The 143777-nt window shown below is 34.3% G+C and overlaps 13 protein-coding genes, 1 non-coding gene and 2 pseudogenes across 18 annotated transcripts in view; 1 reads left to right on the plus strand and 15 right to left on the minus strand.

The window, feature by feature from the left end:
- LOC133301784 (dormancy-associated protein homolog 3-like) overlaps positions 1 to 231 on the minus strand; it is a 1955-nt gene extending 1724 nt beyond the window's left edge. The window contains exon 1 of the mRNA XM_061501481.1: positions 40 to 231. Coding sequence (XP_061357465.1) covers positions 40 to 154 — 115 coding nt within the window. The 5' untranslated portion in view covers positions 155 to 231. The remainder of the gene's footprint in view (positions 1 to 39) is intronic.
- Positions 232 to 18964: 18733 nt separating this feature from the next.
- On the minus strand, positions 18965 to 20586 carry LOC133301785 (large ribosomal subunit protein eL22z-like). Its single transcript, XM_061501482.1, has 3 exons — positions 20477 to 20586; positions 19971 to 20223; positions 18965 to 19298 (listed from the first exon to the last, which is right to left on the minus strand). Exons 2-3 carry the CDS (start codon positions 20198 to 20200, stop codon positions 19154 to 19156), a joined length of 375 nt encoding a protein of 124 aa, XP_061357466.1. The 5' UTR covers positions 20201 to 20223; positions 20477 to 20586; the 3' UTR covers positions 18965 to 19153.
- A 2746-nt stretch (positions 20587 to 23332) lies between these two features.
- LOC133301799 (serine/arginine-rich splicing factor SR30-like) lies at positions 23333 to 32179 on the plus strand (annotated as a pseudogene).
- Positions 32180 to 35317: 3138 nt separating this feature from the next.
- LOC133301779 (E3 ubiquitin-protein ligase RFI2) lies at positions 35318 to 43814 on the minus strand. 2 transcript variants are annotated; one of them, XM_061501475.1, is made up of 7 exons: positions 43674 to 43814; positions 43348 to 43503; positions 41694 to 41863; positions 40071 to 40129; positions 36951 to 36976; positions 36479 to 36863; positions 35318 to 36224 (listed from the first exon to the last, which is right to left on the minus strand). In XM_061501475.1, exons 2-7 carry the CDS (start codon positions 43487 to 43489, stop codon positions 35777 to 35779), a joined length of 1230 nt encoding a protein of 409 aa, XP_061357459.1. In that variant the 5' UTR covers positions 43490 to 43503; positions 43674 to 43814; the 3' UTR covers positions 35318 to 35776. The 2 variants fall into 2 exon arrangements, with proteins under 2 accessions (XP_061357459.1, XP_061357458.1); XM_061501474.1 differs by having other exon boundaries at positions 35322 to 36224; positions 43348 to 43809.
- A 1251-nt stretch (positions 43815 to 45065) lies between these two features.
- On the minus strand, positions 45066 to 49184 carry LOC133301777 (26S proteasome regulatory subunit 6A homolog). Its single transcript, XM_061501473.1, has 10 exons — positions 48947 to 49184; positions 48650 to 48766; positions 47696 to 47803; positions 47288 to 47479; positions 46995 to 47186; positions 46514 to 46632; positions 46292 to 46379; positions 45890 to 46009; positions 45669 to 45809; positions 45066 to 45377 (listed from the first exon to the last, which is right to left on the minus strand). The coding sequence occupies exons 1-10, from the start codon at positions 49061 to 49063 to the stop codon at positions 45300 to 45302; spliced, it is 1272 nt and encodes a 423-aa protein (XP_061357457.1). The 5' UTR covers positions 49064 to 49184; the 3' UTR covers positions 45066 to 45299.
- Positions 49185 to 52953: 3769 nt separating this feature from the next.
- Positions 52954 to 57946, minus strand: LOC133301787 (uncharacterized). Its single transcript, XM_061501484.1, has 13 exons — positions 57617 to 57946; positions 56684 to 56821; positions 56452 to 56533; positions 55963 to 56039; positions 55737 to 55852; positions 55542 to 55659; positions 54949 to 55065; positions 54745 to 54836; positions 54350 to 54416; positions 54188 to 54269; positions 53985 to 54076; positions 53686 to 53829; positions 52954 to 53200 (listed from the first exon to the last, which is right to left on the minus strand). Exons 1-13 carry the CDS (start codon positions 57737 to 57739, stop codon positions 53054 to 53056), a joined length of 1395 nt encoding a protein of 464 aa, XP_061357468.1. The 5' UTR covers positions 57740 to 57946; the 3' UTR covers positions 52954 to 53053.
- A 1315-nt stretch (positions 57947 to 59261) lies between these two features.
- On the minus strand, positions 59262 to 60778 carry LOC133301794 (uncharacterized; the record flags this gene model as incomplete). The annotated part of the gene is made up of 5 exons (XM_061501494.1): positions 59262 to 59841; positions 60018 to 60111; positions 60212 to 60325; positions 60407 to 60568; positions 60659 to 60778. Coding segments are annotated over 5 exons (657 nt in total), but the record flags the coding sequence as incomplete, so codon positions are not given.
- Positions 60779 to 62064: 1286 nt separating this feature from the next.
- LOC133301802 (small nucleolar RNA snoR127) lies at positions 62065 to 62259 on the minus strand. The gene has a single exon (XR_009750247.1). It is a non-coding gene; the product is annotated as a small nucleolar RNA snoR127 (small nucleolar RNA).
- Positions 62260 to 65036: 2777 nt separating this feature from the next.
- LOC133301783 (F-actin-capping protein subunit alpha) lies at positions 65037 to 68879 on the minus strand. Its single transcript, XM_061501480.1, has 10 exons — positions 68492 to 68879; positions 68289 to 68404; positions 68033 to 68122; positions 67440 to 67504; positions 66829 to 66990; positions 66611 to 66689; positions 66434 to 66511; positions 66009 to 66083; positions 65883 to 65918; positions 65037 to 65387 (listed from the first exon to the last, which is right to left on the minus strand). Exons 1-10 carry the CDS (start codon positions 68598 to 68600, stop codon positions 65280 to 65282), a joined length of 918 nt encoding a protein of 305 aa, XP_061357464.1. The 5' UTR covers positions 68601 to 68879; the 3' UTR covers positions 65037 to 65279.
- A 489-nt stretch (positions 68880 to 69368) lies between these two features.
- LOC133301788 (uncharacterized) lies at positions 69369 to 73228 on the minus strand. 2 transcript variants are annotated; one of them, XM_061501486.1, is made up of 7 exons: positions 72817 to 73228; positions 72537 to 72601; positions 72386 to 72451; positions 72109 to 72306; positions 71582 to 71700; positions 70393 to 70498; positions 69369 to 70108 (listed from the first exon to the last, which is right to left on the minus strand). In XM_061501486.1, exons 1-7 carry the CDS (start codon positions 73058 to 73060, stop codon positions 69557 to 69559), a joined length of 1350 nt encoding a protein of 449 aa, XP_061357470.1. In that variant the 5' UTR covers positions 73061 to 73228; the 3' UTR covers positions 69369 to 69556. The 2 variants fall into 2 exon arrangements, with proteins under 2 accessions (XP_061357470.1, XP_061357469.1); XM_061501485.1 differs by having other exon boundaries at positions 72537 to 72655.
- A 1428-nt stretch (positions 73229 to 74656) lies between these two features.
- LOC133301780 (uncharacterized) lies at positions 74657 to 88164 on the minus strand. Of its 2 annotated transcripts, XM_061501476.1 has the most exons (7): positions 87754 to 88164; positions 87588 to 87665; positions 87353 to 87495; positions 87130 to 87200; positions 86139 to 86234; positions 75212 to 75304; positions 74657 to 75097 (listed from the first exon to the last, which is right to left on the minus strand). In XM_061501476.1, exons 1-7 carry the CDS (start codon positions 88162 to 88164, stop codon positions 75015 to 75017), a joined length of 975 nt encoding a protein of 324 aa, XP_061357460.1. In that variant the 3' UTR covers positions 74657 to 75014. The 2 variants fall into 2 exon arrangements, with proteins under 2 accessions (XP_061357460.1, XP_061357461.1); XM_061501477.1 differs by lacking the exons at positions 74657 to 75097; positions 75212 to 75304 and adding an exon at positions 82101 to 82222.
- Positions 88165 to 88952: 788 nt separating this feature from the next.
- Positions 88953 to 94632, minus strand: LOC133301781 (ATP-dependent Clp protease proteolytic subunit-related protein 3, chloroplastic-like; annotated as a pseudogene).
- A 9145-nt stretch (positions 94633 to 103777) lies between these two features.
- On the minus strand, positions 103778 to 104143 carry LOC133301775 (rapid alkalinization factor). The gene has a single exon (XM_061501471.1). The coding sequence runs from the start codon at positions 104141 to 104143 to the stop codon at positions 103778 to 103780; it is 366 nt and encodes a 121-aa protein (XP_061357455.1).
- Positions 104144 to 117137: 12994 nt separating this feature from the next.
- LOC133301795 (uncharacterized) lies at positions 117138 to 121935 on the minus strand. The gene is made up of 11 exons (XM_061501495.1): positions 121808 to 121935; positions 121382 to 121501; positions 121197 to 121305; positions 120344 to 120595; positions 120163 to 120275; positions 119897 to 119961; positions 119250 to 119500; positions 119025 to 119181; positions 118639 to 118679; positions 118385 to 118556; positions 117138 to 117431 (listed from the first exon to the last, which is right to left on the minus strand). Exons 1-10 carry the CDS (start codon positions 121910 to 121912, stop codon positions 118423 to 118425), a joined length of 1347 nt encoding a protein of 448 aa, XP_061357479.1. The 5' UTR covers positions 121913 to 121935; the 3' UTR covers positions 117138 to 117431; positions 118385 to 118422.
- A 5933-nt stretch (positions 121936 to 127868) lies between these two features.
- LOC133301793 (heavy metal-associated isoprenylated plant protein 35-like) lies at positions 127869 to 129362 on the minus strand. Of its 2 annotated transcripts, none has more exons than XM_061501493.1 (3): positions 129232 to 129362; positions 129063 to 129169; positions 127869 to 128912 (listed from the first exon to the last, which is right to left on the minus strand). In XM_061501493.1, the coding sequence occupies exon 3, from the start codon at positions 128863 to 128865 to the stop codon at positions 128011 to 128013; it is 855 nt and encodes a 284-aa protein (XP_061357477.1). In that variant the 5' UTR covers positions 128866 to 128912; positions 129063 to 129169; positions 129232 to 129362; the 3' UTR covers positions 127869 to 128010. The 2 variants fall into 2 exon arrangements, with proteins under 2 accessions (XP_061357477.1, XP_061357476.1); XM_061501492.1 differs by having other exon boundaries at positions 129063 to 129138; positions 129232 to 129361.
- An 8802-nt stretch (positions 129363 to 138164) lies between these two features.
- LOC133301772 (respiratory burst oxidase homolog protein B-like) overlaps positions 138165 to 143777 on the minus strand; it is a 6193-nt gene continuing 580 nt past the window's right edge. Inside the window, exons 2-11 of the mRNA XM_061501467.1 lie at positions 143433 to 143592; positions 141983 to 142031; positions 141580 to 141693; positions 139969 to 140784; positions 139756 to 139851; positions 139513 to 139628; positions 139280 to 139382; positions 139061 to 139134; positions 138422 to 138936; positions 138165 to 138326 (exon numbers count right to left, since the gene is read on the minus strand). Of these exons, the coding sequence (XP_061357451.1) occupies positions 138217 to 138326; positions 138422 to 138936; positions 139061 to 139134; positions 139280 to 139382; positions 139513 to 139628; positions 139756 to 139851; positions 139969 to 140784; positions 141580 to 141693; positions 141983 to 142031; positions 143433 to 143592 (2153 nt within the window). The 3' untranslated portion in view covers positions 138165 to 138216. The remainder of the gene's footprint in view (positions 138327 to 138421; positions 138937 to 139060; positions 139135 to 139279; positions 139383 to 139512; positions 139629 to 139755; positions 139852 to 139968; positions 140785 to 141579; positions 141694 to 141982; positions 142032 to 143432; positions 143593 to 143777) is intronic.

Below are 143777 nucleotides of genomic sequence, written 5' to 3' on the forward strand. Positions count from 1 at the left end.
TGTTGGGAGTAATTAACGTGGCAGAGTACAGCGCCGTACCCTTGCCGGAGCCAGGACGGAAAGTGAAGGTGTGGTGCTTTCGGAGCTTGCCGAGGCCGTTCTCCGGCTGAGGACCGGCAACGGTGTCATCCCACAACTGGTCGAGAAGGCCCATAAGGATCAAGCGTATTTTAGCAGATCCGGCGTATCGGCGATCCCAATGACCAGGTATCAGAGGAAGAGATATTATCACCCCCCATGGAGGCCATATTTAACGGAGGCCAGGCGTTAAAGGTCGAACAACTCACTGGGGTCAAGAGAGATCAAGACCGTGCGTTGCGATCAAAGTTGTAGCCTGTGTAGTGGCCACTTGGATCAGCGTTCACGATGAGATAAGGATCGGCCAGCGCATGGGCCCACACCTGTCGAGGATTCTAATGTCTAAAATGGTTAAGGATGACACGTGATATTACTTGTGTGTCACGTGACAAGTCATTTTCTTTCCCAAATGGATTAGTTCGATGACTTCGATCCTTCGAGGATACGTTCAACTTTTTTTCCAAATGAATAAGATAAGTCCTTCACTTTCCTTGTATTTACACAAGTTGACCTTATGATAACCTGATCTCTTACCGAGCCTCAAAATACGAAAATTGATATCGCAACAGACTTAAATTAAACAATAAATAAAAAAAAAAATTAACCTATATTTTAATATTTAAAAACTTTTAAAATTAAAATAAACTTAAGAACTGCTAACATTCAGTTTTATTTTACCCGTATTAAAGATAATATTCATTCATTGTCATTATTTTTTAATAAATAATAAATAACCTAATGCACATGCGATACACTCAATTTAATTTAGTTTAATTTTTATGCATCCCAATTATGCTTGCAAAGCTTAATTATAATTTGACGATTTGGAGTGTAATAAATAGCACTAACTGATCATGCAACCTCTAGGGGAGAGGATGTTTAATGACGCTAGAGAGCTTCACATCGTCAGAGATAAGATAGGAATGTGTATGAAAAATAAAAATAGTATAGTGCTCGATTTATTTTGAGAGTAAGACAGAGGTGCATGGATGGGCATACAATCCGACATAAAGTACCGCTTAGTGTTTGCTTAAAATAAAATATAAGGACAGTTTTAAGGGTGTAAATGTGTAATACAGTTTATGACATACGGATCCATCCATGATATGATATTAAAATTCGTAAATGGTTGACTCATAAAAAAATTTGTGATGAAAAAAATGATCACGCAAAAAATTTATGTCGTGTCATGTTAAATTTGTGTCAATCCATATTTTATTTTATTTTATTTATATTTAATCTTAATTTGTTTTAAATTTTGACCTATTTTTTTATTTTTTATCAATTACAGAGGATTCATTATCTAAAAAATATATATTAAAGAATGTGTTGTTAACATTCTTCAATTTACAATATTTAATAAATGTTTACTATTTAATAATTTATTCCTACATGACTTCAGTAATGCGGGGATTATTAAAAATTGAGATATGCTATACCCAAAAGAAATACCAGATAAAAAATAATTTAAAAATTAACACTAGATGGGTATTGTCGAATAGATTAGATGGGAGAGCGTAGGAAAAGTTTAAATGAAACTTTGTGTAAGTATCATTACTCAAGATATAAATTTTTGTAGGTACTCTCTTATAATTAATGGTCAATATTTAGCTACATATCCTACTTGGTGAATGTGAAATATAATATACTAAGTAAGATATATTACAAATATTAGCTTCAAAGGATACTTAATATTCACCTAATAATTATATTATAATTTTTTTGAATAATCTAGATAAAACCACCTTAAATTTTGGGAAGGGTTTATGCGGGAAGAGTTCATAAACATATAAGCACTAAGCTTTATCATCAATGATTGAATGTGAATAATAAAGGCACTTATTATTTTCACTTTAGGCGTTTACTATTTTTCTGGGACCGCAAAGTTAAGGCGGCTGTATAGGTTGTGGTTGAATTTTGTATTTATTTTTTGGTAGACAGTTGTCGTTGAATTTAAATTAGACAAATTTATTTTCGTATCATGTTTAATTGAGTTCCCCACACATTCAATTTTTTTGTAACATAACATTTTAATTGTTTCAAATTTTATATGCGTTGTCTTTTAGCGATGAAAAATTATTTCAAATTTTCCATAAAAGACCTAATTAAAAATAAAAATTGATAATTTAGGAATGGAATCGCTAAAATATTTTAGATTGATTCAAATTTTAATAAGAATGAGAGATTAAAATAGACTTTTTTTAAATTATTTAATAATTACTTGAATAATTATAAAAAGTAGAAACATTATTTTTAACTATATGGGAAACTTTCAACAAATAACCAGGCTAGTATATTCATTAAAGAACAAATAACTGGAATTCAGCTCATGAGAATAAATTTTAAATGAATTGAATTTTTTAAAAGGTTATAGTTGTTAACTAACATCCGTATTAAGCCTGATCCGATGCCTTGATTCAATTTATGAAGAGCCATCAAAATTCCAAAGTGCCTATCTTTTTAATATATTCTCATCACTTTCAGAAATTTAAATACGAATTTCTGGAGAAGAAAATCAGATATGCAATAATTGACTGCAGTCAAGACTTCATAGGCGATATTTTTTTTTTTTTTTTGATAACAGGCGATATTTACCAAACCTTAGGTTAGAACCATTCCACCTAATCATTTGATTCTTTTAAGAGAAATATTTATCACTGTACATGAGATAAATTATCTTATAAAACATATAAAAAGTTGATAAAATTTATTTATATTTCTTTAATAAATCTTAGTTATTTTTTTTGTATGTTGCATGAAATATCTGATATAATATATATTCTCCAACTTTTAAATCATGAAATGAGCAGATGCACATAACTACTTCTTCCGCATAAAATAATTCTTTCAGCAAGAACAACTCCATAAGTATCTAAGACGAGTCTTTTTCACTGGAAGTCCGTCTTTGTTTTGCTAGGGTATATAATACTTTACGTCAAGTATAAGCAACTGATTCAATGCTCTCTTTTCTTTGTTTTCATTTTTTTTAAATATTTCCGTCTTTATCCCTTCTCCCTAATTGTTCTTAGGAATTGACAGTAGACAGTGACGCTTACCAGTAGGGAAAGAGCCCACTAGCAAACTCACGTTTGCTTTTAAAATCAAAGACTTTCACGGTTCTTTTGGGTAAAAGAATTGTACATGCATAAGTTTTTTCAAATTAATACAATTAAACATGTCATTGGAAATTAATTAGATTAGTTCTGTCAATGATACTGATGGAATTTATGCCATGTCAATGCTTCGTAGACAGTTCTGTTATTGTAAAACTTCAGAATACTATAATTTTTGATTTGGGTATCTAAATCTATACAATGACACCTCATTTGACATGTTTTATCTTCCATAAATATAATTCGAATTTGTAACAATGGTACCACAATCAAGAGCGTTTAAATTCAGAAGATGACATATACGGCATCTCATGGTGTTGATTCGGAAAGAACTTAGGATCTTATGGATTTAAATGATCTTGTAATCGAGGAATTATTGGTGCAAATTCAAACTATGTTTGTGGGAGATAAAATATGTTAAATGAGGTGTCATTGCATAAATTTCAAAAAATTATGTGAAATAAAAAAAAATCATCTAATTTGAATACCCGAGTCAAAAGTTATAACATTCCGAAGTTTTACAGTAATAGAACTGCCTACGTAGTACTGACGGTGACACGAGTCTCGTTAGTATCATTGGCGACTAGTTCCGTCAATACCATTAATGTATTTGACTGTATTACTTTAATAAAACTTATCCCATCAATCTTAATTGAATAATTTTTTTTTGTTCAAAAGTAATAAAATGGTGCTTTATCCAAGACTTTCAACTCATAAGTTATAACAACTAAGTCTAAAGGGTTCTCATTTTTATTTATTAACTTTTCCGAACAATTGACGTAACACCTATAGCTAATGGGTCTTCTAGTCAGGCAATTTAACTCAGAAAATCCTGGACCTTATGTGTTCATTTTTAGGTTATATGTTTACTAATTATAGAAGATTACCATTATATATTTACCACAACTTTTACAAATCCAATTTATATATATAAATATATGTAAACTCATTCATAATGCGAGTTATGAGAGCATTATTAGATGACCCCCCGCATGCAAGTAATTATAGGAATAATTGGATTGGCGAAAGTGTGTAGGACCATTATAGTTTGAGATATGAACAAATTATCGTCGTTCATCAGGGTATACCTTTTATAGCATAAACGTGTGGAATGTCCTTCTCTAGTTTTGAATCTCCCAATTTTGAAAGGTTGCTTTTGCTGATAATCTTCTCGTAGATAGCAGCTACAGAATGGCTATAAGCATGAAGAATGTACAAACATTATTCCTTATCCCAAAAAGCTTGAGGATTTAGTGCATGTTTGGATTGGCTTTTCTATCCCTAAAAGCTGCTTTTTTTTAAGAAAAAAGTGCTTTTTAACTTTTTTTTAATGTTTGGATAGCAGCTTTTAAAAAAAGCAAAAGCTAGTCAAAAAGTTAAAATTTTACTTTTTTGAAAAGCTACAATTTCTAACTTCTTAAAGAAGGAGAAGCCAAAAGCAATTTTCTCTTCCCTGTTCCTTTGACGTCTTCGTTCGCTTCTCCTTTGTTTCCCATGGTGACAAACATAAACCCAACAACAATGGCACACTGTACAAACAACACAACCACTTTTTACAGTTTTTTACTTCATCAACCTAAAACTACAACACAGAATCATGCTAAATTAATCAAACCACATCCCGCAACCTTGAAAACGAAACAAGGTACTTTTGCTTGTTCATATCTAACATTGAACTCTTCCTTGAAAGCGTGCAGCAGAAGATCCTTACGCTCCTTCTCGCGGTTCCTCACAGAAACATTGCGACCTCGTCGTCCTTGTTCTTCATGAGCGAGACGACCTTGAAACCCCCAATTGTTGCTCCTCTATTTGAACACCGACGAAAAACTCTCAACAAAATCACATCATCTTCTGAAAATAAATAAATTAAATAGAAGTATTTTAAAAACATTTGAGAATCTGAGATGAAAAGAAAGAAGATTTGAGAATATGAGATTTTAGCTTGGGAAGCTTCCCACATCAGAATGCACAAGAGGAATGGAGAAAAAAGGGCACAATAGTAATTTTAATTTAAGAAGTGCTTTTTTATTTTAACATCCAAATAATATTTTTACTTAAAAGTACTTTTCTAATATTGCATCCAAACATAAAATAACATTGACTTTTAAAAAAAGTTCTTTTAAAAAAAGCAACTCATAAAAAGTATCTTTTTTTAAAAGCCCATCCAAACGGGCCCTTAAGCCACTAAAATAGATATGCGTAAGAATATAATATGAGTGGATCGAATAAGATACAAGCGGCTTGGCCCAAATCCGGATCTTGATTCTACAATGGATCTTCACCTTATCTTTTGATTTCACTAACCCAATTCCTTAGAAGATGGCGTGGGCTAAATAATTTTTATTTTTATTTCAGCTTGGAAAATATTTTTTCTGTTTCCCTCCCATAATATCAAAATTTTCTTTCCGGATTTATTCATACTATTTTTGTTTTTCCCATTTTTAGTATTCCATTTATTCAAGGGGACCACTTAAAACTCGGTGGTCGCAGAGCATAAAAAATACTCTCTTGGACTTGTGAGCTTGAAAATCAAAATCGAATTACCAACCATTTTACCACAGTTTGTATATTGCAGTACAGCACGCGTTTCACCCAAGCTCCAAAACATTTGCTACTACGCAACATTTGTCGTTAAAAAAATCAAATTAATTTATAATTATTAATATGAAATTATATTAATATTTAAAAAAAAATTATTGTTAATTTTTTAAAAACAGAAAATAAATATTAAATTTGTATTGTTATATCATTATAAAGACAATGTGATGATATTTTAGACTTTTAAAAATAGTGTTTAATAAAAAAGAATTTTTAAAAATTAGTGTGATAACACGTAATATTTTAAAAATCAATTTATGAATCACTCTTGCAATAATAAGTAAGGTCTTACATTTTATATCAGTTTTTACATCTATAGATTATGCATAGAAAACTTATATAGTTATTAACACATCAGTTAAGAAAATAAGACTAAAAGTTATCTTCAGTCCTTTTATTTTTATATAATCATATTTAATAAAAAAATTCAATAATATGGTACTGCAATAGATGATAATAAAACTACTTGCTAATAAATCTTGGGTAAAGAAGCATGGTCAAGACTCAAGGCAGTGGTACATCCAGAATTTTTTATATTAGAGGGCGAAAATAAAATTTTAAACTTTTAAATATTATTAAGATTAATAAGAGACATTAAGTGCTATAAATATTTTTTAGAAAGAGACTAACAATTAATACTAATAACCTATTATTATTAAAAAATATTATTTTAAAAATAATAAAAATTTAAAGTTTAAGGAGGGGTGACCGCCCATACTCGTCCCTCCCTCCGTGTACCCGTGACTTAAGGCAACATTCATTTTATGCTGAATACTAAATAAAATGGCTCGTGCGCATAAAATTATATAAAAATATTAAATATGTGCTTTGGTTTTGTCATTTAATATGATTAATTTTTTTTTCTTCAAAAATAACGACAAGAAAAATAATAATAAAAAAAGTTGAAGAAGTATTGTGTTCATTAACTTTACTTTGTCTGTAGTGATTGCATGACACCCATCTTTTACCTACAACATGATTCTTATTTATTCTATTAAATATCTTAAAGTAATACATAAAACTGTTTTTATTTTATTTATATTGTCAATTTTAACCTTAACTAATAATAAATTTTAATATTAATTATATATTCTTTAGAAAATAAATAAAATACTAAGTTAATGGTTGGTCCTTTGCTAATTAAAATTGAAGTATCTGGTCATAAATAAATAAGGGAACACAATCCCTTTGAACATGCACTAATTTCTCGAAAATTACTATGAGAATTATGGAATCAAACTTAGTAAACGAGACATGTGCAAGTTAGGGTATTACATCAGCCTTGGAACTCTGTATTTTGCCCTAAATCCAGACATAAACTTTTTTGGGGGTTGTTTGATCATTATGCCGTTGTATTTAATTTTTTTACCACTCTGCCCCTATTTTGAAACTATATATTAATTATAATTTTTTTATCGAAAATATATATCTATCTTACCTCTATTTGACTATGTTGACCACGAGTTACTCGTGTAAATCAAGCAAGTGGACTACTCAAATTTGGATCCACGAATATTTTTTATTCAAAACAAGTTCTAATATTTTGCAAATATATAAATGGGCATGGGATAAATTTTAGGAGCAATTGCATTTATACGGAAGTGATTTAGGACCTAATACATTTGTATGTTTATCGAATCATCATCGTCTACTTTTTTAAGAGCATATTTATGAGCAACCTCCTTGTGTGTGGAATTCTTTCACGAATTGATTTCATATGTGTCACAGCATGAATAATCTCCTTATAGCTGGTTGGAGGCAGACATTCAGACTATCTCTCAAGCGGGAAGGGGTAGTGTGTCAGCACTCTCTCACTTTCAGAGAGATAATTTTACCTCAGCTTCTGCTACCACAAAGTGAAGACCTAGAGAGACTGATGACTATAAGTGTAGAATATATATGAGTTTCAATAAACCCTAGCCCTAAGTTGGATGAACTCTTTTTACACATTAGGCTCAATTAGACTTTAGTGAAAGAGCAAAATCCAACATAAGTGTTTGTGAGTTTTTTACAATTGAGGACAATCCTCGTTCAATTCAAGATGTCAAAATAATTTAGGGCAATCCTCACATATTCGGACTTTTATATATGGATTCAAGTGTCCAAAGTAATTGAGAACAATCTTCATTCAAACTCTTTATACCTTAAACTAAATTTACTAAACTAAATTTTATGTGTACATATTTATATCCATGCGACATTGTTTTTAAATATTTATGCCTGATTACACTTTGTCATCCCTAGAACCCATGAATGAAACATTTTTTTGGAATTTTTTTTTTGACCAAATTCCCTTTGGATATTTGTCATCGTGTGGATCTCGAAAAATTATATGAAATAAAAAAAGAATACTCAATTCGAACAACTAATTCAAAAGTTATGTCATTCCGAAGTTTGTATCATTTTAGGGTTTAAAGAATTAAATAGGACTGTCCTTAATCATTTTGAACTTGCAAAGAGCTATCTCAAGTCTATTAATACATGTACAAGACATAAGAATTTTATTTGACTAAAAAATATTTATGAATCCAAATTTGAGCTGTTGAGTTGCTCATTGACCATTGCCCTTATTTACTCGAGTAACTAACCCAAATGACTATCAATATGATAAAAAAGAGGCAAATTGATATATAATTTTTGAATGGAAAAAATTATTCTCATATTACATGAGATAAATTTTTTCTCTCATACACTTTTCGATAATTGTGCCATATATTTTTATTTTATTTTTATTTTTATTTTTTCAAATGGTAGAGCTTATAAATTTATCTCTGCAATATAAGATAACTTATCTTCTTTAACATGATGTTAATAAGGGCAAATTAAGTGATAATTAAAAAAAAAAAAAAAAGCAAAGGCAAAAGAATCAATTAGCCTCCACAGGAGTCTTCCTGTCCCTCTTTCCTCTCGTTCCTCGTCAAAATCAAATTATAGCGTCAACACGCAGCCTAATACGCCGATTTGCTATCGGCCTATAAACCTCATCATGTATGTAAATATATTGTTTCTTTTATTAATATTTTTTAAAAATAATATAATTAAATTTTCTTATTTTACCCACTTTTTTATGATTATTTTCATTCAAATTCCATATTTTCCTATGTTAGTAGTGGAGGAGGGGAGAGGAGAAACTCATTCCCCCTATGTTCGTATATGGACCGCACCTTTTTGTTATCACTCCAAAGGTTAGTTCAAAGAGTGAGTGTGTTCAATGTCTTATAAAGACCACATTAATTGTCTCAACATGCTCAAAGGTTAGTTCAAAGAGTGAGTGTGTTCAATGCCTTATAAAGACCACATTAGTTGTCTCAACATGCCTCCTCACACGTGAGTCTATTGGGCTTGAAGCATGGATTATGCACAAGCCCAACCCTTCACGCAAGAGCCCGCCCAACCCCTCACGCAAGAGTCCTTTGAACTATAAACTAGCTTTTTGTACCTTTTATTTTAATTCCACTTGAAAGTGGGGGGCCGTGAGGACCGAAAGAACCTTGTGATATATCACCCCAAAAGTTAGCTCAAAGGGTGGGAGTGTCCAAGACCCTTATAAACGCCACATTAGTTGCTCACACAATCAATGCGGGACTATACATCTCAACATCCTCGAATCACTGTTCCGTCAATTCTTTAACCACGGTTTCTTTAACTTTTGACATGCCATGTCAAATTAAGAAGTTCCTTTCCTTGCTTAGCGTAAGAAATTTGGAAAATAAACATGTTTGCTGATGAACAGTAATGTCATCCCGGGATTACATCTTTTGGGAGAGCATACAATGCCTCGAGCTAATCCATCGGTACCATTTCCTCAAAATATTGTATTTTTTTTTTTCGTTGGTTGTTACCTCTTTAAGAAGAGGGGTTACTTTGGGTAGCAAAAAATGTCCAACAAAACTGACCCATACATACGTAACGATAATGAGTGCAAACGTTGATGAGCGGGTAAGAATAAGATTCACTAGTGCTGTGTCAAATTCAAGATCAAATCTAGAATACCATGACTGTTATGAGTTCCAATATCTTCTGACCAAGAACGTGCATCACACCGTCCATGATCAAATTATTATATTGGTCTACGTATTTCACGGACTTCAAATTTCTTGGGGCAAGAGCCATAATCAAAGAACGAGAGGGTCATCCCTCCAACGTTATTATCCCAAACAATACGCAATGTTGGCCGGGGAAGTCATGATTGCTTCTTTAGCTCATATGGGTCTTTAAAGAATGCCCACTCCAAGACTCAATCTCTTAAATTCTCATTCACTGATCATAGCTTCTTGACAATCGGTATATAAATGCTGGAGCTTCTCGTGCTAATCTCAATTGAAGCAATGTCAGCTTGGTTCACTATGGTTGTCATTGGTGGGAAAGGTCTTGTTGGAGAAGCAGGGCACGTGCAATATCTCTTTCAAACTCCTAAGGTTGTTTTCTGATTTTGCACGTGCTCCCCTCCTCCAACATGATTTTCTTACCATCTTCTTTCTTATCTGTTGTAAGCTCCTTAGCAGAACGAAATTTATTTGAATTTTCGGTAAGATAATTTTGTACTGACAATTTTCGAGGTATGATTCTAAGAGAGAAGTACAGGCGAAGATCATCGCATGCATGTTAATTCACTTAATTGCGAGTCTGAAGAGTGTTGCATTTAGAAACAGAGCTTTTCATGTTATAATCTGGTTCGTATTTTGCAGGGTCAATTCGAATGTACAGCAAAGTAAACTTGGGATTAGAAGCTGCAGACTAAGAACTGAGAGGGTCTAAGCATCTTATCTGCACCTTAAGCTGCCATGCATTTGGGAAATTAATACTGTTATTGCCGCTGAACCATTTCTTCAACTGTACCTTGTTCTCTGTTCCTCCGTTACAAAGAGGAAAATGTTGATTGAAACTATGAACTTCTAGCTATTTTTAATAGTTTAATAACCTCATTGCGCTATGTGTTGTTGCACTGCGCTCGCGAGTCAGAATAAATTATTAAATTAGTTCCTAAAATTAAGTTTACTTCCTTAATTTATGTATGTGATGACATAATCCTTAATTTTATAAAAATCGTATTAGTATTTTTTAGTAAATAATTAAGTATAAGAATTATTATATATATATATATGGAATTTATAAATTAAAGAACTAAAATATAAACGTAATTGAATTTTGAGAATAATTTATAAGTAAATAATATTTTCAAGAATTGAGTTGTTAATTTATATGTTCATTTAGTTAACATGTAATCAGGTTAACTGTTCAAATACCTGTCTTTGTAAGATGGATATTTATAATAAAGTATATAACCAGTACGAAATCATTTTAAAATTATGGTAAACAAGGTATTTGCAAACAAGGGATACTGCTAAGATATCTTTCAATTTAGATAAAATATAAAAGTATAAATCAAATACAATATAAGAAAAATTTTAAGTTGATTATATATATTTTAATATATAATCACCTTAAAAAATAGAGTCTAATTTAATAAATAACAAAAGATAATAAATAAAAACTGTATAATTCAACCATCTCCTTAAACCATGACGAGAATGGCTTTACAGGGATCTTGATTCAACATCTCAGACAGCAGGGCAAATGACTAGTAAATTACTCGATTTGTTTAAAATTATTGTCATTTAAGGTTTTTACAAAATTAAGAAAGTTATTAAATATTTTTAATTTTTAAAAAACATATTTATATTTGATTAAAGTATCTATTCACTCTATTAATATCTTATTCTATTTTTACTTAATTAAAGTACCAACAGATAAAGACATAATTAAAATGTAAAAAAAAAATTAATTATTAATTCTCAATAAATGATAACCGTTGATTGGCAGAAATCAACGGTGTTAAGATATGGTTGTAAAAAAAAAGTTGTAAGTATAACCTTCCTCTTTATATATATATATATATATATATATATGAGTTTTATAAGAGTTATGTTGTAGGAAAAGTGATTCTGTGATGTTATAGAGATTCGTTTCGCGTGTCGTAATTACTTTTTTTTCTTTTTTCTTCAAAAATTGTGGGCCCCACAAAATGCAAAATGTTGTGTGTGTAGGAAAGTTTGTTGTGTCATGTTAAATGACAAATGCAAATTCCTATATATATATATATAGGGAAATAATCCGTTTACAAAATTTTTTTACAAATTTTTGCGAATTACACTATGTACTCCCGGGAGAACGTAGTGTAACCTAGTGTTTTTCCAGAAGAACGTGGTATAATTTGTAAGAGTTTGTAAATATAATCCTCCTTATATATATATGTATATATATATATATATATATATATATATATGAGGAGGGATATTCTCACTATCAAAATTTTTCACTACCAACTTACTACCTATCTAATCACCATTAGATTAACATTTTCTTTCTCTTCAAAAACTTTTTAACATTCTATATCATTTTACGTACTAGTGTAAGTTACACTCTCAATCTTGTCCACTGATTTCACTTATATCTAAGGGCTCAATTTTTTTAGAAATGTGAGCCATTGAATACAAGTGGACCAATGGTCAATGTTGAGTGTAAGAGTTCTAACTGTTACACTCGTGTAAGAATATCATGCCTCATATATATATATATATATATATATATATATATATAGGGAAAAACATTTCTAAAGCTGCTTGAGATAAATTTATCCCCGGCCACCCAAAACTATGTCGTTTTGATTATTTATTTCTCTATATGTATTGATTCACCTTTGAATGGTTATGATTCCCCTTTTCTCTCTCTTCCTTTGTCACCATTGATCTATCTTTGTACAATTATGATTTAGTAGCCGGAGATAACTTTATCTCCGACAGGTTGAGAAATGACAAGTCTATATATATATATTTTTTTTTTACTACGAGCCCATGTGGTTTTTGACTTGAGACATTTGAAGTGCTTGACCAAATGTGATGAACAAGATGATGTAATCAAGTGGTACTTGCCCTTCCATTTTTTTCTCTGCGTGCAAGTGCAGAGTTAACAACTCTTAGGCAAACAGACAGGCTTGAACAAGAAACGTGAGGATGATGGAGATTGTGAGTTGTGCAGTCCAAAACGGAAGTTCTCTAAGCTGAAAGCACTGGAACTAAAACTTTGCCTGAGAAAGTGGGGGTTTCTGCTATGGTCTGTGGCTGTTGCTGGCTCATTTTTGTTCTGTATGGAAGGAAGCTCATTTGCTATGGTGCGTTGGAAATTGAAGTGTAAGAGGGAGACAATAAAGAAAGGCAATGCTGCCAACGTGGAAGAGCCTTGAAATGCAAGCAATGTCTAAGAGAGAGAGAGATACTTGATGCAATTTACTCATTTGAACACGCAATGCACAAACATCTCAGTTTTAAGAAGTTATTCAGCGCAATGATTATGTCACATACACATGGTTTGAGAAAGAAAGGGAGACATCAATATATACGTATCTAGCGGGAAGATTTTTTTTGTGAGCGGGACCATGAAAATAGAAAAAAAAAGGGACGAAGGGAGAAAAAATAAAATAAAAGGTAAAAATGAAAGAAAAATTTCCATTTATAGTAAAAGGATCATTGAATAAATGGTGGACTTAGAGCATGTTAAATTTTTTCGTGGTAAGACGTGGTAAGGAATTAATTCAATTTTAAAATGTGAAGATACTGTGTGAAATTTTTTAGATTTGAAGTGTGGATACTTCAAAACCTAATATTTTTGTTTACTTTGTATTTATTTTAAGGGTTCACTTTTTCTGCAATAAGCTCAATACGATATCCTTTTGAGACGAAAATCATGATATTTTTTTAATTTTTATTTATTTCAGTGTTATTATAGTCTTTATAATTATAATTTTCTAATATTTCAATTTCAAAATGATGTCGTTTTGGAAGTAAATGCAGATAACTTATATGTATTAATTGCAGAAATATTTTTCAGTTATTTTAATTGCACTAGAAAGTGGGGGTGACGAAGATCGAACTCTGATACCATATAAAGAATCAGTTCAATCCAAAAAAGTGTTGGGTGATGATCTTTTAATGGTTTATATTATTTTTAATGGTTTGCATCTTTGGCTAGAGTTATGTTTTTTAAATATTTATTCTAATTAGTTTTTAGAAATACTAAAAAATGAATTTTTAAAAATAAATTAACCTGAACACACATTCTTATATTAATTTCAAATAACACTTTTTTTTTGCTGTACTTGTGCTTAAGTTAGATTAGGGCTTGTTGGTATAAGTAGCTGATTATGCTTTTAATTTAATTTTGATTTAATGATAAAGAAAATGAATATAAGAGATTGTAAGTAAAAAAAAAAAATTGTAAGTCTAAAAATAACCTAAAGTTAAAAGGTTGTAAGGCTATTTCAAAAAAATAACCTAAAATTTTATTCCCTAAAATGGAGAGATAGGAAAAAAAAAAAGGTTAGTGAAAGAATTTCGTTTATGAATGTATTGTTACGAAATATATGGTTTATATTATAAAAGTTTCAATCTTTCTTTAAATTAATCTTGTTTCATTGATGTAAAACAAACATTGGTTTCAAAGTTTTAGTTCCATTGTTGTTTTTCCATTGTTTTATATTGTTTTTAATACAAAAATCATATATTTTTGTGCCAAGAAAAATTGCGACCCATAACTTGAAAAATTATTTTTTAAACTTCCAAAAGCTTTAAAAAATATGCTGTTTTTTAGATGGATTGTATTATAATCATGTTGATTTGTTATTTCTGGATTGTTTTGTGATGAAAATCGCTCAAAAATTTGTTATTTTTGAGCTTTGACGAAACTCCCATAGCGGAACTCAGTTTCAAGAGGATTAACCTGCCAAATGAAGAAGAAGACACTACAATATAAAAATCTCAAGAAATCATAAAGGTTAAAGTGAGATTGTGAGAGAAACATCTTGTTTATATTTCTCACTAAAAAGTTTCACGAAATTCACACCAATAGAAAATCTATTAAAATCGTTAGATTTTTTAATACCACAAGATTATTTTTCTTTTGTTTACAATACTGATTGAATATCAACGAATTTAAACAAACTTTAAAATAATCTTTTAAAATTCTAATCGAATGGGTTTTTGACCATTTTGCCCCTAATTAAATAATTAATAACCAATTTGCCCCTCCCCCAGAACTATCCACCATCCTGCCCCCATTTAGTCGATTATGTTGCACTTTTAATCGACTAAATGGACTAAACTCAGAAATTATGAAACGCGAATTTTAGTCGACTAAAAATTCACCTTAATCGACTAAATTGTTTGCATTTTTAGTCGACTAAGCACATTATTTAGTCGACTAAATGTCGCAGATCAGGTTTTTTAAAACCCCCCCATTTCGCAAAGGGGGTTATTTTCAAACCCTAATCGACTAAAAGGCTGCATTTCGTCCCCTCTCTCCAACCAAGTCCAAATCTCAACCCTTGAAGGTGCGATTGAAGCTTCCTTGGTTCACACTTGCGAAATCGACATTTAGGTAACGTATTCTGACTTGCATTTGGTTTTAAGTTTAGTTTTTTTTTTGGTTTTCTTCATGCATTTGATTTATGTTTGCGGTTTTGCGGATTTAGGTTAGGGGTAGGGTGCTAAGTTTGTTGTGAGGGTGAGGGTTAGGGTTGATGTGGTGCCTTAGACTTAGGGTTAGGGTTATGTTAGGGTTAGGGTTAGGGTTAGGGTTTACGTTGCTGTTTTGTTTGGGTTGTAGTGTTCAGGGTTAGGAATGGGTTTTTGTGTTCTGTTTTAGGGTGTAGGGTAAGGGTAAGGGTAAGGGTTAGGGTTAGGGTTAGGGTTAGGGTTGATGGTTGAGGGTAGGGGTGGCAATACGGGTCAACCCGACACGACACGACACGACACGTTTTTAACCCGTACACTATTTGACACGACCCTGACACGACCCGTTTTGTAAACGGGTCGTAAAACACAAACCCTGACACGACCCGTTGCGGGTCGCAGGTCGACACGACACGACCCGCAAAATTTAAAATTTTAAAAAAAAGTGGGATTTTTTGAAAAATAAATAAATTAAAAACAATAAAAAAAAAAAAGATTAGCTTCTGCTTTTTGAGATTTTTAGTTCCTTCTATTCTTTTCTATACTAAACAATGACTATATATATCAATATATAAATGAATAAAAATAATAATATAATAAAATATTTAATAAAAAATGACACTGTGCGGGTTGACACGCGAACCCGCGGGTTGACACGTGACCCGACACGAAAAAAACGGGTCACATTTACACAACCCTGACACGACCCGCCCTGACCCGCGGGTTGACACGACACGTGATTTGGCGGGTCGGGTCACGGGTCAACCCGCGGGTCAATACCTGTATTGCCACCCCTAGTTGAGGGTTAGGGTTTCTGTTTCTGTTTTAGGGTTAGGGATTGGGTTTCTGATTTCTGTTTTATTTTAGGATTAGGTTTTGTTTTTTATATTGAATTTTAAATTTTTTGATATTGTTATTGTTCATTGATTTTTGTTTCCACTTGCATTGTAGGTACAGTTGTTCTCATGGCTGGCCGTAGAAAATCGTCTAGCACTGGAAATGAGAGACGACAAAAGCTACGACAAGACCATCCGTCTTCGTCAAGGCCACAAGAGGATGACCCCGCTGCTGTGGACCTCCCATTCGGATACTTGTTCGAGAATGACCCGGTGGTTCATGAATCTTTTGTCCGTGACTTTGTTAACCGACCGATTTGTGGGGTCAAATCACTTGATACAGCCTTTTTTGAACAAGAAGGTTTTAACATTGTGAGGTGGTTAGAGGAATCACATCTTAGGACCTTGGCTGAACTGTCGTATTCATATTCTGAGCTGCATGTACGGGCCTTCTACCATAATCTCAGCTACCATCACGGTGAGCTGAGGTCTAGGGTCTGCGGGGTGGACATCATCATGACGGCTCCGGTATGGTTGGAGTTACTGGGGTATGACTTTGATTCTGCGCAGACTGTGGAATATGACGCAGACAGCGGGACCATACTTCCAGGATATACACGCGGTGATGCCGTGCAGGAGCAGAGGAGAGTCCGTGGGCAACACATTGCCTATACGGTGGGGTTGCTTACTGTGGAGTCCCGCATACTACACTATGTCATCACCCACATTTTGTTTCTGCGAGCGTTCAATCATTCCAGGGAGTTGGAGCATGACATTCCCATCATGTGGGCTATCCGACATGGTACTTCGGTGAACTGGAGGCACTACGTGTGTTGGATGATGTATAAGGCCAAACACAAGGGTGCACTTCCATTTGCTTGTCTTGTTCAGAGGATATTGGAGCGGTGGCATAACCTGGGAACTCAAGTTTCCTGAACTAGTATCAGCGTCAAAATTCCCCTCTACGTCCGTATCTGAGGTGTCACCCAGCGGAATCACACTCTCGGGTTCACCATCGTCTTCATTGTCCATATCCTCGTCATGCCCATCCTCATCCTCGTCTATTTCCCTCAGTGGTATCTGACTTAAGACAGGTGTAGGTGCAGATAAACCGACCACTCTGTCTTCTTGACTTTGACTTCTTCCATGCACAGGTGCAGATGAAGATTGACCACAGTCTATTTCAACATATATCTCAATAAAGTTTTGAAATTTTCGGTCCACAATTGCATCTATGACACAATCCACATCTTCATCGTCACATATATTATTACCAATGTAGAATATAGCATCCTTACCAACTGTAGACTCTACCCTGGCGATCATCCGTTGAACGCCATGGCTGCCGTGTAGCCCCAATTTTTGGTTAATCCTCCCCTTCAGCTCATTGTACGTAGTGCCCCGTTTGATTTTCAACATTTTTGTTTTTCCTTCAAATTGAACACCGTTGGGGCCTTCATAATGCTTTCCATCATAGTAAATCATGGTAACATACATGTTTGGACTTGAGCTCATCTTTCACACGAATTTTGGGGGTAGGAATTAGATTTTAGGGGTTAGGGTTCGGATTTGGGAGAAACAATTGAGAAATAAAGGAAAATGACAATGATTTCACAATTACTATGTCTTAGAGGTGGTGGGATGAAATGGAAGGGTGATTGGAAGGTTCCCAGCTGACAAACAAGAGAAAGAGACCAAGAGAGAAGTTTTGATTTCGAATATTTTGAAAATGAGCCTAAGAGAGGTCTGGATATAGGGTTTTTCGCGATCTTTAGTCGACTAAAAGTGCAAACAATTTAGTCGATTAAGGTGAGTTTTTAGTCGACTAAAATTCGCGTTTCATAATTTCTGAGTTTAGCCCATTTAGTCGATTAAAAGTGCAACATAATCGACTAAATGAGGGCAGAATGGTAGATAGTTCTGGGGGAGGGACAAATTGGTTATTAATTATTTAATTAGGGGCAAAAGGGTCAAAAACCCCTGATCGAATACCATATAATTTGCAGCTAGTGCGAATTCTAGTACGCAGAAAGCTAGTAGTGCAATAAATCCCTTAGAAACATCATAAATCTTTTTTTTTTTTTTGATAGCCACATCATAGATCTACTATCCCTAAAGTTAGCAAAATCCTAATAGACACCGTGATGACTCAAACTAATAAACTAAGCACAAAAAGAAAAATAATATAAACTTGAGATTTAACTTTTCATATTATTAAATAATTTTTTAAATTATATTATAAAAAGAAAAAAATTCTTCAGCATAAAATTTGAGTTGTGTTTATCGAGTTCAAAAATCCCGTTGAATTTAGGACTTAAGAACAAAAAAATAAAATAAAAATTAAGCTCACATTCTTATCAAGACAAGCTATTTCTGGTCAATCTCAGCCTGAAGCCAATACTTGTCAATCTGAGCCTGAACAGGCAGTATTGTTTGCCTAATTCACTGCATTTCAACCTATTAATAAATGGTACACAGTAACATAATTGAACTTTCTCGTGTAAGTACAACTAAGGTCCTTAACACAGCCCCTTCCATACGGCATATGCATGACTTCCTATTTCAGGATACTTTTGGCATAAGAGAAAGGTAGAAATGAAAAGAAAGCAGTGGAACTTGGAAACATATTGACAGATCATATACATCCTCCTTCACCCCATTTCTACTCAGACTAACCACAAAGCACAGTGCACTTCAAGTCTTGTGACAAACTTAAAAGAGTTCAATCGAAGCAAATGTCATAAATAAGAAAACTTAGTAGTTGGCTGGGAGCAATTAAGTGATCATCCTACTTAAAGTGCCAAACAATGAAGGAACAAAATGCAATATTAAAGATGCAAAAACACAGAATAATATGTAAACTCTATTCAATTCAAAATCAACGGCACCACTACTCTTAAATAATCAAAACTGTTAAATTGAAACTGATGTAAACAACATATCATATCTCAAGAAAAACTTTCCAAAAGGGAAGCTAGCACTAGCAAAATAAAGTTCTTAAATAAAAAAGCTGATCAGACAATTAATCTTCTTCCTCTCCCTCGTTCTCGGCAATGTTGAAGTACCTCAGTTCATAAACATTTCTATCTTTGTTTGAGGCAATCACTCTGAGCCAGTCACGAACGTTGTGTTTCTTCAGGTATTTCTTAGTCAAATACTTCAAGTACCTGGAACCAGATGAGATATTAAACATGTAGACCTTGGTTTAAAGAAATCAAAATGAGCGTAAATAAGTTTTAAAACATCAAATCACATGCAGAAATATATCCACTCCAAAACACTGACCTGATGTTGTGAATATGGTGCAAAAATGCTAGTATGTTTTGCTTGAATATGCAATGCTACATATTCTATAAACTATACATTACTCATTTTACAACATACAAAACACAATAACTTTCAGTGAATTGCTTCTTTTGATAGTATATAAGTGAAAAGAAAATGTAGCCAAGACAACAACTACAATCAACCAAAGCAATATGAAGGAGGGAATCAAACTCGGGCAAATAGAGACAGAAGATTAGAACAAAGCATTTTTTTTTATAAAAAAAATTCATGTACAAAAAAACAATCCAACAATCTAATGAAACAATAAACTCTAGAATTTCATCCAAACTAATTATCCTAACACATGAGTCAAAACATAACACAAAAACAATTACATAATTTTCGCAAGATCTAATAGAACCTGCCTAACTAAAAACAAGAATGAGAGTATAAACATATTGAATGACAAATCACATCCCAACAATTGAAAACAATCATTTGACAACATGCAAGCAATGAAGGGTTAAAATATTAATAAATGAAAGGCCAAAGAAAAGAGAGAATGAAATTACCGTTTGGAGAAGTTACTGTCAGAGGTAACAGTGATCTTGCTCTTCTCACGGGTAACAGAGACTACTTCACCAAGAGCACCAGCCTTGCCACCGACCTTGATCCTCTCTTGAAGAAACTTCTCAAGAGAGGCAATGTCCATGATCTTATCCTCCACCGGCTTTGCACAGTCAATGGTGAATGTCACCCCTTTCTTCTTTCCCTTGAGCCCACCTGCGCCTCCTCGACTCATTTTTCTCTTTATTTTATGGACCTCTGCATCCACACAACAAAATCAAAGATCCTCATGTATGTTCCACATGACACACAAAAAAAAAAAAACAATCTTTTCATGGCATCAAAGCATTTGCATCATCTGGGGTTCCGAGAAAGTTAATAAACTCAATGGGGATTTAAATTTTAGCAGAACTGACAGTTTCAAACATCACAAGCAATTAAAAAAGCAAATACAAGACGGTCAAAACTTCCAATACCAAATACAATCGTAGAGAACAGAGAAGAATATTACCGTAAGAGACAAGTGAAGATGAACAGCGGTGAGTAGCGATGAGAACGGCGGTGGATATTTAGGGTTTGGATTTGGTGTTTTATATGATGGATTCGAGAACAGTAATTGTGGTCAGGTATTCTGACACTGAACGGGCCGTTCTGAACTAATCTTTCTGATTCTCAATGGGCTACATGCACACTTACTATTGGGTCATCAATCGGGCCTGGCCCAGGAACCGTTGTTTTTTTAGTCCAGTCTTTGTTGCGTTGAACTTTTTATTTCAGTTTTTTATTATATTTATGGGTTTCGATTTTCTCATGTGATAGGAGAATTTTTTTTTTTATGTTGTAGACATGTTTTATGTGAGACTCACATCTATTAAAAAATTACAAAGCAAAAAAAAATATCGCACGAAAATCGAACAGTCACCGGTAGGAGAAAACCATTTTCCACATGAGAAAATAGTTTTCCTATATTTATTGCCATTTTGTTTGTGGTTTGGTATAATTTTCTTCCATTTTGTTATTGTATGTATGCACAATCATTATATCATGCACAATCAATTTTTTTTATCTTTATTTGATTGTTTTTCATTTGACATTTTTTTATGCATTGTTTTTCACAGCATTCCAACTGGAGCATGGATCAAAAGTGCATCGTGAAATCAGTTTTATCATATTTGCAAGTGCAGGTTTAACCATCTTTATTTTATCTTGATATCAATCACAAAATTTTAATTTTTTTTCTTCATATGTTGCACGATTAGAATCTATTATAGACATCATTTTTTTTTAACTAAATAGACATCATTTAACATTATGTTGCAAACAACTTAACTATTTTGTCTTTTATTTAATTGTCCAACAAATGCTCTCTACTATATTATCATGTTGATAATATATACTGTTGAGCATGATTATTTAGTTTAAGAGTGAAGAAGGGCATTTTTTTTTTTTTTAATATCATGTCATGCAATTGTATGTGATGTACTGTAAAATTTTATTCGTAAATTTCTTTTGGAAGTTTGCGTAACAAACAATAATGACAGCTTTTTTTTATTCTGTTTAAACAAATTGGTTTTACTATAAGAATACATCCCAATCACAGACGTTTAAGACGTTATAGTAGATGCAAGAAAGTTTGTTTTAACTTTTACATGACAAACAAATTGATTTCTTTTTTTCTTCGTGCAACATATAGGCAATAAACTATTATTTCTACATTCTATATCATTAATACAATATATTGACCACAACAAACTTTTTTTTTATTTGTTCTATTGTTGAAGTAGGAGACAACTTGCTGTACAAAAGAAAGTTCAATATTATTAGAGCTGCTGAGGAAGAAGTTTGGCGTCATTAATATAACATTTTTAAAATTTATTATAAACTACATTCAATATTAACTTACAATTCTCTTACCTATTTTATTATTTTTTTAAAAATTGTGCGCTATAAAATTCCAATTAAAGATTTAATTTAAAATTTACATTAATTTTTACGAGACAAATAATCTGATTTTTTTTCACCGTGCATCGCACAAGTAATAAACTAGTTCCTACTTATGTTGCAAGTGTACAATTCTTTACATATCCTCGTCGGCTCTTCATTAATCTTGAAGTGTTTTTCATTGGTATATTAGTTGGCAGTGGAAATCGTCTTGCAACCAGTCCTTTTGAAGTGAATTTAGCTTGGGGTTTTAATTTGTCAATTCTTTACATATCCTCGTCAGCTGCATTCACATGTTTATATATATATATATATATATATATATATATATATAATAAAATTATTTCTGCAGCTGCTTTACGTACATCAACGACATATATATGATTACAATTCTTTACATTTGATGCTTTCTTCCTTTGTATGATTATGATTTCTTACATTTAATGCTTTTAAGTATATATATGGTAAGTATTTAATTGCTGCACGTACAGCAGCTGCGGAAATATAAATCTCTATATATATAGGGCTTTATAATTCTCATTCAACATGATAATTGAATCTTACTACACACCCTTCGATTTTCATGCTGACATGAATCCTACACATAATTTTTTCTAACATATGAGTCCCACATGTTTTTTGTCTCTACAATATAAGATTTCATTTCTCATGTAACTTGAAAATTATAAAATCTATATATATATATATGTGTGTATGTGGAAAAAGTATTTCTCCAGTCACCGGAGATAAAGTTATCTCCAGTGAGTTCAAAATGATGTCGTTTTTGGTTATAAGATTAAAAAATTATAATGAAAAGACTAATATAACCCTGCAATATATTATAATTATAAAAACACCTTAATTTTTCTCCAAAACAACGTCATTTTGAGCTCACTGAAGATAACTTTATCTCCGGTGACTGAAGAAATTCTTTACCCTATATATATATATATATATATATATATATATATATATATAAACATGTGAAATTACAAAATAAAAATGAAATTTTAATGGGAAAATTAAAAATAATTAATTTGAAACTATAAACAACTCAAATTTGAAGAGAACAAAATTTCAACACAAAAATTTAAAATCAATTAATTTAATTTTTATAAATAAAAATAAAATATTTGTATTTTAAAAGTGAAGTATCCTTTTTAAGTAAAAATACAAATAAGAATTATAAGACATTATTTGAAGAGTTTAGCTTATCGTATATAACTTAAACTTATTATGGAAAATTATGTGAAATTTGAAGTCCTAACATATTTTTTGAAAAGTTATAGAACAATGAATGACTTATTAAAAAATAAATAAATAAAATCGAACGAACGGCTGTGTTGTTATCCGACTTTTAATGAGGCACCATCCTGTCATGGAAGATGGGGTATTTATAGAACTGCGAAGCATCCATGACCATGAATGAATAAATGATGTGCAGTGAATAAAGAAACCACCGATTCTCCCCTTTTATTCTCTCGATGGCAGCCGCTTTCAGAAAAGCCCAACGATTCCTCACTGAATCCTCACTGAACTTGCTTGCGTTGTCTACTCCTCTTCGCTTCTCGGGTATAGCCACTCTCTGTCTCCCCTTCCTCTTTTTTCTCATAGTTTTTTCTTATTGGATTTTTTTAAAGTTTTTTTTTTTTAATATAATGATGACAGTGAGTTGAACATGTAATCTTGTGCACACTACCTAGCTCCAGCATATTACTAATTGCTTCCAATTAAGGTTTTTTTATTTTCATATGGTGATTATTTTTATTTAATTCTCTAAAAAATGACACGAGCATCGATCAAATTTTTCCATAGATTTATACTGCATTTGGCCGATTCACTGTTGGGGCGAACGTATCACCAAGCAATTCGTTGGTTGTTATCAATATTATTAGAGAATAATATAAACAGTCTTCTGAAAGAGTTTAAACTTACACTTTTGTGTTAAATTGGTTTTTTATATAGTATCAGAGTGGTTCCATCCTCATTCCACTTTCTCTTATGGAATCTTTTTAGCACAGTGCCTGTGTATATTGTCCACGCTTCAAGTCCACTGAACTTTCGTACGAGGAGGCGTATTAGAGAATAATATAAATTATTCTTCACCCAACTTAAGCTTTTGGTTGAATTGGTTCTTTACAAGCTTAATTTCACTTCAATGATCCTTTTTAAGACGGCTTCATTTGAATATTTTCAATTTCATGATGTCTTTCTTCGTGATTAAGAGTCGTCTTAAAAGTGAAATTACTTGAAAAGTTCACAAGATATTGATTTAATTCAAAGCTAGTACGGTCTTAATTCAAGGATAGATACACTTTACTCTTGTACTACAGACAAACTCACTTTATAGTAGCTTTTTTTTCCCTTTCTTTAGATGCTTCTCTCGCGTGTTGGTGGTTATATGTTTCTATTTTCCTTATTCAACTAACACGAGTTTCCTTAGCATCTCCCATCTGCATCCCTTCTTCACAAGTCCAAACCCTCCTCATGGAACTTCAAATTGCAGTTCAAGTCCCAGACATTTTATGTGACAATATGTGCACCGTGGCTTTATCTCACGAACCTGTTTTACACACTCGAACCAAGCATATGCAACTTGACATCTTTGTGCGAGCGAGGGTACTAGACAAAAGCTTATGGGTTTGTCATGTTCCATCTCTTCACCAGCTTGCAGACACATTCAACAAGACCCTGTCTGCTCCTTGTTTTTGTGAGGTTCGAGACAAACTCATGGTCTAGGATCACATATAGTTGCTCCTAAGATATTGAGTTTGTGGGAGTGTTTAGAGATAATGTTTTTGCATTCATATACTGTTCTGTCTACTGCACTGTATTAGTATGTGTAATACATCTGTTCTAGTAGTCGTGATTATGTTAAGAATCAGTTGCTGTTGGTTAGTTAAGGGCTGTTATATGTCAGTCCAGGTGTCACATCAGTTGTAACAGATCTGTCAGAACAACAGAATCATGTGCCTTTGTGTGTACTGGAAAATGCTTAACTGTTTAATTTCAACTGTTTCAGGAGAAAATGAGTAGCCGGTCGAGTCGCACAATTTATGTTGGCAATCTTCCTGGTGATATTCGCTTGAGAGAAGTAGAGGATCTTTTCTACAAGGTTCTTATATTTATATTTTATTTTAACATGTAAACAGAAAAATGAAGACTTGGGTTATGATCATGATATGTTTTTCTTTGCAGCATTGGATATTTGTTTGGTTAGGAAATTATATTCTTTGTATAGTTTCTTAAACATTTAACATTACTTTCTTGATGAATAATGTATTAGGTTAGTTTAGCATTTGGACATGTTATGTTTGATTAGCTCAACATTCTATAGAAAAATTGATAGCAGCAAAAGGCAGTAAACGACCCTTATTATTCTCTATTAAATTGCATTTTCAACCTTAATTTTCTTTCCTGATAATATATAAGATTTCTTTAGAAACATGGTTGTAGATTAGTAGATTTGATTTATGTTGAATCAGTTTACCTATTGCTTTTTTCCCTGTTTGATTGCAGTATGGTCCTATCGTTGACATTGATTTGAAGATTCCTCCAAGACCACCAGGTTATGCTTTTGTGGAGGTATGTCCAGGTTTTAGGGTGTAAGGATTAAAGGGTTATTTCTCTCATGTTTTTCAGGTTCCTTGTTCTGTCTTCTTATATAAAACATTATATTTTGCAGTTTGAGGATGCTCGTGATGCTGAAGATGCAATACATTATCGAGATGGTTGCAATTTTGATGGTTTTTTCGATTACGAGTTAGTACATTTTCCCTTTCTTCCTTTTTTATTTTCTGGTTTTTGTGGCACTAGACTAGCTAATGTTCTTATGCACTTTTGGCCACTATTTGTTAATGTAGGTTGAATTTGCACATGGTAGGCGGGGACATTCATCATCAGTAGACCGTTATAGTAGTTATAGTGGTAGCGGTGGTAACCGTGGAGTTTCCAGGCGTTTTGAGTATCGTGGTATATATTATTTCTTAATACAAGTTTTTTTTTTTTTTTTTTTTTGAACAACTTAATACAAGTTTTTAGTTCAACTTTATATTGTAGTGTAGGCTAATTCTTTCTTTCTTTTATTTCCTATTATAACAAAAAACAAAGAATGCTTTAGTTGACCCATTTTGTTCTTTTTTGTAGTTTTGGTCACTGGATTACCTCCTTCGGCTTCATGGCAAGACCTGAAAGTATGAATGGTTCATTCTTCTTAAGATTGTTAGACAATATGCCACATTTTTTTCAAGATAAGGGGTTAATGAAATTTTATGTTAAGTCACTGATGACTGTTCAATGATTAGGATCACATGCGTAAAGCTGGTGATGTATGTTTCTCTCAAGTCTTCCGTGAACGTGGTGGTAAGTGGCATAAGGTCTAATTTGGTTTAAGTTTTATTTTGATTGCAAAATTGATTATCTGATTAGTAAGTATGAGGATATTTTTGTACAGTTTGAGCAAGAATATCAAGATTTCGCATCATAGGGAATAGGGGAAAATAATTAAGACGTCTTTAATAATTAATGTATTGGGTTTGTGAATAATTTGCTGAGATGTATGCATGGGCTCAAAACTATGGGTTAAATAGTCGTAAAAATCAACAAGTCCAGACCAGACTATAGTGCTTAATATGGGAGACCTATTTTATGGTAATTTCAAATGGTGATATTGATGTTGGTGCATGACTTATTTGTAGGGGATTGTAAGTTTAGGAACAATGCGAATTGTCTTTCCATCCCTCTAATTTCATATATTAGTCTCTCATCTGTGTTTTATCTTAAAATTTTCACAACATAATTCTTGTTTGACTTCAATTTCTACGTAGGCATGACTGGGATAGTGGATTATACGAATTATGAAGATATGAAATATGCTGTAAGTTATCTAAACCTGTACTATATAATAGTTATCAATTTCATCTTTTACTTTCCTGTCTCCCATGACCTGTATTTATGGTGACTGTCATCTGTAATTCTGCCTCAACACTCTTCGCATTTCCTTCTTACAGATTAGAAAACTTGACGACTCAGAATTCCGAAATGCCTTCTCTCGGGCATATGTACGGGTGTGTGAAGATTTGTTTTGGTTATCTTCTGCTTTTGTGTTTAAATTTTGTTTTTCATCAACTAATCATTTGGTTGGTCCAGGTGAGGGAATATGATCGACGGAGTTATTCTAGGAGTCCCAGTCGTGATTTAAGGAGGAGCTATTCTAGAAGCCCTAGCCACAGTTCATACATGTCACGAAGTCGAAGCCGCAGTCGAAGTCACAGCTATGGGGGCAGGAGCATAAGGTCTTTGCTTGCATTGGTGAATCTTGATTTGGTATGTTTGTTGGTAATTTTGAAGAATTGACTAAAGTTTTCATATTTTGCAGTTTGTCTCCAAAAACAAAACACTCGCGGCGTTCTTTATCTCTTTCAAGGTCGGTACAAAGTCTTGATGGTTAATATATTTGGAATTTTGTTTTAAGAAAACTGAAATTTTAAGAGAATAGAGCAAAACATACAACTAGGGTGAGGATAAGGCATCCTCCGAAATAGAAAAATCTAGAAACAACATACCATATAAAGATTCAAATATTATTCTGTCTGCATGTCTGTTAGGGATCAACCCAAAGAAATAAGAGAATTAAAAAGAAAACAGTACAGCTCTTGCATTAACAATAAAACTGTGATACAAATAGAGACAGATTACAAGCAATGAAGAACTAACAAATGAAAATAAAAGAAAACAAGGATATTCCTGAGCAATTCGAGAGCTCAGGGTCTCTCTCCCAATATCCAAAAGGATCCCAATACTTTCCAAAAATGATTCTTCTTCGGTCTTCCCCTCTCTATTTACAACAAATTGATTGCAAACAATGTGACTCCTCTAACCAACTTTCCCTCCATTCCCCCAATGCTGACTCACCCTTTAATTCTAACATATGTTGTGCACATGGGTCTTCTAATCCCCTACACCTCTTCCTCACATGTATTCTTCCATATTTTCTTTCATACCGATCAATACTCCCCCCCTCCCCAAAAAAAAAAAAAAAACTTTCACCTTGTCCTCAAGGTGAATTTCAACCCCCATAGCCTTATTTTGGAATCCCATTGCTTGAATTGTAGGGATCCACATGTGCAAGAAGTATGATTACATCCTCTAGGGTAAAAAACGATACGGTTATATACATAGCCAAGGCATTCCTATTGGAATTTTGGGTTGGCATTTTTGCCCCCTAATGGAGGATTGGTACCCTTGTATAGCATTTTATATAGTGACACTCCCTGCTCCACGGTTGGAACCCAAAGGATACTTTTCCATAAAGGCACCATGAAGAAATAATCTCTTATATCACCACAATTCAGCTGCATCTTCGATTGGTGAGGATAATAATCTGTTGTGGGTCTTGTGGGGATGCCACCACTCATCAAGATCTTCCGAACTAAATAGTTATAATAGACAGAGATGTTCTTTACTCTCACTCCCACCTCAGTATTAGGCATTGAAAGACTACCATTAGCAATAGCATTCTCTCTGAATCTCTTGTCGTGACTCTGGCTCACAAACGACGGACCAACAAGGTGAAGGAGCGAGAGCATGGGCCAATCACAATCGTTGGTCAAGAAGATTCTTGGGCTTGCTAGACAGAAACTATTTACTGTTTGGGGCTTAATTGGGTCAGTTACAATCATGAACACACAAGCCCAATCTATCCCTAGAACAGAAACATAGAATCCAATTGTTTGGGCTTGGAACAAGTTGATAGAAATTTGGGCCTGACAGCTCATTAGGTCAGTGAATTGATCCCATCTTTGCAATTTATACCTTGACTCAACTCTCCTTTGCTGATATTTTGCTCGTGTTCTTTGTCGCTTATTCCATTCATAGCTGCGCTAGAGAAGCTCGTCTTCCTTCCTATTAGGGTTCATGTTCGGTGGTGGTTCGAGTAATGGCAATGGGTCAGGCATCTCCTCCAATGGTTGTGGCATCGTTGATTTGCAGACCACCTTCACCCAAGCCTTCATGTTATTCATGGATTTTGCACCTCCTCCTTTCCTGAGGATTCTTCCTTTAATTCCCTCCTTTGGCAGTCACTTTTGATTCTCATCTTCTTATTCTTCATTTTCTTGGGTTTCTAATTCCTTCTCAGCAACCCTGTGCTTCGTCTCTTGCATATAAAATTTTCCCGCAATCTCTGGTCCTTGGTAATCTTCTATAGCTTCCATTTGATCACTCTCCTTTGCATCAATCACATACTTCTCCTTTTGCTTTTCTTGTTGGATTTCACCCACATCTACGTCAAACACGTGCACCTCTTCTTTTGGTTTAAGAAATTCCAGTTCCCCTTCCTCCTTATGCGTTTCGATCATCTCACTCTCCTCAGAATTTTTGCACCTCGTTCTTGTACATGATCGTCCTCTGTGAGAGTGACGCTTGGTCTTCAAACGAAGTTCATCAAGGAGCCTGAGTATCTCTTTATGATTTTCTTCAACTTGCCTTTCTCTTTTCTTCCGGTCTTCAGATTTGTTTTTCATTTTTTTTTTTTTTTCTGATTAGTGTGGTTCAAAGCCTCCTGGATCGGAGAGCTTTGATACCAATTGTTAGGGATCAATCGAAAGAAATGAGAGAATTAAAAAGAAAACAGTATGACTCTTGCATTAACAATAAAACTGTGATATAAACAGAGACAAATTACAAGCAATGAAGAACTAACACATGAAAATAAAAGAAAACAAGGATATTCCTGAGCAATTCGAGAGGCTCAGGGGGTCTCTCCTAATATCCAAAAGGATCCCAATACTTTCCAAAGATGATTCCTCTTCGGTCTTCCCCTCTTTATTTATAACAAATTGATTGCAAACAATGTGACTCCTGTAACCAACTTTCTCTCCATTCCCCCAATGCTGACTCACCCTTTAATGCTAGCATATGCCGTGCACATGGGTCTTATAATCCCCTACACCTCTTCCTCACATTTTGTTTCTGTTAATTTTTGTGATATTAATTATTTCATATGGATGCCTATAGTTTTTTCGCTAACATTTGGTTATCATTTGTCTATTTGAGTTTTGATTAATTTAGATCTTGTTTCATTGTTTTTTTAACTTTATGGTATTTAGGGGAGTAGAGAGTTATGAGTACTAGGTGATCAGTTTAGTAGCATGGTGATTTCCTACTCATGTAAGATAAAAGAATCAGTTGGCAACTATCAATAACAGTCATGTCTTGGTACCTTGTTTGTCCGCCCCTCCTTTTCCTCTGTTGGGAGTCTAATCCATGTCTCTTCATTTTTGGAAGACTCTTCAATGCAATTGTTCGTTTCCTTCCACATTTTTTCTGATTCCGTAGGATTTCTGCCAGTCAAGTTTTCAACCATGTTACTTCTAGACGGGACTGCCAACTCTTAACAGGCTTCTTCTTTTGTTATAAGGATATAATGTCATTCCATATTTTGCGTATAAAAAATGGCCTTCAAATTTTCATTTCCTTTGAAATTCTCTGATCTATACGGTATTGCATTCAGTTTCCGTTGTGGATGTGGATGGTACTTTCACTCTTAGAATATGATGGTATTCCTAGAATTGTCTCACATTGAATGCTCTTCTTCTTTTTCCTTTTTGTGCAAGTTGGTGGGAACATCTCTTTTCCTTATAATTTTTAATTAGTTATCTGAAAGTAAACATTGTATTATGCGATCCACGCTGTTCTTCTCATAAAACCTATTGACCATAGATTTGTCAGCACAATTCTTTGTATGTGGAAAGGTGGAATGGGGCATTGATGAAGTGGTTCGTGAAGCTGGTCACGAACTACGATGTTCATTAGCGTTGACTTCTTTGTTTTATAGATGTGGCTTTTTGCAGCGACCTGGGGACTGCATGTTAGGAACTTGATGGCATGTGGTGCTCAAACTCTTGCTACTTTGTGGTCTGAGGTAATACCAATTTATTGATGAGTACCTCTGGAACACCTTAATGCTGTGACAATTGATAATAGTAATGTTATATTGATGTAAGGCATGGTCTGCCATTGTTGTAGACTGGATGACTGTAGATGGATGAGTTGCAGTCTAAAAGCTGGACCACCGTGAACCTGGTGCTATTGGCACCAACAATTGCAAATCTGCTGTGTTACAATAAAAAAACTACTACAACATAACCTGTGGTCTAAGTTCTGGGGTTGATCATATCCCCCCGCCCCCCTTTTTTAGGATTTCTCTTATTGCCATATTCACTTGTTGGTTACACCTTACCCGTGATTGGTTGGTTCATGGCATTGCGAACTGCCAGCAATAGATTGTATAGCAATTGTTGAGACTATAAATGTGTGATACTGGTTTCACTTGCTTTTCCACTTGGATGCTGCGCAAGACTAGTGGTAGATAAATTTCTTCCTTTTGGTCATGGTAACTTGATGTGTAACATCGGACTCATGGAGCAAACAAATTCATGTCTTATTCTGGATACTGAACCGAGTCATTCATTTAAAATTTTTGCAGATCCTTGTCAAGATCCAGATCGCCAAATTCATCTGTAAGTGTCATCTAACTTGTGTTAACCTTAGTTTATCCAAAAAGGGGAGGAATGGAGTGAACATGCACGATCATATTAAATTTCTCTTGACATTTGCATGATGTTTCCCTTTTTTATATCATTTCTGCCAAACAATAACCATCGTGAAAATTTATATCCCTAGGTTAGTTTACCTCTACGAGAATGCACTCTATAATATAGTTTCATGGCTTTGTTAATATACTGTGCAGCCTGAGCTCTACAAGCGTAGGAGTCTGAGCCTAAGTTCAAGAAGCTCACAATCTCGCCTTCGGTATGTTTATTGTCCCTGAATTCCTAATCATTCATTTAGCTGATTATAAAATCCTCATTCCTAGTTTTAAAAAATTCTTTAAGGTTCTAATGTTGCATTTAATTGACAGGTGAGATCTGGACGCAGCCGTTCTGTCAACTCTAGAGACCGCTATTGAGCACTCATTTTCCGTGATAGGTGAGCAATAGGACACCTGATATTCTTATGTAGCCCCAACTAGTTTTTATATCTAATTTTAATTTTTCGGTGGGGTTCCTGTAGTGCATGTAAAGTAGATGGTTGGATTCAGAACTGATAAATCTGTGTTGTCAACTCTCTAGATGGCTAGAGTACTTGTTTTTAACGCATGGTTAGGCTATGTTACATTTTGTCATGGCATGTACGTTTACTCGTTTAGTAGTTTTACTTTTACCAACCTTTTTAGCTACTGTGGTATTGGATGGGCTTGTTATTGACAGTGTTATGCAATTTGAACATATAATTTGGCTCTCATTCCTCGTACCTTTTCTCCTATGAATCGGTTGTCTTATTTTCCATTTTCTCGAGTTGGATTGAACATGTCTTCATTGCTTTTCCTAGCATTTAGCATTTTTCTTAATATTGCACCTGAGCTTATATGATTTGTTGGCTGGGATGTTCAAAATATCCAGAAAAACTGAATTGTTTTAAGAACCACATTGAACTGAACCCAGAAAACTGGTTTTAACTGGAACCGCTTTTAAAACTTTAAAACAATTTAGTAATGATCCAATTTAAAACTGGTTTGTAACCGGTTCTAACCGAACCAATTACTTATTATAGCACACTACCTCAGTAAATCAGTTTTTCACTTCTCTTCAATCTGCACTATGAATTAGCTAACAAACAGAGACTTCCAAGTAAGAAATTTTTTAACGAAAACCTTAATCATGAAAACAAATATATCACAGTATCTCAGTAAATCAGTTTTTCACTCTCTTTTTTCTTCCATGAAATCTTTTCAAGAAATGTTTTTCCTATGCAGCTCTGTTTCAATCTATGAACCCTGTGAACGGCACCATGGGGCTTCTGTTGACCGGAAACTGCCACTTGTGCCAGGCAGCGATTGAGAAGCTCCGTGGTGGCCTTGAGGCCCATGTCGGAGCTTCATGGCCTAGACGCTCCCACTCCCATCGCCGATGACGCATCCGAATAGGAAGTCACTTGTTAGTTTGAGATCTGAACCCAATTTTGCGTTTCTCGAGGTCGAAGACTAATAATACTGCTTTCGACTGAAAACGAAAGCGATCGAACGAATTTACCAAATTTCATATGACCGATCTTAATCTCTAGTTGACGCCAAGTTTCAGAGCACGCTCCTTTTTTTTTTAGTTTTTAGTTTTTCTTCATTGTTTGAATGCTTTGTTTTGAGAAGAGGGCTTTCATAGAATTAAATTTCGTTGAGATGTCGAGATACTGGTTTGGGTAGAACCAGTTTCTAACCAATTTTGAACCAAATTCAACCAGTTCGAATAAAAAAAGGGTTCCGTTCTTTGAACCGAACCGAATTAAAAAATGGTTTGGTTTGGTTATGTAAAAAATTCAGTTCGGTTCGACCCATGTCCATCCCTATTTGTTGGCTCTAAAGTATTGGAGTATCGGTAGTTTCACAATTTCTCACAAAATACAGCTATAATTTTGTGACATTTGTAATAGCACAAATTTATAATTTATGCGACCCTGGGCTATGACGTTCACTTATATATATTTCCAAAACCCGATACGAGAAAGGAAGCTAGAATTGCGTCGAACACGGGAAGAGATTTGTGTTCACCTCTAACAGAGTAGAATTATTCGTGCAACTTAAAAGTTTTATAATTTCTTATAATTTATTTTTTATCGTTAATTTTTGTTAATTTAATGGTTATAATTTATTGAAAATTAATAATTAATAAATATGATTCAATAAATTATAATTGTTGGATTGATAAAAATCAATGGTAAAAAAATAAATTGTAAGTTAAAAGAGATAGTAAGAATTATGCTCCTCAAATAAAAATGAACAGTTTATTAAATTCGGTATAGAAAGCAAAATGCTGTTTTATGGCACCTGCATCAAATGTTGATTTTTACCCGCATTTTTGTTTTGGCTTTGTTCGCTTATATTAGAATACGCAAAAAAAAAAAAAAAAAAAAAAAAACTGCGTAAAGTTATGTATTTAATAATCGAAACTCTGTAAACTATTCTCTTTGCGAGATTTATGTTTCAGTTACCAATAATGTCAAAAAAAATACCAAATGATGGTGTCGAACGCCAGAAGAGATTGGCGTGCGCCTCTTGCATCATAATAAAAATGAGAGAATTTATTAAATTCGGTATAGAAAAACAAATACTGTTTTATGGCACCTGCATCAAAATCTTGATATTTTTTTTCCCATTTTTGTTTTGAAACTATTTTTTTTCCCTATTTTTGTTTTGGCATAATCCGTGTTTATATTGAATACGCAAAAAAAAAAAAAAAAAAAAAATTCTACGTAAAGTCATGCATTTAGGTAAATTTAATATGAGAAGGATATTGTAATAATTAAGTTGTGTTACTACCATGTTATTACCAATCAATCTCACCGTTAGATCGATTATGTTGATCCAATGGTTATATTTATTTTCATATTTGTATGATTATGATTTCTCATATTTAAAGTGAAAGCATTAAATATGAGAAATCATAATCATACAAAAGTAGAAATAAATATAAAGTATTAAATTTGAGAAATTATGACCATACAAAGATAAAAATAAATATAACCGTTGGATCAACATAATCGATCTAACAGTGAGATTGATTGGTAGTAACATAATTTAGTTGTTACAATATCCTTCTCCAATTTAATAATCAAAATTATATTTGGGGAGTTTTTTTTTTACTCATGCTAGATACCGCATCTATATATATATATATATATATATATATATATATATATATATATATATATATATATATATAGGAAATGATATACTTACTACTAAAAAAATTTACAACCTTTACAATTAACCTAATCACTATTGATTTCCGTCAATCTAATAGTTATAATTTATTGAAAATTATTGAATTGCATTTATTAATTAATTATTATTTCCAATAAATTATAACCGTTAAATTAACGAAAATCAATGATAATTAAGTTGGTTGTAAATGTGATAAATATTTTTGGTGATAAGTATATCCTGACCCTATATATATATATATACCAAAAAATTCACATCTGATATCTTTAGCATAAATAGAGAATATGGATATCATAGATATGGTCATGTTCTATTAAGTGGAATAAAGATAAAATAAAAATTATCTTTAGGAGACTCCGTAAACTATATTCTCTTTGCCAGATTTATATTTCAGTTACCAATAATGTCAAAATATCAAATGATGTTGTTTACGTATTTGAGTTTAAAACATCATACATGTAAGAAAATCTAATTTGAAAAGAAATATATAAATTATATTTTCTGGTGACTTTTGTCGTATTTTCATACTACCCCATTCAATACTCTAGTAGGCAATTATTTATTATATTTTTATAATGATATATAACTACTTTGACTAAAGATTCTTTCGTTAATTCAGCCTTTAAAGTATCCAAATTGACTAATTCTCAAGCGAGCTCCGAATCCTGCGCCCGTTTTTGCACAACCTTTGTCACCAAGCGTATTCTCAATACAAACATCGGCATGAGCATCAACATCAAACGTAAATAGTTTATCCACTCCAAATCCAACCACAATTACACATCCACTTGATTTATCACTTTAGATGACAATGCCCCAACATTGCTGCCAGAAGCCTGATTTATCTCAAATACAAAAAACCTGATTTTTCCACCTAGATACCATCTTATTTAATTCCCGCCGAGGCAAAGAAACTAGAGGAAGCTAATGTCCATCACACTGCCACAAGGCTGCCAGAAAGATCAATTCCAAGGCCAGCTAGAGTATATAGTCTGCCATAACACGCCAGCCAGGCCAAAGCATTATGCAACATTTCTCAAGCATACATAAAATTTGATTTTTTTCATAAAACAGTAATTTGACATAAGTTTATCACCGATTTTGTGAGGGCATTCTTTCTAATTCGTGCCTTCGAAAGCTGCCGGATCTGATACCTGGGTCTGACCCGCTGGCACTCTGGGTCTGGTGGTATGCTCTCCAACTTGATTCTCTACCAACGTGGTTTAAAGACAATGAAGGCAGGTGCTCTCTTTCCCAAGCATGAAAACGATTTGGCAGATGGGTTTCTTCTTGGAAATTGCGTCCTGATGGGATATAAATAAAGCCAGCACTTTGGTTTGTTGACGAGGCCACTGGTGCTAATTGAGCTGACCCACTATGACTGCTGGATCTTCGAGTGCCAGAAGCAACAGGTGTCCGTATTGTGGTAGAATTGGGAGGTTGCCGAGGTTGATAGTACGCTTGAAGAGCCTGAACTCTATCGCGGGCCCGAGCATTGCTGCCTGGATAAGGAGGGATCATTGAAGATGTTGCAGCAGAACTGCAGAATTATACACATTGTCAACCTCATGATTTTAGCAAATTACCACCAGACAGCAAAAGATGCCTAGTTGCATCGCTTTTTTAATCTATCAGTTGTATTTAACCCAATTTCATTAGGTATTTGGCATCATATAACAATATAAACCTATAATATAATTTGTCTCGTATCAAGTTACATTTGAGGCTTGAGCAATATACTAACTTCTGCAAACAAAAGCATCCTAGTAAAGTACACGAGCTCTAAAGAGGTACCTGTGACCAACAAGGAAGGGATGAATTAAAGATCCGGATCCAGGGACTTCTGAACCACCCCTGGCTGGTCTTTGACTACCAGCTGATACTGAGGGCTGATCAGCAGCGCCTAAACGGCTGCTGGCGGAAGAGAAATGAGAGGAATGGTGTTCCCAACTGTGATAATTGAGGTCCACAGCAGGAAATGTGTAGGAGGTTGGCATGTCACTAGGTACAGGTGGACCATTCCAGTGGTTAAAGTTAGACGCTTCTGAAATAGTTCCACCAGAATTGGAGGTGGAGGGATGTATTGGTCCAATGTAAGCAATATATGGGCAAGGATGACTAGCAGACGATACAGCCACATGTTCAGCAAAAATAGCATGTTGTCCCAGTATATCATGATCTGCATCTCAAAATTGCAGTCGAGATAACATTCAGTCAAATGCAAGTTGACGAAAAGGAGGCTTATATGCAGGAAAGAGGATCTTACATGCAGTTGATGGAAATTCCCCTTCCCTGGAAAAACAAAAAGCACAATGAGTTACCAGTTCCTTAGTGTTTGCTTTTTCATTTTTTGGGTGGACGGGGAGAGGGGAGAGGGGGGATGGGGAACAGTACATGGATTACCAAAGCCAGTATAACACCACCAAACACCATTATCACCAAAAATCTGTTTTCCCCCAATACTCCATAATATAACATACTAATACAACCACAACCAGTCTTCCATTTCGATATTTTCAATAGAGACCATGATTTTGCTCTACATAGAAAATAGTTACAGAACTGGATCAGTTTTGAAACCCCAACATAACATTCTAAACAAATTATATGCTGGAAACGACTAGCATTAGCTAAAATGCCGGCAATTTCTAATCAAAACCAGCACCATTCATACATAGCACTACTAATTTTTAGTTCTACTAAATAAAATAAGATATTTCATTACAAGGGAAGGAGAATTACAAGAAGGATAAGATATATCCTTAAACTTTTTGGGGTGCATGAGATTTTCAAACCGATGATCTCTACCCAAACCCACAGCCACATCAACCACCTGTGTTAAAAGCCTAGCGGCTATCATCCTCATACATTGCATCAAAAGTAAAAATGTGGTCGGATTAGACACTTACTACTAGGCTAAAAGCTATAATTATTATTCATAGTTGCTGACCTGCAACCTACAATCTTCTTCATAGCACTTGCCTCAAGCAATCTTTGCTAAGGGCCTAAAACCCGCACTACTCCTTGTCTTTGCAAGAATTGAACCGATGACATTAGCTCTCATACCACTTGTGGGATCAATTGTTTACCACTAGGCCAAAAGCTATAGTTGTTGGTCAAGGATCAACTTTTACTACTTAAATCCATTAGCAAGCACCAGTTTCAATCTAACTCCAAGACTAACTAGGCCTTGCCAAGGCAAGATACTGACATGTAACCATCAATCCCCTTCCAGCACTACTTACCTCCAGCAGTTTGTGCCTTACCAAGAATCAAACCTTCAGTTCAGTCTAACCTCGATTCACTAACCTTGCCAAGGTAAGATATTTGCCTACAAACAACAACCCCTCTCCCAACACTTGCTAGCAATCAATGCCTTTCCAAGAATTAAATCTATAGTTCGATTTGACTCCAACCCTAAATAGGCCTTGCCAAGGCAAGCGGGGCTACAAACAACCATCCACCTGCCTCCAGCAGTGTGTGCCTTTCCACGAATCAAACTTATAGTTCAATCTAACTTTGATCCACCTAGCCTTGCCTAGGCAGGATGTTGCCTCCAACCAACAAACACCAACATCAAGATTAATACAAAAGAATTCTTCATTATCTGCTATATAGAAGCAAAGAAATGACTTGAAAGACAAGTGTATAGAACACCAAAGAAAGGCACTAAAAGCTATCCTATCTTATAATGATTAATTTAAAAATTAGCAATCTAAGCATTCCACTCCTACCAAAGAATAACAGAATAAATTGCACATCGATAAGCACATGAATCAAATATACAAGCCTTTCTTTTGTCTAACACTTCCAAGATCCAAATGACACATTTTCCTAACAAGTAATCAACAGCAATCATTGGTTTTGTTTGAAAAGGGCTGCAAAATTCTTCAAATGGATCAACTAATATGAGTAGATAAATAATTCAACAATTCTTCCCACCCCACCTCCGCAAAAAAAAACAATTTTCTCCCTGCTCCTAACATGAACTAAGTGCAAGTGATTGCAATATCAATTTAACTAAACCCATGACTGTGGGATGATGCGTAATGTCCCCTACTAATCTATCAATCATTCTTGAAGTGCTATACTAGATTGACTACGTAGGGAAGGGGAAAAGGTGGCCTAGTGAAGAATAGAACCCCTGACATCAACATCACACCCAAAACTTAAGACTTGGCCTGGTGGCAATTCAGCTAGGAGTTCATTGGCAAATCAAACCATATTACAGTTACCACTCAACCATGTGGTTTTCCCTGGGTTCGTTACTACTACTACTACTATTTTAACAAGCGGAAATGAAACACCAAGGATATTAAAAAGTATAAAACTTCATGGCATATACATACACAAAATAAAAGCTACTCCCTTCAACATGTTTAATTACTTTGTTAAACAAACATACACAATCCAACTCTACAATATTTTACTAAAAAAATTCATATACGAAGTCATATACAACAAAGATACATGTAAATGAGCATGACAAAAAGAAAATGAAGGCTGATTCTCCATATACAGCTTGCATTCTTCCTGGTCAATATCTAAAAAAATGGCACTGAAACAAACGGCCAAGATCATAGTGAAGGGATTAATTGTTCTAAACTCAGTATTTTCATCAAGAATTCCTATATGTAATTTTTCCCAAAAAAAATTATCCCTAACATATCATAAGTAAAATGTAACAATGAGATTAAATTCAATAACAAGAAGTTTGTAAAACCCTAAAACATAATCCTTCATACTGACTTCCCCAGAAATTTTAGCAGTTCCTAACAAAACTAGACTGGTCAACTATGTCTATGATTCCCAAGTGTGGTATACTGGTATGGCTTATACAGCAGAAGAAGGGAAATTCTGTCTTGACTCTATTGGAAATAAAAGTCTTAATAAGAACAAAGACTTAAAGGAGCAATTTAGAAACCAACTTCTCATATTCTAGTGATACCACTGTTTTCAAATTCTTAATGCTTTTCTTAAGATACCTTAGCCTTTCTCACGTAGTCCTCTTATTCTCAAAAAAGTCTTATTATAAAGTATAATCTGAATTGTAGAATTCAGATGGTATTAATACCACCATTAGCTTTAAACACATTTGACTTCATTAACCTAATCTGATTCCAAGCTAAACACACCAAAATTAACCTTTCATAATATGTGGTTGACCTAAAACTAAATTTGGTAGATAAAAATCAAATGTGATTAAATTCACAAGCAGAATCAGTAACAAGGAAAGAACCAAATGCATCTTAGATGCCTTCACAAAAACCTCTATGCATGCTTTCTCAGGGGCCAGACATTTCAAAGAACACAAGAATATGACAAATAGGAATTTGGACGAAGACTAGTTTGCATGCATATTTTGGTATATTAAATATAAGCTTACTCGAAAGCTGAAGGAAGTTGGGCCAAGTTACCAAAAGGGCACCAGTGAACTCCAAAGGACTGCAGAAAGCATTTAGAAATCTAATTTTAGTCAAAATGGTAAGCAAAATATATCTACCCACATAAAAATGAAAAAGAACGAGATAATTCCAGTTATAGCAGGTAATACCAACCTTGAAATTCCAACCACTTATACATTAAAAAAATGAATTTTGTCTACATTTATGTGCTATAAATGGTATTGGAGAAAAAGAGTGCCCCAGAAGGGATTAGTTGTACACTTTGAAGAGTTAAAGATTGGCTAAGGCATAGGAATGAAGAAGGCAAAAAAATAGGAGAGGGAGTTTACTTCAGAGCAGGTCTAAGTTAATGAAATATTATTTTGAGTGACTAAATGCAAGCAACATCCAGTTTTTCTTAAATCTAGAAATTAGTTTTTCTTTTCCTACTCAAGTATACTTTTCATGCAATATGATATAAGTAATACTGCTGGCAAAGGCATATAGCTAACCACCGTCCTAAAACAAAAGTTTCTGGGTAAAACCTTTTTGATAAAAAACAAGCAAAGTATGTGTTTACAATTTCTTTCTCATACATACATATAAAAATAAGTACCTAAATTTACTTAAAATTTAGCTGACAACTTAAAGTTACTCAGCAGAAGGCCAAATGTCTGTAGAGGTCACGATGATATGAGGTTAATGTTCTTCTAGGGTCATGTCTTTTCTCTGCACAATAGTACTTAATAGCTCTGATTGATACAAAGGATATGTTGCCAAGTCACAGCTCTCTCCTGATATGCATTATGTGCATGCCAAGATCAGAAACATTAGTCCACCTATTTTACAGTGTAAGGTGGTTACTTATCGAATAATCTGTTAAAAGACTTGTTGAGCAGTGGGTGTGTCTTTTCACCTTAAATCAATTTCTTATAATTTTTTAAAATGGTTGTGAAAAAAAAAAAGAGGGTAAGTTATTATGGCAATGCCGTCTATTTAGTTCTCTGGTGTATTTAATTGGAAAGAAATGACCATATCTTCAAGGGTAACTCTTTACCCTTACACTTGTTAAGGTATGAGATTGTGCTTACGGCCTCTTTAGTGCTCTTCTTATTGTTGTGCTTCAACAAGTTTTCAATTATTGATGAGATTGGACAGCTATGTCCCATGCTTACGCTACTTTGGCTCGCTGTTTCCTTACTTTTTTTCTACATTGGAGAATTTGATATACTTCTGCCTAATGTACCTTCTCCTTTCTTTTCAATAATATTTTTTCCTTATCCAAAAAAATATTTTTCTATAAAGCTTTTATGAGATGGATGGGTATATGTCAGGGAAACAATCATTTTATATATGCAGATGGAAAGATAATAGATTTAAGTGGCTTGAAGGAAGGGAAACAGCGCTATCAATTAATGGAGTATATGCTTTTTTAACTTCTAAAACAATAACATGCTGCAGCAAATAAGTTTACATACTCCAAAATGAAAAATGAAAATAAAAATAAATAGTCAATAGTTATGTAAGGTTGTTTGTCAAATAAGACAATGCAAACACATGTTTATGGTATAATATAAAAACAAAATGGCAGAAACAGTTATAAAGATGCATGCAGTTCTCATTACCATTTCAGAGTAATTAAGATCAGATAGATCCTCATCATGCGTCCAATCATCCATGCTAAATTCTGGATATGATCGACCACCATTAGCATAAAGCCACTGACCTTTTTCAATCTTCCGACAATTAGGGCATTGCATTGCCCCTTTTATATTGAATGCTGAGCCAATGCAATCTGAACGATATAAAGAAGGCAATAAGAAGCACAAAAATATGATGTGACTTCATGTAGATGCAGCTATTAGCTTGTTAAAGAATTCATTCTAGTAAAACATGAAACCTATAAATATTGCCTTTAAACAAGTATATGTATATAAGCGTTATAAATTGAAGTACTAATATAAGCCAGAAATTTTCCGATTTCACTTTTCCACACTCCAACATTATAACAGGTTGTCGGGGGTAGGGGTGGCAATACAGGTATTGACCCGCGGGTTGACCCATGACCCGACCCGCCAAATCACGTGTCGTGTCAACCCGCGGGTCAGGGCGGGTCGTGTCAGGGTTGAGTAAATGTGACCCTTTTTTTCGTGTCGGGTCACGTGTCAACCCGCGGGTTCGCGTGTCAACCCGCACAGTGTCATTTTTTTATTTTTTTATTAAATATTTTATTATATTATTATTTTTATTCATTTATATATTGATATATATAGTCATTGTTTAGTATAGAAAAGAATAGAAGGAACTAAAAATCTCAAAAAACAGAAACTAATCTTTTTTATTTTTTATTGTTTTTAATTTATTTATTTTTCAAAAAATCCCACTTTTTTTTTTAATTTTAAATTTTGCGGATCGTGTCGTGTCGACCCGTGACCCGCAACGGGTCGTGTCAGGGTTTGTGTTTTACGACCCGTTTACAAAACGGGGCGTGTCAGGGTCGTGTCAAATAGTGTACGGGTCAAAAACGTGTCGTGTCGTGTTGACCCGTATTGCCACCCCTAGTCGGGGGTGGGTGGGGATGGGGTTTTGTGTAAAAGCTAAAGGCTCAAGTCAAGTCATAGTGAAGACACCCTGATGCACCTTGCCCAGCTCATCAAAACCAATCTATCATTTTTCTTTTTCTTGGTTGAGAACTAGCAATGATTTGGATGATGGCCTTTAATAATATTAAAGGAAAGGAGAACAGATATATTGATGACTTTTAATTTAATTAACCTAATTTAGATAATTCTTCAACCATGTTGAGTGCCATTAAATATGTCTTCCAAAAGAGTTAGCTTCTGTCAGTTTAAAAAGAATAATGAGATTCGAGAGTTATCTTTACTACAGAAGATATCCATTGCAAGCAGAAATTCATCAAATCACTATGCTGGTTTGCTGCTATATTTCAATTGCAGGAACACAATATTGAGCCAGATGAGAAAAATAAAAGGAAAGATCTCCCTTTGCCCCTAATAATAAAATTGAAATCGGGGTTGATCGAGTAACATTTTTAACACAATTGTCAGCATATTATCATAAAAGAAGCGTTCCTCAAATCTCTCGGTCGTCAATGGTAAAAATTGAAAATCAGATCTCAATCGTTCAAATTCCAAATCAATTCAGGCTACGTGGAAATCGGTCTTCGTTCTCAAAGGCGAGTACAGATAACAGTTGTAATGCGATCAAATTGGATGCATTGAATTGAAACACAACAAAGTGCAACAATCTAATACTTACCGAGATGAAATTGATGGCCACATTGAAGCTTGGCCCAGGATCTATCCCCGTTATCAGAAACAACATCGAGGCAAATCGAGCAAGGCACTGAACCAAAGGACTTGTGCGTGTCTCCGTCATCGTCATCGTTTCCAAGACCCATTGCAATTCAAAACCCTAAAATGACATCAAATCAGTATAACAAGGCTTTGTGTTGTGTTGTGTTGTGTTGTGTGTTTCGTGTGTGTGTGTGTGCGCGCGCGTGTGTGTGTGGGTCTCACTTAGGATTAGGAGTTAGGACACAGAAGAGAATGCTTCGGAAACGGAAAAAGTGGAAGCATGTTTACGTGTGTGAGATGATGAGATCTAAATTCTAATCTGTTTCTTTCTCTTGTTCAGAAGATAGAGAGAGAAATACGACAGGAGACGAATGGTTCGCGCTTCTCTCTCTCTCTCTCTCTCTCTCTCTCTCTCTCTATGTGTGTGTGTGTATTTGGACCGTTGGATATTCTAGGTGGACTTGTAAATAAAAACTGTTCCAAGCAAATCTCATCCACGGTCGAGAGTAAGGTTTAATTTTGTTTGAACCCGTCTTTCTACATGACTCACGCGTTTAATTAGCATATGTTTAATATTTTCATTTAATATATACTAGATTTGTAAAATGTGAATTGTATAAAAAAAGAAATTTTTTACAATTTTTATTAATATTACATTTTTTCACTAGTGTAAAAAGGATAATATATAACATAAATGTCAAAAAAGGAAAAACATCAAAATCTCAATCAATTTATTCGATTTCTTTTTAAAAGTATTTTACTTTATTTTTCATTTCTTTTATTAAATTCAAGTTCTTCATATTAATCATGAATACAATATCTATTACAAAAGTACAATAAGTTAATTATGAATGTGACTATTGTATAAATTTTTTTATGAATGTGGCTTAAATTCATTTATCATAAACAAAATAATAATATAATAACATAATCACATGTCCCGCGTTCATTAAAATACAATAATATGAAGTATCAAATCAATGTAGTTTCTGATTCCACGACAAAAGTGAAGATTATTACACATGAAAAATAAAAACCTGTGTGATGGAGTTTAATATAACTTACTAACACTTAATAGAAAAAAATTTCTAACATTATTCTATAAAAAATATTGTGAGTTTTGATTTTTTTCAATTTATATCTTAAGCATAGAAATATTTTATTTCTAATTAAATTTTAAATTTATGCAAACTTTGTAATTGCATTTTTTTATTAAAAAAAGAAGAATAAAAATGTGTAATCTATGAACTAAGAATAAAAAAAACACAATATTACAACTTACAATTTACAAATTGTTTTTAAAGTATCATCTTTAAATTCATTAAAACAAAATATCTATAACAGTGATTTATTTCATGTACATCGTGACTCTTAAAATGAATTTGTAAAACAATTAACAATTACAAATATATATCCTCACTTATTTTACTTGTTTATTTATTTTTGTATAAGTATCCTCGCTTATTTTAAAATAACGTTGTCCTATTGTTTTCCGAAATAATAACGTTGTCCTTTATGCAGGGATTTCTTAACGGTTTTGCGTCTAGTGATTGGCTCCCTAAAGCACAAGTCCCATGCTAAATCAATTAATTAATGAAATCCATCTAAATAGGGTTGGACACTTGCAATGATAGGGACAGACAGGATTTAGTTTGGCACAAACAACCATTTTTTTGTACATTATCTTCAAATGTATTCTATTATTTTCTTCTTGTCTATTCAAGCTTGTAAACGAGATATCGACTTCACTAAGAAGCCGCACTCTGCATAGCCTGCTCAATGTCATGCGGTCTGCTGCTCGATAATTGTTGAATGATTATATTGACAAGCTATACGTTACATATGATTCGAGTAAAATTGACACTAGCAAACAAATGTCGAACATCGTTGCTGGTTTTCCATTGCCTTGAGTACTTATGCATAATAATTCAAGCTTGCTTTCTTCTTTGCTTGAACTTGAATGATACCTTCATTAAAGTCCTCATGGTTCACCTGCAATCGGACAAAAAACATACCTAATGATTATTCCCACATACGCAGATGGATTCATATTAGAATTTCTAACTTGGTCCTCCTAAGCTTTGGCATTGAATTGAATCAGAAAACCACAAAACTATTGACAACATTTTTGGAATAAAGGCAATGTTAAAAGAAAACAGAAAAAAATAAATAAATAAAAGAAAAAGAAAGATTCAGACTGAAATGACCACCGGGTAAATTCATGCTAGATTAATCATGATTTTTTAACTATTAAGTTGCTGTATATCTTGGAAGAAAGCAAACCTCAGTTGCATCTCGGCGAAGGGCCAGCATGCCAGCCTCAACACAGACAGCTTTTAGTTGCGCTCCGTTGAAATCATCTGTAGAGCGAGCTAATTCTTCAAAATTGACATCTGGGTGAACATTCATCTTCCGAGAATGGATCTATAATATTAACGTGAACACAGTAAGTAAATGTTCTGTCAGAAAATTACGCCAGCAGGTGAAGTTTGAAGATACAAAACCTGTAGAATACGGGCTCTTGCTTCTTCAGTTGGATGTGGGAACTCAATTTTTCGATCCAATCGACCAGAACGCATAAGCGCAGGATCAAGAATATCTGCACGGTTTGTTGCTGCAATCACCTGCAATTTGCAAGATAAATGAAAATGACATTTCAATCACCTAAATCCTAACTGAACAAAAATGTAATACATTTGATGCACTTCTAAGTTCTAAATCTAAGTAAGCACCATTACGTTGTTACACGTTAAAGTATGAATAAGTAATGTGACTAACACCAACAATGGGTTTTAAGAAGATGTATTCTACGATGTTTAACCAAAAGACAGCAAACCTCTTCGGAGCTCATTTTTTATCACATCAATCAGAAAAAAGAATTACAAAAATAAGAATAGAAGACAAACCTTAATCCGGTCATCACTACTAAAGCCATCAAGCTGATTGAGCAATTCTAACATTGTTCGCTGTACCTCCCTGTCTCCACTTACTTCACTGCAATCAGCCATCAATATATATCATAAGGTTGCTGAGCTACAACAACTGAAACAATAACCACCCCTTTCCCAAAAAAAAGAGAAAAAGAAGGGCAGATGCAAATGTACATCTAAAATCCTGCCTGCTCATACCTATCAAAACGCTTTGTTCCAATTGCATCAATTTCATCTATAAATATAATGCATGGAGACTTCTCTTTTGCCAGCTGAAAGGCATCACGGACAAGTTTTGCTCCATCTCCAATGAACATCTGTAGAATTCGAGGTTAGATCAGTCCTCCATTCCAAACTCAGCACATAGACGTGAGTACAAACACCTAAAGAAGTACAACAAATGTAATAGAGGATACAACTCTACTATTTAGATGGTTTGAAGAGATAGGGAATCATAAGATACTACACCCAAGCATATTTGTATCCTTCAACAAGTTTTAACAAGTTTCCTCTATATTGTAGAATAATGAAAACTTGCACATTATAAATCAGCAAAATTAAAAATACTAACTATTCAATCATATAAGCAAGAGGGAAAAAAAGGGTACAAATAAGCAACAACGAACTTATTAGCTATAATAAGAAAGTTAAGAGGAAATTTTTTTAGGAAGAGTCAAACCTGGACCAGCTGTGGGCCTGCCAACTTCAGAAAAGTAGCATTTGTTTGGGCTGCACAAGCACGGGCCATCAATGTTTTCCCAGTCCCTGGAGGTCCATATAAGAGCACTCCCTTTGGAGGACGGACTCCTAATTTCTGGAACCGTTCCTTATGGGTCATTGGCAAAACAATGGCTTCAACTAATTCTTGGATCTGTTAGGAAAGACCAAGTCATTGATCACAGAGAACCTGTTATCTAACCATAAATAAGAAAAAAATGGGTCTTCAATAAAATGCCAGTAATTAAAGCGCACCTGCTTCTCTAACCCACCAATGTCATTGTAGTCCTCCGTTGGCTTTTCATCAACTTCCATGGCCTTAACTCGAGAATCATACTCTGAAGGTAGGGTATCCAAAATTAAGTAACTATCTTTATTAACACCAACCAGATCACCAGGTTTTAACTTGTCAGGGTCAACAAGCCCAACAACAGGAAGAAAGATTGTCTGCAGTCAACAGAAAACATAATTAAGTACATGCTTGCAGTAAGTTATAATAAGGGCTATTCTTTGCCAACTAACCCCAAATCCATTATGTTTTCCTGGGGACCCCCAAAGAAAAGCATAAACACTAATAAAATAACAAACAATCTTAATGAAACAGTAAAACTGGAAATTGAAAAATGGAAATATCAAAAGTTATGAAATTATCAGCTTTGTCACCTGTCGAGTAGATGTCTTTAGCACGACACATTTTCCCTTCCTTTGGGAGTCAAGATCAATGTTGGCCCCATCTTCTTCAGCTTCATCTTCTGGGTTCATTTCCAATATCTAGAAATGAAAATATCATGTGAAAATTTGAGAAGAATGAGGAACATTAGGGGAGGAAAAAACCAAGTTAAATCTACACCAAGAGAAATCTCCACATTCAGCAGATTATCCTGACCTCGGAATTCAATCATTCATTATCGTTCACATTAGCAGATTGACATAGTGGCCAAACGACTAAAAATACAGGTTCAGACCCAAGGCTCATTGCACCAAATGCTACAAAATGTACCATGATGTACCACCAACTTTAAAAGGGAAACAACACTTAAAAATTTCTTTTCAACTTAGGGAAATCAAGTTCAGCTATAGTTGGGAAAGGAACGACTTTATGGGGATGCCCGTCTTGAACTTATAATTGATGTATGATAGAGCCTTCGGAAATTTCCCTAAAAAGTCATTTGTGAAAAGGGATATCAATGTTTATGTACAAATTATAAAGGTCTTGGAACTGAAAAGGAAAAAGGGGTTCAAATTTAGAGTCTAAAATTTTCGTATGGAATTCAACCTCACTACTTAATACAACTTTAAAGTTGAAACAATGTCATCATACATAATGCTACCTTAGAAGGGGATGACAACTTGAGTGGCATACAAAGAGTAAACAAGCAACATAGTCCTCGGAATTATTCTCCACAAGAAGTTTAGTTCCAGAATTTTATTTTTATTTCCTTTTTCTTTTATTTATTTTTCCTTCTTTTAATCTTTTCATTTGACTTCATCAGTCCAACTAGCCTGGGGTAAAGATGTTCTTGAAGTTGAATAAGTGGTCTATTTATTCGACATTTATAAATCACTACAGAACTGAAATAACATATAAGTAAAAAGCAACTAGGAGTAGCAAATGACCTCAACAATGTTGCCAACGAGGTAGGGCAACTGCTTATTAAGCTTAATCTTCTCCTGATTCTCTTTTATCTTCTCCTTGTATGAATCCAATTCCAGAGAAGTTCTCTGAACCTCTTCCTTCAACCACAAAAACAATTCAACAAAACCAAAAGAAAAAGTGTGAAAACCAAGATTTAACACATTCACTCTCATAGAAGAAACAGACAAGACAAGACAAGATTATAGTGTGCTGATATGAGAGCCGGCAGATGCAATGAATTGAATGAAAGCGAATTAGGAAGAGAGAAATAAAGAGACCTTGAGAATGCGATTCTCGTTTTCGAGTAGACGAGAAGCTCTGACGATTTCATCATTGCTCATAGACGCCAGCTGATCTTCTTCGAAGCTCGTAACCTCTAACATGGCCATCTCCATCGATTCAGTTACGATCAAACCTAATGAGATTGGGATTCAACTGCAACTGCAACTGCAACTTCAACTTTCGATGCACACAACACAACTTGTTCCAGAGGCAATCCCAAACTTCCCCCTTTTCTTTTTTCGTCTTTACGAAACAGAGTTTGTGGGCGGTGACCTTTTAATTGGACAAATTTACGCGATATGACTAAGGCCCAATACAGTAATGGGCTTACATATCATTTGTTCTATATATATATATATATATATTTTTTTTTTGTACATATCATTTGCTCTATTTTATTTTTACCATGATTTGATAATTTAGGGAGTGTATTAGAATGGGATTTTAATGGATTATTTTTTCATAAAAAAATTCATTGATATTCAATTAAAATTTAAAAGGACTAAAAAAAAGTCACATAATATTCGATTATGATTTGAAAGATTATTTTAGAGATCGTCCAAATCCGGTGGTATTCAATCAGGATTTTAAACAAAGAAAATATAATCTCGTAGTATTCAAAAATATTATAATTTTAATAAAAATTTTATTGTGTGGATTTCATGAGATTTTTTAGTGAGAAGTATAACTCTCACAAACTCACCCTAACCCCTAGAATTTCTTGAGATTTTTCTATTGCAATGCTTCTTCTTCCTTTGGCGGATCGACTCGCTCAAAATCGGGTTCCACCATGGGAGTTTCATCAAAGCTCAAAAATAGCACATTTTTTAGCGAATTTCATCACAAAACAACCCAACAAGATTCTAATCTAATCCATCTCGAGAATAACAAATTTTTTAGAGCTTTTGAAAGTTTAAAAAATAAATTTTTAAACTATGGGTCACAATTTTTCTTGGCTCAAAAAAATGTAATTTTTGTAGTAAAAATAATATAAAACAATGGGAAAATAACAGGGGAACAAAAATCTCCAAATCAATTTTCGTTTTACATCAATAAAACGATATCAATTAAAGAAATATTGAAACTTTCATAATATAAACCCTATGTTTTGTAACAATACATTTATGAATGAAATTTCTTCGCTATAGGAAACGATTTCAAACAATTTTTGTGTCAGTAGATGACTAAATACTTATTTTTAAAAGCTCCAAAGCAATTTAAGGTTTTAATGTATCGATTCAAAATAAACTGAGAAATTGCACTAAACTTTCATGCAAAATTTGAATTATTTTAGTAAATAAAAAAATTGTGGGTCTTATAACGTGGCGTGGAGAAGATGCTAAGACGTGAAGTAGAGATGATAATATGGGTTGAGTCCGACATGTCAACCCTTCAACCCACCAAAACAGAGCGGGATGGATTGAGATTTTTAACCCGCCAACCCACGGCAACCCGCTCCGCCTAAAAGTGGGTCAAAATCAATTAAACCCACCAGGTCATAATTTTTTTTTTTTTTTTTATAATTAAGTAGTATTTTATTTGTTATTAAGCTTTTATGATATCCAAAAAAAATTTATCTTAGTGCTCCCTAAATAAAATAAAGAATAGAAATTTTATTTATGACAAATGTTATCTATATATGGAGACAAATAAATTCCTACAGAATATTTAACTGAATATAGTATACATGTAAGAGTGAGATTAAAAAAAATTAAGAAGAGTGTGAAATAAAATTAAAAATATTATAAAATACATAAAATATAATTTATTTTAAAATTTTAATTATTATTTTTAATTAGTGTGTTCATTTTTTCAACCTATATTCAATAGTTGATGGCGAGTCGGGACGGCCAACTAGGGCTGAAACTGGGCCGGGCCGGACTACAGGGGCCTACGGCTCAGCCTACATATCGTCAGATCTGACCTAGTATGTTTCGTAAAATAGGGTGAACTTGGGCCTTGATAAAGCTTGTTTAATACAAAGGCCGTAGGCCCATTATCACAATGCCTGGCCTATAAGTCTACAAGTCGGCCTATATTGTATTATTTATTTAAAATAAAATAAATATTCCTTGAAGAAAAAACAAAAGATATAAATTTAATCAATTGTAATTATTTATAACTTAATTATATTCGATTATATTTTAATAGAAATCTAAATTTATTTCTTATGTAGGAGGAACCAACATCTTAGCATGTTAAATTGTGTATATGAATATAGGGAAAAGTGTTTATCCTTTTAAATGACACAACTTATATCCTTTCACTCTCACAAAGAGGTAGGACCCACACCTTTAGTTTTTTTATCAACTCTCTCCTCTTTTATCTATCTCTTTCTCTCTCTTAAAATGACATAACTTTACATCCTTTAAAATAACACACACTTTACCTATGAATATATTACAAGATTTTTGGGAGAGGTTATACTTACTACAAGCATCATGATGTGTTTGTAATTATTTTAATTTACATAGTAATGATAGTATGGATTTGTTTGTTGGATCTGATGAAATATATGTTATTTAACTTGAGTATTTTGCTTTTGAAAGTGACTTAAATGCAGATTGTATGAGTTTTGTTGTTATTCATGATTCTGTTTGGACGTTGAAATTATGATTTTTGGTTTAGCAATAGAATTTGAGTATTTTGTAAAGTGGATTCATGGTTCTGTTTGGAAGTTAAAAATTAATAGGCTAATGGGCTAGGCCAGGCCATTTGATTTTTTATAAACGGGCCAAGGCAAGCTAACAGTTAGACTCGTAATAGGCTTGGGTCAGGCTAAATTGAAATTTTTTGGTATAGGCTTGGACTTTTCGGAGCAAATCTTGGCCCAGCCCTGCCCACTTTCACCCCTATGGCCAACCCATATTGCCACCTCTAGCATGGAGGGCTGGTATATAGATATGTGAAGAGCTGCTGCTTATCATTTTACATCAAATTATTGATTGAAAAAATTATATTAGATTTTACTTTTTTTTATTAATATCATTGCATTTTTTTATTTTTTTATTGACTCTTATACTTTTGAATATTTGTTAAAAATTCATATGATTTTTTAAAATCTTATAAATTCGTATTATCCTTTAAAATCTTATAAATTCTATTAGAATCCTTTAAAATTCAATTTTATAAAATCTTAATTGTAAAAGAAATCCATAAAGTCACTATAATTTTATATAGTCTTTTAAAATCTATAAGATTTTTTTTATCTCAAAATAGCATTTTAAAATTATAATCCAAGACACCTCCCTCAAAGAAAAGACCAAGTAGTGATTGGGAATGGATCTATAACATGTCACGTGGGAAGATCCTAACCATTTATAGTTAAATAAACGGTGATTGAAAATGAGAGAAAAAAATATTATAATAGGAAGTAACATGAGTTTTTTTACCTTTTTGCTCCTCATTAATATTTAATAACCATTTTGCCATTTATTGCAAACTATCTACCAATCTGTCCCTCTTTAATCGATTAAGCCAAAAATTTAATCGATTAAATGGTCAAATGAAGATTTAATCGATTAAATCTTCAACTTAATCAATTAAATCTTCCTCTTTACCAGAAGAACAACCATATGCATAGGAGATTTAGTCGATTAAATAGGAAGATTTAATCGACTAAATCTTCAAGTCAACGATTTTTGCCTATTTTGACCATTTAATTGATTAAATTTTTGGCTTAATCGATTAAAGAGGGACATATTGATAAATAATTCTAAATAAGGGACAAAATAGTTATTAAATAATTAATGAGGAGCAAAAGAGTGAAAAAACCAAGTAACATGAGCATTACCGTTGATTTACCCATTAAAAGTTAAAATCCTCTTACATCACGTGATTATGTGTTAATGCACTCTCAAATTATTTAAAAAATGTGATGGCAGTGAGTGGAAGGACCAATGAGATAGCTGGGATTTTCTGAAGTGCAATAGTTTATTGTTTATACATTTTTTTAGTTAAATTGTACCAATAACAACAAACTATTTTGCTAAAAAGTGTCGTTGACTTGGAATATTAAAATTGAATTTAGCGAATTGACTGTTCAGTCATTCATCAGATTGAACATATAGCAACAACATGGATACACAGTTAGTTTTCAAAATTCAAAGCTTCCAATATATGCCCAATCGGTGCAAAATGCCAGCAACGATGGCCCAAAATAGGATCTCCGCGAAGATCACATACAGTAGGATGCCCACTCTCTTTGAATGCCAAACTTCAATGAAAACATGCTTTTGGATCCAATAGGTCTGTTGACAAAACAAATTAAATAAGTTAGTATTCAGCTATAGATATGTTCTTTGATTTCAAACATAAAAAAGATTAATGAAAAAATAAATAAATCATCCAAGAATAATAATTACAAGTCAGTATCCAGCTAAATTATATGTACTTTAAAGATTTGGGAATTGTTTTTATCATGTAACATAACCTAAAATCATCTTCTTACACACACAAATTTATATGGGACCCACTTTAAATTTTTTCTCTTTTTCCTATTCTCTCTCCTCTCTCCTCCTTTTGTGAGAGTAGGAAATTTGCTTTTAAGTTATGTTACATAACAAAAGCAATTCCCTAAAGATTTTACTTTTAAATTACGCGGAATCGTATAAGAATTAAGATATAGGTCTTAAATTATAAGATAGAGATTATGATGCTAAATCTTAAGGATATTGAACCAGAACTCAGAGACCAAAGTACATAGAAATTTTTAGATTAGATGAGATGAATGTACCAGTGTATTATGTGGGTCATCATAATACCATCCATTAATGAATCCTGCAAAGATTCCCTCAGCTGCCATGACATAGACAAGCATGGCATTCATGCCAATCCATTTCAAAGGCATGAACAAGATTTTCAAACCCCAAATATCAACCTACAATGACAGAGTGCCGATTCTAAATCAACCCAAATGACAATTTCAAACTAAAAGCAGGGTAAAAAATAATCCAGAAGTTAAAAGCTACCATTATAGAAAGGCCAGTACAATGTTCAATATTCACAGTAGAGACTAGAGACCAAAAAACATACCATAATATAGAAGGCTGAAAAAAGTAATGCTGCTGCTCCAGATGTGACACAAACATAGCTTAGTGTATATAACTGTTTATTCAAAGGAATGGCTGCAGAAAATGGAAGAAAAGAAAGGGGAGGGGGGCACCATCAGAATAAATGAGGATGGATGTATGTTTACATAGTAAGTTCCAGCCAACACTGAGTTAAAGAGTTCAGACCATGAGTGAAGTGAAGAATAACTCCTGAAGTAAGGAGAGCTAAGCCCATGAGAAGCCACTGCTTCAATCTGGAAGGATGATCCTAAAATCACAAAAGTGAAGAAGTAAGCAGAAGTTAAAGAGATGTCAAGAAACTGATTACTTTTGAGTCACATGCCTCACCTGAAAGTGTATGAGTACATGTCCAAAATGCAATCCAATGACCGTGGATAGAATAGCAGATATTGAACTGCAGTTGCATATGAAATGGCTCTAAGGATCAACAATACAGGTTAATGGTTATACATCTAGTGCGCCTAACAAAGGGGTGTATTCATAATCATAGTACAGTCCTCAATAGGGTCTCAGCATTAACTCTTTTTTTTTTTTTTCTTACTAACAATGTGAAAAACATTTTCAATAATTTGATCGTATAAAAATAGCAACTACTTCAAAGCAAACAAAACCAATATAGTTAAGAACTGATTGAAATCTAGAAAATGGAGTCGTTAATAGCATATTTGGGATCTCAGCTAAGCCAAACATGCACTTAGAGAATTTGGAGACCATATACAGACCTTAAAATTCCTTCTGGTTCAAAAGGAGCATAACACCATGAAGGAGCACTTTTTCTAAAAGGCCCTTCATATGGGGGTTTCACGGTGCAAGCCTGCAGCACTTAAAATAAAAGACAATAAGCGTTTGAAATTGCCATTAGCCAAAAAGTTAAGTGTTTGAAATTTATAGTAGAAAAAAGTGTCCGGGAGAAAATAACAACACACTTCAGATCTCCTCCAAGCTGGACGCTTATACATGTGATTAATTCCAAGCACCTCTCGGTCAATATATCCCACAGCATTACAAGGGGGATCTAAATTCCCTCTGACACCACAGGTCACCTAAAATTGACATTGCAAACAAATTAGAGAGACTAGAAACAGGAGAAAAATCAGATTATATTTAAACCAGTCGCTTTCTACATACTTTCAAGCATATAAATTGCTAAAACTAACAGGAACAAAACCTTAATATATCAACCATGATATTATAGTGATAACGCGGAGACTGAAAGTACTTCAATTCATTAGAGACTAGAGACAGAGACGTGTTAAATGACATTCTCCTCTATGAATTAAACATCATTGACTAGTTCATGTGTTTTAATATAGAGAGTATCAGATCTGGGAAGGCAACTGGAAGCTTACAGTGAAAGTGATACCAAGAGGATTGAAAACCAAAGACTACAATCCAGTACATAAAAAAAGTGTTAAAATGACATTCTCCCCTATGAATTAAACACTATTGATATTCCCACTGTATGTGTCTGTGTGGTGTGTGAAGTAAGAGTATCAGAGGCTGGCAACTGAAAGCTTACTGTGAAAGTTGTGCCATTATATATGCTGTCTGGGTTATGAACGGTGAATTGCCAGTCTGGAACATAAATTCCATAAAGTAATGCCATGTAAACAGTAAGTATACACGCCCCTACCAGCCTGAAATTTTAATAGATAACATGTTCAAAAGCAGATTGTATTGGCAAGCAACCAGAATTATACTATCACAGACTAACCAATGCCAATAGTACAACTTGAATATTGAGAGTTGGGTGGGTTCCGGATCTCTAGCTTGTGCATTTTTTGAAAATATCTCCACCAGTGCTACAACCAAATATGCCAGAGCAATTCTCTAGAAGGGGTACAAACACAAGTATTAACTCTTTTTATACTCAATTTTATTAGCTAAAAACTTCTCTATCAAAATAAGCAGAAAAAAAGAAAAAGAAAAATCAGAATCACCTGAAGAATGCCACACCACCTTATGTGTTTCATGTCAACTCCATATGTTAGATTGTCCGGAGCATGTGAGTAACCACCTTCATCATTGAGGTCATCCATCACATCAAAATTAGGCATAATGATATTTCGTTTTTCACCCCACAAGGATGTCATATCAGGAGAATATTTGCTAATATGAAATTTAGATTCAGTTATTATAGCACATTTTAGCAGAATAACTTTCACACTAGTACACTACCAATTTTAATGATCAGAAGGGAGTAACGATTATCGAAGTTTATGCTATATTGAATTAGTAGTTCCTGTTTCTTCGTCCCCTCCAAAACTGGGGCACTGTTGGGAACTGTGAACTTAAGTCCACTTCCAAGGCTAACAGAAAATGCTCATATATCACATTATTAAAAACGGAGGTGTAAGACTTAAAGAGGAAATGCATGTAGAAAAAGTTCTGTTTATTACATTACTTCTCTATGTAGGAGAAAAACTAACCTTGTAAGACAAGACCCCAGAAGAGGAGTTTGAGTGTTCTAACTAGCACCTTTTTTACAGCTAGAAGTCTATTTGGTATTCTCTGGACATCAAATAGAAGCATCAATAGATAAAGGACTGGTTTGAACCAAAATATAAGAAGAAGAAGAAGAAGAAAAACAAAGAAAGGAACAGAGAATCTAGGTACTTAAAGCATATTCCGAGTCACCCTATTTTCTCATTTACAACTAACCTTGAGAGCAAGAGGAATGGCCATCCCCACAATGAACAAAAAGAAAGGCATGACAAAATCAGCAAGATTGCAACCATTCCATGGTGCATGACCAATCATTGGCCATTGTCCTCCAGCATCATCAACCAAGATCATTAACTGCATAGCATATTATCAAAACACGTTAAAGCAAAATCAAAATTATATTTACCAATCATAAAAAAAAGTCAATAATATTTTTTTGGTTGGTGGTTTCAAAATGATATTTTTATAACAGAGAAATAAGGGAAAACAATGGCGTACATAAAATTTTCACCTTTAATAAATGCAATTAAAATCGCCATCTGCCACAGTGACATGCTGATACTAACCTAGTCATGCACGTAAATTCAGACTCATAGCAGTTTTTCCATCACGGTATAACTCTTTTGGCTGAGTACTTTACAATGACAAACACAAATGCAGGCGCAGCAAAATTGGCTACGAAGTGATGGCAGACTACAGTATTTTTTTTTTATCTACTTTTCCAAATAAAAGATTAAGCCATAAAGAGATTACCATTTTGTTTTCTATATTAAACTTTTGCTGCTGATATGAAGCCAAACTATATAATCTACCCACATTTTCCTTAACTACATGAAGAGGGGGAACAAGTAAGCAAAATAAGCACGACCATACCTTAATTATGATTCACTAGCAATATATGTCCCACAAAAGTTAAAAAGTAAAAGACTCTTACAATCTTTGTAATTATTTATTTTCTTTGAGCTGACAATCTTTAAAGGAAAGAATCCGTTTATAATTTTTTTTTATAAATTACACTCAATACAAAGTATGACCGGTCATATTTAATATAATTTATAAAAGTTTGTAAATAATTTATTTTTTTTATCTTTAAAATTTTTATTATCATCTTATATTTGAAACTTTTAACATAAATAGAGAGAGAAGTACCGCAACAGTAAGACCCCGAAAGATGTCAAGCGAAGCAACGCGCTTTGCTTTAGGCAGCTTCTTGTCGGAAACAGGCAACGCTTCCGAAACACTGAGGCTGTGCTCGCCTTTGATTTCGTCCATAGTAATTAGTGTTGTGCTTTTCTTCTACACCTTCAACTGCATAAGCTGGTTAACATGCTCTCTCTTTAGTTTCTCCTCTCAACTCTTAACTCTGAGGGGAATAATAATTATAATAATATGGACTGCTTAGAAGATAAGTGTTAGTAGAATCGAGTTGTACATATGGTCATGGTCTTCAAACTAATAATTATACGGAAAAATATACTCTTAGGTTGTTGTAGGAGAGTGATTTTTTTTACATATATCGATTTTCGTATTATTTTTTTTTCTTTTTCTATATTGAATGATTCTCACGTATAATTATCTCTATAACATGAGTCAGGAGAGAGCTTCTTATGAGATTAATAAAGCACTAATTATATATGTGAAAATATGATCTGTACTGTAGCATTAGACAAAATATATAAATGGATTGATTCATGTTCCTTGTATCACATTTGTCAATGAATTGCTGGCCTACCATCTTTTTAATTGTTTTACTTGCTATCTCAGACTATGACACTCGCATCGGAATCTTATCAAGATGCTCAAAAATAATAAAATATTATATGATGATAGTTATACCTATACAGATGTTGATTCAGTTTTGACAGATTTCATTGAATTTGACGCATTATTTATTAGAATTTATTGTGCTTTTGTAATTTAATGCTATTATTTGATGATATATTATTATGTTATTTAATAATATATAAATTATTAAGCTCGTTAAATAATATAATAATATAAAATTTAACATACTGATAATTATATAAAATTAAACTCAATTTGTTATTACTTAAAATATATGCAAGCAAAAGAAAATAAAATTGCACATTAAAATATTACTCTAAAATCATAAATTATTTTTACACGTTCAATATATTTAAATTATCTATAAAACAAATTTTTATTTGACTCCATAAATACAAAATGTATTTTATTTTCAAAAATTTCAAAGTCACGTTCCCATCTTTGGGACTAATTACGACGTCAATGCAGTATTATGATTGCACAATGCTAAAATAGTGGTTAGTCAAGTGAGTTAATTATTACCAATGTTTAAAAATATTGCCAAATTCTGTTTTGTTGCAAGCTCGTGCTATGAAATCCGAACTCTGAAGTTAGGAAACGGGAACCATTAACTAGTCTAGCAATATAACTATCAAAATTAATTCCCGGGCTCTGCCCATCAATCTCAGCGACAACCATTCAACCAAAAAGGAAAATAAATATCAGCAACAATAAAAAAAAAAGAGTTCTAATTGTTCTTGAAGCTAAATCTTTCACTTTGAGTAATCATCAAGTTAATAAATAATCTCTATTTTAGCTAGAACGTTTCCTCATGTTAATATGTATTTAATTGTTTCCTAGCTGAATATTTTTCTTTTCCCATTTTCATTGCTGTTTTATTTATCTTGGGGTAGAGGGATCTGTTTAGGGTGACCTTAAGCCCGAAGTGCCATCGATATCCCCAGGTAATTTAACATAAAATAGCAGTTACATAAATTACTAAAAGTTAATCATACTTCATACACATCACATTACGGGCATTGGTCCTTCCCAGAGATATTGTAAAATCCTCCAATTGTTTTCTGTAACAGATTTATCTGCAAAACAAGCTAACACCGGAAGGAGTGTCCCAGAAGACCCAAGCTATTGTTGGGCTAGAAGGACAGAAAAGATAACTAATGTAACACGTATTTCTAATATGATAGCATAAATACGGTTTATGAGCATCAGCACAGGCAAAATGAGATTGAGACAACAAATCAAGTTTTCTATTGCATGTAGACCCATCAAACATGATAGCTGATGGAACACGCTTTAGAAAACTTGAAAAACTAGTAGATAACTCCAAAATTCTATTTTCAATGCCATATGCAGGTGTGCCTCACAGCACTTTGAGATAAAAAAAAAAAATTCTACAATCACTTGAACTTCCTCGGAGGCTTGTCAAGAAGTTTTCGAAACATTATTATCTGATCTTGGGACTTCGTTCTTTGGCAGCAAATACAATGGAAGAAAAGAAGGAACGATGAATGCAATTCCGAGGCCGAGTAATGCCAGAGCCACTACCCACCAAGCTTTGTGGGGTATGCCTAATAATAGTTCATCACATACTGTCATATCAACAGAAGAATAGAATATAGAATATTAGCAACAAAGGAAATTATGTGGAGCCGTCCGACAATAATCTAAAAAATATAAGATAAATGCAAATACGTATAAAACTAGTAATGAAGCATTGGATGCGATAATTACTAATATCAAAATTATTAATATAGCCAAAAATTACCTATATTGAAGATTATAAACTGCCTCTCAGGTACATGCAGTTTTGCTGGAAACCCCTCAGGTTCCACAGTTACTAATAATAAATGAGTTTCATCCTGAATTAAGTCAACGTTGGAAGAATAAAACATAATAAAATTGAGCACAAACAGACTTTTCAAAAAAATTGGACTAAAAGGCTTTATACTGATATTGGACCTGATTGCTATAGGTCTTAAAAATTAGCTTTTCAGTGTTGAGCAATCTCCTGTTATTGTTCGGCACCACATCTGACTTGTCTCTCTTCAGTTGTATGGAAAAACTAGCGGGTATCTGGTATTTTAGTTAGCGTGTGTCAGTTTCCAGAGGAAAAATCCCCAGCAAAGGAACTGAAATAAGACAAAATATACATACAGAAGCTGGATATGATATCTTCACTTCATACCACATATGGGGCTTCAGATCTTGTAAATGATAAAAGCGAGAGCCACCTTGTAATGGCAAAGTTTCTTTCCACAGCTCTTCTCCAACTTTCAAAAATTTGTCCTCAACCCTATGACAGTGAGCGGTTGACCCCTATAACCAAGTTAATAACACGGGGACATCTGATTTGTAGAGTCCAGAAAATTAAGATGAGGAAATAATTGAGGATTTTTATACACTCACATATTCCCAAAGCAGAGGGTTGGGCCCTTCATGACCATGTGGAGAATGAAAAGCAGAATAAGCATATTGCACATTTAAATTAGATGGACTGATAATGAAGAAGACACCCAAATCTTCAACTCAAACCTGCAAAAGTTTAGGTATTTTAGTACGTTCAAAGTGGTAGAATTTAATATTGCATAGAATTTTTATGAACTACACCACCTGTCACCAGATAAAGAGAAGCATTTTTATAAATAAGGATAAATAAACATATATAACTGAAACGGACTCGAAAAAGCTAAGGGATAGAACAAAAAAATTTCAAATTCCGTAAGAATATTCAGACACTGCTCAAGTGAAGTGCACAAAATGCAATAACAGACAGGATAAGATGTCTTCAGATCACGTTTTCATGCCCCCCCTCTTTCTCTTTTCCCCCAGGGACTGAGAAATCTAGATTTATAAATTTCCACAGTTGGTAGATGAGTTGACTTGTAAGCTGAGATAAGGATGCAAAAATATAAACGACACCAATGATAAGTGGCAGAATTTTGAGTGCTAGAGTTTAGAGAAACTCTACTCCTCAACTGTCCATAGCTGGAGAGCAGAAAGTGCATTATAAATTATTTAGTAAACCGACACTAAAACATGATTAGGAAAAAGAAAGAGGTTATAGTTTGTAATCATGTAATGATATTAAATAAGTAAAAAATGTGAGAAAGTTATACAGCAATATGAGAAAGAATAGTAATACAACAAAGCTTTTTTATTTTTTTATCAGTTTGGGATGGATAAAAAGAGGGACCTTCCCTTTCTAGTCCAATCTCTACATAAACCCGTCTTTCTGTGATTAAGACAAGATTTGATTCTAGATCCCTAAGCCAACTAACAACTTTCAGACAAAAAGGTTTATGCAACAACAATAATAGCCTAATTAACATCTCATGATTGTTTAGTTTAGGTTTAAGCACAATATTAAGCTACAGCAGCTTGGTTTCCCATTTGAATACTTCACAAATAATTAGTGTCTGATAATGCATTAACAGAATTGATAACGTCAAATTGGCATTGAACTGAAATGCTTACAAATCAAAATGGAACCAGCAGAAGAAAACTTGACAATTCTATTACCCATTTTATCAAATATCTCACATGCAACATCCATTCTCTTCAGCCTTACATTTTTTTGGCAATGATTACAAACAGCACAACAACCAAGCCCAATATTTAATTCCAATTTCGAATCCTAAGCACTTTGGAATTATCAAAATTAACACTAAAATCTATATATTCGAGTTCACATTCCCTATTTCCCATTTATGGCATTTGTAAATTTACCACCAAAGATGCTATCCAACACAAAATGAAGACACCAAAACGACTACTACCCTTCCTTTTTTCCGGAAAAACAAACGTGTTGCGGTTCTGGTCAGGAAACAACCAATCTCCTTTTTGATCATCAGAGAAATGCACTTCAACATGGGGCAATCAACATCAACCAAAGCTTGCCCACATGCTTGTACGTTTTAAGTTTTGGAATGAGAACAAGCTTTAAAGATAACGTTTGTTGCCTCATGGAGCACATGAATGTCTGATTTGGCTAAGTCGCATCATTCCAGAGCCAGAGAGAGGAAAGGAAGCCCATAGATTTCATTACTTTCAATTCAGATTATTACAGAAATGAAATGATTTACCATTCATTTCGACCTTTGCGAAAGAAACTATGCCTATGTCAGCCAATGCTGGCTTAAAAGAGACCAAACAACCGAATAGCCATGGATTCTTAAAGTATAACTAGCTTTAATGAAAGATAGATGTACCTGTTACTTTGTGGACACAGATTCAAAGTTCATCCGAAACAAAACCCAGAAAAGTCACCTGAGTCAAGGAGATATTAGCATATACGGATTTAAAAATAAACCCTAACCCTCAACCAGAGCGAGTTCTTAAATTAACAAAGGAATTATGCTATTGATAATATAATAAAGAAATTAACAAAGGAATGCAGTCAAATTAATAAAAATAAAATAAAATTTAATATAATTTTTTTAATGAGTAAAATATAATATAATTTTTAATAAATATTCAAAATTATTAAACAACAATTAACAGTTTTTCATATATCTAAAGTTGTAATAATTCTCTATACATTAGCATTTTTTGAGTTTGCCCGATACGTTGAAAATTATTTTTTTCATTTGATATCAAAGCTATGCATACATGATTGTAAGACCCAATTTTTTTTTTATTAAAATAATTCTAAATTTGCTTATAGAACCTAAAGTTCATGATAAAATTTCGTTTGAAATTTTCTACAATTGATCTTGAAAACCTTGGAGCTTTTGTTCTACGTTATGAGAGTTTTATTACCATATATCATATGCATATTTTCATTGAATATTTTAAGAAAATTTTGAATATGAATTTTTGTGTTTTATTATGAAAGTTTAAAAAAATTCTCAAATTTTTTTCAATCCATATATTGAAACTTTAAATTGCTTTGAGGCTTTTGAAAAACAAGTTTTTAGTTATTTATTGACACAAAAATTGTTTGAAATTGTTTCATACAGTGAAGGAATTTCGTTGATGAATGTATTGTTACGAAATATAGGGTTTATATTATGAAGGTTTCAATCTTTATTGTTTCATTGATGTAAAACGAAAATTGGTTTGTGGATTTTAGTTCCCTTATTATTTTTTCACTGTTTTTGCGTTATTTTTAATACAAAAATAACACATTTTTGTGCCAAGAAAGATCGTAAGTCGTAACCCATAGGCATAACTTAAAAATAACTTTTTAATGTACCAAAAAAAAAAAAATCACTTTTTAAACTTCCAAAATTTCTCAAAATTGGCTTAAAAATATTTTTTTTATATAGATTATATTACAATCTCGTTAGTGTGTTGTTTCTGGGTTATTTTGGGATAAAAATTGCTTAAAAATATGCTTTTTGAGTTTTGACGAAGCTCACATGGCGAAACTTGATTTTGAACAGGTCGACAAGACAAAGGAAGGAGAAAACACTGCAATAGAGGAATCTCAAGAAATCTTAAGGGTTATGGTGAGATTGTGAGATAGGTATACTAAAAAGTTTCACGAAATTCACACCAATAAAAAATCTATTAGAATGCTACAAGATTATTTTTCCATTATTTAAAATCTTGATTGAATATCAACGAATTTGAACGGGCTCTAAAATAATATTTTAAAATTCTAATCGAATATCATGTGGCTTTTTTTCAATCTATTAAAATCCTAATTGAATACCAATGGATTTTTTTGTCCAAAAATAATCCTTTAAAATCTCAATCCAATATACTCCTAAGATTTTAAATTTCTCCCAAAGATAGTCCAAAAACATATATTCTCACCCCACCTGTTTACTTCTCTTTTTTTTGGAGTTACCCAACCCTAATTATCTCTTTGAGACGAGTTGGCTCCCTCCGGTATCCCCACGAGCTTCGACTCTTTGAGCCGGCTATGGGACTAATCCGGAGTGCGGGGGAACAGTGATGGCTAAAGGTTCAGCCCCGTCCCCAAGAATGCATTCAGCGGGAATCGAACACATATCCAACCCCACTAACTCAGCGCCAAATTACCAACACATATCCAACCTGTTTACACGCCAACTAACTACCATTATTTGGTCAGGTTTTTTTTTAAAACCACAGTCATTTTACTTAAAATTAATATTCTTTTATTATAATTCTATTTCTTTTATAATAAAATACGATAACTTTGATTAAAATAATATAATTTTTTATTTTTTAAAACAAATACTAAGCCTATATATACAATTTCCGACAATGGAATTGATTTTATTTTCATTCTATAAACCTGTTTGGCTAATTAATTGGATTCTTATAACCACGCGACCAACTTAATCTCTTTAGTTGGCCATTGCGGCAATTTGATTAATGGCACAGATCAAGGAGTGTAAATTTTTATGGCACAAAGAATAAGGTATAACTTTATTTTTTAACACCCAATGTACTTTTTTTTTGAAAAGAATCAATTTGTACTTTAAAAATCATATTTAATAAATAACTTTTATTTAGATAATAAAATTAATTTTAGAATGCAATATATTTTTTGAAATTGTGTGAAGTTTATTCGTGGAAGTTAAAAATTTGTTTTTCTTAAAATCAATTTTATTACCCAAAATTGATTTTACTCGCCATGATTTTTTTCAACCAAACACAGACACTGATGCGACTCCTGTTTGAATTTTCATACATAAACTGTTTTCAACGTTCAACTATAAACCAAAACAGGCTCTAGATCATTGTACCAAAATCAATGTCAAACCAATTACCTGGATATTTTCCCTTAAATAAACTCTAATGCGTGTTCTGAAAATTGCTGCTTGCAACATTTCTAAGTGCGGTCACGAAAACTTTTTAGGAAATAATGGATAGAAACAAGCTTAACTCTTTACTGCTATACAAATGTTAAAAAAGAATTACGGTACAGTACAACGGCGGAAGACACTCCGACAAAGGGTGCTTCAAGAAGCAAATGAGTGAATATAAAGTCAACCCTAAGAATGAATGACTTTATCAAATTACATATAGTGAACATATAAGGAACTTGTCACCACCGAGTTCGAGTAAACACAACTATTTGTTGTGTGTGTAATTACTTCCCAATGCCAAGCTCTTTTGACATGTCTCTTGTCAAGCTGAATTGCAGAGTATTATGCCATGGAAATAAGGTGCGGGTGACTGGAAGTTTCCTCCGAAGATCCTGCCAATAATTGTAATCGAAAAGCTTCAAATTCAGCAGGTAATGCTATAGATTTAACACCCAAGAAAAGCAATAAATATAGCTAGACCCTCCTATTACCAAGTTTGATGCTTGTACTCGGGCATGATTTAGACAGGTCTTAAAAATGATACAACTAGACATAGCTTCCACAATATATAAGTACAAACCAATAGAATCAAGTGACTTAGATAATGACCACCAAATTGTTGCAAGCGTTAGCAATCATGCGAGACCATATAAGTCGCTTAACATGATACAACAATAAAATGAATTGATCCAGTTGGTAAAAGAATCACAAATAGAAGCATCTTAGAGGTGTTGTTTGGTCTCAGCCATGACAAAGATGCCTAGCGAGATAAGTTAGGCATATGAGATTGCTTTAATGGGAATGAATAATTATCAGACTTTACAGAAATGACATCTGAAACTTAGAGTGAAGATGAAAAATATCTGGGATCATATAATAAAGGGTACCTTGAAAGTGGAATCAGGAAGGTTTAGATATGATGCCTGTCAAGTTATGGTCATTAGTAAATCTTCAGCACATTATTCAAAAAAGAAAGAAAGACAAAGCAAGCTACAAGAAGACAAATTCAGAACCTCAAGAGAAGCAAGGTACTCTGTTTCATGGTGACGAATAATGCTTGATATGGAAAGTGCACAATCTTCAGGGGCCTGCAAATAAAATCAAACGATGAAATATAGTAGATAACCTTGACACAAATATGAATAGATAACTATTCTCTTTCTATAAATCTTCCATCTATACCTCAATATTATCATTTTGTAAAACAAAGACAGTTACTAAAACATTCTCAGGCTTGCACAATGACAGAGAAAACAAGCAAGGATAAGGTACATTAGATAGTAAAAAAAAAAATGTTTACCGACAACAACAAAAAAAGATTGTAAAAAAATAAATAAATAAATAAAATAAACATGCAAGGACATGCACATATAGCTTAAGCAATAAATTTAAACTGAATAAAAACAAAATGTCAAAGTAATGCTGATTTATGGTTAACCTGAAAAAGAGTTGCATCTTTGCATTCATGCTTTGCATCTAACTGCACATTTCCTTCCTCAAAATAATGGGCACCCACCTGAAAATAGGATAAAAATAATCTTGTTAAAGAAGGCTTATATAGTTATCGTAATTCGTAACACCCCAATCAATGCATCAAATATCTACGTAATATTACCTGCAATTTACCCTTTACTTCCACTGTTTGTTGATCATCTTTGAACTCAATATTCCATATTGAACACCAACTCCCATTGCTATACAAAAATGCCAAAGAAAAAATACAAAATATATTGAGTTCATTACATGCATCAATTTTCCTAGTGTGCAACTAGTAAAGTAGAAAACGGTGATCAACAAGAACAGTTGGAATTTCATTCAACTAATTTCACACACCAGAAATTTTGCGGGCTATGCCTAGCAGCAGAAATCACCACAGCAAGCTCAAAATCAGAACCTGGGCCATCTAGATCCTTCCCATTTACACAGTAGACAGAGCAGACACCTTTTGGATAAGCTTCTTCAACATATTTAAGTATTTCAGCATCCAGACTGCATCTGTAATAAATAAAACTGTGTTATGCAAGCAATAAAGTATGAGAGATATGGAAATGGTACTCAAGTTACTATAGGGTCAGTCACTACTTCATGCCCTCAAATGCTAACGAATATAGTTTTTTATTACAAAAATTAATGCCACGAATCTAGTACAGGACAACAACTAAAAGGAATATGAATTAACACTGAAGAAGATATCTCTGCAGTTAATCTACAGTAAACAATTATTACTCTCTGAGTTCACATGGTCAAATTTGTGGAATAATAAATTACTAAAGCAACAGAGAGTAATAAGGTTAATAGAAAAATGAAGAAATTCATTGAAAAGCAGTGCACTCCGCCCCTCAATATCACAAAACATTGTGAAGCTCACATTAGTAAAGGTATATCAGATTCAGATGACCTACTAGACATATAACATTTCAACCATGGAAATTGTAGAGCATTACCGAAATTCTTCAATGTATGGAGATGGAAGTTCCTCATCCATTGCAGGTCTTACCGCTGTACAAACCTGAGACATTTAACACACAATCATGACAATAGGAGATACCACTTAGCAGTAGCACGACTGGACTTTATCCTATTTATCACAAAAGTCATAGTAGGTCGCAATAACAAATTTTCATGATTTGCTTTATCCCCAAGCTTCCAATTCTTGTAAATTATGATGTACTCACAGAAAACGCATGTTCCAAGAAGAAGCAAAAGGTTGAACCTTATAATGCTAGACATCAATACTAAAGTTGAACTCAATGCACGAAGATACAGATTACATTCATTATAACGTTTAATGTGCTCTACATTTATTAAACATGAATTAAAGAAATAAAAAGTAATTAGTATGACAAAGGCCTAGTTTGTATATCCCATTCCTCAAGAAACAACGGAAAGTTAAGTGGAACTATGGCATGCATATTCAAAAACAAAAATCAGTAATGAACCCCCGCTTTAGTTTTTTTATTTTTTTCTGAAACAATATTTAAGAAATTAACCTGGTATTTGGTTGATCCACTTAAGCTCAGATAGAGAGAGGACTTACTTGTTTAACATGGTCAACTATTGCTACTTGGGCAGTCCTAGGATCAAGAAATGCATTCCCTTCAAGCTCGCCAAACGAAGTAACCAGCACCTGCATGCACGTGTTAGAATTAACTCATGGTCAACTATTGATTTGTTATACATCATGATAAAAGCATATCCAGTACCGATCCAATGAATTCAAAAATAAATAAACCGATGAGGAAACCCTAGGAATTAATGTGTAGAGTAGGGGATGTTTGGCGAGAGAGAGTTACGTCTCCGCTCCGATTGGGCAATTGAAGGGAAATCAAGTGGGATTTGTTGTAAGAAGGAAATGCTTCGGAAGCTGCCTCATTGTACAAATCGTCGTCGTTCAGAATGGATTTCACATCTGCAGAAACGATTTGGGAATTGAATTGGAGATTTAGATTAGAATAGATAGCGAATCGCAAAGCAAATGCCGAGGAGGAACAAGAACCTTTTGCAACGTATTGGATTTCTCCAGGGGGAGCGTTGAGGAGGAACCATTTCGCGATTTCTATCTTCTGCTTCTCGCAAAGCTCTGATTCTTCTTCCTCTTCTGCCATATCTCAGTCCAGAGGACTAGGCAGGCAGGATTTTAAAATGAAAATTGCAAATGCAACAACTGCACCTGCACTGATGAATGAAGATCTCGCCTATTCCAGGCCAATCAGAACCGTCCACAACATGGGCTCCACAATAGAAAACATTATGGGCCCAACCTCGTATAATAATCACACTCGATAGTTCGTTTGGTAATTGGTAATTGGTACTGTGTGTTTGTGTTGGTGTGTGATCTGTAAAGTATCTCTGCCATGGCACCCTGTTTCACCTCAAATGATTTTTCGTCGACAATCACGCTCAACAATCAACATTATAGATGATATTGACTCTCGAATAAATTGCCTTAAAACGTTACAAAGATAATCCAACACCAAACAATATTCGCGCTCCACATATTGCAGTCCTAGAATTTACTAGTAGAAACAATTATATTCACGAATGTTTGAAAAGGTTTCAAATAATGTTGGTAATAGATGTTCGTTGTTTAATCCGTCATTTCATTAAAATAGTAAACGCTAGACCTACTAATTTTACACAAAAAATTAGCAACTTCTTCAAAATACAAAATATTCTGGTTGGTTAGTTATCGCTTTCATCACGGAGGATAAAATCGAGTAACCTCTGTACTAAAAAAAAAAAAAAAAAACTGAGTAACCTAAATATAGGTACGACATTGCATGATTGAGAAATGAAAAAAAAAATGTTACTTTTGTCCTCCTCCAAAGGTCTCGTCCATAGTTTTTTCAAACGAAAAAAAAAAAAACCGCTTTCCCAGTTCCAGACCACCATATGATTCCACCCAGCCACTTTCAGTAATCAAACAACAAAATAAATTAGCTATTAAAGTTACAAATATTCTGAGCAATTCTACAACTATTAACTGTTGATCTAACAAAATCTCAGAATTATTTTACTCAAGTACCGAAGATTTGAATATACAACCTCTAGAACTATGTTTTCAATAAGTAACGGAATTCCACTGCCGCAATAGATTAGCTTCCAAAAACTGTTTCCATGCCTTCAAGGGGCCTATCTCTCTATTACAGTCAGCAGAGATCTTGGTTTCATTATTCATAAATAAGCCTCTGGCAGCAAAAGACATGAGCTCCATCTGATCCATATAACCACGCATCTTGTATGAGAAACCTACTCTCCAACTCTGATCCCTATGAGATTGCTGATGCTGAGAAACACTTATATTTGGGAGGACAACTGTATCTTGTCTCTGCTTGGAATCATCATCGACAGACATGAAGCTATCCATTCCAAATAATTCCCAATCAACCTGCTGCAAGATTCCAGATGCTCGTTCCATGCTGTGTGAGGAGTGATCTTGTAGCTGCATTTCTTGTTCAATCGCTATGGCGTCAACTTGGACCTTCAGTTCCAGTAACCGATCACCAATTCTCGATGCTACAGCATCATATAGTCTTCTTCTTGGCACATCCGGGCCCTTTTCCATGTTGAGTATATCATCAAAATTGATTGGATCACCTATTAGTACTGTAACCTAGAGAATCCAAGCATGTCAAAACAATCAGAGAGTGTGCTTAAACTGAAAAATACAAACAATTAAAATAAAACACATCAATAAAAAGTGCCGAGTAATGCAGAATCTAAATACTGTAACTGAACATCTTGATCTTTGAGGAAGTGAGAAACAGATCCAAAGTCAAGAAACAATGAGTGGCGCGTTTCCATGCACCATCCAGCAATTTGAATAAAGCTGGACTAATTTCACTAATTCCCCATATGTTGGTGAAATATTTTCAGAAATGGATCAAGAGTGCGTACCATCTTGCCAATTCTGGGAAAATTTGCGCCTATTGGCATTATCTCTTGCATCCCTGTATGTACAAATGGGACAACAAGGGGCATGCTATCTCCATCCAGGACCAACCTGATGAGGAACATTTACATCAGGAATCATGTTTTGCTCTAACAAATGAAACAGTAGAAATAAAGAGAAGTAAAATATACTAGATGAAAATACTATATAGACCCCATAACCACAAGTCCCAGATGTAAATAGAGTGAAACGAGAAAAATATTTCAGAAACTTATCATTCTTATGTTATTATGTTCTCTGTCATAAATTATTAGTGGTAAATTACCATTACATTATGCCTACAGCACACAAACAGTCAAACATATATAAAATAAATAATATCTTATCCAATCTGATATAATGGCTGAAACGTACTATAAAACATAGACAAACACATAATATAAATCCATACAAATATATCCTTAAAATTCAAATCATATATGAATAGTTTCCAAAATTTTAATGATAACGCGTCCAAGTTTAAATGATCATGCATTGTAAATAAATCATAAGTCTAAAAATCAATACTAAAATTTTAAAGGAGAGAATAAAAAAACTTCACATATCATTATCAATTCCAGACCAAAACTTGGAAAAGGGTCAAGTTCGTAAAGTTTCTGTTTCCATTCAAATTCATCCTTGAGTCTAAATTTATTTAAGCAAATAACAAAAAAATCTGGTGAGTAACGATAATACAATACTACTACATTTTCAGAATTTACTGACATGGTGAGAATAAAAGTTATCTTCCCGTTTGAATATATGTTAAAAGCAATTCGAGAGAAAAGATAACAACAAATAAATTAATGAATAATTTCAGAAACTCCATCATCTGCAGTTTAATCTAAGTCGAGCGAAAAAAATGATGATATTGAAAAAATTAAAAGAACAGAAAAATAACATTAATGACTAATTGACTAATTTCAAAGTATTAAGGACAAAACTAAAAATCAGGTCAATATTTAGATACAGAACTTGTACTTTTGCGATTCAGAAGTTATCAATAGAACAGTTTCAAAACTTTCTAGAGCACAAACTATTTCTTCAGTCAACAAGATTTATGATGCTCTAAAGAATAAGAAAATAATTTTGGTATGAAACAAGCCAAACTTTTGGGTTAGGATTCTAATGCAAAATATTATGGAAGATTTTTACCTCCCAACACCTCTCTTGGAAGAGCCCAAAGTTTTTCCACCATCCCGGGAGCGACTACCTTCTGGGAATATGTGGACCCAACCACCATGGTTCAGTTTTGAAATGGCCTTGTCCATTCCCTACAGCAGGAAGTAAATCATCCATAAGTAGAGAAGCTCCAGTTTGGAGAAGCCAGAGACAAATGGAAGGATAAGAAAAGACCGATTCAAAATTATTGAGACAGAGATACTCATTTAATAATACCACAAAACCCTCAGAATGGTTAGGACATGAAGGACTTACAAAATCGTTTTCAGGACAGAACAAGAAGATAAATTGAATAATCCAAGTCATTGCAGAGTAATACAATTAAAAAAAAAAAAAAAAGGAACTGTGAGGTTTTCACCAAAAGCCACAAATATCACCAGAAGTTAACTAATATCATAGACTGGAAATCCTTGAATTAGATGACGAGATTTAGAAAATCACTCACCAAACATTAACAAATATTGTTAAAGGTTATTAATGATTGTCTGCAGAATCCATACCTCCTGATAAATTCCATCACCCCGAGAAACTGGCAAGACTTTGACAGATCGAAAGAATGCAGATGTTGCAGGGTTTTTAAAACATCTATCAGTTGCACAAAGTGTCCATCTTAAATTCTTAGCATCCAAAAGAACTTTTGGAGGAAGGAGCGCAGCAATAACAAGTGGATCATCCATGGAGGCAACATGATTGCTGACCTGAAAAGCAATCCCCAGTCAAAGAATTAAATCCACAGAGACTCCTTTACGTGATGCATAGCTTTGGAAGAGGATGTACCGTGAGAAGAGGTTTGCCTTTAGGTCTTTGCAACAACGCAGAGTGTAGTTTTTCTAAACCATACACCTGTTCTTCCATACATAACATACAGGAGTCAGATTAAATATCAGAAGGAACATCAACAGTAAAAGGAACAGCTTGCATATCATACCTGAACACGGTTTAATCCGTTCATAAACACGTGACAGACATTTCCAAGAACAGGAACAGCAACAGCTTGCATCATACGAACAAGAGTTGAATCTTCTTCAGAACTGAAATCCTTAGACACTATAGATATATAGGCAAAAATTCATCGAGTGATAAATCTAGCCAATGCCTATTTTCTTGACATTTGAAGAAAATATTAAGATAATATACGGAATAGAAAATTAATCATGCAAGAACAAATGCCGAATATAAAGCAACAAGAGTAGGAATTGATTGAGTACCTCGTTTGCGATAGAAAGAGGTAGAAGAAGGCAAGGAATCCCTACGAAAATCACGAAATCGGCCCAGCCAGCGCTGAATGGTGGAGGAGAAGTAACCGTCAGCGTCAGCAGCTGGGATGAACATGTGGTGGTTGTGGCGACGGCGCCAATGGCGGTCGACGGCGACTCTGAAGCGGTCTCTGAGCTGCAGCTGCAGAGATCGAACCTTGCTCTTCCAAACATCACCGCGATCAAGACGGTACATCGGAAAATAAAACGGGAAGAGAGAGAAATCTCAAGAAAAGAAAATAATGGATTCTTGCAGTTACTTGCAGCAAAGCGCGAGTGTAGAGCGAGAAAACAATGGGTTGCAGCAAATTCCACCACGCTTCTTAACTTTTCTTTCTGTAGGGTTCCCCCACGCCCAAGTCTAGAGCATTCCCACCCTAATGTATCAGGAAATTTAAGTTTGAGCAAAGAGCCTAACAAAAAATACGTTCGAATCTTATTCCTTATAAAAATAAATTAATTACTTAGTCTTTAATAAATTTAAGATAGATTTATTTTAATTTTTTTTGAGGAATTAATATGAATCTTTTTTAAATCTGTGAAGGACTACAATTTCAACTAAATAAGTCCACTTTAAATTTATTAGACACTACCTAACTAATTTATTTTTGTAAGAGATTAAAGTAAAATCGTATTTTTTGTTAAGAATTAAAAAGTGTATTCACTCTTTCAGTTTTCATAAATTTTGTGATTATCTCTTTAATGATATATTTTACAAACATTGCTAATTTTAATAGAGTCTCGGCTATTTAACTCTCTGATGATATATTTGCACAAATATATCGCAGATTTTAATAAGATCTCAGCAGTTTAACTAATTTATTTATCTAAAGGACCCACTCCAACTTAGCATGATACGTCACACGTCACATGAGAGTTTCAGTCGTTCCTATCAAGAATGTAAGTTTTCAAGATGAATACAATCTCATATTATAAAAGATTTGTTATCTCCTCTCCTAAATATAAAATATTTCTTGGGAGTGGTACTTCTACTTCAGTAGAAATTTGGGGTTCTTGACAAGTATGAATCTGACTTGGCATAAAGGATTTAAGAGAGTCTTTGTGGAGGGTGACTCCAAGGTGACTTTGGAATTTATAAGAAAAGGATGTGACGTAAGTCATCCTCTTTATGCTTTAATCATCCGAGCTCGTAACATGCCTCAAAGAGACTGGATTATTCAGCTTAGTCATACTTATAGAGAAGGCAATTTTGTTGCTGATTGGCTTGCTACTCATGCACCTCATCAAGATGGACAGCTGATTGTGCTGGATGTCCCTCCAACAGCTTGTTTGGAATTGTTTCGTAATAACTTGAGAAGAGTTAGTCTCCCAAGATTGTACTCAATATAGGGCTTTTTTTGATGTTGTTTTAGTTTTCATTGTATTTCCAAAAAAAAAAAAAAAAAATCCTTCTTATGCTACATGTGATAAATTTCTCTCCTACATACTCTTCGATAATAATGTCATCATTTTCTTTTCTTTTCTTTTTATTTTTCAGGTGACAGAACTTACAAATTTATCTCTATGACATGAAATAACTTATTTCCTTTAACATGAGATTAATAAAACTTTTTTTAATATATAAATTAAAAATATATATTATTCCATGTAATATGAAAAAAAAATATTCCTTATTATTTCCTATTTTAAAAATTTGAATCTTACTAGAAAAATAAAATTAGAATCTTCGGTTTGGGCCTCGAGTAATTTATTTTGGGTTTAAAAATGTGCACATTTTAAATTAAAAAAAAAAAAAAAAACAACAACAACAACAACCAACAAACAAATGGAGAGTTTCATAGTCCGGTGACTCCGGTCCTGTGTCGTTTTCCTCTTAGTCCGGTCAAATCAATCATGACCGCTGAGGGACTACGCAAAATAAATTAGGGAGCGCTAGAGCTCAAGTAACATACGTAACACCAGTCATGTTAGAAAATTTGGGGTATTGAAGTGCGTAAAGTTATACGCCTAATTAAAAATAAAATAAAATTGCATGAGCATATACAATAATTGAGCATAGCTATCAATTGACCCATCAAATTGGAGCAAATCTGCCATGCAACCCATTATTCGTGTAAGCTTGGGCATCTTCATTTATATAACAAATCCGGTGTCCATTGTGAAGTGAAACCCTGTCAAAAGCTTGGGCATCAGCATATAAATATTTGATAATTTCGACTTTCAGATCCTACATTCAAGTAGTTCACATCAACAGCAACCTCCCCAAGATCATCTACGAGGAAAAAAAGAGTGATGAGACAATAAATTCATCCTTTTTGAAAAAAATAAAAATAAAAATATTCAAGCTAAAAAATCAGCAGTAAAGAAAAGAAATGGAAACCAAAACCTTCATATATAGTCCTTGCAAAATTTACATAATCAGGTATTAGATCTCTGTATATGATTCCATCAGGACGAGCATCCAGCACTACCAGAACACCTGTGCAATCGATTTTTTAAGCTATAAGTTAATTACCCAAGCCTAGAAAAGTTGGTAACCCAGTATCCAGTTTGAGTTCAAATAAACACACAAAAATTGTTGAACTGTTTTTTATTTTATAATAAAGTAGGACTGAAGATCTCTTTGATTGCTTATAAACAGCCATCTAGCATGACAAATAACATGAAATAATTATATCAATGTCAATGTAATGCATGAAGGACACAGAAACGAAGGAAAAAAGGCCAGAAAGCGATTGCTTGAACTTCAAACCGTTTGTGCGTGACACATGCAGAAGGGAAAAAAATAAAAAACTACTACAGAAACAAATCAGAGCCTGTCCACCATCATACAAAACCAGAGCTCTTCAAAAGAGTTGTTCCACAATTCAAAACATGATGTATGACATCGGCTCCACATTTTACAGGAAAATCAGCGCAATGGTTTTGCTTCACATAGTACATTGACAATGGTGACAGACCATTGCCATTGAAAAGTGCGAACATTACGTATCCCAGCTGCATGCCAATGAAAGGCAATGCACACATTTTCTATGATGTGCACAGCTTTAACTCAGTCAAATTCAATTAGGAAAGCTCACAATCCATGTCCCCAAGCAACCAAAAGAAGACCTTTCTTGATAGCCTTATACCTGCTTGAATATTGGACACATGATCATCGAAGCTGGAAAAACCAAACACCAAAAGGCAGCCACCAAAACCTACCCTTCGTGTATTACCGAGGGAACTACGTCTAAATGCAGCCACCAAGTGGTCAAGAGTTTGATCCTTGACGCCCTCATTCTTTTAAATAAAAGTTGAATTTCAACATAAAGTAAATGAGCATGTGTATTATCCATGCTTCAGGCCCAAAGGGCTCTCATGAGAGGATGTGTTTGAAATATAATAAAATTATTCATTAGTCTTTACCTAACAGCTTAAGACTTTTGAAATAGTTGATTCTTGACAAAGCCATATAAGAACATTATAAACTTACAGTTGATTTCTAATGTGTGCTTTACCAAAGATTTGGGTTGTTATCTGGGTATCACAGTTATCCATGAAAAAGTTAAGGTGTCTCAAAATATCATTAGTTTAATGCAGTAAGAGTTAAAAGGACTCTCTGCAAGTAACCACAAGAGGGTATTAAAGACTATGCAATGTGGTAATAGGAATCTCTACAAAGAATCCCATTTCTCTTTTACACTAAAAAATTAGGCTTCATAAGCCAACTACTCTGATTAGTTTAACACAGGAAGCTATATTTTCCAAGTTATCAAGTGCCACGACATCTAATAAATTCAAAAACCAAAAAGAACAATTCAGCTTCAGGCTCATGCACCAAACCAAAGGTATCACTGTTAGGATTTTGAGAGGTCACAAATAATAATAATCCAAAATTTGTGTTAGGAGACCCCCAATTACCCAAACATACCTTAGAAGGAATAAAAAGAACATGAGCTCTGGAAGCGATGTGGATAGTTATTGTCATTGACTTGTAACTGAATGGGTAGGTGGGTAATGCACTAATGCAGTTACTGATAGGAGTAACAGTTACTGATTTGTAACTAAATGAGTATGTGAACAATGCAACTAATAATAGGAGTAAAAGTTACTGATTTGTAACTGAATGAGTGTGTGGACAGTGCAGCTAATAATAAGAGACTTGTAACCGATGCAGTTAATGATAAGCGAGGTGAAAAATATAAAGGGATGGTTATTGTGAGGGGAGTTTTCTTCGTTGTCGTTGCTCGATAGTTGAGTGAGATCGACTCGACTCGAGTTTCGGTAACCTGGTGAGGGCACCGGTTCGAGCTGGTCATTGGATCGGTTATACAACTGAACCGGTTTCGACTGGTTGACTCGGCCGAGTTTCCACTTTTGACAGTGGTTGGGGATCGAACCCAGCCTATGGGAGTGAATAGTGTTACCACTTACCACTAGGCTACCCTCAATTGTTAGTCAAAATGCATCTTACAATATATTTATTATATAATTTAATATAAATTTAATTAAAACGATTGAACCAATGACCCACCGGTTAAACCAATGACACAATATTTCAACCGAGTCAATGACCGGGCCGAGTTTTAAAACACTGGAAAGCCAGAGGATATTTTCTTCTGGAGTTTCTATAGAGATATCAAGCGTAACTCTCTTTCTTATGTAAGCCAATCTCTTCTTGCTATCTAGAAGGGATTAATCAATAAAGATCACTCTTTCCCTATCTTTTTCTTTTTATATTCTTGACCAGTAGCTCACAACTGGTACCAAAACTCCCCTCCAGGGAGTTCTTTTGTGATAGTGAAAAGGATGGATGCACAGATGGAGTCTGATAAGAACCGGATCAAATAACAGTAAAACAGAGGCAAATAACAATATTTTTGCCCAGGAAAGGATCTGGATTTTCTATATATTCGAAAAAGAAAGGAAATTACATAATTCAAATACATTAGCAGTAAAATACTCAAAGCAGAAAAGCTAAGTTGCAGTACATTCGAGAGGTATTGACTCTCCCAATTCCAAGTCCAATATTTCCCAAGCTGCCTTTACACACTACATATTTCCCCTCTTATACTTAGCCTAACCTCCTAGAATATTCTAAAGTTAGTTATGCCACCTTATTGGTAGAACATAAATCCCTACATGCACCTACAAGAGTATATTCTTATCAATACTCCCCCCCCCTCCCCCCCCAAAAAAAAAGACACTCATCTTGCCCTCAAGGTGAGGTTCAGCTCCAAGAACCTTCCACCGGGATCCCATTGGTTGAATTGTAGAAACCCACATGTGCCCGAAGAATGATAATGTCCCCCAGGATCCCATGACTCCTCTGCAACTCCCACAAGATTAGGATTGGTCACGGAGCCTCAATGAGATTTTTTATTCCTTCGACAGCAATAAATGAAGATTTCCTTCTCCACTGCTGCTGAGTACCCAGCCACAATTGTGAATTTGTTGACTGAATTTTGTACACCCTCAATGGGAATCTCAAAAATTTCGAGTAAGCTGACATTGTCTCGGGTTGATGGACCGGTGCTAGGCATCTTTATCATCGTTGTGCAATTCCTAACATCACACTTACTATAATGTATTGAGAGCAATTTGGTCAGAACCCATTAAAAGACCCATATCATTATCTTGGGCTTGGAATGTCTTAAAGTAATTTGGACCCATTAGGTCAACCGCTTGGCTCAACTTGTGTAGTGCATCCCCTAACCTACCTTGCTCCTTTTTCATCTTGTAAGGCCATCACAGCCGTTGTCCTAGTGCAGCATTATTCAAATCTAATGGTTCAAGCGAGAGGCGTGTGTCGACCACCACCTTGTTAGCCACTGCTTCTCTCCAATGGCTTCGGTCTTTTGTTTCGCCTCTATGGTTTGAAACGCTCCTTCATTCTCATGATGCATACAAAAATGACCTCTTCCACTGCCATTGGTCAAACGTTCCAGCTGCTCCTTCTCATAACAACGCAAATCCGGTGGTTCCAGTAAAGGTGGAGGATCAACCCCCATCATTGGAGCCCATAGTGACTTTGGCAATTGCACACGCATCACACCTGCTTCCAAATGCCCTTCTTCTGAATCCTTTTTCAAGAATCCTTGATTTTCCTCTCCTCCTTTCTCTTTTGTTGGCCATTTTAAAAAATCGAAACCACTTATGTTTTCACTAGTTTATCTTTATCGTCACTTTCCTTCTCCAACTTAGAATTTTGTTGATTTTCAAATTCTGGTTTTTGAGATTCACAGCCTTCATCTTCTACCAAATAAATCTCATGAAGATATTTTTCAATGAAAGCTTTTTCAAATTTGTTCCAACTAGCATAAGGATTGAGCCAACTCCAACATTTATACCAGTTAAATGTAAAAGAATACGTTATGTATTGATCTGTGTCAGGGAGTTACAATATATAGAGACCCTAATGGGCTTAAGTGTAAGGCCCAAACCTAATCCTAATACAGTCAGAATACAGTCAGAATATTTACGGATAAGACAGAATCCAATCATATCTAATCATATCATATCTAATATTCTAACACTCCCCCTCAAGCTGGTGCGTATATATTATGAGCACCAAGCTTGTTACAAATGTATTCAACCCGAGGACCTTTAAGAGCTTTAGTGAAAACATCTGCTAGTTGATTAGACGAGTTGACAAAAGCTGTCTTGATTTCTCCTGACTGAATCTTTTCCCGAATGAAGTGACAATCAATCTCTATATGTTTGGTCCTCTCATGAAAAACAGGATTAGAGGATATATGTAGCGCAGCTTGATTATCACAGATGAGTGTCATGGGTTGTTTCTGTTCACAAAGATGAAGCTCCTGAATCAACTGCTTTAACCAGATCAACTCACAGGTAGTATTTGCCATTGCACGATACTCAGCTTCTGCACTAGATCGGGAAACAACAGGTTGTTTCTTGCTTTTCCATGAGATTAAGTTTCCTCCGAAGAAGACACAATAACCAGAAGTAGAGCGTCTGTCCGAGGGTGATCCTGCCCAATCGGCATCTGAGTAACCACAAATTTCTGTATTTCCCCGATCCGAATACAACAAACATTTTCCTGGTGCTCCTTTGATGTATCGGAGGATCCTCACAGCAGCATCCCAATGTGAATCACAAGGGGAATCAAGGAACTGACTAGCCGTACTAACAGCGAAAGAAATATCTGGCCTAGTCACAGTAAGATAATTGAGCTTCTCAATCAGCCTTCGATAACATCCAGGATCAGATAACGGCTCCCCTTGTCTGGGCAATAACTTAACATTCGGATCCATGGGTGTATCGACTGGTTTACACCCCAACATACCAGTCTCTTCTAGGATATCCAAGGCATACTTCCTTTGACAGATAGAAATGCCCTGTCTAGATTGCGCCACCTCAATTCCCAAGAAGTAACGCAGCTTCCCAAGGTCCTTTGTTTGAAATGCACTGAATAAATGTTGTTTTAACTGACGGATTCCGTCTTGATCACTTTCGGTGATGATGATGTCATCAACATAGACTAACAAATAGATGCACTTGTTAGGAGATGTAATCCTATAGAATACAGAATGGTCAACTTTACTGCGAATTAGGCCAAACGCCTGTACAGCAGAACTAAAGCGACTGAACCATGCTCGAGGAGACTGCTTGAGACTATATAAGGATTTTCGAAGACGACATACCTTCCCAGACTCCCCCTGAGCAACAAAACCAGGTGGTTGCTCCATGTAAACTTCTTCTTGTAAATCACCATGAAGAAAGGCATTTTTGATGTCAAGTTGAAGGAGTGGCCAGTGACAAACAGCAGCAAGGGCAAGAAATAGGCGGACGGACGCCATCTTAGCGACTGGAGAGAATGTATCGCTATAATCAAGACCAAATATTTGCGTAAACCCTTGGCAACTAGGCGTGCCTTGAGACGATCAACATGGCCATCAGGTCCAACTTTCACAGTAAACACCCAGCGACAACCAACTATAGACTTCTCTGGAGGAGCAGAAACAAGGTCCCAAGTGCCATTGGTATGAAGTGCGGTCATCTCATCAAGCATCGCTTGGCGCCATCCTGGATGGCAAAGTGCTTCACCTGTGGTCTTAGGAATAGAAACAGAAGAAAGACTAGAAACAAAGGTGAAATGAGGAGGAGAAAGACGATCATAGCTCAAGAAGGTATAAAGAGGATAAGGGTTACGAGTAGTACGTGTACCTTTTCTTTGAGCAATGGGAAGAGCCTCTGGTGAAGGATACGGAGGGGAAGAATCAACTGCAGAGGGCAATGAGTCAGCAGGGGTCGAGTCGACTGGAGGTACTGTGTTACGACGCTGATAAGTGAGAAGTGGACGGTTCTCAGGTACTGGAGCAATAGGTGATTGCTTATCTGGAGTAGAAGCACCTGCATCTGGCAAAGACAAGTCAAGAAAAGGAACAGGAAGAACATGATCAACCTGTGACAATGGAGATGGGATAGAATTAAAGGGTTGTTGATCAAGAAAGGTGACATCAGCGGAAACTAAGTAACGCTTGAGATCAGGAGAGTAACAGCGATAACCCTTTTGAAGACGAGAATAACCCAGAAAAATGCATTTAAAGGCTTTGGATGTTAACTTATCCTTACCAGGAGTGAGATCATGAACAAAACAGGTACAACCAAAAACATGTGGGGATAGAGGAAAGAGAGGAACATCCGGAAACAATAAGTTATGAGGAATATCATTATTAAGCACAGATGAAGGCATGCGGTTGATGAGAAAGCAAGAAGCAAGGATTGCATCAGCCCAGAAGTGAAGAGGAACATGCATGTGAATAAGAAGAGTCCTGGCAATCTCAATGAGATGTCTATTCTTACGTTCAGCTACTCCATTTTGTTGTGGAGTGTGAGGACAAGTGATTTGGTGTAAAGTACCCTGTGTGGCTAAGAAATGAGAAAAGTCAACAGAAACATATTCCTTAGCATTATCACTACGTAAAATACGAATAGAAGCACCAAATTGAGTATGAATTTCAACAGAAAACCTTTGATAAATAGAAAACAACTCAGAACGGTTTTTCATTAAATAAATCCAAGTACAACGGGAGAAATCATCAATAAAGGTAACAAAATACCGAAACCCTAAAACAGACACACTTCGACTAGGACCCCAAACATCTGAATGAATAATTGAAAAAGGAGCATCAGCTCGCTTATTGACACGATTAGCAAAGGAGGAGCGGATGTGTTTTCCTTGCTGACATGACTGACAATCTAAAGTTTGAAGACCGGATAAAAGAAGAACCATCTTCTGCAATTTCGCAAGACTAGGATGCCCAAGACGACTGTGGATGAGTTGTGGAGATTCTGTGAGAGAACAAGCAACTGAAGGACTCGACACATCAAGGTAGAACAGACCCCGTGACTCACGGCCCACTCCAATCATTTTCCCCGTACCCGGGTCCTGCACAGAAACAGATTGGTTTGAGAATGTGACAATACAATTAAGAGAATTGATCAATTTACTAACAGATATTAAGTTATAAGGGATGTGAGGAATGTAATAGACAGATGTCAAGGTCAATGAGGAGGTTGGACAGATTTGTCCAATCCCATGAACGGGGGCCTTAGTTCCATCAGCAAGAGTAAAAGAGGGTAAATTTTCAGAATATGTAAGGGAAGAAAAGAGTTCCTTATTACCACAGAGGTGATCAGTAGCACCTGAGTCAAATATCCAAGGACCAAGTGATGCAGAATGAGAAACACAAGCAACAGGATTACCAGTTTCTGAAGCGGAGGCCTGAGATTGAGGAGAGGACTTCCTGAGAAGGGCCTGGAATGCTACATATTCTTCAGAGGAGAGAGAGACTGTACCATTTGAAGCAGTATCCGATTGAGCTATATTAGCAGCAAAAGAAGGTCGCATGTGAGGATACTTTGTGTAGCAGCGTTCCTCATAATGACCAAGTTGCTGACAGTAATGACAACGAGGTCGCTGACCACGTCCGACTGGACCTCCTGGGCCTCCTGGGCCACGGCCTCCTGGGCCACGGCCTTCTGGGCTTCTACCACGACCACGTCCACCTCTAATATTCCCGCGAAAATCAGTACGGGAAACTAGAGCAGTAGAATCAACAGCAGAAGACAATGCAGGAGTAGATTTCTTATTCAAATTCAGAAGACGCCGATACGTCATGGATAGATCAGGCTCCCCACTAGTCAAGATAGTATCACGGACATTATCATATTCTTCGGGAAGGCCAGAAAGTGTGGCAACCATAAAGAGACGTTCCACCTGTTTCCGATATGCAGTAGCATCAGTAGGGTAAGGCAGCATATCCAAATATGCCTGCATCAAAGAGCGACTCTTGCCAATATATGTCTCCATCTGAATGTCGGATGATTTGCTCAATTCCATAAACTGGGAGATGATGAAATAGAGTTGCTGAACATCATTAGTGTAGAGGTTTTTTGCTTCCTCCCATACTTCAGTGCAAGTTTGAAAGGAATAAAAGATATCCAAGACGATCGGATCAATGGATTGCCAGAGGATACTCAGAAGCTGGTTGTCAATCTTTTCCCAATCAGACTTGTCCTCCTTAGGGACATCAGTAGACTTAGTCGTGAGATGGTTCCCATATCCTTGTCCAAAGAACCAAACTCGAACAGAGGTGGCCCAGTTCTTGTAATTAACAGATCCCTTCAATTTTGAAGAGGTAATGGACCCAATATTGGTAGAGATGATATTGGGAGAATTTCTCACAGGAGGAGATGGAGACTTGACCTCCGAATGAATTGGAGGGTTTGCTGCCATAGTATTAAATCACAAAGATATAAACCAAATAAAGAGAAACGAACCTGATCACCAATCAAGAAGAGGTGCGCACAAAAAGTCAGACCCACAAAGAACCAACCACAGATCCAGAAAGAGGAGGAGAAGACGAGCTTCTCTGTCCAAGACCGGCGGAAAAAGCTGCCGGAATAGTGCTCACGCGCCGGCAGAAGGTGGCGCGTGAAGCCCACGCGCAGAGAAGACTGGAGGCGCGTGAGAGCGCGTGACAACTCCGATGGTGGCCGGACTTCCACAGAGCAGGTCGCCGGGAGGAGAGGGTGCTGTTCGCGTTCGTTCCAGACTGAAAACTCGCCGGAAAAGTACTTCGGCAGCCTGAACAGTGGCTGACGGTGGCTGATGGTGGCTCCGGTGACTCTTTGGGGATGTGGACACGTGCAGAAGATGCCTGAAGAGGACTTACAGTCCTTGATGTCTTGCCGGAAGGACGCACGGCAAAGAAAAGATGACTCCTAAGCAGTGGGCTTAGGTTTTAAAGCGAAGAACAAGATTTCTAAGCGGAAGCGAGGGTTCCTAGAACGAAATAGCTCTGATACCAAGTTAAATGTAAAAGAATACGTTATGTATTGATCTGTGTCAGGGAGTTACAATATATAGAGACCCTAATGGGCTTAAGTGTAAGGCCCAAACCTAATCCTAATACAGTCAGAATATTTACGTATAAGACAGAATCCAATCATATCTAATCATATCTAATCGTATCATATCTAATATTCTAACAATACCAATTGAATGCAAAACCTCTAAGCCTTTTTTCTGCCTCTCTCATCTTTTCTTCTTATTGAATTTTCTTGGTCTGGAAATATTGCTCAAGGTAAATTAGCCATCCCCAGGCATCATTTTCTTCTCCATAGAATAAAGGAATCTTCATTCTCCGAAATGGATTCTCCACCACCAGACCTCTCTAGGTTTCCCTTTTTGGCTGTGAAACTTGCATTCTATCTCGCCTTCTGTCCGTTCGTTTATTGTAAGCGTGATTCTTGGTCTTCTCAAGAAGTTCATCAAGGAGACTGAGTATCTCCATATGATTTTCTTCAACTTGCCTTTCTTTTTTCTTCCAATTTGTTTTCCAGTTGTCTCTCTTCTTTCCTCCAATCTTCAGATCTGTTTTCCATTCTTTCTCTTTTCTTTTATTTATTTATTTATTCTTTTTTTGATTGGTGTGGTTCAAAGCTACCCGGATCGGATAGCTTTGATACCAATTGATAAGAACCGGATCAAATAATAGTAAAACAGAGACAAACAACAGTATTTTTGCCCAAAAAAGGATCTGGATCTTCTATATATTTGAACAAGAAAGGAAATTACAGAATTCAAATACATTAACAGTAAAATACTCAAAGCAGAAAAGCTAAATTTCAGTACATTCGAGAGGTATTGACTCTCCCAATTTCAAGTCCAATATTTACCAAGTTGCCTTTACACACTACATGTTTCCCCTCTTATTCTTAGCCTAACCTCCTAGAATATTCTAAAGTTAGTTATGTCACCTCATTGGTAGAACATAATTCCCTACATGCACCTACATGAGTATATTCTTATCAGAGTCCTTGTAAAAGAGACTTGAATGTTTGGTGACGTTGATTAAGGATAATCAGCAGTGGGCAGAAACTCAAGAGTCACCCTCCAAAAGATAGAAGACCTCCTTGAAAACCAGAGAGGCAACCTTCAAACTCTTCAGGAGGAAGCCAAATGAGAGAAGAGACAAGACTGGAAAGACAAGAAGAAAGATCGAGAAAACTAGAAATCTTTCTGTTCTTAGGAGATGAAGCGTATGGATTTGAGAGATATTTTGAACTCAAAGGAGTTGCTGATGAGGAGAGACTTCAAGTTGCCATGGTGGCTTCGGAAGGAAGAGCCCTATCATGGTATCAATGGTGGGAGCTTGAAGCAACAAACCCATCATTGGGGAATTTTCGAGAGGCTGTAATCCGCAAGTTCCAGCCCTCTATGATGCAAAATCCATACGAAATTCTTCTTTGGGCTTAGACAAGCAACAACTGTAGAGGATTACAGGGAGCAATTTGAGTTGTATGCATGGCCCTTAAGGTGTTCAGACCCAGAATATTTAAAAGGGATATTCTTGAATGGATTGAAGGAGGAAATTCAGGCTGAGACTTCCTTACCTGAAATGATGGATTATGCTCAACGAATAGACGGAAAGAATAGGGTGCTCCATAAAGGAAGTCAACAAACAGGGATTAAAGGGGGAAGTACTTCCCTAAATTTTTTGTCAGCAAGAACAGCTACTTATGAGAGTGAGTCAAGATCCACTAATCAAAACAGCAGTGCTAGGGGAGTTTCAGTGAGACACAATAACCAAAACAAAAATGTTGGAGGCGATTCAGTAATTGACTCTAATACCAGTAGAGTTAACCAGAAGTCGAACATGAGGGTTTATGTTTATGACTTTTTGTACGAGTGATAGGTTGATCAAATTATTGTTCATAAACATTTATGGTGAAACTTATATGTACCATATCAAAAGCGTTCAAACTTTGTACAGATATACTAACTTTACCAAAGGTACCTGGTGCCACCCAAGATTTAGAAGAATTGCCAGGCAACGGTGCCAGCCAGAGAATATTTCGCAGGTTCATCGAATCATCATATGTCACATTGGACCCTGAAATAAGAGCAGAGGATTCAAAAGACCACATACCTTTTTAAAAGTTGAGTATCAAAAGAAAAGACAATTAAGCATTTATACATAGGGGTGGTAACTGGTAAACGAACCAGGGGCCTTTGGCCCGACTCGTGGAGACTTTGGCTTATATGTCTAAAATTGGTTGTTGGAACCAGGCTTAGACTTATATAAAAGCTCGTTTAATAAAAAGGCCTCAGGCTCCAATTCAAAAGCCCGACCTTAGAGCCTCTCAGGCTGGCCTAGTATACTAACTTTTATTTTTACTTTATATTTTTTATACTACTTATAATAGTGTTCTCTCCCTTCAACTCATTTCACTCGTTTTATTGGTTAAACAGACTTTTTGAATGATTTTGTTCTATATTATGTTGTTTGGATATATATTGAATTTATGAATCCTTGTGGAATTATTAGTGTTGTTGATCGTATATTCTGTTTGAATAAATTTTTGTTGTCTTATTTTTTTTTAACAGGCTAAACCAGGCTTTTATTTTTTGTAAATAAGACAGGCCACAGGCAGATAATTGTATTCATAAAAGGTAACATGCTAGGTCAGGCTGACACATTTAAATACAGGCTTAGTCTTTTAAGACCAAAGTCCGGCTCGGCTCGGCCTGATAACACCCCTATTTATACATCTGTCATTTGCAAGGAGCTCTTAGACTTATCAACATAAATGTTCTCTCATCTCTCCCCATCTCAAGTCCTCTCCCTCACACACAAAAACTCTGAAGCACTCTCACAAGATCTAGAGATTATAATACTACAGAATATCCAAACACAAGACTAACAACAAAGTGGAAGATTAACAGAGAAGAATGTAACTTGAACTATACATATCATTTATAATTATGGTGTGGTGATAGTAATATACCTCCCTGACAAAAACCCAAATTGTAAGGGAACACTTGTTTATCATATGCTGGATATTCCTTTGCATGGAATCTGCCAAATGAGAAATTGTTGCATTGTTAACTCTAAAAAACTATAAACAGTCTTAAAAAGTGAATAATATCGAATAGAAGGGGTTAATCCACGTTTGGACCAAAAAGAATGCGAAAGAGGACATCCAGAGAAAGGTATCAGAATCAACATACAATATACCAAGCCTTCCAGAATCTACGGCTAGAAATAGATGACCATGGAACAGATCAAACCGGTTCAAGGCAACATCCAACCCAACAGATGGACCCCGATCAACAATGAGTTCAAACAAAAATTGTAGATACAAGTTCAGTTCCTGAAATTTGAGACGGAAATGCAACATTAGCATCTCTCTCTCTCTCTCTCTTTCTCTCTTTCTCTCTCTAAGCGAGGTATTGTAGAACAAACCTCACAAATGAAACGTCTGCCATAAGGAGTTCTGGTGAGTTGACAGCGTTCTTGATTTGATCCTTCGACATCAGGTACCTATGCTATCACAACACCACACCACACCACACCACACCATCAGATAATAGTGAAAGCATTGGTAAAGACAAGAGCAAAAGAAACTGACCGGGATGATGGTTGGATCGAGAACGCGATGAATAGCAGCGGGGTCACCACCGGAATCGACGGCTAGGCGAGCCAGCTCCAAAACCGGCTCTGGCGGCAACCAAATCAGCTCGTTCTCCTCTCTCCGAGTTGGGCCCGTCCAGCCCAATTTCCGGTGACGAGGCTCCACTGGAGAAAAAGGAACGAGGAATTTGAGGCATGATTTGAGCTCACGCGCTACGTCAGGATTGACGGCTAAGGACTGAGGTTTGGAACCAAGCAGAGACAACAAGTCAGAGGGAGTGGCTTTGGGAATAGATGAAGATGGAGAATAACGCTTCGAAAAGAATGGTATTGGTGGCAACGATGACGACGCCGTAAGAGATAATGAGAGGAATAACGCTAACCGGAAGGAGAATGAGGGATGGTTCATTTGCACTGACCCAGTAACAGTAACACCTCACACCCACGCGGTCCATGCACACATGACTGACATGCCTACTTATTTTTTCAAATTAAGATGATTTTAAAGTTATGGTTGAATAATGGAACTGGCACAGTTGCACATGACATGACATGACATAAGTCGCATATCAAGTCAAAAATTACAGGGAATTTAACATGACATGCTCATTCCTTCAATTGGCCAATCTAAGGCTTCTATTAAAAATAACCAGGCCCTGTCCGTCAATGAAGATTAACCCAATAATACTTGGAACGCCTCAACTTCAAAACAAATAAATAAATTTGAAATGAAATAGTTACGATTCAAATCATGAAATTTAATAACTTACAGACCAAAAGAACTATAAATAAATTAGATTCATAAAACTATGTAATTTTAAACGAGTTTTAAACACGCAAAAAAGAATTCATAAATGAAATAAATTCTTTCGGTTTAGATATTTTAAACACAGAAAATAAATTATACATTTTCCATGTCAAAACACAAACTAACTAAGTTGAACGTGGAGCAGCAAGTGACTTGTAAAGTTAAACTTTTAATTCATCTCTCGTCGAATGAGATAAAAACAGAGATTACAAAATTTGCATGTACAATATTAGATTGTGCAATAGGAAACGTAAATCAGTAGGTAAAGTGCGGGTAGGCAATCATTGACTAATTAATGAGAACCAATTACTTTATGACCACATGGATGAACAATCACTGTCTGCTTTTTCTTTTTCTTTTTTTGTCATTGTAAATAAAAATTCCATCAACTCCTCTGCCTTCTGGGCACTTCTGCATATAATAGCTATTGTTCACTTTTCTGTGAGCTCTGGAACTTTTCTAGGACCCCTTAAAAAAAAATTAAAAAAAAGAGCCTCCTATCCATGGTAACAGGGCCCCAAGCACGTGCCCTGCAAAGCAGCATCATGAAACTTCAGATAGATCATACAAAAAAAGGAGTAATCACTTTGCCCTAAACATTCTAAAAAAAAACTAATAACATGCCAGAGCGAACCATAAAAGGGGAGTGGATCCTCTCATGTGGAAAAGTAGTCATGTGGTCATGTTATTTGATCACAACCACTCATTTAAAAATTATACACTTTTCTCTTTCTTATCTCATCATCAATGAGTGGTTATGATCAATAACATGACCACATGACCACTTTTTCACATGAGAGGATCCACTCCCCCGTAAAAGAGAGAATCATTACCAAGTAGACAAGGATATCAAGTTGTGGATTTGATGTTCAAGACAAAGTCTATACAGAAGATACGCATCACACTATAGTTGCATTGTTCAGTAGGTGTCAAAACGGGTTATCTTAAATTCGCCAGGCCATTTATAACAGCAGGGTTCAAAGAAATTCAACAGAGTTAGCTTTAAACGAATTAGTTCCTATTTGAATCATAAATTGCTAAACTATTCTCCCCATATCCCTCTCTTATATACAATTTAAACAAAGATTTACTAAGATAAACCAAACAATATTTATTGAACTACTTCAAAAATAATTTAGACAAAATAAATATAATATTTTGAAACTAGTTCACATTTATATAGATTTACGTTTTAATATAAACAATTCAAAACTGGTTTTCTATTTTTCCAAACACCGCCTTATATGATGCAATCTCCTACAGAGGAGCTTAGCAGCTTTAACGAGGAACACATCATCTACTTAGTTCTAGCTATCAAATCTCATGCGGCAAGTCCCTTTGCACCCCACCCCCAAAGCAGTGGCAGCTTCCCCGCAAATAAGTGAAAAAAGATTAGATATTTTGCAGTAACAACATGAGAGAGGAAGACATGATTTCACTTACATTGACAAGATATGTATCCACAAAAGAGGAACTAAAAACCATCTACAACTTTAATACCAGCACCCTTGTCCCACTCCTCTGGAGGAGCAACATCAGCCATAACCTTCTCTTGGCCACGCCAAAGAATCTGGGAACAGTGGGTTCCAACATTGGTTTGGTCAGCAATGCATGTTCGAGAGCATAGACTGAAGAAGACAACCTACTGACAAACGTAAATAACCACTTACTTTATCAATGACTCCAAATTCCTTAGCCATTGTTGTATCCATATAATTTGGTCTCTTCATCACGTTAGCAACTATTTCCTCTGACTAGTAATTTAGAAAAGAAGCAAACAACAAAAACATTATATTCTGCCTCATATTCCCTAAATAAATATGGCAGCCAGTACATAAGCATGATACTCACATTTCCCGTATGTTTGGCCAGTAGTTTAACCAGAGTGTCCCTGTTTATTATCACCTGCAAAGAAGAAGAGGAGAAACAAAGGTTTCAAAGATGTGATTGGACATTTTTTCGACTAAATATAAGAACATGAAGAAGAGATGATAGGAGGGAGGAAAAGAAAGATGTTAAGGATCACATTTAACATCTAATTATCCAATAGAAACTAGACCTGAAAAGAAAATGAATAATTGCCCCAAAATGTATTGAGAGAATCTGTACCTAAGGAATTTGTCAGCAAACCCCCCATTATGAAGGTATACAGTAGAAAGAATAAGAGAGCAAGGAAATAGAATCCCAGGAGGAAATTAATTGTAATCTGTCATGTAGACAGTTAACCCAGTTTGAAATTAATTGTAATAACTGCCTATTAGATAGTTATCTGGGCACATGGAGGGCAATAACAGGGAGAAGAAGGAAAATCAGTGGAGACAGTTATCATTTTGGAAAACCAAGTAAGTTAGGGGAGAGTTCCTGGTCTCCAGAACACCTGGGTATCCGTATACCTTCTGTAATTCTCATTTCCTATCTCAGATCTGATATCTCTTTGATACAGATTAAGGATTAAGGGATTATTTCAATAAAACTTGTATAACTTTTCCTATATTCTGAACCAGTTCTATTAACTGGCATAGAGCACCCAAATATTGAGGGAGTTGTTGCTGGTTCATGCTGCGCACGAGAATGGAAGCCAGATTCAACTATTTGGGGAAAGGTCTGAAGCATGGAGACTAAAATGGAAGTAGAGAGAAAGAGAGAGAGAGCGCTCCAAGAATCGTGTAGGGCCCTACAAGAAGCACAGCTCAAGAAGATCAAAGAACTCTTGGAGAGGATCACGCGAGCTAAGGGGTAGGTCTAGTGGAAGGAGCCTGCTCTATTACTTCAGGAAACGAAGATGGAGAAGGTTGGAGATTCCCCTAATCTTGGCAATTATGCCTATGGCTGGGTTAATAGATTGGAGAGGTATTTCCAAATAAAAGGGGTAACAGGCTGTGATGGTGGCTATGGAGGGGAGGGCACTGAGTTGGTTACTGCTCAAAAACCCTGTCTTCACCCTCAAAGCCAACAAACCTAGGCTTCAAGAGATCCCCAAATCCCCAATATTCACTCAATTCATGCCTACCTCACTCCCCACAATCCCCCTCCTTTTATCCTATCCCCTAAGAATATTCTAGAAGAATTCCATAACTAACTAACCCACTCACCACTTTCAGCCCATTAGTATACACTATCAGACCTGATGAACAATACCCAGATGACTGATGAGAAGAACCAAGTGCTGGCCAGAGGAGGGGTGAATCCAGTAGGCAAGAGTGGATTCTGATACAGAAAACTTTCATCCACCAAAAACAGTGTCTGCAGAAACAGGGCCCAGAACAAATTCGCAGGGGATATCTTCAGCAGGTGTATCAAATATGGGGTCTACCACAAGCAGAACAAATGGCACCAACGGTCCATTTAGGAGTAGAGGAGTTGGATTCAAAAGGTTATCAAATGCCAAGTTGCAAAAAAGAGTGAAGATGGGGTTATGTTTCAGGTCATGTGGTAAGAGGAAGAGGTAGAGGAAGAAGTTAGGACTGGAGCAGGAGGAGAGCAGCTAAAGGAAAATAAAATATCATTGATTAAATTCCATCAAGAGTTTGCATTTAAAATAGCATGGAAGAATTACATGCCAATTGCAAGACAACAATAGCATGGGTTAAAATGAAAACACCACCAAAGTTTGTCATTCCTAATGATGAAAAAACACAAGGTAGCAAAAACAAATTTGACTAACCTCCTGTGCACGACTAAGAACATCACTCGCAGGCATTAACCCAGATGATGGAATACGAGGCTGCTGAATCATGGCTGAAAGAGTAATCAATAGAAAAGTATCACATCTGTAAAGAATTAAAGGACCAAAACCACAAACTTAAAAACCACAACGTCAACAGACTCAACACTGTACCTTTGGGCTTTGGCATGTGGCATCATAAATCGTTTACCCTGAGTCCCTGCAGAAAGCAGCAAACAGGCTAGAGTCTAGACCTATAGCAGCTCCAACAGCCACTGTGTGTACCTGGTCAGTACGCAAAAGTCAAATACAAGGGAAACGATATATTCAAATGTTAGTGAAGATAAAAACACACAGCTGAGCAAAGATGAAAGATTACACATGATTCTTAGAAGAGAAAAAAAAACCTATTGCCGATCAGAATTGTTTAAGAATAAGTTACACAGATTAAGTTACAAATATAAATGCCAGGTCGATAAAACTTGTGAAATAAATGCATGCAATTACAAACAGAAGGTACTGCCATCATGCTACCAGTAGCAGGAATCGTGCATACAACAACCCAACAGTTGATGCCATAATGTCACAATCACCATAGTAACATCATTCTTGACGTTTTCCAGAAACCCAAAGCAGCCAACCATAAAAGTCAACAAGACATACAAGTATATAATCATTTTAAGTGCATTATTAATGAAAAGAAACAGACCTCATTTTTTAACTGCAGCATTGCATCATAAATGGCAAAACCTTCTGTCTCCATCCCTACCTGAATGCAAGAACTCAAAATGCATGAGAAGGCAAGAAAGGAGGGAAGCAAACAGGCTGCTCAATAGATTATCTTAAACTAAAGATACCTAAACTACACAAAGAACATGTCCATAGTACATCAAACATTTCATACAAAACATCAAGCAGGAAGCCAATTACCGTTTCACCATCATCTCGCGTAGTGCCGGTGGAATTTATGTAAATGTATATTGGTTCTTTAGGAGACTAGAATCCATCCACTGCAGGTACATCAACTCTGCAACAACAAGCTCCGTGACAGCTGGCACTAACTGAGAGGCAGAAGCAGTCATAAGAGGTTGTACAAATTGCAACAGCAAAGTATGAATTTAGTAATACTGTCACAAACAACAGAATTGGCACCAAATGCAAGAAATGAACACACTTACAGGCATGCCAATGTAAACAATTCTGCCATGGAGAAGCAGCGAAGGCAGGTCAGGTGGTGGCCTTCTAGGACGATGTTCATTGTATGAAACAGACATTTCCACCTAACTCAAGCATAAGATTGAGTTACCCAAACAGAAAAACATGACTACAAGCAATGCAGATAGTATAAACTAAAAAAAAGCCACAGTCTCTCATGTCAGCACACAGCAAACAAAAAATTCTACTATACTTTTAATTTCTAATAGGAAGTGGCATATTATGTTACCAGAAAACCTTGGAAAAATCAAATAAGTGAAAATTTAAAATTGGTAAGGAGGAAAAGAAGATATCTATATATGTGTATACATTACTTGAGCGGGAATAGCCATGAGCTTGGGGGAATCAAAAATGTCCAAATAAGGAGGGGTATCGGAGTTGAAGGGACGGTTAAGGAGGGTTTCTGGGGAAGAGGAAGCTACAGAAGCAAGTTTGGAAAGAAAGGGATCTTTCGGGTTGAGAGGGGGTACGGGAATTTTGGCTTTGTTTGTAGCAATAACGGAGCAAAACGTCCTAAGATTTGTGCATTTCCTTCGTGGGGATTTGACTGTGAGAAAGAAGAAGATGAAGAAGTGGGCATGGGTAGTGATAGGATCAACCTATCGATTCAGCCAGAACACAGAGAACAGAGAAGGAGATGAGAAAAAAAGACTTTTATTCAGTAAAGAATGATTACAAGTATATTTGCTACCCTATCTCACCTGGATCTTCCTATATATAGTCTTTCCTGGAAGACTAATCGAATCATCCTAACAACCACAGCAATCCTATACAACCCTCAATGATAATAGCAATACGTTCTATTACACAGTTACGACAACTCTAACTGACTTCTAACAGACATAGTCTTCCTCATCGAACCTTCTAGGCCTTCTTCTAATTCTCTTTGGTTGATCTTCCTTTGGATTGCTTCCTTCCCTTTCTAGTCGCTGACCTTGTATTTCTTCATCCTCATCTGTGCCATCGTGTAATTCATTGGTGGCTATTACTTCTTGGTCCACTGTTTCACCGATACACGTGTGCGCACCTGCTTCTTCACAATTGCTTTGGGTTGTGTTATTATTTGTTGGGCTTGGGCCCGTATCAGGTAGCCGCAAATATGTAGCCATCGTGTTAGTTTCCGGCGAACCAGGTGCACGACAATTCAACTAGGTTTCCACCGGAAATCGGAGCAACGGATGAGTGACTATGAAGGCCGTGTGTTTTTACTTTTTACACTAGTCTCTCGTTATATTTATTTATTTATTAAAAAAAAAAATTCACGTTAAAATATAAATATTATAATGATAAAGACTAATATAACTCTATAATATATTAAAATTACAAAAACACCTAGATTTTAGTCCTAAAATAAAATCGTTTTGGGTACATCGGTGGGAAAAGTATTTCTCCAGTCAGCTCAAAACGACGTAATTTTAGGTTATAAGATTAAGGGCTTTATTTGTCTTCTGTTACAGAAATTTTTTGTCTTTTGCGGGAAAAAGTGTTATCTCCTTTAGAAGGAGACTAATAGATCCTTAAGATTAAAGGGTTCGCATTTTCTACAGTCAATGTAAATAAGTTATCTACATTGAGCACAAAACGACATCGTTATGAGGCGAAAATCAGGGTATTTTTGTAATTATAATTTGTTTCAGGGTTATAATGGTCATTTTTATTATAATTTTTAAATTTTTCAACTCAAAACGACGTCGTTTTTTGAATAAATGTAAATAAGTTATCTACATTCACCGTAGAAACAATAAAGTCAATATTAAAATATTGTAATGATAATATAACTCTGCAATATATTAAAATTACAAAAACACTTTAATTTTCGCTTCAAAACAACATTGTTTTGCGCTCACCGGAGATAATTTATCTCTATTAACTAGAGAAATACTATACCCTGAAATAATTAGAAAAATATTAATCCAGTCACTGCAGATATAGTTATCTCCAGTGAGCTCAAAACGATGTCATGTTGGGTTATAAGATTAAAATATTATAATGATAAAGACTAATATAATCCCGCAATATTAAAATTACAAAAGTATCTTGATTTCCACTAAAAAACGACGTCATTTTGGCTCACCGAAAAATAACTTATCTTCATTAACTGGAGAAATCATTTACTCTGAAAACAATGGGAAAAATATTTATCCAGTCAGCGAAAATAACTGGAGATAAATTATCTCAGTGAGCTCAAAACGACGTCATTCTGGGTTATAAGATTAAAATATTATAATGATAAAGACTAATATAATCATACAATATATTAAAACTACAAAAACACCTTGATTTTCACTCAAAATAACGTCATTTTGAACGTGCTGAAAATAACTTATCTCGGTATAAATCCTTTACCTTAAAACAATTGAATGAAAAATAATTACTTGCTATAAAAAAATGATTATAAGAGATTCGTTTCAACTGTTTGTAAAAAAATGGGATATATTTTGTGATGTGTGTACGAAAACGCTGTCCTACATGAAGATTAATTGTACACTCAAAAGTTTTGAAGAAATATTATCAGATAAGAAAATCATCTTAAAATAATATAATTTCAAGTAACGCTAAAACAAATCTAAGCTTCTTAAGCTACAAGGTAGAGTAATTAGTTAAGCTTTTTTTGCATGTAAGTTATTTCAAAAAAAAAAAAAATTAATGCATATGGTTACCTTTTTGGTACAGAATATATAAGGTTATTTATCACGAACTAAAGGTTTGAGTGAATTAATAACTAAAGCTAAAAACCTGAAAGACTACTTATCAAATAGTTAAGATTGAAAGTTTTTCAGCTGAAGTTTTCATGTACGTCTCTCTATCCAATGATGACTTCTTGTGATTTGCATCCCAAAATGAAAACTAGATTATATCGTTATAAACCAGCATCAACATTAATACGCAATAATCATACTGAAAACACACAATTACAACGGCAGAACTCTGCCGTCTATCCTGTCATGTCCTCCTCCAAGCTCCAACACTCCAACTAAAGCCCTTTTTAAACTCTTGATTCAAGCAGTGTTTAAAAATTTAGTCCGGCCATCGACTTGGCCGAGGTCACGGGTCACGGGATCATGAGGTCATGGGTTCAACTGGGAGGTCATGGGGTCACTATGTTGATCCGGTTTTATGTATTAAAAAAATATAAATATATATATCCTATATGAAAATATTAAAAAATAAATCACCAATCATCAAAGATTCAAAATATACTTAACATAATTCACCAATTATAATCAAGTCAATAGTACACAACCTAATTAAAGAGACCAAAGTACAAAACTCATATTCTAATGGGGTTACTACGCTGACCTGGTTCTGTCTCTTTTGAAAAGGTTCCTGATAAAGGAAAATTTAAAGGAAGTAAGAATGAGTTTTTGTTTTCCATCAACGACTGTAAGGATTTCATTTGAATGGGTAAAATTCTTACCTTTTCTAGAAGATTCACAGCAGCGAGGTGAAGATTGAAGACATCTAAGTCGCTGGGAGAGAAGAAAACGATTAGATTTAGGTTTCCAAGCATTTTTTTTTATTTGTTTAATAAAACGATATTGTTTTATGAAAAAAAAAATTTAAATAAAAACATGCAATGACCCCCTTTGACCCACCCGGGAGTCACGGAAACCGGCTGGGTTTTGGGGGTCGGAGGGGTCGATATGCATATAAGGTCTAACTTGTGACCCAAATCCTCATAGAGGAGGAGTCAGGGTTGACCCAGATCAACCTAAGAGACGGGGTGAGATTTTAAAACACTGGATTCAAGTGGTCTTGGATATGGCGAGTACCCTTATTGCGTAAGGAGACATTTTTATCCTCCATGAATGGAGATTCCGCTGCAATCACTATTTTTTTCCCCTCTTTGTTTCCTTTCTTTCGGATCTGGTCTTGATCTGTGAGTTTTTTTTATCATGAGAGCTACTCTTTCTCCTTCATTTTTTTTCTCTACCTCCATCTTATTTTTTTTTAATTTTGGTTTCGGGTCGTCATTTTTTTTCCCTATCTGATTCAATTTTTTTTTGGTTCGTTCCTTTTCTTTCCACCTTCCCGGCGTCCTCTCCTCTAGATTTCACAGATCTGGTTCATTTTTCCCCCTTCTCAGATCTGGTTTGTTTGTTTTTCTGGCATCTCCTTCTTTCGGCTATGGTTAGGCCGTGCTTTCTTTTCCGGCTGGGTCTTCTCCTGTCTCGATCAGCTTTTCCGGCAACTTTTGGTCGTGCATGTTTTCCGGCGTCTGGTCTGTCTCTCCGGTCCGGTCTGGTTATGCCAAATATCCATGTGTTTTTCAAATCTCTTTACTAGCGTTCCCAGATCTGTGGCGTTCCATCCACCCAGATCTGTGTTCTTCTCTTTGTCATTTGTTGTGGGTCATCTTCTCCGGCAACCCTCTCTGCCGTGTATGGCGGCACATTCATCCTCTGCCCAGATCTTTCTCTTTTCTTCCAGATTTGTCATCAACGCTTTTCATTCCGGTCATCATCTCTGATAGTGTCTGATTCTCCGGCCGCATCGTCCATTCCTCCGGCCGTTTCTGTTCCAGATCTGTGTTGCTTTCAGATTTGTGTTTTTTGGTCTCCTCCGGCCCTTTTCTCCGACTCTTCCTGTTTTGATATTTCATATCTCCAGCCCGTTTCTGTTTTTTTTTTTAATCTGCATTTTTTTTCTCTTTCTTTGCTCTTGGACGCGTTTCCTCTAATATGTTTTTTACTTCCAGATCTTCCTATTTTTTCTTTTCTCTTTTTCTTCTCATTTTGCAGGTTTCTGACGATTCATGGAGCTTGTGAATTTTATTGCAATACATCATTGTAGCTTTTGATGGATTTTATTCATGGCTTTTTTATTCTGTAATTTTTTTTTATTTTTCTGATGTACTGTCGTTGGCTGTTATTTGGTTTTGCCATTGTTTGGCTTTATTTTGGCTTCCTATTCAGGAGGAGCATTGTTCATGTTGCTGAAGTTTATTTCAGAACAGTTGTTCTTGCCGATGTCCACCCTGGCAGTTCATATTAGGTTGATGATGTCCATCCCAGCCCTTCCTTCCTTTGCTGGTGTCCATTCCAGCACTGTTTCTTTACTAGCTGATGATCATGTTATTTGGTTATTATGTTTTCTTAATTTTTCTTGTTCAAGATGGAAGTTCTCTTTGTTCACTCTCCATCTTGAGGGGGAGTATTAGATATTAGGTATAAGGGTAGTTTAGTATTTCAATGATATTCTATATCTCTCTCTTTTTGTTATGTTCTTCTATATAAGAGCTCGCATATTGTACAAATGAATTATCCAATCAATGAAATCAATATTTTATATTTTTTCTCTTTTACCTTCTAATATGATATCATAGCCTTGTCGCCCCCCCACTTTCTCTTGTGGAATTTCTTAGCGCAGGTAGGCTGGGCCTGTTGCATCATCCACTCTTCAAGCCCAATGAGCTCTTGTGTGAGGGGAAGTGTTGAGATATATATAAAGCCTTGGACAATCTTACCCTTTGAGCTAACTTTTGAAGTGATGTATCCCAAGATTCTTTACAAAGTCCATAGACCATTGACAACACGGTATATTCGGAGACCATATCCCTAAAATAAGGGCTAAGGAAAAAGCCCACCAATTCCACTGAACACATTTTTTCATCTAACTAAGCCCAAGTTGTTCGGCCTCTGACTTTTCTGTGTCCATTCCAGACTCCAGGGATTTGGCTTATAGTTACGAAAAAATAAAAATAAAAAGCGAGACGTGTTATTTATAATACTGCATGCTAATGATAAATCTATCAACTTTTTATATTAAAATTGTAAGGTCAACGGTTAAAAATGAAAAAAATTTGTTGACGTTAATTTTAAATTAATCAAATAATAATCAATCAGATAATAAGAATAACGAGACTAAAATGGTAATAAATATAATCTTCTTCAAAATAATGTGTATACACTATTTTTTTGTACATTTTATACACTACTTTTAGAGTGCACAAAGTAGTGTACAAAAACAACTTATCTTCTATATTGCGAACGTTGTTTAATATTTCTGTAGACAAAAAAAAAATTATATCACACTTACATAAAAATGAGTGAATTTTATTATATAAAAAAAAGAAAAAAATTTGTAAAACCCATTTACTTTTACATGAGTATGTAAAAAAAAATTACAACAAAAACAGAAAAAAAAATTCCATGAAAATACTATTGTTATAGTATGGAAGTTATAACTGTAATAAAATAATTAAAATAAGCGTAGACTGTGTCTAGACGTCTAGTAACCTACATATTTGTACGCCATTCTTGCATTTCTAATCCTTAAATTAAATGAAATTGCATCTGCTAGCTTAGATATTTATGTATGGCGGTTGTGATCATGTCACGCTCTAATAAATTGACTTGGCTATACTAAACTATATTAATAGTTCTAACTTCTAAGTAAGCTCTCCCAACCTATTGGGGTTAGATTATTCAAGCTCTTTGTTATTCATTTCAGCAGCTATAATAAGCATTGGGTGAAGATCATCTTACCTCGTCCCCAATAGGCAGTGTGAATGAACGATGTTCGGGTTTTTGACTGTAGTAATGCATTTTTTGAAAGGGAAAAAAATATTTCTTTTTTTTTGGAAATAGGAAAAAAATATTTCTACAGTCACTTTAGATAAGGTTATCTACAGTTATCTCTTTTTAACTAAGTATGATCGGTCATACTTAGTTATAAGAATAAAGCTGTTCTTTTTTTCTCTTTCTTCAGATACTGTCGACTGATGTGGCGAAGAGAGAAAATGCAATTTTAATGTATGACCAGTCATACTTAGTTAAAAAGGATAGCTGTAGACAATCTTATCTAAAATTGCTGCAAAAATATTTTTCCCTTTTTGAAATATTCCATTAGTTTAATTCTGTAACCAAACGTATTCTGAACTAATGCAGAAAGATGCACATTAGGTGGCTACGTATATAATTGCATACATGACACGTGTGCATATTACGTGGCAGTATTACGCGGCAGACGGACTGAAATGCATACCTGATACTGACGTGATTATATTGAACTGACACAATCAGACTTGATAGACTGAAATGCACACCTGATAACAACGTGTTTAGACGCACATCTATTCCTGACATGTTTAGACATCTACTTGATACTAACGTATTTAGATGCATATGTGCATGTCTCACTTTTATTATTACATAAACATGCATGTATCATATGTATGACTAAACACCTAACTACTTGATACACATCTTTACGTATTAGTCTGTAATATGTTTGGTCAAAAAAACTAAGGGTTTTCGTTTTATCCTTTAACATAACACAACAAACTTTTTTACACTCACAACATTTTGTAGGGCCCACACTTTTTAAAACAAAAAAATAAATAAAAAATTAAGGCACGCAAAACGAATTTCTATAACATTACACGATCACTTTTCCTACAACATAACTCTTATAAAACCCAAAAACTAAACTCGTGAAATAGTTTGAAAAACGTATTTGTCAGGCCAAAAATCCACGATGTTCTGTGACAGCTAATCTAAATCATTTGATTGTACTCATTCTTCATACTTACAAATACGATCGTTGTTTGTGTTTGGGGGTTTCCTTATTATTGTCGGACCTGTCTAATCAAGCATTTCTCCAATTTTAATGCATAACCCATAAAGTCTAAGATGCAGGGACAGTGTTTGGATACGTTACCATGAACGAGCCATATCTCTATTAGACCTACGGGTTGCATCCACACACAAAAAAAGAAAAAAAGAAAAAAAAAGATATGGATGCCTTAGAAAGTGTGGATCTTATTATAAGCATGTGGGTCAACTAGCATTTAATTGTTCTAATTAAAATATTAATCTTCAGCTCAAGTTTTGAATATCTAGTTATGTCGAGTTTTATGGTCCGATAAAAAAATTAAAAAATATACAAAAAAATAATTGTGTGGATCTTATTAGTGGCTTTTATTGAATCCTGAATGGATTAGTTCATGAATTTCTTGGTAATTATCCTAATTCAAATAAATAAAGAATTCAATATTTTTAAATTCTCAATATATTAAATCTATATAATTTTTTATTCAAATTTTTTCATAAGTATTAGAAAGATTATTAAAAAGATAGGTTATAAGAACATGAACAATATTCCGTTCTAATAATATTTCTTATTAGGCTATTTAGGCATTTTTAGAATAGTGGGCCAGTCCTCATGGGTTTGGAATATGCAATGGGACCTGGGCATCAGAAAAAAATAGTTATCGACAGAGACTGAAAGCAAGTAGTAACAACCGTGCAAATACATATGTTGGTGAGAACGAAGATAATCCAGTGCGATTGATTTGTGTTGGCTTAAGAAGGACGGGTTCTCTTAAACTATATTCTTTAAGTGTAAAGAAACTTGGGATACATCATTCTAAAAGCTAGCTTAAAGGGTGAGAGTGTCCAAAGTCACATTAGTTGCCCACACAATCAATGTGGGATTATATATCTCGACACGCTCCCTCACGCAAGAGCCCTTTTGGGCTAGAAGCGTGGTGGAATTGTACAAGCTCAATTTTTTGTTTACCTTTTTGTGCTTTTTATTTTAATTACACTTGAAAGTAGGGGTCGTGAGAATTGAACTTGTGATTATTTTAATTACACTTGAAAGTGGGGAGCTGCGAGAATCGAACTTGTGACCTTATAGTCACTCAAGTTCTGATACCATTTATAAACTCCACATTAGTTGCACATACAAACCAATGTGGAACTATACATCTCGGGTGTTTTCCAACAAATATATACTCGTTGCCACAAGAAATTGACGATCTTTTTTATTTAAACTTTAGCGGTGCTGCTGCACCACAACGTGTGCTTTTTGTTTAATTTTTTTTTTTTGGGGGGCAGTCCCCTCCCTATTTATTAAATAAAAAATATTATATGTTTTTTATATATTCAAATTATTAAATATATTTATTTTTATTTAAAACTTTCTTTGTTAAACATTATGAGAATTATTAAGAGTATTTTTTTGAGGCTATAAAGAACTACGTTAGATGTTCTGTGACACGGGCACAAGGATCACAACTTGGCCTTGGTTGAAGATTGCTCTATTTTCATTTTTCGGAAATTTGTTGCCCAGTGCCAAAGTGAATTACACTAGTAATTCCAAAACATGTTAGGTTATACGAATACATGTGATGACCAAAGGTCAATGATTGAGTAAGGTCAGTAATGAAAATTAACCAAATTATTGATCTTCCACGGTTCCACATTAACAATTTCAGGGCTTCACTGTGGTCCCCCATCTCCATGACGGGTGGAATCTCACCTCTAAAATAATATTAATAGAAACAACTCCATCGAAAAGGCAATTAAAATCTGACCACCTGCTTCGCTTTTTCGAAAAAAGAAAAAAAAAAAAAGATACGAGATAATTTGTGGGGCCTTTATATATAAACTTATGGTTTGGCAAGGAGACTACTCTCACGTCTTACCTTTATTATGAACTATGTTAAAACTTGGAATGTGATGGAACCCATCATTAACAACCCAACCACTAAAATATATAAAAGTGGGGAATCAATAACTATTTTTAAAACATAAAAATGAGAACTATTCCAGCAGGGCAACTTGGCCATTTGCCATTAGTCTATTTTCGGGTGTTTGTACTTGAGGAAGGCATAACATTTAATAAAACTCTTACGAAATAAGGATAAGTAAAATTCATTTTGCTATCCCCCAAAACTTAAGCTTGTTTTACATTTCACCCATAAAACTCGCCTTTCATAATTTTCCGTTGTAGTTGGTTCAGTTTCTACTTTCATGAGTTCACTACTGCAATTTATTACTTCAATTTTGAAATAAAATTTTTCCCTTGTCGAAAAAAATATGATAAATCGCAGGTCCTCGTAAAATTCAATTACAACAACACTTTTATTTATACTTTAGGCACGCATTGAATGCAAATCATCGATGTTTTGGCTAGCGCGTAAATCGAAGAATTAACAATTAACGAAAGGTAACGAAAACCATTTGAATTTTCAATCTGCCAGATTCGAGAGAGAGAAACGCCAAAAAGAAAAAAAAAAAAAAAATCCAAAAGATAAGAAGGAAAAACCAAAGGCCAGATGATGAATCATTGACATTCAATACATACACGGACAGCCTAGCATAGAGCTGGACAAAATGGGGAAAGTGAAAAAAATGTGATTTTTTTTTTTTTTACATAAACATTTTAAATCCAAATACCAACAACAACAGTAATAATAACCATAATAATTAAGACAGTATATCATTAAGTGTCACGAGGGTGACTCACAAATCGATTAACATAATCTCCATGTATAAAAATTAACAATCAAATATAAATTATACAAAAAAAAAAAAAAAAAAAAATTTAGCTCCTGCACCTTGTAATGGCACTGCAGCCACGACTGTAAGGGTTAGCCTGAGCTCCAGGTCGGCAATTGTAGTAAGAGGCACCACGGCGAGAACAGGGCACAGTGTTCCTCTGGAGCGCACCGTAGCTGATATACTGGGTGGTGGCTAAGATGCGCCGGTTGATCTCGCTGTCCAATTCAAACTCGTCCCTTTCTTCCATGCAGTCAGCTATGGATCCCTTGCAGGTACTTTTGTTTGATATCCATTCCATTCCCATTCCCATTCCCATTCCTCCTGCATCCACCACCGCTGTCGGCGACGAACTCATCACCAAAAGAGTGGCACAAATCATAAGGAAAAGCCACGAGTACAAGTTCGCCATTGATGTTTGAGGGTGTTGTTGAAATGAACCTTCGTTGTTGACTATGCTTCTGTTCCTTCCTTCCTCTTCTTCTTCCTTTGGGGTCCTGCAAATGAATAGAGTTATGAGTTATGACGAGACTCTATATTAGAGGCAGCATCATGTTTAAGAACCCCTTGTGTTAAAACAACGACACTCGAATACCTGTTATTTACATACATGCCATTCACCCACCATGGACTTGGACCATTTATAAAATTCAAAAAATAAAATAAAATATGATTACGTTTCATCATTTAATGATTTATTTAATATCTTGAAAATATAAACATTTAATATAATCATTTAAGACTGTCTTTTGATATAATTGTTCTTTTGCTATAAAATTTATGAAAAAAAGGATACCATCATTTGATATCGATGTCAAATTTTAAATTTTGATACTAAATTTTAACCGTTAATTTTTTTAATGAACATTTATCATTTATTAGGAATCAAACTTATTAATTAATTATTAATTCTCAATAAACGATAATCGTTGATTGGTAGTAACAACGATCGAGATTTAGTGTCAAATTTTAAATTTTGATACCGATGTCTAAGGATCATGCCCATATATAAATATATAACGAGAAAAATATATTATTTTAAGAAAAATAATAATGTTCTCCTGCTTATTTGATAATTTTTTACCTTCTATTTTTTTCGTTATACTCTCTTTGTCTCTTCTTATAATGTTATGATTGGGAGAATATAAAAAATTATTAAATATACATCAAATATATTCATTTTGCTTAAAATGGTACAAAATTATGTCTTTTAAAAATAAAGAATTTTTTCATGTTTAATATATAAGAAATTTAAAAGTAATTCAATATTTTTTTAAGTAAATAATAAAGAGTAATAAATTTTCAGACCGAGAAAAAAAAGGAAATTAATATTATTTTGTGCTTCAAAATACATGTCTTATTTTAAAATTGACTAACATGGTTTTATTTTAAAACTAAAAAAATTCATTAAAGTTTTATTTGTGTGTATAGTACTTGGCTTGATATGTGTTAAATTAAGATGTTTATAAAAATGACTGTATCTTGTGTCGTAATAATAATAGTAAAAGAACAAATAGTATACATTCCTAACAACCACTTGATAGAAAAATCACGAGAGAAAAAGTCTACCACAAAAATGTTGTTACCATTTTACAAGTTTCAGTCTACGAATTAACTTTGAAGAATGCTCTAATTAAAATTATTCGGTTAGCAGGGGGTGGTTCTTTTTTTTTCTTAGAGATTCATTGGATTTTGTTGAAGTTTTATGTATTAATGTTTTTAAATAATAAATAGAAAAATAACATATAGTTGTTTCATAATTATTAACCATTGAATTTTGTATCCATCATAATCTTCTTGTGATTTCTAAATGGACTAAAAGAGCATTCTTAATTAAAAATAAAGTAACAAAGAATATTTAATGGACAATACCCTTTATATAATATTTGATTAAATAGATAACAAAAGCAAAAGTGGGAGGAAGCCAAAGAATAGACGTGTGGAGCATTAGTAAATATTCTTTGTATTTATGTACCCAATATATATATTATATGAAGTAGGATCATTTGACACCGGTGTCAAATTTGAAGTTTGACACCTCATTTGGGAGCTGTTAGATCAAAAAAGATCAATGGTATCACATGCTTACAAATCAGAGTCGTTGATCTTTTTTTATCGAACGACTCTCAGATGAGGTGTCAAATTTCAATTTTGACACCGTTATCAAAGGATCCTACCTCATATTATATATATAGTCTTTGTATTTTTTTGGGCTGAGCATTATAAGTAAGTATTGCTTCTTCTTTTTTGTTATTTTGTTGCGTTTATAAAATAGAGAAAGATTCTTGAATTCTACCAAGTTGACAATGTCTTCCTAGCTATTTTCCACTCACATATAGTAGTTAAGCACAACATTGAAAACGGCTATTTCTAACACCACCAGCCATGTTGTATGATGTATGTACGAGTTTTATATTCACCTGCCACTCACAGTTCCAAATTTCAAATGGGATAATTAAATATCCTCGTTTTCTTATGATTTTAAATTGTATATTTTTAATGAATAACAGGCAATGTTTTCTCTTATTAGCAAGGAAATATTCAAAACTTGCGCCCAATAATTCAATGATGGAAAACAGCTAAGTTTCACATACAAAGGATTCAGAAAAAGTCAGAAAACGAAGAAGATAATAACTAATTACTGATTGAATAATACATGGATAGCTTTGAAGAGATGATAGGAACAGAGTCAAGTAAAAAAAATTAGAGTAAATACTTTTTTTTAGTACCTCGCAATATTCATAAAGTTATTTTCAGTCTCTAGCAATAAAAAATGGATAAATTGGTCCTTGAAATAACAAAAAAGAGATCACGTTCATCCTTCTGTTAACTCTCACCTAACGGTGCACAATTGGCACGTTAGTTTGCTGACGCAGCTTGGATGTGAGACACCGTGAAAGATGAGACGACGACGTTTTGGTCCCTGTAAAAATGCACAAGGACGTTTTTAGTCCCTGACAAAAAGCACAGGGTCCTTATTGGTCCCTAACTAGAGAAAAATAGGCACATGACTTCATTGCTTTTCTATGCAGTCCAATTTTGCAAAACAGAAGTGCATTACATCAGAAACAGGAGTGCAATCCAATTTTGCAAAACAGAAGACATGGATGTACAAGAACTACAACTACGTATATTAGTTAAAAAACATCAAAAATGGTAAACTTAAATATTCATCAACCCTGTGAAACATAATAGATGGAACATGATTTGAGTATCATTATATTTGAAGACATGGATGTACAGTAGTGCATTACAAAATAAAGCCAACTGTCAGGAATTAAAAGAAAGGCCTCTAATACAATATGTCCAGAATTTACAAAAAAAACATTGACATAATAAGGCCTCCAAATACATAATGGCTAGAATTTTCAAAAAAAGTCAGTCACATAATAATAAACCCTTCTCGGTTGGCTCATGCACTACTCCCAGGTCATATATAGCAGCAGGTCATTTTCTTGAGGCAGGCCTTGGTGGCCTAAAACCAAGTGTGCTCATGAAGGCCAATAATCTGCTTCGTGTGCCACCGGATGCTGCATTCATTGTTTCATTACTCAACAACCCATTTTCCTGTTGTGGATTTGATGGAGGTGGGCTGCTTCCTCTCAAGTTGCCTTCATGTGGCTGAGAACTACCAACTGCTGTAGTCCAGTCAACTGTCATGCATTGCAATTATCATTATCATTTACCTGGCTTCTTCTCTGATTTTTCTCTGTATTTAAATATCAACAATCATGCAATTATCTTTTATAGAAAAATAAATAGTATAATTGTAATGCTACACTACTGAAGATATTATTCGTAAATCGCATAACACTATGTCTTATATAGACTAAGAGAGTTAAAGCAGTTCATAGTGTGCTAGGGATCGTAAAAGCTGTTTGCAAGAGCCAAGAATCCCTTTTAACAAAGTGGGAATCTTAATTAGCATTGAAAAAGAAATGAATAATCGTTAATAAGATCGAAACTTCAGTTAGAAACACAAACTTCATTGAAAAAAAATGCCAAGAAGGAGTATTTTACTTTGTGATAAAATTTAGTTTAATTACTTTGTGATGAACAAATGGATTGCACTCCTGTTTCTGATGTAATGCACTTCTGTTTTGCAAAATTGGACTGCATAGAAAAGCAATGAAGTCATGTGCCTATTTTTCTCTGGTTAGGGACCAATAAGGGCCCCGTGCTTTTTGTCAGGGACTAAAAACGTCCTCGTGCATTTTGACAAGGACCAAAATGGCCCTCGTGGTTTTGACAGGAACCAAAACGTCGTCGTCTCGTCTTCCACGGTGTCCCACATCCAAGCCGCGTTAGCAAACTAACGTGCCAATTGTCCACCGTTAGGTGGGAGTTAACGGAAGGATTAATGTGGCCTCTTTTTTTGTTATTTCAGGGACCAATTTGTCCTTTTTTTATTGCTAAGGGCTGAAAAGGGCTTCGTGGATATTTCCAGAGTCTAAAAAAGGTATTTACTCAAAAAAATTATTAGTTATTTACTATTAACTCATGTTCTCATATCTGCAATTTCTCGATTATGATTTTTGACTAATCTAAATTTGAGGGTGTGCAATTAATTAAACTAGTTAAACTTCTTTGGTAAATTGTAATGGATGTTGATTCATACTAAAAGAAATTATTCTTTCTTTTATCATCTCAAGCTTGAATTTATTAAAAAATTATGAAGTTAAAATTTTATGATATCGCGCATTTAAAAAATATATATACCCAAAACATTCAGGGAAAATATAATAATGCTAATAAAATAATTCATCCAATCTTTACTGTATTTCCAAAACATATTTTATTGCACGTAAACAAAGTACAACTCGGGCCTAACTAATCATCTTCGCCACTTTGTCTCTTTGGATAAAAGGTGTTAACAACAGCGGGTAGGGAAAATAATACCACTTAGACTCTCGTTAAAAAAAAATGCGGTGTTGAAAATTGACAATCACACAAAATACAAATAAAAAGAGAAAGAGAGAGAACAAACACAGAGATTATTTATCCTGATTCATCTAATTTAGACTACGTCCAACTTGTCTGTATTGTATTCACCTCACCGTCCCTCGTTACAAGTCACTTAATTTATAAAAAAAATATAAATAGAATTACAAAACCCCAGCAGTTGCCTTTCTGCTGACCCCAACAACTAGGGCTCTCATCAGTATGCGAAGCCATACCCAACAGGGGAGGAGGCTGGACCAACATCGACACGAGACACGTTAATTTTAAAAAAGGCCATATTTCGACACGTTAGGACGCGTTTTGATATTAAGTAATATTTTTAATATATACAATATAATTTATATTTAATATATATAACAGTCCATAATAAATCATATAATCAATCAAATATTCAAATTTCATAACATAAATATAAAGCAAAAGTAATTTTTCATATCTTGTTAATTTTTTATGTTAAATTCCATAACAGAAAAAAATTGACTTATAAATTAATTTTTTTATTTTTAGATAATAAAGTAAAATTTAGACCTGAAAAAAAATATGTTAAAGCATTGAACGCGTGTTGGTATCCGACATGTGTCGGTGCTTTCTACGTTGGGGCATATAACATCCTCTATATTCAAATTTGGTTGTTTTTCTTTGATCTGTTTAGTTTGAAACTTCTCCATTTTCCCCTTCTATTCATCCAGAGTGGGGATATTTCTTTTGAATTTTCGGTGCATTTATCACTTACAATATTATTAATAATTTAATAAAAATAATAAAAATATATTAAAAACTCGATACATTTGCAACACTAAACTCGATACTTCTCCATTCTCCTATCTCATATAACGTTTACGCTGTTGATCTTCTTTCTCTACTTCCTTAAACAGAAAAACAAGATCAATAAACGACGTTTTAGAACATATATAATAGGATACCGATGATGTGTAATGCATTACATATAAAACAAATATTGAAAAAGAAAAAGGGAAATCCTTATTCAAATAGATTTTCAATTAGCTGTAGCTATTTTTAGGCTGTTCATTGCTTTTGACAAAGTTACGAATATTATATAGTTTTCTTATGATGGAAAAATATAAAATAGCATTCAATCTTCTTTTTTCCTTTTTCTTTTCCCTCCATATTGATATTTAATTAATATTTGGACCACATCAAACTTTTTTTTTGTACGGAAAAATATTTATTCTTTTAAATGACATAGTTTGTCATTTTACTCTCACAAAAAAGTAGGATCTATAATTTTATTTTTTTATCCATTCTCTCTCCTTTTTTATTTATTTCACTTAAAATGACATAACTTTACATCCTTTAAAAAGATACACATTTTTCACCTTTTGTATTTATGTTGATTATTATTTAACTTAACTTAATTGTCCTTGCCTCTTGTTTGTTTTGAGAAATTTCCAAGAAGATGAAAATGATCCAAAGAAGGTATCACGGATGATGTTACTGTGCATCTCTCTCTCTCTCACACGAGCACAATTTGAATGCTCGTGTAAGTTATACTTTTACTCTTTTTTTCCAAAAAATTTCACTTTTCACACATACACATATAGGATTAGAATTATTTTATACTAGTGTAACTTATATTCTTAATCTTATCCATTATCTCACTTATATCTAAAGGCTCAAATTTTGTAGTAATGTGAGTCATTTGATACAAGTGGATCAATAGTCAAAATAGAGGGTAAGACTTTTAACTCTTACATTGATATAATAATATCTTGCCCATATATATATATGGAGAATGTTATATTTACAACTTATTTTCGTTTACAACTTCTTACAACCATATCTTAATCGTTGATTTCCGTCAATCAACAGTTAAGATTTTCGTAAATTAAATTTATTAATTAATTATTAATTTACAATAAATGACAATCGTTGATTGGCGGAAACTAACAGTTAAGATAGGATTGTAAGAGTTTGTAAACTATTTGGGTTGTAAATATAACATCTCCCTACCTATATATATATAGGGGAATGATATACTTACCATCAAAAAAGTTTACAACCTTTACAACTAACATAATCATCGTTGATTTCCGTCAATCTAACGATTATCATTTATTAATTAATTATTAATTCCAATAAATAATAACCGTTAGATTGACAAAAATCAACGGTGATTAGATTAGTTATAAAGGTGGTAAATTTTTTTGATTGTAAGTATATTCTGCCACACACACACACACATATATATATATATATTGAAATATCTTTAATGTTATATGAGATAAAATTATCTCCTACATACACATAACAGTATGTGAGGTCCATGTGAGGCCATGTGAAGAGAAAAAAAAAAACATGGGCTTCATGCATTTTCATATGTGTGTATGAAATAATTTTTTCTCCTACAACACGAGAGACATTAAACTCATATATACATGGTATGCTTTTTTATATCGGTGTCAAACTAAAAAATTTAACATCAAATTTTAACCGTTAATTTCGATAAATCTAATAGCTATAATTTATTGGGTCAAACTTATTAATTATATATATATAGGAGAAGGAGGAAGGTTATAATTAATACTTTCTTTTCTTACTACCTCTTACTACTAAATTTTAACCATTGATTTCCGTCAATCTAACGGTTATAATTTATTGGGTCATCCTTATTAATTAATTATTAATTTCTAATAAATTATAACTGTTAGATTGGCGGAAATAAACGGTTAAGATTTAGTAGTAAGAGGTAGTAAGAAAAAGAGGTAGTAACTATAACCTCTCCCTAGGAGAAGATTTGTTTACAAACTTTTTTTTACAAATTACACTATTTACTCCCGGAAGTACATAGTGTACCCTAGGGGTGTTCATCAACCGATCCAAACCGATTTAAACCGCGGTGACCGAACCGAAAAATCGATAACCGAACAAACCGAAAACCAAAAAATCGAAAACCGAAAAAAACCCGCAATTTTTAATTGGATTGGATCGATTTTCGGATTGTTTAAGGAAAACCGATCCAATATATTAATTCCCCTCTGCTTACTTTGGTCTTTCTCCAATCATAATCCAAAAATTTCTAAACCCAATACCTATTAACCCATCAACTAAACCCAAGAAAAAATCTAGTCACATCTCATCAACAAAAATTCATCTGCACAGAGCTTCATATCTCATTGTTCCCCCAAAAAAAACTATATTATCGTTTACTGATGCTTTTGTATTTCAATTTTTTTTTACAAAGCCAATATATATATATAAAAGATGTTATCTACATGAAACAAATTTTAAGATTTTCAAAAAACCGAAAACTATGCAATCCAAACCGAAAAAAATCGGATCGGATCGGATTTGAAAAAAGTCCAAACCGAATGGATGATTATATGGCCAAACCGAAGGGATTGGATCAGATGATTTTTGCTTCCAAAATCGATCCAATCAAGACCGCGAACACCTCTAGTGTACCCTAGTGTATTTTTGATACTACATATTATACTTTGGAAGAGTTTGTAAATATAACATTTTCATATATATATATATATATATATATATATATATATATACATATATATATGGGAGAAATAGGAATTTCCTTTTCTCCTTTTACAACAAAATTGTCAATTTTTGTGTTGACACAAAAACCAATGGGTCCCATATTTTATAAAATAAAATAAAGAATAAGAAAAAAATGAGGCACGATCGCCGATGTTAGTGCAGGAAAAAGAAATCACTTTCCTGTTATATAAGAAAACGTTTACTCATATATATATATATATATTACACAAATATTAGTCTGTATTCAAATTTTTACATAACTGTTTAACATCGTTATTTTAATTTTAATAATAACCTAAATATTTTGGTATTATATTAAAAAAAAGCTTTCTAGTTACGTTTTTTTTAAATATATATAAAGAAATAATAATTAGTGAGTTATTTTATTTTTAGCCATTAGAGGGTGGAAGGGGATAGTAAATTAAACTTGAAATTGGTTGAGAACGTCAATGCGGTCGAAGAAGAGTCAGAAGACAGAAGATGATCATCAAAGCAAAATGTTGTTTACGTAAAATGTCCATTGATTGCAGGTGGCACCGACTGATGTAAAATGGTAAATCACTATTTCTCTTTAGATTATACTATTTTTTTGGTGGTTGACCTAGCTATTTAAATGGTGGTTATATTCACTTGTAAATGCATATCCCACACCTAAAGAGAAAAGTATATGTATAGTGTCTCTTGTGAATGTTTTCTATTTTCTAACAGTGAGTTATATTCTCTTGTCTCTTTATCCGGCCCAAGTTAACCTTGGCCTTGGAACATTTTACCAAACATCTTTAAATTCTATCACTCTTCAATAATTCAGTAACACACAATAATGTCTTATTCGATTGCTAATGTCAATAATATTGCAGGTTATGGGTTTGAAAGAAAATGATTTAAGAGTTATTTGAAGTATTATATCAAGAGATATTAGATTTGGAATGCTCAATAATATTTCTTTCAGCTTAAAAAAAATCCTAGAGATAATATAAGTTATGATTCTAATTTATATGTATTCAAATAACTATATTTTCAGTTATTAAGTTTGTATATGAACATATTATTGAACTATATTATTAATATGTGCAACAAATAAATGAAATTAGTAAGTTTCGGCCTCGGTAAGAAAGCTTAGGAAAGTAACAAAGATGGCTCTCTGTTCCGAGTTGCAACGCATTAACAAGATCATCGCTGAGTTCTTGGTCTAATAACAGTAATTCCGTCACTACTTAACATGCGAGTGTTCGTTGATTTTTTTTTTGGTAAAATAGTGTTCGTTGATTTGCTTTATTTGACAAGGGACGTTTGATAGAGGAGAAAATTTTTTTATCAAAAAATTATAATTATTGAAAATATGGTGGGAAAGTAAGGGCCTGTTTGATTGTGTTCTGGTTTTTTTTGTTCTTAAAATTGTTTTGTAAAATAATTACGGAAACAGTTGTTTTCTATATTTTTTTCTTTTTGAAAGTTAAAAATCAAAACAGAAAACAAAAACAACTCAGACATGTTCTCTAAATTTGATTTTAAAAACAATAAAACAGTTATAGTTTTCAAAACATTTTTTACAAAACAGGTTTTACCAAACGAGTTTTTTTGTTCTGAAAACCAAAAAACTGTTTTTTAAAACAGTTACCAAGCAGAGCCTAATTTTTTTGAAAAAAGTTAAAAAAATTTGTTTAGTAGATCAAAATATTATCAGAAAAATTGATTTAAGTTTCCTGAGTCTTTGGTCGAAGGTACAATATTTGTAGAAAAACGAGTTGAATTTATCAAAGTAACCTTTGCCATCAAATTTTGGCATGTTATTTCAGAGATATTTGTGTACAATTTTTTGTTTACATGCTAAATCAAAATACCACCCACTGGGTAATATTTTTCTCAAGTGGTAATCTGGATAAAATTTTATACATAATGTCACATTCCCATGCAAATTAGAATTTTAGGCAATTTTTTTAAAAATTCCTACCAAATATAGTCTTCTTTAAATCACGTATGAACTTTTCCCGGCAACAAAATAAAATTCTCCAACTAAATACACCCTTAGGGGTGTTTGTTAGGAGGTTTCTTTTAGGATGACTAGAAAAGTTGAGATAAGTTTTCTAGTTGACAATATTTCGTAGGAGATTTTAAAAAATTTGCACATCATTCGAATTTGCATAGCAATCTCAGTTTGCTTGTAAAATTGAAAACTTTTGTCATTTCAGAATATCAACCAGAGATGTTATTCTCATTATCCCATCAAATCAAAAAGTTGGAAAAAAAGCAATGGACACAAATATCTCTTCTAAAAAAATGTGCCAAAAGAAAGCTGAAGAGAGAGTCTTCTTTGTATTTAATCAAGGGTTAGTTTAATAATTTTATTCTATTTTCTGATCAATATTTTACTTTTAACCAAACATAAATTCAGAAAATTTAACTTAATTTTTTCGATAATATTTTGGTCTATTAAATATATTATTTATTTATTTTTTCTCACCATATTTTTAATAATTATATTTTTCTGATAAATTTTTTTTTCGTCAGTCAAACGCACAATAAAAAGAAAGGAAGAGGGTGAAGGAATTTGAATTATTCCTTATTTTGTAGGTAGGAATTGGAAAGTTGACATTTTTGTATGTCCCATCCTACGAAAAGAAATATAAAAAAAAAAAAAACAAGTAACTTTATGAGCTTAGTGTGTCCCACAAAAGCCTATACATTTTACACATATTTATTGACCAAAAGAAGCTCCTTAACGTAATTAAAATGACCAAAAACAATTCCCACTTTGCAGGCTGGAATACTTATGAAGAATAAAAGTGGTTTTGAATGTGACAAGTGGCAAGAGACAAAGATGAGGGACGTTGAAGTTGAGGGGACCCACAGTGCATATCTGGTTTAGACGGTGTTTACGCGTTCCAAAGCTACCTCTCAGATACAGCTGCCATCTGATGTAATCAAATAATTAATAGTTATTTTATTTGAGGGAAAACGTCGTTTCCTCTGTCTTACAAAGTACAAACCACACAATGACACAAACCTCTAATCACCTTTTTTAATCACAACACTTTGATTCGTTCACTGAACGGGGACTCGGACCGCAACCACATACAACCTCACTCTCAGATACCCAATCAATGTTTATGTTAATTTAAACTCAAAGACCAAATAATTACTTGAATTATTTGTTTACGCATAAATACTACGGATGTTTTAAAAATTAATTAAAGATTGAATCTGTTAATCTTTAAAGATCTTACTAAATAAAATTGCTAATCAAAACATTCCTTTGTATATATATATATATATTTTTGGTAGAACATTCCTTTGTATATTAACTAGTGAATATCCTGTATATTGTACGTATTTTTTTTATTTTAGATAAACTTTTAAAATATACATTAAAATAATATATATTTAAAATTAATAAGCAACAATAAGTATATTTAAATTAAAAAATTGAGTCTAAAATCTAAAAATAATAATAACAGAAAATATGATAAATGACATGTGTACTGGTCCTATTTGTCTGTGCATATGTCTGAAACACGGACTCGTTTTTTTTTGTGAATTGTGCGTGTCGGACGCGTATCCGACACGGACACGCTCCGACACGCGGTCAATATTTTAGGACATGTGGTCAGCTTTTCGACAAGCTCCGACAAATTTTCTCGACACGCAGTCAACTTTTTCCGACACGTGGTCAACGCTCAGATACGTTTTTTTTTTAATCTTAATTTTATTTTATTAACTAAAAATAAAAAAAATCATTTATAAATTAATTTTTTCTGTTATGAAATTTAAAATGAAAAATTAACAAGGTACGAAAAAAAATTTGTTTATATTTATATTATGAAATTTGAATATTTGATTGGATATATGACTTATTATGAACTGTTATATCTATTAAATATAAATTATATTATATATATTAAAAATATTATTTAATAACAAAACGTGTCCCAACGTGTAGAAATATTATTTAGGTGCATATAATAATATATAGGTTTTTTTTTTCAGTACATTAATATATAGATCCTTTGTCTCTTTAAAAAATAAATTTACAGTATTATTGTTTTTCGACAAAGTAAATAGTATGCCGATCTCTTCAATTATTTCAAGCCGCTAAATAAATACGTGAGAAAGATTTCAGGTTATTATAGTATAAAAAAAGCGAGAATTAATTCTATTGAAATATTGTTTTTCTTATTTTTATAAAAATATCCCAATTAAATATTTTTTAAATAACCACTATAAAATGAAATTAAAGAAAAGGGGTATATTTTTCTTGGTTGATTAACACTATTTGATTAGCATTGGAAACATAAAAAGTCAAAGGAAGATTTGTACAAGAAAATCAAAGTCTAATCTACAATTTTCTGGGGTTTGGTATTAACCGTTGAACTAGTCCAATTAAGCCGAACTCCCCTTAACTAATTTTGCAGGAAATCCTCGCTCAGAATTCAAATATAATATACGAGTAGCTACTTCCGTATCCTTCTGGATGAGTTTGGTGGCTCTGCTGAATGTTGATTGAGTCGTAAGCCCTCTCGCCTCCAAATAGTCAACTAAACTAGCTGGCAAAAGATGCCAATATTATATTCCAGTTTGTTTGAGTGTTTCATTAGTTCACTTTCTTTTTTTTCCCCTGTGAAAAGTTACGTCAGTATTAACCGTTAAATTGACGAAAATCAACGATTAAAATTTAATAATAAAAAGTAATAAAAATATATATAATAAGTATAACCTTCCTTTTTTTTTAATACTGTTTTTGAAGTTTAAATTAAGATTAGGGAACACCACCAACCTCACCAAGAGTTTACGGTGAATTACATATCTTACATATCACCTAACAAAGATTAGATTTGATTTCCTTGATTCAAACAAAATCATCAAGTTCGATTGTCAGCAACCAGACTGACTGCAAGAACAGAACTGGTTCAAATCAATTACAGAATTTATTAACAATTTTTCCCTTCAAGAGTAAATACAGAAAAAGAAACTACAATACATCATTTACATCTACCGGAGCTACTCTTAATTCAACGAGGCACCCAGCAGTCCATGATGACTAGACATTATGAAAGGTGGGGGTATCTTCGTATTCTATCCAGACTTTGGCAATCAACATGCAAGTATCAAAGCACGTACGCAGCGCGTACCAGATACATAAACCATCATTTGGAAGCTGATTGAGAGAAATAATACCAAAATGAGAAGGATGCCCATGAATACTTTTCGGTTAGAATAATAATCCCAATCTAGCAACCACATAAAGAGTTGTTAGAAACATCCTACGCATTTTGAATTCTATGTAACCCAAGATAACAGGAAAATATGAAATGCCAAAAAAATCAAAATAATATCTACAAATGAGGATGTAAAGTGACATAGTTGGAAGTTCAAATCCTAGAACCACGTGGTAGAATATATTCTATATGCCAAGCAGCAGGTATGAATAAAATGTAACCAATTAACTAGTCAGCCCATCATGGAAAGAAAATTATAACATTTTTGCTCCTTCATTTATTTTAAATAAAAAATTGACATCAGATTTTCCTCATGATGGACATTTTAGTGTTCTGCAATGAAGTAACTGCTAATCAAGTTAATAAGCTCTTCACAGTTAGATCACAACATTTATCTTTTATGGATTAGATCATGTCTCTTTAACTTGTTCTTTGTATCATCAGATGCCATACAACGCACAATGACTTGGATCATTGGGCCATTAACAACCCAATCATCACTTGCATCCACGTGTCCATTAATTAGTGTAAAGTTACTGGTTACATTAAAGACTAAAAAATAGACTAGTAAGAGAGTATATATATGTCTACTAAGATCATAGTCTGTATCTCTATAAAGGAAGCTACTAGATTAATTATGGCTACGAAATTAGGCCCTTCAGTACAATTCAAGTGATTATACTTTGCCATCAATTTTATGGTCCATGGATATGGGAAGATGTATATGATACAGGGACATGGCATTAATATGTAGATACGGTATGTGCATTAATATACATATGGATATGGTTGTAAATGAAAAGAATAGGTGCTTCTAACTGGCAGATTTAATGACATAATACGTACAAGCAAACAACCAATATATGGCTATTCAATCATTTTAAATACTAGATGGTGGGTTGCTGGCTCAAATAGAAAAATTTCAAAAGACAGCGCATGATAAGAGAAATGGCATGAGCACCTACCATGATAATAGAGAACAATTACAGTTGAGTTCTCATAGTTAATGTTCTTCATAGTATGGCGGTGTTGGCTGAATGTAATGCTCATCCTCATCATCTTCATCATCCTCTTCAGCATCTATCCAGTTACTGGCGTGATGCTGTGAAACCACTTGATCATTACCTTGCAACATATCTGGATAAATGTATTAATCATCAGTTATTGAAGGAACAATAACATCGTCAGTTAAACACGTTAAGCAGCTCGGTTATCTAACCTTGAGGCTCTTGCACATGATCCTTTTCAGTTGGTCGGCAGCTAAGATATCAGTCAAGGTAAAGACTAATCCAAAAACTGTCATATATAATCCCAAAAAAGCTCTCAGCAGCCGCCTCAACAATATTGTTGGAAAGATGCAGTTAGTGATTGCTTTAAATGAAGGGGATTCAAGCATGCAAATTCATCTATATATAAAAGGCTTCATTCCTAGGTTCCAGTTTGAGCATCCAATACTTTGTAAGTGCTCTATGAGAGTTTGACAAGATAATGGATGGTAAGAAATGAATCATTTGTCACATTTGTGAACACAACATTGTGGGGACATTAAATTGTGATGCTGAAAATGCTAACATATTGAAGCAAACAGTAACACATCAAGGATACAAATTGGAATCAATGGGATTATTTCCTGCAACCGATGTTACTTTTGAAATATGTATTGTACTAATCCTTTGAATATCTCTTTGCTCATTATCATTCAAAATAGTTCCTCCTTGTGCATGCCTTTCTTCAAAAGCATTAATATTTTTAACTGCACTTGCTGCAAAATGGAAAAGCTAATGAGAATTTAGATCAATAACATATTATCCAACTCGAAATTGAAAATACCTGAGAGATCCGACCAAATACGGGTGTGATCAGATGGAAGCTCTGATGCATTCGTTCTGCAGTTCTCTTGCTGCACGTAATTTCCATTTCTTTCTTCCGTTTCAGCATTTGTTCTGGTAGCCACCGGTGGAGGTTCTGCAGCAGTACCTTCATGAAGCTGAGATATTAACATGGTTGCCAATACAAGGGTAGCATCAAAAATTGAGTGAGTTCCATCTTCCAAACCAAATTTAGGTGCCATGAGAATAGGTCTGCATGCCAAACACAATATCATCCAAGAATTAAGATTAATAACATATCATAACCATCAAATACTACCATAAAATATGCAATGCAAGAAAAATAGATCTTTATCTTTCAATATATGTGTGTGTGTGTGTGTTGTGGGGGGGGGGGGGGGGGGGAATGTTTGTCCACGGTAAAATCTAATACAGAATTGCAACTTTCACATTTCCTCAATTCTATTTTAGAGTTCACTAGACTATTACATGTACACTGACTAGTGACTAATAAGCATTACTTATAACATAAAATGGAAGGTATCCAGTCATATTTATGGGAAACTTGAAACCATCAATCATACAATTTTTTCTTTAGAGGATGAGGATAATGAGGATAAATTGTATCAGATACTAAATACATCTTACTCGCCAGATTTCTCAAAATGTAAATGGAAGTCAACTTCACAGCCCTCACAAAACGAAAGAAATGCCTGCAGTTTGATGAGGAAAAAAATAATAATTTGCATTTCATTAAGGTAAATTAGCCTTAGAAGTTAGAACAGAGAAAGGAAACAGAAATTATGGAAGAAAACATGATAAATCCAGATATCAGGTGACTACAGTCTCTGTCAACAGTTGCTAAACTTTTGTCAACAAAAAACAAAAGGCGTGGCAGCCTTGGCTTACTATACCTTCAGTTCTTTTACACTGAAAGTCACGTCTATTGGGTCTCCAGTATGAACATACTGCAAAAATTCCTCTCGAGGATCTATCCACAGTTGGGTGTGTAGCAATGAGTCATTGTCTGCCATGAAATCTTTGAGCATAAATATACTGTTTGCAACAAAACTATCGACAAAAGCATTTTTTTACCTTTGGTTGGGTCAATATAACTTCGAAACTCAACAGCCTTTCCACCAATTTCGTTTTCAGCATCAAGAGGTAGAGAATTAGGTTCTGTTGCAATGATAGTGATCTCTTGAAGAGACGACTGAAAATTAGCAAGTAACCTGTTCAGATCTCGAGGCCTCACGACAAAGTTGCTTGGAAATTTTTGCCTATCAAGGGACAAGTGTTGTATGTCAGGTTCTACATTGCAAGTAATCCAATAGGTTTTTCTCATACCTGCAGTTAATAAATAACATAACGTTTTTAATCCGTGATAGGGTCAAACACACACACACACATATATCAGAAAATAGCAGCATAGCTGATGAGATGCCTGGCACCATGTACATAGTACACCCAATAATTAATAGACATTCAAGTCCAGAGAAGGATGAAAATTACCACACCCTGTTCATTTTAAGAAAGATTTGATGCTATACAATTTTAAAACTTTCATTGTGACACATTTCAAAATTGTCGAATTGAGTTAAATTTAGTCATGGCCTGTAACAAACCCCAAGACTGCTCACCAAATTGTTGGATGTAGCTGACTTGTCAGACAAGGCTGAGCTTACATTAAATGTTAACACTTAGTCCACTAAAAATGCCATGTCGTAGTCTCTAAAAGCAGGTTCGATACCATAACAATTACCAAGCGGAAAGTGTAGCTAATTTTAATTCAGAAACCAACTACATTATTAAGCTTGTTACAAAAGACAAGTAAAAGCTTAGTCTCCAACGGTAAACCAAATTAAACCCAATAGCAATGCTGGTACTATAGCTTTTTCCTTATTGAGCAATCACCAGAGATTTTGTATATATTAAATAAGCAGTTTACCACTGTAGCAATCCAAAATCCACTGCACTTTGGGAGCATCCGGATCAGGCAATTTCACAGTCAAATGATCGATATTTGTAATAGGTGTCCTAAGAACAGAACAAACAGCCTAATCAAAGTATGTGAGTGAGAATTCTTCATTTTCGAACCCCATTTAAGCTAAAATGAGAAAAGACCCTTCGCACCTTCAGAAGCACACTACATTGCACGGGGCTACTCGAAACTGTATAGACGTCAAAGAAGCCAGGTTTGAAAGTGAGGGATTGATACGCAGACCGTGATGAATTAATAGTGTGGAAAAGAAGCTGTAACAAATCAAAGAACCCAAATAAGTAATGTATTACTATTCAACAATCAACATTCTCTAGCTTGATCTAAAGTAATAATTATACCCGCAAAAGTCAAAACCCTAACTCAAATGTAATGAGAAGTAAAGATCTTCACCAGAGAGCAAAAATTGAGAAATAAAGATAATATCAAATGAGTAAAGTGGTACCATAATCAAAACGTAACTTCAGTAGCTCTGAAGAGTAATCATTAAATATAAATTTTGCTTGAAGTGAGAAATTGTGAAAAACGGAGAGGGAAGAGAATGAGGCATGTAATGTAACCTGAGAGGGAGAGGCCTGAATTGCGAGCTCATTTCCGATACGCGCGAGACAAGTGATGCATCGCGCAAAGGTTTTCAGAGAGTTATCGCTCAACGTCAATTCCATTCTTTGATCTCGCTCTCTCACAAAAAAACACTGCCCAATGCTCGAATTTAGGGTTCGCGCCTTGGCGGGAAGGAAATATATATACAAAACTAGGACTCCATTATTATTATTTTTATATAGGAAAAACATCTATTATTTTAAAGGATATAAATTTATATCTTTTTAGATCTTAATCGTTGATTTTCGTTCATCAACGGTTATAATCTATTGGGCCAAACTTTATGGGTCAAATTTATTATTAATTAAATAATTTTAATCCAATAAATTATAACCGTTGATGGACGGAAATCAACGGTTAAGATCTAAAATGATGTAAGTTTATATCTTTTAAAAGGACATATGTTATTCCTTCGGGTTTTATGAGAATAATGTAACATGATATAAGAAAATTTTCCTACCCTCACAATAAAAAAGAGAGAGAAAGTGGAATGATGAAAGAAAAAAAAACATGTGAACCTCACATTTTAATTGTATGTGTAGGAAAATTTTCTTAAGTTATGTAACATGATACTAATAAAACCTTATTCCTATATATATAATGTGGAATGAAAGACGGCTCAATTTTTATTTTTTACTTTTTGGGATATTTGATATCCATAATCCATTATTTCATGTAATAATTATGGAGAATACTACTACGAGAATAATTCTCTTTATAGATAGAATGAACGTAAGATTTATCATTAAAAAAGAAGAAGAGATTTTGCAAGTGAAGGAACATGAGATATCTAATATAAAATGAGTGTAATATTTTGCAATAATTATTGCTACTTAGGACTAGGGGTGTAAATGGGCTGAGCTGGGCTTTGGCCTTTTTGGCCCAAGCCTACGTCAAAAAAAATTCAACCTATATGGTCTACTGGCCTTTTAAAGGCTTTATTTGTAAGCCAAGCTCGGCCCATTTTTAAAAAATAAGAAAGTCTGACATGGCCTACAGGCCTTGTAGGCCTCCCACTATAGATACTGAGCAAAAAAAAAAAAATTATATAGAGCAAAGAAAGTTCCATTCATGCATGCATTAGTACTTCTCACAAGAAAAAAATGACAAACAAGAAAGAGTCAACATAATACCCCAGCTCTACAATGTATATCATAGAGGAATAAAGTCAAAGAAATTGATAAAATAAGAAAAATACAATTACCGGATGCTGAAATAAAGTCTACAAGAGAATGTAATTTATCTAAAAATCTTTAAACCACCATCAAGACAAGGGAAAGAAGAGTATTATTGAAAGATCTTCATCAGTAACATCATAATCCAGCAAGGTACCCATTACTCCATGGTATTAAGCTGCTACAGCATGTAAAATTTGGAGACATTAGACAAGTTTTCCTTTCATAAAATAAAATAGCACAAAAATTAAGAGAGATTGGTATTTGGTACTTTGCGTCTTTGCCACATAAAATTAATATTATTTTACTATTTTATTTTAATAAATTAAATAGGCCAGCCTACAAGGCTGTAGGCCGGGCTTGATAAAATTGGCTTATGACCTATTTGTTAAAAAAGTTTTTTTATAAGCCTAAGTCTACTTTACTTTTCTAAAAGGCCAGGCCTGGGCCGGACTCAATGTAGGCCGGGCCGTACACTGGGCTGGACCAGCCTGACCCATTTACACCCCTACTTAGGACATGTGAAAATGTCTTAACAAAAAATAAAAGGTATAACTTTATTTAAGAACTCCCTAATAATTTGCCTAGTCTTGTCTTGAGCCAAAGAAAACATTTTCTCTCTCTCAACTTTACCTGAACAGTTTATCAAGAATAGTTGTTGACTCGAACTTTGAAACTAATCTAATTTCACTTCCATGTTCTAAACTTACATGTTAATATTATTTCTCTTAAAATTAAGGGGTTTGCATTCATCATGTAATATGACCCAAAAAAAATTCTTACACACAACATTTTGTGGGGACTCATATTTGTTGAAGCAAAAAAAAAAAACAAACAAACTAAGACACGAAAAATGAATCTCTATAACATGACGCAATCACTTTTCCTACAACATAACTCTTATAAAACTCTAAAATTAATCTTACAGATCTAAAATTAGAGATATCAATATGGGTTAATCTTAAATAATATGATAAAATAAACAGTTAAGCTAATAAAAAGTTATTTGCTTTAAATAAGCTAGTACGCAGTAGTCTTAAGTGGATTCGAGTCCGCTTAGCCACGTTATACTTAGGTAAAGCTTAAGTTTCAGCTATATTTCAATAAATTTTATTTATTGTATATAATTATATAAGTAATTATAATTGGGTCCTAGTTAAAAGTGTAAGTTGGCCTTAATTAAAATGGTAACAGGGGTAATAGACAAAAAATTTGAGCCGCTTTGCGTGTGTGACCAAATAACATATTGTTTTCCTCTTCTTATTCTTTGATTTTTTTTCAATTAATATTTTCTTCTATCTTTTTTCTTTTTCTTATTCACACTCACCACTAGGGATGGCAATACATGTATTGACCCGCGGGTTGACCCGTGACCCGACCCGCCAAATCACGTGTCGTGTCAGGATTGTGTAAATGTGATCCGTTTTTTTTGTGTCGGGTCACATGTCAACCCGCGCGCGGGTTCGCGGGTCAACCCGCACAGTGTCATTTTTTTAATTTTCAATTAAATATTTTATTATATTATTATTTTTATTCATTTATTTATTGATATATATAGTCATTGTTTAGTATAGAAAAGAATACAAGGAACTAAAAATCTCAAGAAACAGAAGCTAATTTTTTTTTTCTTTTTTTTATTATTTTTAATTTATTTATTTTTCAAAAAATCCCACTTTTTTTAAATTCTAAATTTTGCGGATCGTGTCATGTCGACCCTTGACCCGCAACGGGTCATGTCAGGGTTCGTGTTTTGTGACCCGTTTACAAAACGGGTCGTGCCAGGGTCGTGTCAAATAGTGTACAGGTCGAAAACGTGTCGTGTCGTGTCGTGTCGTGTCGTGTCGTGTCGTGTCGGGTTGACCCATATTGCCACCCCTACTCACCACCCATAACCTATCCATTCTACTATAAGGTACGATATTTTGTCCCTTTCTCAAGATTTTTCAGATACATATTCGTGGAATCAGCATTGATAATTATATTGTCTGTGGGGAGAAAAAATGATTTACATTTTTTAACCTTGTAAAATATAAATTCTTTGTCTTGGCTGACCATAATTGTTTATTGAGTGTTTCAAACATGAGTAAAATTCATGCCCTTTTTTTTATTTACAACTTTTTGTGTGTGGTTGTATTTAATGATTTTATTTCTTTTGAAAAAATGGAGTTTTTTTTACGTTTATCTTTTTTTTAATTATTATTTAAAGTAGAGCTAGAGTTGCTATTAGTAAAATAATTGAATTGTTTATTGTGTTATTTGTATTTGATTTTACAACAGGAATGAGAATTTTGACGATTTATCAGTGAAAATTGTTAAAGAGAAAAATCAATGAAGATATATGTATATATATGGAGTATGCAAATTTCTTCTACATACCAATTAATAACTTCTTTATTTTTTTATATTTTTAAAAATTTTAAAATATCTAACCATTGATTAAATGATTTTAGATATTTGTCACTGATTGTTCCATGTTTCTTTTTAATTGTGAAGTTTGGTCTATCCCTCTACGTTGATGTTATTCACGGGTCACGACTAGGGGAGTAAATGGGTCAGGTTAGGCTAGATTTTGACTTTGAAAGCCTAAGCCTATTAAAGCATTTAGAGCCTATACTGGCCTATTAGTCTATTAAAGACTTGATTTTAGGTCTGGTCTGATCTATTATAAAAAAACTAAAAAAACCTAATATGGCATATAAGTCCTACCAAGTTACAAACTAAAGTTTATAGGGCCAAACAAAATTGAAATATAAAAGATAAATTTTCTTATTCATAAAGATTACATGAAATAAATTTTCATTAACATCACATGAAATAATATTCATAAAGATCACATCAAAATTTAATTTTATATTATATTTTAAATTTAAATAAATATTTATTATTTGTTAAAATAACATGAATCATATTACTTTGAAAAAAATAGTGTTACAAATCATAATCTTAAAATATGTCTTTAAGTGAATAATATATATCATAAATATCTTATATTATTAAAAGAATTAAAAGGTTAGCCTGCAGCTTTTTAGGTCATACTTTTTAAAGTGGGCCTATGTCATAATTTTTAAATAGACTTTTCTAATATTCTAAAATTGCTCTATTTGAAAAATAGAGCAGGCCAAGTCAGACCTAAGGTATAGTCGGCTATAGGCCCCTGATAGGTCGTCTGACTCATTTACATCCCTAGTCACGGCTTCACCAGGTTTATTTTTTTATTTTTTGATATTGCATTTATGAGTTATGACTTAATTATTTATCACAATAACTTATTTATCAAAATTTCGTAATAGCTCTGGTATTTGATTTTTCAATGTTTTGTGACATTATTTAGTAAATAATTTAGATAAGTATGCTAGAATTCATGGTAATTTTTTTTCCTAATAGATTTGTATAATTACAATAAATATTTTGATAATTTGATATGTCAAATTTTTTGACCTAGTTAAAATTAAATCATGAATCCACCATTGCGGATTAGTCTCCCAAATTGAGACCCATGTCTAAACCAGTCATGATCTTAATTAGTTGCCTTAATTATTCTTAAAGTATTATGTTGAGATATAAAAAACTCTTTTCAAAAACTAATAAAATTACTACATATATTTTTATGAAAATGATTGTATAGAACTGAGAAGATAAAGCACGCTGACAATTAAAATTGAAGTCAACGAATTATATCAGCAAACTTCAACGTGTCAATGCAGCTGCGAGATTTAGATAAGTTGGACTGGAACCGGATAGAATATAGAAGTAATCAGGTTCCTCAGAATTGATCATGATCGGGAGAATAAGAAACTAGGGATGTATAGAGAGTGGATTGTGATTAGCTGAATTCTACCATTAAGATGTTACTAGTTCTTCCTTTAAGTTTCACAATCTCTTCTGCATGTGATTGTGAATTTGTGATGATGCAAGTCACATTAAGCTACAGAGATTAGCAACCACTCTTAACATATAACCTATTGTAGTTTCGTTAAACGTGATTTAATGGCAGCAACTTAAAGTATAAGGAAATGCTGGTCAATCTGTTGGACCTCTAAGATGAAATTAAATTTTGCTTAAGGTAAGCAACTGCTCAGTCAATTTAAATTTTTCCTTTTGATTACCTTATAAAACTCTATTCCTTCATGTACAAGATCTCTTCTCGGGAAAGATAACAATAACTTTGCATAAATTCTGTGAGGCTAAAAAGTAATATGGGAATGTCCAAAAAGCTTCCACTTGATAGGGGAATCAAAGCCATAAAGAGCTTTTTCAGAGATTTAAAGAATGTATGAGTGGTTTCAGACTTCGGTAATTTTAATCTAATTGCGATTTTTCTTAGCGGAATCTAATTCTGATTTAAAAAATTCGTCAAAAGAGGGATGTGGATAATGATTTGCGGGACTGTGGGTGAATATAATATAACAGTATAACCACTGTGTGCCTAATAAATTCATTGGTCATTTTATTCCTTGCTAAGATATTTTAATTTTGGACCCATTTGTTTAATTTTATTTTTTTTAGAAAGCGTATCTAAGAGAATATAATAAATGGATAGATTTTTTTTAAAAAAAATGTTTTAATGCTTTCTTAAAATGCTAAAAATACAAAAAATTAAAAACAAATTTATAAGAAAACACTTTCTCCCCCTTGACTCTAATGATTCATATTCCTATTATATCTCCATGCAACAAAAATCAAAGATTACTCCATGTTCATACGAGTAGTACTTATACAAGCTTTTGGTGAATTTCCAAAAGCCGTTAGATGGAATCGTTCTGATTTCTGAGCAATACCTCTCTTAATAAGATTTGAGATTTTGCTAGAGAAAGACGAAATGCTTGATTCTGAATGAAACTGATACACCTGATGCATGTTTTTTATTTTACATACAATAAAGCACCAGAGATTAACACTAAGCTATTGTAACAATATTGAGCTCATACCAACTAACCATCCAATTACAAAAGCTAGTTACGGCGGTTAAATTCAGCCGGTATCTTTCACATGACTGAACAGGCATTCGGGTTTTCATCGCTGAACAATTCAAACGAATTTAACGGTTGTGATGTATAAGGTTCCGAGTCGGACCCACCACCTTGATGCACGTGAGCGTACGAATACGGTCGTTGGGAGGTATAATACGATGCACCGTAGCGGCTGGTAGTAGTGGGATATGCTGTTGGTGTGTGATAACTCCCAGTATACACCGGAGGTGCTGGTGCATTGTAATATGGTGGGTACTGATGACGTGGAGGACTCTCATTGGATGGGACCAAAATTGGAACTGATCCAGGACCCGGACCATGGTTATGACCGTGCATTTGGTTACAATCACCGGAGAGTTCAATCGTAACACCCTCGTTATTGTTATTCCCTTTTTGCCCCTTACTTTTCTTCTTTTTGCCACCGTTGATGTTCTCGTTCGCTCCTCCATTATCATCATTGTCTTGGACGGCGATGCAAACCTTTTTCTCAATCACCGTTGCCGGGTTACCGGACGGTAACGTCACGATTTGTCTCACTTCTGGCTTTGGTTCTTGGAATTGTACACTGCCTTTACCGGTCGGAAATCCTTCACTAACTTTGTTAACGTTAACCGCACCTTCGGCATTTTTGGCTGTGTCTTGAATTACAACTTTAGTAGCTTCTTTTTCGTCGTCATCGCTATGGTTGCTTTCTTCACTGCTTTCTCGGTCGCTCTGTTTCTCTGTGTTCTCTGATTTTCCTTTCTTCTTCTTCTTTTTCTTCTTCTTTTTCTTTTTCTTCTTCAAATCAGCTTGTTCAGGCCACAACTCTGCTCGTATCCCTGTCTTTGACAATTTCTTAATCAGAGTAGCGCTGTCAATGTTCCCCATTACTACTACCTTTTGTTGCCTCAAATCAATTTGTGTGTCATAAACACCTAATTTAACGAGTAATTAATGACAGTGTTAAGACAATCATGGAATCTGATGGAAAACAATAACTGAAAATATAACTAGCAGCCTACAAATATATATTAAGAAAAAAAAGAAGTGAAGAACGATGTTAGGTTTGAAATATATATCATTACCATCTATACTCTGAAGAACTTTTTTAACTTTCCTTGTGCAGCCTTGACAATGAATGGAGACTTTCAAAACACAGCTCTGATAAACAGAGGCTTAAGAGGATTAGAACCTGTTGAACTCAAGATTTAGTAAACAGATAAATGATAGATAAAGAGCAGAACAATGCTTTACCTTGCACATGAGAGGTTGCAACTGGTCTGGTTCGTTAGCATCGGCTATTGTTTCTGGTGCAGCCATTCTGTAAACAGAAACTACGGATGCTATAATTCTGTTTTAGAAAGAGAGGAGGGTGAAAGGGTGCTCTGAACTGGTGAGAATGCTTAAAAAGCAAAGAACCAAGGCTTTAATCTAAGAATTTGGCATAAAAAAGAATCTTTCATGAAAAGTACCTTGTTCGAGTAAATTGTGTATTTATTAAATAAAAAAATAATTATATATCTATTAGAGTAAGTTAATTTAGTGAGCATACTAAAATATAAAATTCGATTCTGTTATTTAGGAGGTACATGACAACCATCGAGAATTTTTTATTTTTTATTTTTATTTTTGTTCTCAAGAAAAGAAATGGATAGAAACAACATTTGATAAAATTGATTTATTTTTTTATTCCCAGTATTAATCGGTTTAATTTTTGTGCTGGGAAGCAAAAAAAAAGAATAAAAAAAATTCGACTTTTTGTTCCCTGACACAAAATGAGAAACATTTGTCTCTTTTAATCACTCTCCATCACTACCATCATCATCACCGCCACCATCTTCGGTGCCGTCGTCGTGCCACCACCGTTGTCTCCACCACTACCATCACCGTCGTCATCATCATCATTACCACCATTGCTGTCACCATCACCACGCCACTGCCACCATCAACCATGTCTTTGAACATGTGCTAACTTCTTTTTAGAATGGAAAAGCTATGAAACTATTAAATCTCTATAATTGAATCTTCTAGATTTCTTTTGTTTAAGTGTTTTAATATATTATATCAACATACCTTGAACATGACTGAGAAAGGAACTTCCAAAGGAAAGGGATTTCAAATAGCCGAACGATAGGAGGAAGTTGAAGAGTGTGAAAACACTTTCACTGCTTGCCTTAGTAATAAGGGACCACCTCGTTCACCAAAGGTCTTTTACGGAGTCATTGTTGGGAACGTTGCCGCCGTAGAAATATAGGGCTTTACATACCATGTAGCCCATGAGCTGAGAAATCAGAGTTGGCATTAAAGAGATCTGAACAAATCCTTTGGACAGGGTCTCGAGCCTAGATTACAGTTGATTTAACAGTGGCCTAGTGTATCCATTTGTTTTCCTTTATTATTGTTTTGCTTAACATACCACATGAGTCGTTCCTTGCTATTGCTCATTTTATTTTACTACATTTTACTTCGTTTCACATTGCACCATTCCAAAATAATTGATTCCTATTATTTGTCGTACCTCATTGAATTAGGAAGGACTTGAGTATATAACGACGCAAGGAATTGTTTGAAGTTAAATTAAACCATTTGACACAAGGGAATAGCCTTGAAATACTTGGGAACGTCCACCAGAACAGTTCAATACTGATAACTTATTCTTTTCATTCTTTAACATAACTTAAAATATCATTTAGCATACTTTCTCGGAAGGAACGATAATCTGGGACTTAAACACTCCCCTTTAGTACTTGATGCGTACACTTGCACTAGGTGGTCTTCATTATAGGAAATGAATGTGTTTCCCTGACCGATTGTAAAAAAGACCAAAAGTCATAATCTTGGAATCGAATGTGTTTTCCTTGATAGACTGTGAGAGGATCCAACACTACTTGAATAAAATTGTCTCCCGTGGACGATACTTGTATTTTATCCAAATAAAAAAAATGAAACAATCGACAATTAACTTAGGGGACGTTTGGTACCAGGAATTTTTGTAGAAAAAACCCCATCTCTCTCTCCGCCAACAAACATGACCACCATGCTTCACCATCTTCACTCCCAATTTAACCAAATGTTTGCTATTCATCCCCAGGACCCATTCGTTGTCAACCGTTCACCCTTAATCACCACATTTCACTTCTTCTTCTATTTAACCCTCTCATTGCTCCCTTTACGAATTCACCTCTCACAAAGACCCTATTGTGCCCTAACCTTTAATACAAAAACCCTGTTGACCTTAAGTTCTCAAGGTCGAAAAGTTCTCACCTCTTCTTTACCTTCCATATTTTTGATCCATGCTGAAAATGTCTCGTCGTAACCTCTTTGTTGCCTTCACAAGGAACTACATCGTCCAACCTCTAAACAATGGCAGTCAAGTTGAATTTCTTGAGAAATACATAGACTTTGGGTCTAAGGAAGACAAATTCCCACCTTAGGTAGATCAAACCCTTGCCTACCACAAATGGGAACAATTTGTCGCTTTCAAAATAGAGGGGGACACCAACTTTTGCACAGTATTCTTATTCCACACTAGACAAACTAATGAAGAGTTCGTCGTCTTTCAGGAAAGGAAAATATCCATCTATCAGGGATCCCTGCAACTTATCTATTCTCTCCCCAATGTCACGAATTGCACCTACCAACAATTGGTGCCAGCCAAGGGTGATACTCCCTTTAAGAAAGAGGTAGTGGAAACTCTTGCATTTCCACGCACCTCGCTCGTCAATGGAAGCTTGCCGAGAGGATATCTCAATCCTCAAGTCCGATTATATCTCATTAAGCTTTCATGCATCATGAAAATACGACCTTTCAATCCCACCCTCCTCATTCACTAAAATTTTGAAAATCAAATCCAGAGGAGCTATTTCTCCTTCCATGGCTTCATCTCTCGATGTTGTAAAGCTGTTGGTCTTGCCTTTCTACCAAAGAATGATATGAAATTTTTCGGACTCCCTATTAATTTCAGCACCTGGAATTTCCTATAAGAAGGTGATAAAAAGCCGGAACAACCCTATCAAGAATAGGAAGGGTAAGGGCAAGCTGATGAAGACCAAGCCTCAAAGGATAGGAAGAGGAAGGGTAAGGCCATTGACCTTAACCCGCCAAAGAAGAGCAAGGTAAAAATGCCTAAGGTGATCAACCTAGGTACTCCTAAACATTCTCCTAGTCCTGAGGACGAAACTGTGTTTCGTTCCTTACCTTAGGCCGCATCATATGGAGCATTTCCTCACACCCTTATTCAAGAAGCCCAGGTAAGTGGAAAACTGAATCAATGGTTGGAAATCAATTGACAAACTTGCCAATTTCTTGAGCAGCAAAGAACCAGGGATGAAACCCTGATAAAAGTTATCCAAGGAACAACGAGGAGGAGAAGAAAGGAAGAGAATGACGAGAATGATTAACATGTTGATAATGGGGAGCAATAATAAAATGATTAAAGCTACTAAGAAATTATTTAAAAGTAAATTTGACATGAAAGATATAGGGATAACATACGTTATCTTTGAAAAGAAAATATGGCTAAACAATTACACAAGGGGTGAATTATGTGTTACTTCTAATTCAAGAAACAATTCAAAAATCAATACTTTTCCACACAACTTCAACCAAAACAAAATTTGAAGATCATAAACCTTTTTGACAATTCAAAACAGAATTAAAACATTCCAAATAACATCAATTCAGAGGCAATTTCCAGCGGATCAAAATTGAATGAAAAAGACTAGAATTTCAATGTTTAAGGCTATCCCTTTCAAGAAATCATGCAAAAACGAATTTAAACATGAAACTAATGATTCCCAACCCTTACACAGATTCACAATAACATATACAAAGAATAAAAAATTAAATTAATTGATAGAAATTAGAAAAGATAGGGTAAGGAAGAATCACACCATGATATATTCTGGTTCACTCTCTAACCACTTGAGAGCTACGTCCAGACTAAAGTCGATCATTTTCACTATCTTCCATCTTCCAACCGGTGATATAAAAATCGATTTACAAAGAGTTTTTACAAGTCTATGATCAACACCGTTGATCGCGCTCAACCTATCACCTATAGGGTTAATTCACCAAAATCAATACAATAATTAACTTTTGCCAAACAGATGTAGAGCAATCTCTCCACACCCAGTACAAACAGAAAGAACAAAAAAAGATTGAGAAACGCGAGAGTAATTGAGAATTTTCTCAAGGATGTGGTAAACTAAGCCAATATAGATGCAATTATGAGATTTTTCTGATTCTAATTTTTTGGTGTTAATTCTTGTGTTCAGAACCCTAATGATATGATTTATAGGTGCCCAATGAGTTAATAAAAAATTATAGTCGTTGGACATGAAAATATTTGAATTTCTTCGAGTTTAAATCACTCATAAATGAAAGTGTCCGATTACTTTTCGGGCCGTATTTGCATACTTTTGCAAACCCAGAAAGTATTTGATTACTGTTCATCAGATATTCGAATACTTCTTCACGACAAAAAGTATTCGGTTACTTTAGAAGAAGTATTTGAGTCCATGGGTTATGAATAAGAAGTGGTTTAGAAGAAAAGAAAAATAAGGGAATATAAAAGGGTATGCGTGGGTTATAAACTAAGAAGTCCCACATTGGACAACTAGTAAGAGGTGGAAAGATTTATAAGCTGTCACCTTACACTTCTAGATTTTCCCTTGGGGCAATCCATATTTTGTAGAGGAGAGAGGACTTAGGTGGGCATTGGTCAACCACAAGCGCGAATGTGAGCGCGCGCCGCCGACTGTCGGCTCGGTCGCGAGTATAAAATAATTTTTTATTAAATTATTTTATTATTATTTTTCTACCTTTGCTTCCCTCAAATTCAAATAAAAACATTATTCTTCGCCAAATTCTGAACTGAACGGATGCGTTTGGTTAAATTTCAACCGAACCAGTTATCGATTGGGATAGTTCGTCACCGTCAATTGCGTCAATTCGCCGGCGACAGTTCATTGTTCATTATCGGAGTCTCTATAAAGTCGTTTCCACCGTAAAAAATTTATCTAGATTTTTGCATCGTTACTCTGCCGGATTTTTACTTCGTCCGTGCATGCATGCATTCATACAGTACATGGTGTGATTCCTCAGCATCCAGTTGTGTTCGTTTTGGCTCTTGATTGATTGTTTCCTTCATTCTTGAGACGCAAATCCGTTCTATCCTGGAAGACAAGTGTAACGCTCGGCCACTTGCAAGCATCAACGACTATCCCCACACACTAACATGAGACTTTTCAACGTGCTTTGTCTTCACTCGCACACTTCCCGGGAAAACTTTCCAAGAGGTCACCCATCCTTGAATTGCTCCAAGTCAAGCACGCTTAACTGTGGAGTTCTTCCGATCCGGGCTATCGAAAAGTAGATGCATCTTGTTAGTATAGATAGTACCAATTAATTCTTATAAGCTATCCTCAGCTGTGCTATCCTATACCAGGATAATCTCTCGAATCCCTCTCTTTCCGGTGTTATTCGATTCATTCATGTACCCCTCCCGCTGATAGTACGCTAGCTCTTCCACTAACCATACATTCAATTGTACATTAGCTCTTCCACTAACCATACAATTGTCAGCACTCAGGATGTTACATGCCCACCAGATTCCGCCTAGTTCGTCCTCGAACCACACCGTATTGGATGAAAGGCCCTGCTCTGATACCACTTGTAACGCCTGGCCACTTGCAAGCATCAACAACTATCCCCACACACTAACACGAGACTTTTCAGCGTGCTTTGTCCTCACTCGCACACTTCCCGGGAAAACTTCCCAAGAGGTCACCCATCCTTGAATTGCTCCAAGTCAAGCACGCTTAACTGTGGAGTTCTTCCGATCCGGGCTACCGAAAAGTAGATGCATCTTGTTAGTATAGGTAGTACCAATGAACTCTTATAAGCTATCCTCAGTTGTGCTGTCCTATACCAGCACAATCTCTGGAATCCCTCTATTTCCAGTGTTATTTGATTCATTCATGTACCCCTCCCGCTGATAGTACGCTAGCTCTTCCACTAACCATACATTCAATTGTACATTAGCTCTTCCACTAACCAAACAATTGTCAGCACTCGGGATGTTACAACAAGTGTTCATCAACCTTCGACACATTAGTGAGGGAACAAATTGTCTTAAGGAGATAACTTTTGTTGGGCTTGGATTCATCATCATTATTCTGCATACTTCTGCTTCTGATCAAGTTAGTTCATTTTTTTTATTGCACTCTGCTTATACCATTAATTAATATAGCCGGTATCATACACAGATTCAAATCTATTGGTGATTTTCACCCATTGTCTTTTACAACATACATGAACCTTAGATCTGTCTACAAGAAAATTGACTATTAGAAGCACGAAGTACCAAGTAAATTCATTCAATAAAAAGGAAAAATTGCATTAAAGATTTTTCAGAAACATAAAGATTCAGTTAAGTTCCATCTAACCCTAATTGCAAAGAAAATTAGTTACGCATAGCGAAAACAAAGACAAAAGGAATCATAGAGGCTTTCCAAAACTCCATTGCAATGAGGGCGTGGTGAATCTCGACGAATCTCAACTTGATCTCCCCTTGTCAAAAGCTCCCTTAGAAAGTCATAAAGGTAATATTTATAAAGATATCAATGCTTAGGAATTAGGATTGAACTTTACTTTTGGGCGCTCAGATGCCAAATCTTCTAATTGAGATTTTATCTTGATATTTGTAGCTCAACATCTTTCTAATTATCTAAAACAAAAAAGCATAAAAATTAACTTAATTAAACATATAAAAAATAACTTAATAATAATTAATCTCATTATTTCAATATTAATAATTTATAGACATTAAATTCATATTTTAGTCCTCAATTTCGAAGTTTTAAGACTGCATTTTGCATTCAAAATATTATAAATTTAAAGTCTATTGAATATTTATATTTTATATAAAGAGATACAACTTTATAGATGCGGGGCTGCAATTAAAATATATTTTCTCGTACATTATAGGACTGGGGAATATTATACTTACAACTTATTTTCGTTTAATTACAACATCTTACAATCATATCTTAACCGTTGATTTCCGTCAATCAACGATTAAGATTTTCGCAAATCAAATTTATTAATTAATTATTAGTTCACAATAAATGATAACCGTTGATTGGTAGAAAGTAACGGTTAAGATATGGTTGTAAGAGGTTGTAAACGAAAATAGGTTGTAAATATAACATTTTCCTGAAAGATTTTGTTGTTTAAATTTATACCACAGCATCTATTTAGTACGGAAGAAAGTATCACAGCCTTGCAAGTTAAACTAGCTAGAGGTGGCAATATAGGTTGAACCTGACGGGTCAACCCGCCAAAATGGGGCGGGTTGGGTTACATATTTCAACCCACTAACCCGTCTCAACCCACCCCGTTGGGTTGTGGGTCAAAACGGGTTGGCGGCGGGTCGGGTTGGCTCGGCGGGTCAATTATTTTATTTTTTTTACTATTAGGTAGTGTTTTATTTTTTTTTAAGCTTTTGTGATATCCAATTCTTTGTTATCTTAGTACTCTCTAAAAAAAATATAGAAGAAAAACTTTATTTATGACAAATGTAATTTATGTATAGAGATAAAAATAAGTTTGTAAAGAATATCTGACTAAATATTAGCATACATTTAGACTTAAGATTAAAAAAAAAACTAAGAAGAATGTGGTATGAAAATAAGTAATATTATAATATTAATAAAATATAATTTATTTTTATTTTTAATTATTTTTTATTTTTTAAACGAGTTGACCCGCCAACCAGCCAATCCACCATAAAACGAGGCGGGTTGGGGATTTCAACCCAAATTAAAGAAGCGGGGCGGGGCGGGCCAACCCACTTTTGGCGGGTTGGCGGCGGGCCGACCCGTTTTGCCACCCCTAAAACTAGCAATCATTTTGAGTAAATATTTTTTATTTATATTTAAAAAATTTAAAATTTAAAATTTTGTGAATATTTTACATAAAATTTTAAAAATTGGCTCAACTTAAAACCTGTATTGATTTGATACCAGTTAAACCCATCGAACGGCCGGCCAATACGATCTAATTTTAATAAGAAATCCAATACTCTTGGTTTAGTGATACTCAATGAAGTATTAGGATCGTTTAGAATTTCGGACACAAATTGATATTTATCAAAAGAATTAATAGGAATTGCAGTAATACATGCAGCAAATTGGGCCCCTATCTAATTAATGTCAGTCTCTTTCAGTCAAAGTGTTTGGAACATGGCAATTTGTATATGTTAGGAAACTCCAGCTGATATTGTGATGTTTTAGTAGATGTATTCCAGCACAAACTGCGCAAAAAAAATGTGTTATTGTTACGCAATTGTTAGACCAGCTCGCAGTGGAGATTATCATCTACGTACGTACTTATAATTAAATGAGTTTAAGCAATAAAGGGATATCATATCACATCTTAAATAAAAATTTTGAGACATTAAATTTATGTGTCCTTTCACTTATATATGTATGCTTAGTTCATTTTTTCTCTTTGTGAGATTTTTTATCACTCAACTTGAATTCTTGACAATCTTTCGCTCGTACGTGAGTCCTACAACTTTTTATCACCATCGGATGCCAGGTAGCGGCAGCAATACTGTGGTGGTTTTCTTTATTTCTTTTATTTTTCCAATTAATTTGGTTAAAAACTTCTGCCCTAGTGATTGCATGACTGCAAATTAATTAGCATTGGTCCCTTAATATTATGTGAATTAAGAGTGTATTTAGTAACATAACAGAAAAAGAAAATGAAGGATAAAATGAGAATTGCATATCAAAATACGCGTATTTATTTAATATGATATCCCTAATAACTTGAATCTTCCACGTATTCTGGATGATAATGTAACAGCCTAAATAATTAAATTACAATGTGTAGTTATGTGCTGTAAATTCATTTTTCTTTTGGGTAAAATATGTTATTAATTTGAATAAATTAAACAGTTTGTTGCAGGTTGCAATCATTATCATTCATCGTTAATTTGATGATTAAGATCTTTGATGGTATGAAAGCTAACAACATCATGACTTCACTTTACATCAAAGTGAATACAGTTCTTTTTTACATGTATACAATTATATAAATCAAATGCAGCTAGCTGCTCATCTACCTATAGAACAAAAAAGCAGCAACTATATATATATATAACTAACTATATTTCCCTTAACTGTATACGTTACTGTTGGAAAAAAATAACGAACTATATGAGAGAAGAATCTAAAAGTTCTCTTTATGAAAATCGAACTTGGTGTTGGTTTTCCTGGAAAACTCCAGAGAATGTTTTTTAAGTTCCCCAACCAATCCGGGTGCCCCACAGTAAAAAACACCTGAAAATCATTGAATAAATTGAACATGAGCTAAGCAAGATATGATGGTATATGAATTTGGACAATTAAATTAAAAGCAAAATGAAAATACTTACCAACTGTTTTGCCAGGATGTTTGAGGGCTGCATGTTTAAAGACACTGCGCCAATTTGGTCTAGCAAAATGTGTCTTGACCCTTGTCCCTGAAACTATATCCACACCATTTTTGGCATGGTGGAGGGACTGAAGCATTGTGATCAAAGCCGATCGAGCATCTCCTTCCTCATACACACTCGTGCAATAGTTATGAAGCTCGATTACTCCATTCTTGTCATTCTCAGCAACCTCATCCATCACACCCTTAAACCATTCAAAGGAACCTTGCTCACGAGTAACCCAATAGAAATATGCTCTGTTGGTGGCAAAAGGTTTTCTCTTGTTGTTCTTAACTCCACTCTCTACCACTCCTTCTTCTATGTCTTTCTGTTGTTTAATGTTGTTTAGTACGTCTTTGAGTATACTAATCAAAGGGGTGGCACCAATTCCTAGGCCCACAAGAAGGATTACTTCGTAATTTTTGTAATCTTGTGCTGGAGCTCCATAAGGACCATCAATCAAGAGCTTTGGCATCCTGCAATTAATTTCAATTTTTTTGTGTTATATATAATTTTAATAATAAAATCACTGGCTCTAGTTCTTAATCACTTAAACCCTTAGTTAGTTACATCCTTAAAACGACATCAAAGATAGCTTACTTTGGTATATTGTTGCCTTGTAACATATCAGCACGTAGAAGACCACTTTGGTCACCACTTGCTGGCTGACATGCCTGCATTAATAATCATGTATATAGATGGAGTAATAAGTAAGCATTTATGTCATGAAGATATATATATGAGGAAATATGTAGAGTACTAGAGCTTATAACATTAGTGTATTCTCCAAATAAAGAAAAGCGGTTTGTCTCTTCTTACCTTGGCAAAAACGGCCTTCAGCTGTGTTGTCCAGTCACCCGCAGAACGAATGTGAACACTTACGTAGTCATCTCCCGGAGCTGATGTAATAGAAAAGGGATGCCTATGGTTTCCATAAGACAAAATTATTAATTTTGCTGAAACCCTCCTCATACATTTTAATAGTAATGACTCATGAGTAAAATAACAATAATAAGAACAGGAATTTTGAGCTTTAATTCACTTAATTATACCATTGAAATGGAGAGACATCTGAGCAGTTAACGAAAATATACTGTCCACTAGAGTACTTAAATCCCGGTGGTTTAGACACATGCAAAGCCAATACATTTCCTGGGTACACCGCAACCTGAATTTTTTTCGAAGAAGAGCGTTAAAAATTTAGCAAATTCATTATGTATGCCATTAATAGTTAAAATGAAAAATTAATATCAATTAATATAGAGAAAGGTAAATTATTGAGAATTATAACGTACCTTTAAAATCTTGACACTTTTGTTGCCGGACCTAAGAGCACGAAGTAGTCGTTCGCATGCGTATAGAATCACAGGAACGCAAAGATACATCCAAGTCTGTGCCAATAAATATTGTGTGACAAAATTAAGAAAACAAGAAGAAAATTCGAAGCAAAAGAAAAAGGGAAACGGGGATATATATATATATATATAGAGTAGTGCATGCATGCATACCGTTTTCTTGTACCAGTCCTTGGAGAGGTATAGGTAATATCCGTGAACGATGAAAAGCGCATAGACGATGACGAAGAGGTGATGGGAGTACCAAAACGCGTTGAAACCAGTGAGCTTCTTTAGAAATTTGGGAAGGTTTAATCTGTTTCGTCGGAACCAAGGTAAAGCCAAAGTGTAGGCTATAGCCATAAGAACCACCATGGTTATCCCGGTCCAACCCTCGGTCCCTTTCACGAACCACCAATAATTGTTGGGCCTCTCACGCCCGAAATACGGCACCATGGGCACATATTCCTCGTCTGTTGCGTGTAACATCCTCGGAAAGTCGCAGGTTAAATGGGAAATAGCATGCAGCCCAACACCAATTGCAATGCCGAAAGCTATCACCTTGTGAAAGTTGAGATTGTCATCAAAGGGAACCGCCATGCCTAACTTGGTTTTGCTCCTGAGCCAAGTGATGGTGTTTCTGCAAACAGGTAATAAGATTAAAGCCATGTTGAACTTGAGTGTCTCAGCGGCACCCTTGGCTGTTGTAACACAATAGCCCATGATGTGGAACACGGCACGGTTTTTGTACTGGATGAACTTCCAAGTGAAAAGTGCAGCGCAAATGGAAAACCAGAGTGCTATAACCCAAATCCGTTTCCAATTGTCCTCGATGAAGTAGGCCAGTGACCTGAAGCCCCGCTTTATGGGGTTGTGCTCTTTGGTAGGGACTAGTTTCTGGCTCAGCATTTGACTCAGAACCCTACTATCCGTGGTTATGTGGGTTGATTGTGCTGGGGCTTGCAGAAGAAGCATTTCCAAGTTGTACAGCTGCATGATGTCACACATTTATTTACGTTAGATATTACATCGGTTAAACACTAATTAAGTCCAGTTAGAAAAATCATTTAAGTTGTTGGGTGGACAATTCAGCAAAAATGATAAGTTTAGGTTTAAGCACTCATGGTGTACTCAAATGGAATAAAAAAGATTTATTTTGGAAAAAGGAGTATAATGTTCAGTACTTCAGTAGTAAAAAAAATAAATCCCTAAAGGAGGGCCTAGGCTCATTTTATATTGAGGCCATTTGAGTAGAATGTTTGGAATTGTACGACAAAAATGGCGGCTAACGAGATGTGCCCTCACTTTCGTGTATAAAATATGGGAAAATATTTTTATCTATAGGCCCCACTTATACTATGAGTCATTAGTAGGTTATAAAATATTGGGTCCCTCAGATGTACTGCAGTATAAAATTTTTATGGGTTTTATTACTATAATGTTACATGATATAAGAATATTTTCCTACCCTCACAATAAAGGAAGAGAGATAAGGTGGAATGATGAAAGAGAAAAAAAAAACATGTGGACCCCACCTCTTAATTGTGTGTAGAAAATTTTTCTTGGATCATGTAACATGATAGTAATAAAACCCAATTTTTATTCCTACAATATAATATTTATATTTTCTTAAAATATTTCAGTAGATAGAAAAAAAAAGCAGTATATATCGCTACTGGACGTAAAAATAGACAAACAATGACATAAAAAGAGTGACAGTGATAGAAATATTTATTCATAGCTGAACTTTCTTTCTAATCTATTATTTATGAATAGAATTCAAACCTCAACGAACCCAAGGTTGTCTGGATCCAACTCCTCCAGGATAAGGGCTGCATATTCCTCTGCACGTTCTTGTATTTTTGACAGCTTATTAGCGGAAGCGCTTAAGGCGATAATCTGTAAAATGAATCACGTAAAACAATGTTCACACCTCCACGTGTTTCTTATAAAAATGAGCAATTCAATAAATGTATTGCAGATTGAATTTAATTTTGATATAATGTCAATATATATAAAATATATTTTATGTTTAATAAATTTAACGTCTTAATTATCTAGTTGTTAATATAATTAAACTTATTACATTATAAGGTGTTAATATAAGATTGGATCTGAAATGCATAAAATTAAGCTATTACTGATTAGGTACATCTCGTTTCTTTTTTTCCTCATAATAAATTCTCACCTCTTTAACTTCTTCTTCGGTAATTCGTCCGTCAGCATTCTTGTCCACCCTGGCACATTAGTTAAGATATTATTGAGTCAGGGACAACTCAAAAGAAGTGGGTGTACGTAGACCCAATCAAGATTCAATAATATTGACATTTGGCACATAATTATTTTCATGTTTTGACTAAGATATACGTACGTATAATATTTCTCAAATAGCTGCTAGCTTATATAAATTTTTCAACGGTCAACCCAACCACCCGTTCACTTGTTCTTTTTCTTAAAGGGGCCAACCGTTGATTCTTTCCTTCTTTTCCCCCTTAAAGGTTCCTTTTTGTATTCAATTTGGTTGTTTAATTTGCTGGTTTCTGTTCATATTCTGGCTCCAACGTCTACTATTCCACTTCTAATCCCATCACAAAATTTGTTAAAGTTGGAACGGTGAATAAAATAACTCATCCTCAAAGAATGGACAAACAAAATGTAAAAGTGTTTAAAATCACTATTTTTAATAGGAAAATAATTTGTATAAACCAAGTCATTATTTTAGCCTCCAGGTGTAGCTCATTTAGCAAATTGGCCTCCATATAGGCATAATTTATTATAATGTAGGTTACCAAACTGGCTGTAAACATCCTGTGGCTGGGCTAAGTTAACCCCTAAAGTGAAAATTAGAATTCCACGCTAAAAAGTGTGGAAATACCTCATAGTCTTAAAAAAAAGGTTTTATTTTAGATGATTTGTTTAAGATTAGTTGAAAAAATACTTAAAGAAACCTAATTTAAATAAATTTAATACATATTGAAAATTTGTATGTATATTTATTTATTTTATTTTATTTTTATATACAAGAGTTTAAAACGATGAAAGATTGCTCAATTCTAAAGACTTATTATGCACAGACAAAAGTTTTAAGACATGTCATAAACTTTAAAAAAAACTTGTAATAATATTCACATGTGACCACAGTGAAAGACCATTAGCGTAAGAATCAAACTCAAAAACTTTTTTTGTTTGAAAAGATCCTTGATTTCATCTCCCAAGTACTGCATTTAAAAAAAAAAAAAAAACTCATTTGATGAACCCCACAAAAAAATAATGTAACTCTTATTGCTTCCTGTACCTTTCGTTTGTAAGTGGTAATATTATAAAGTCAACAAGAGTATTATGACGCATGGTTCACATGCAAATTGCACCAAATGCGGTGTTGCTTTTTCTGTCTGAAAGCGAAAAATAATTCATAAGCAAAGTCACCTAATCACCAATCACCGACGATATCTTCCTAGAGTTTGTAGTGTTTTAAGAAAATTGAGCACCTTATTTTACACTCTTCTAATCTTTAATTATATTAGATTTCTCATGGCATATCCTAATTATAAGGATTCTTTTTCTCCCTTCTCTTTAAAAAAAAAGAATCCTTAGTAAAACCGAAGGAAAAACGAAAAAGTGAAATGATGAGGTCTTACATGTCAAAGAAGGTCTGAAGCCTTGAATCAAAGCTCTGATCCGTAATTTGTTCCCAGAATTCGCGCAACTCATCCTTGGTTATGGAAGCTGATGTTATGCCCCGACGACGAGCTAATGCATCAAATAACTCACCAGCAAACTCCCTGGACTCGTGCATTCCTAGTTTTCATTTCCACCCAAATTCAACAACAAAATTAGTTTTTGGAAATACGATCTTAAATTTTCAAAAAAAAGAGAAAAGAAATACGATCTTAAATCAGCCTAAGCCATTTGTGTGATATCTTGTAGTTTTAAGTCATATAAAAAAAAAAAGTATATAAAAACTGCGTTAGTTCCTAGCTACT

This window comes from Gastrolobium bilobum, unplaced genomic scaffold, assembly GCF_033153095.1.
Source record: "Gastrolobium bilobum isolate Gb01-03AN ecotype WA unplaced genomic scaffold, APGP_CSIRO_Gbil_v1 utg4239, whole genome shotgun sequence".
Lineage (NCBI taxonomy): Eukaryota > Viridiplantae > Streptophyta > Magnoliopsida > Fabales > Fabaceae > Gastrolobium > Gastrolobium bilobum.

Excerpts from the sequence above, each read along its gene's own strand:
- LOC133301777 (XM_061501473.1), bottom strand. The coding sequence starts at position 49,063 with ATGGAGATGGCCATGTTAGAGGTTACGAGCTTCGAAGAAGATCAGCTG. Across the intron at positions 47,480-47,695 it reads TAAAGACATCTACTCGACAG|ACAATCTTTCTTCCTGTTGT; the intron begins GTGACAAAGCTG and ends TGTTGACTGCAG. Across the intron at positions 46,380-46,513 it reads GGAACAAAGCGTTTTGATAG|TGAAGTAAGTGGAGACAGGG; the intron begins GTATGAGCAGGC and ends GGCTGATTGCAG.
- LOC133301793 (XM_061501492.1), bottom strand. The coding sequence starts at position 129,297 with ATGGCTGCACCAGAAACAATAGCCGATGCTAACGAACCAGACCAGTTG. Across the intron at positions 129,139-129,231 it reads TGCAACCTCTCATGTGCAAG|AGCTGTGTTTTGAAAGTCTC; the intron begins GTAAAGCATTGT and ends TCTGTTTATCAG. Across the intron at positions 128,913-129,062 it reads AGTTCTTCAGAGTATAGATG|GTGTTTATGACACACAAATT; the intron begins GTAATGATATAT and ends TCGTTAAATTAG.
- LOC133301783 (XM_061501480.1), bottom strand. The coding sequence starts at position 68,600 with ATGGCAGAAGAGGAAGAAGAATCAGAGCTTTGCGAGAAGCAGAAGATA. Across the intron at positions 66,084-66,433 it reads AAGATGCAACTCTTTTTCAG|GCCCCTGAAGATTGTGCACT; the intron begins GTTAACCATAAA and ends TTTTATTTGCAG. Across the intron at positions 65,388-65,882 it reads TTCCTGATTCCACTTTCAAG|GATCTTCGGAGGAAACTTCC; the intron begins GTACCCTTTATT and ends AATTATTGGCAG.
- LOC133301785 (XM_061501482.1), bottom strand. The coding sequence starts at position 20,200 with ATGAGTCGAGGAGGCGCAGGTGGGCTCAAGGGAAAGAAGAAAGGGGTG. Across the intron at positions 19,299-19,970 it reads GACAGTAACTTCTCCAAACG|GTACTTGAAGTATTTGACTA; the intron begins GTAATTTCATTC and ends ATCTGGTTCCAG.
- LOC133301779 (XM_061501475.1), bottom strand. The coding sequence starts at position 43,489 with ATGGGTCTTGGAAACGATGACGATGACGGAGACACGCACAAGTCCTTT. Across the intron at positions 40,130-41,693 it reads ATCTTAATTACTCTGAAATG|TCCTTTGGAGTTCACTGGTG; the intron begins GTAATGAGAACT and ends TGCTTTCTGCAG. Across the intron at positions 36,977-40,070 it reads CAACTTCCTTCAGCTTTCGA|GGAAGGGGAATTTCCATCAA; the intron begins GTAAGCTTATAT and ends TTGTTTTTCCAG.
- LOC133301787 (XM_061501484.1), bottom strand. The coding sequence starts at position 57,739 with ATGGACGAAATCAAAGGCGAGCACAGCCTCAGTGTTTCGGAAGCGTTG. Across the intron at positions 56,822-57,616 it reads TTCGGGGTCTTACTGTTGCG|TTAATGATCTTGGTTGATGA; the intron begins GTACTTCTCTCT and ends TATGCTATGCAG. Across the intron at positions 54,417-54,744 it reads GAACCAGAAGGAATTTTAAG|TTCAATATCTGCTATTCTAT; the intron begins GTCTGTATATGG and ends ATGCAACTGCAG.
- LOC133301775 (XM_061501471.1), bottom strand. The coding sequence starts at position 104,143 with ATGGCGAACTTGTACTCGTGGCTTTTCCTTATGATTTGTGCCACTCTT.
- LOC133301795 (XM_061501495.1), bottom strand. The coding sequence starts at position 121,912 with ATGGAATTGACGTTGAGCGATAACTCTCTGAAAACCTTTGCGCGATGC. Across the intron at positions 121,502-121,807 it reads TTCAGGCCTCTCCCTCTCAG|CTTCTTTTCCACACTATTAA; the intron begins GTTACATTACAT and ends GATTTGTTACAG. Across the intron at positions 119,962-120,162 it reads TCAGTGTAAAAGAACTGAAG|GCATTTCTTTCGTTTTGTGA; the intron begins GTATAGTAAGCC and ends ATCAAACTGCAG.
- LOC133301788 (XM_061501485.1), bottom strand. The coding sequence starts at position 73,060 with ATGTACCGTCTTGATCGCGGTGATGTTTGGAAGAGCAAGGTTCGATCT. Across the intron at positions 71,701-72,108 it reads GTGATGGAATTTATCAGGAG|GGAATGGACAAGGCCATTTC; the intron begins GTATGGATTCTG and ends TTCCTGCTGTAG. Across the intron at positions 70,109-70,392 it reads TTCCCAGAATTGGCAAGATG|GTTACAGTACTAATAGGTGA; the intron begins GTACGCACTCTT and ends TGGATTCTCTAG.
- LOC133301780 (XM_061501476.1), bottom strand. The coding sequence starts at position 88,164 with ATGAACCATCCCTCATTCTCCTTCCGGTTAGCGTTATTCCTCTCATTA. Across the intron at positions 87,666-87,753 it reads TCGATCCAACCATCATCCCG|GTACCTGATGTCGAAGGATC; the intron begins GTCAGTTTCTTT and ends GTGATAGCATAG. Across the intron at positions 87,201-87,352 it reads TCTGGAAGGCTTGGTATATT|ATTCCATGCAAAGGAATATC; the intron begins GTATGTTGATTC and ends CTCATTTGGCAG.